At 32.5% G+C, this 139,037-nt stretch overlaps 3 protein-coding genes and 10 non-coding genes across 13 annotated transcripts; 6 read left to right on the top strand and 7 right to left on the bottom strand.

Annotated features, from left to right (window-relative positions):
• Positions 1-23,820: 23,820 nt before the first annotated feature.
• On the top strand, positions 23,821-35,445 carry LOC115875639. The gene is made up of 3 exons (XM_030891150.1): positions 23,821-24,017; positions 31,327-31,631; positions 35,114-35,445. Exons 1-3 carry the CDS (start codon positions 24,015-24,017, stop codon positions 35,232-35,234), a joined length of 429 nt encoding a protein of 142 aa, XP_030747010.1. The 5' UTR covers positions 23,821-24,014; the 3' UTR covers positions 35,235-35,445.
• Positions 35,446-46,027: 10,582 nt separating this feature from the next.
• Trnap-ugg lies at positions 46,028-46,099 on the top strand. The gene has a single exon. It is a non-coding gene; the product is annotated as a tRNA-Pro (tRNA).
• Positions 46,100-46,778: 679 nt separating this feature from the next.
• On the bottom strand, positions 46,779-46,850 carry Trnap-ugg. Its single transcript has one exon. It is a non-coding gene; the product is annotated as a tRNA-Pro (tRNA).
• Positions 46,851-50,824: 3,974 nt separating this feature from the next.
• LOC115875668 lies at positions 50,825-60,666 on the top strand. Its single transcript, XM_030891199.1, has 2 exons — positions 50,825-51,303; positions 60,591-60,666. Exons 1-2 carry the CDS (start codon positions 50,825-50,827, stop codon positions 60,664-60,666), a joined length of 555 nt encoding a protein of 184 aa, XP_030747059.1.
• Trnap-agg lies at positions 53,229-53,300 on the bottom strand. The gene has a single exon. It is a non-coding gene; the product is annotated as a tRNA-Pro (tRNA).
• Positions 53,439-53,510, top strand: Trnap-ugg. The gene has a single exon. It is a non-coding gene; the product is annotated as a tRNA-Pro (tRNA).
• Positions 60,667-67,811: 7,145 nt separating the features above from the next.
• Trnap-ugg lies at positions 67,812-67,883 on the bottom strand. Its single transcript has one exon. It is a non-coding gene; the product is annotated as a tRNA-Pro (tRNA).
• A 2,357-nt stretch (positions 67,884-70,240) lies between these two features.
• Positions 70,241-70,312, bottom strand: Trnap-ugg. The gene has a single exon. It is a non-coding gene; the product is annotated as a tRNA-Pro (tRNA).
• A 4,429-nt stretch (positions 70,313-74,741) lies between these two features.
• Trnap-ugg lies at positions 74,742-74,813 on the bottom strand. The gene has a single exon. It is a non-coding gene; the product is annotated as a tRNA-Pro (tRNA).
• Positions 74,814-78,266: 3,453 nt separating this feature from the next.
• On the bottom strand, positions 78,267-78,338 carry Trnap-agg. Its single transcript has one exon. It is a non-coding gene; the product is annotated as a tRNA-Pro (tRNA).
• Positions 78,339-78,467: 129 nt separating this feature from the next.
• Trnap-ugg lies at positions 78,468-78,539 on the top strand. The gene has a single exon. It is a non-coding gene; the product is annotated as a tRNA-Pro (tRNA).
• Positions 78,540-80,265: 1,726 nt separating this feature from the next.
• On the top strand, positions 80,266-80,337 carry Trnap-ugg. The gene has a single exon. It is a non-coding gene; the product is annotated as a tRNA-Pro (tRNA).
• Positions 80,338-96,387: 16,050 nt separating this feature from the next.
• Positions 96,388-126,461, bottom strand: LOC115875638 (transcriptional repressor scratch 1-like). Its single transcript, XM_030891149.1, has 3 exons — positions 125,956-126,461; positions 100,785-101,682; positions 96,388-98,263 (listed from the first exon to the last, which is right to left on the bottom strand). Exons 1-3 carry the CDS (start codon positions 126,170-126,172, stop codon positions 98,029-98,031), a joined length of 1,350 nt encoding a protein of 449 aa, XP_030747009.1. The 5' UTR covers positions 126,173-126,461; the 3' UTR covers positions 96,388-98,028.
• Between the last annotated feature and the right edge of the window lie 12,576 nt (positions 126,462-139,037).

Here is a 139,037-nt window from a genome sequence, read left to right as displayed (position 1 = left end):
TGCCTAACTTCCACCCTGTGCGATTTTCCCATTGATCTTCGGTCAGATTTTTCTCGCTCATCGACCTTCTGATTCCTTCCATCCATGTTTTCTCGGGACGTCCTCTCTTTCGTTTACCAGGTGGTATCCAATGAATGACTTGTTTTGGAATTCTTTCATTGTGTATTCTCTGAACGTGGCCGTACCATATTAATTGTTTATGTTCTATATCATTTACTATTGTTCCTTCTATTCCCATTTGTTGTCTAATGTCTTCATTTCTGATCTTATCCCTCCGTGAAATTCTCATTGCTCTTCTAATCGCGTCCATTTCTGTTGTCTCTAATTTCCTTTTATTCCTTTCAGTGAGTCGCCATGTTTCACATCCATAGAGTAATATGCTTTTAACTAGTGTCTCGTATATATTATATTGCCTGTTTTTTTGTAATTTCAGTGCTCCATAGAATGCCATTTATGCATCTGATAACTCTTCGTGCCTGTATTACTCTGTTGTTTATTTCTCTATCGTCCGTTCCATCTTCTGTATCTAAATATCGATCCCAGGTACCTGTAATCTTCACATGCCCTAATTTCCATATTATTGTCTAAAATAAGATTTTCTGTATTAGTTTTTTCTGAGTTCCGCATATACTCCCTCTGGGCCACATGCTCTTCCATTCTTTAAAGACATTATAGCGGTCTTTATTTTGTTGGTATCCACGTAGATTTCCTCTCCTTCAATGTTTATTTCTGGCTGTGGCGGTTCTCGATACTCAGGTCTGTTCTCTGACAACAATTTGGAATAATATTTCACCCATTCTTTGTTGGTTATTATTTCTATAGGGGCTGACTCCTGTTTTTCAGTTGTTGTTGTTTTTATAAATCTCCATACTTCCGTATTCCTTCTTCCGCCTATATACGTATTAATTTCTTTGCATTTGTCATCCCACACTTTATTCTTTTCTTCTTTTACCATTCTCCTCGCCTCATTTTTCTTGTCATTATAAGTGCACTTGTCTAGTTCAGATTTCGAATTTAGCCATTTCAAATACAGTATCTTAGCGGAATCGACGTATATTTATGTATACAGAGTGTCTTAAAAATGAATGTTTTGAATTTAAATAAATATGTCTATTTTTAAATAGGCGGTTCATCTCAACATCTTTATTTCAAAATTGTATAGCAAAGTGAAATAGCGTTAACTAGCAAGAAAAAACTAATACTAACTTAACTAATTCATTAACTTGCATAATATATATTTCAAATTTCCAATTCCATATTCAAATATATCATCCTAAGTGTATGGTTCCAATCTAATCAGCAGTTTTTTTTTAATTTCTTCCTGAACAAGTTCTTGATTTCAACTTGTCACATAATTTATTGTATAATTGTATGTGCATATAACGAATACCAATTGCTCCAGAATATTATGGAAGGAAAAATCCAAGGAGGACGTAGTCGGGGCAGAAGACGATCATCCTAGCTAAAGAACCTCAGAGAATGGTATGGAATGACGTCAAATGGATTATTTAGAGTAGCCGCAAATAAAATCAAAGTAGCTTTTAATAACTCGAATAATTCGTTTTTGTACTTGAAAATATTTTGAATCATACTATCACGACTCAAAATTTGCAAAGTACATGATTTTTAAATATTTTTAGTCTATGTACTGTGAAGTAACCCTTATTCCAGAACATAATATACCAATATAACTATTTAATTTTCTTGATAGATAATTTAGATGTGGCGACTATTTTAAAAATTCATTTATGTAAACACCTAAAAACTTCGCCTCGTGGCTCCATTTTGGTTTAATTTCCACGAAGAACTTTTTAGTTTTGAAAAAAAAATGACCAGGCTGGGTGATATACCACAAAGAGTGGTATTATTGAAATACATTTGTAACTTTTTGTGTAAAATTAGTAGGCGAGTCAATCATATTTTGGTCTGCGAAAATCTTCGAAAATTGTTTGATCTCTTCCTTTTTTCGTCCGATTGATATGTTGAAAACTGCATTTTGTGGCAAAATGTCACCATTCTTTCTCTAATAGTGAGTATTGCCTGATTCTATAATCACAGAGAAACTACCAATGCTCAGCAAGAATAAAGTGCAGATTAGAAGAGATCTTTTGACAAGACACATGGCTGTCAAGTGCTACCTAAACAAGCTGAATCTGCATCAAGGAAGTCTTTGCCTCAGACTCGCGATAAAGATCCTGAAACAGTAGGATACGTAATATGTCACCGCTAGGCCTGAATCTCATTAGACTTTCTATTTGGAAATGCAAGACTAGAACCGGAGGAACTATCCCATCCTAGCAAGGATGAGATAGTTCTCGATTTTTAATCTCTCGATTCCATGACAGCTACTGCCAAAATTATATGACATTCAAACAATTTAATTCTTGAAATACATAGCCATATATCTTCTCTTTATATCATAGTGGCTGTGATAATCACTAATTTTGACGTTTAGGCTATACACATTGTATATGGTCTACCCATCTTTTTTTTAAACGATGTTCTTAAACAGCCACTAAACGGTAGCCTACTAAAATGCCGTTAATAGATATTGTGACCTCGTTCATGTCGGCGGAAAGTAATGCCTAGCCATAAGCATTTTGCAAGAGCACCTGTGGCTCCGTGGCTGAGGCTATCGCTTCGTGAGCGAATGGTTCGGGGTTCAAATCTCACGCCGACCAAGACTTTTTTATATTTTTTTTTTGCTTATAGCGTGATCTTAGTGCATAGGTTTCACTCTTTTTGGTTGGATTGGTTTAGTTATTTGGCGGGTTGGTTAGCGTGGTTATTTGGAGGGTGTTAATTCATTGGTTAGTTGGTTATTTGGTGGGGTTGGTTGGTTTTTACTAATTTATATTTGTTTTTTACATTTTTTTATCAGTGTCGAGGTTAGTTGCGTTGGTTAAGTTGGTTATTTGGTGGGGTGGATAGCGTTGGTTAGTCATTATAAAATTCCTATATTTCATAAAGCCGTCAAGTGCGTCACATCAACGACGTCATACCTATTAACGGCATTTTAGTAAGCTACCGTTTAACGGCAGTTTAAGTACAGCCTTTTTTAAATCATAATCTTAAGAGCATTTCGCAATATTTATCATAAATCGAGTAATTGTGTCATAAGTAGAATATTCATTCTACACTTAAAAAATAACAAAACGTCCTACAATTATTATTACCCACTATGGAATAATTTTATATTAGTATCTCCTTATGATAATTCGCATGATGTCCTTGTCATTTCTAATCATCTGAATTATATTTTCAATGTTGGATGTGCAACACAGCATTTTTTTTATTTTAGTTTATTTACTGTGTCATTTTTTCACCCATAATAATAATTGTTGTGCTTGTTAAAATATAATACGATATAGAAGGTCAAGCTGATAGATTTCATACGGTATTTATATGAAGGTCAAGGTGCTCAATGTTAAGACGATTGTGTAAAGAAAGCTGATTTTTAAACTGGGTATCATGGCGAACGATTAAAATATATTGTACATAATGGGATAAAATTCAATTAATTGGACATTAAAATATATCAACATAATGGGATAGGTACTGAATACGTTAATTTTTCATATTAATTTGTGTTCCTCGGTTTGCATATTTTAATTAATAAAACGTACTAGATCATAAAAGCTGTGGCGCACAAAACACATATTACAGGTGTACTGCACAGGGAACCAAATTACGTTGGTTCAGGGCATTAACTCATCTAAGGTATAAATTTTAAGTTGCAGCATTTGTTGTAGTCGGGATCTAGCCAACATATATAAGTGAACTTTCTGTGTTGCTCAACTAAGACGAGCCAAGGAAAATTTTCAAAAAGGTGTTGGTCTCTTTCTTTCATCTGAAGCCGTAATTTCAACGACTTTGATAAATTGAATAATTGATTTTGCCCAACAAAGTGACCACGATTTTTCAAATATACTTTAATCAGCAGTTTTTAATTTTTGAAATAGATTTCCATGACATGTGGAGCAAGGATATCCAAGGACATCCTAGCAAGGATGAGATAGTTCTCGATTTTTAATCTCTCGATTCCATGACAGCTACTGCCAAAATTATATGACATTCAAACAATTTAATTCTTGAAATACATAGCCATATATCTTCTCTTTATGTCACAGTGGCTGTGGTAATCACTAAATTTGACGTTTAGGCTATACACATTTTTTTGACAGGCAGTTTATTTCCTCTAAAAGTTTTACATTTTTTGCTCAAAAACGGTTAATGTTAGATATAGAGTGTTTGATATCAAAATTCATCAAATTTTACAGAGAATTTAAGTATGTGTCAAATAATGGGGATACCCATTTAAAATAAGAAAGTTGCTGTCAATTTCCGGAAGTGCCGCCATATTAAAAATACATTTAATCGATAGATCTCATTCTGAAAAAATGATGTACAAAAAAATCTCTAATCTAGATATAGCCTAACTTATGATTATATCATTGTCAAATGTAATTTGTTATACTATCTACATTGCTATGTTATAGTACCTACAATAATTATTGTCCTCGAAATGCATTTTTGTAATTTAAAACTTGTTCAAATATGACAAAAACCTAGCATAGAGAAAATACAATTTTCTCTACGTTAGGATATTCAAAAAATCATAGGTTGGCAACTTAAAGTATGTTGCCTGGTTTTACATTGTTACCTATTTGGTTTTAACTTAAAAATAGATACAGTTTTTCTTAAATTAGATGAAAATCGGATTTTTCAAAATTATTCAAAATTGGTATATGCAGACCTTTAAAAACCTATACTAAGGGTCGGAATTTCTGGTCGTGGGTGCCGTTTTTCACGCATACGAAGAGTACGGACAACACGCTTAGTAAAATAAGATGTACGGAATAAAGACAGAAAGCGAGTATTTTCCCAAGCGCATGGAATCTAGTGTCAGATTAAGTAGTTATGTAATAAATACTCCGTATTTTTGCTCACTCCGACTTACTAGATTGCCATAACGACTCACTCCTATACATGTAAACGCCGACTTAAAGGTTTGCTTGCCAGCGGGGTATACAACTTCGCTGTAAAATCAACAGGGGAAACAATATTTGGAAAGTTTTGCATATTTCCATGCGATTTCCTGATTCCACCACAATGTATATTATTCCGGTTCCTCCAGTAAACCAAAAGTGCGATGATTTTAACAAATAAACAGAAAGATATTTTAAAATATACTTAATGTCGTTTGTCAATGCACAATAAATTGTCAATTTTATGTCAACGGTTGTCTGTTTGTCGAACTAGGGGACTCATGAAAGTGAAACTGTCTCTCATTTTAATTCACGCAGGAAAATTGTATTTTCTGTAATTTTCTTGTAAAATTTGTAAAAACTTGTTCTTTGTAAAAACCACCCTGATCCTTTGAACGGATTTTACCTAACATTTTTTGCCACCAAACCAAATTAACCAGTGTAGAATGCCTCCATTCATATACTTTCTATCCCAGAAGAAAATTTGAGTTTAGCATTCCTTTGATTTACAATTTATTTTAATATTAAACTATATTGACAAAGTAAGTCAAATATGAAATAAAAACTCATTAAAACAAAAAATTCATAGATTTTCCAACATGCGCAACCATCATAGGCGTATTGAAAATACCAGACACAAAAGTCGACGGCGGTCGGCAATCACCTGTTTTTTTACATTTTATATTAACTTGTGACGTCATTTGGAAGAGCTCAATAGAAATATAAACGAACTAAACCTTGTTTGGAAAGCAATTTGACATTCGTGACTTAGGCACTCCGGCAGTCTAACGTATCGCTAATTGTCATTCGCAAATATATTCCAGATATGTATAGTGAACAAGTGAACCGTTCGCAACGTTAAATAATTTTGATATTTGATTTTTATCGTGATGGCTTTTTATAAAAGTGAAGAATTTAGTAAGGAAAATATTAATGATGGAGATGAACGTGTGCGGATTCATGAATGGTCACGATCACGGTGACGACACTATAGAAATGTTAGGTATGTGTATGTTACGCACAATACTCGAATTCGGGTAATGCCCGAAAAAAATATTTCCCAAACCCGAAATTGTAAATTTAAACGGGTATTGCGCATTACAAAATAGCAAAAACTAGTATTGTGCATTTTAAATCGTGCAAAACTAGTTTGGTGCATTTCAAAATGACCAGTACTAGTTTTGCTAGTTTTCTTTAAATAAGACGGCAAAAAGTAGGGTTAGCAGTTTGTTTAGGTTTTACAGCAGTAGTTCCCAAACTTATTTTTCTCGTGGACCACTTTCAAAATTTTACTGGTTTCGGTGGACCCCCTGCTGCTACATTTCTACCACATTCTTAAAGTCGCCAAAAAATAAAAATTGTGTCACTTCTGAGTTCTGTCCCTATATTCCGATATGTAAAATAAAAACGAAAAATGGTACATTTTATATCACTTTATTTATTAAAAGAATAGAATTACAAGAAAAAATATTAAGGTAATATAGGTTCAGGTCATAATTTTAATTAATGGGAAGGATGTATCTGATGGAGTGTCAGCAAACGATCAATGTTTGGCTTTATTTTTGTGAGCAATAACCGCAAATCCCCCGCTCTGTGATGTTTAATTTGCTCCTTTTTTTGTTAAGAGGTTTGTAACGGCACTAAAACTCCTTTCGACAAGGTATGACGAGGGAAAAGCTATTAAAAATTTCCTTGCGATTTCCCACAGTCCAGGATATTTTTCGGGTATTTCTGCTTGCAGCCAAAATGTTGGGTAGCCTTTTCTAAATTTCACCTTCAGCTCCTCATTAGTGCTTAGCTCGAGCAGCTCCTCTTGTAATACAACATTGGCCACTTCCGTTTCATCAAATGGATTTATGATCCATGGTGGTATATCCATCGTCAGTATATCTTCAAACCTGGTTTTGAAGTCATCATGCAGAGCACTTAAATGTTGACTGTAGGTATGGATATCCTCATCAATACATTCTACCTGCGACAAGTTTGGAAATTGAGAGAATTCGCGCCGACTAATGTTTTGCTTCATAAATTTCAATTTCCCAAGAAAAGCCGAAATTATCCCCTTTGTTTTTATTAAATTCAGGCTGTCCCCTTGTAACTGCAAGTTAATATCATTAAATTTTTTAAACAAATCTGTCAAATACGCAATGTCTGCTTTGAATTTGATCAAGTTTTCTTTTAAATCTGGATCTCTACTTTCTAAGAACTCTAATATGGAATCGAAAACAGAGTAAAATCTCGTTAAGCATGCACCTTTCGACAACCAGCGTACTTCAGTATGTAAGAGCAGTCGTTGGAAGTCTTCATCATTTTCGTCGCACAATTGAGCAAATAAACGCGTATTCAATGCATTGCTTCTGATTTTGTTGACAGCTTTTATTACAAAATGAAGAGATTGGTTCAACCTGTCACTTAAATGTTTTGCCACAAGATGTTGTCGGTGGATTACGCAATGAATAGCTGTAAGTCCTGGTATAATTCTTTTGAGATGACTTATAAACCCACGATATCGCCCGACCATTGCAGGAGCTCCGTCTGTTGCCACTGAAATAATGTTTGTAAATGGGATCGATTTTTCCGTAAAAAAATTACTCAGGACATTAAATATTGATTCGCCTTTAGTGTCAGTCTCCAAAGTTCTGGCAAATAGCAATTCTTCGTGAATTTCTTCCTCAACAATAAATCGGACATATGCCAATAGTAATGCTTCATTACTGGGTAACGTTGACTCGTCCAGTTGTATAGAAAAATGAGTTTTTTGCAGATGATTGCACAAAAAGCTTTCGATATCAGAGCTCATTTCATCAATGCGTCTTTGTACAGTATTGTTACTTAATGGAATTCTTTTTAGTACGTCAAATGGAGATTTGTGCAAAACAGTTTTTAAAACCTCTTCAACAGCGGGTAAAATTAATTGTTCTCCGATAGTGTGCGGTTTTCCAGATTTTGCTATAAGTAATGAGATATTGTAAGATGCCCGCAAGCCATCATCGTTACTTTGAGATGTTGAAGCGAACATACTGTGCATGGTGGGTCTCTTTCCATATTTTTCTTTCAATGTTTGAAAATATTTTAAATCTTTACCTATTTTATCAGTATGACACCTTTTTAGATGATCTTCGAGCTTTGATGGTTTCATAGAGTCATTGCTCAAAACTTTGTTGCATAATAGGCACATGGGCAATTGTTTGTCTGCCTCTGATGGAACAAAACCATATTTCAAATAATCGATACTATATTGTCGACATTTTTTCTTTGCTGTAGCCATGTTTCGTGTCAGTTACCTTACCTGTAAAAAAAATGTTTTAGTAACCAAGTTTTTTCTGAATATAGGTATCACACCGCAGCCTTTGTCAGCACGCGGAAATAGAATTACGGCTTGTAAAGGGACCAACTAATAAACCGCTGAGACAAATACAGACGTTTTCACAAAACGGTATCAATTTTAAAGTACATAATTTACCACTAATTTTTAATAGTATAAATAAAAATTGGTGTACTCAGTATCGAATACTGATCATATTTGTGTAGGAAAAAATAAAAGTCGAAATCCCAAAATTGTCCATAAAAACGATAACTAACATTTTATTAAATCAATGAGTTCACGCGCTCCGTGTATTTGCGTATTTTTTGTCTGCGGCTTCATTGTTAAAACGTGACAAACTGGCATCGAAGTCCAAGCCCCGCCCTTTTCCCGTCGCCCGCGCACCGCTCGCTCTTTCCGAAAAGGAATAGTTTTGATAAAATAGTTACTTCAAAACCAATTTAAAATGATTATGAAATTACTGTTTTATAAAATTAGTAGTTATTTGCAAGAAAAATTACAAAATTAATTGCTCTGCAATATTGCTTATTCGGCCTTTTTAGAGAGGCAGTGTTTCTCTCGTGAAAAAACAATTGAATAAAACGTGCTGTGTTTGTCTTCAAATCGAAAGAGGACAATTAAAATATCTGTAAGTTACTAAGTTACCTATCTATACAGGCCGTTGTGATCAACCGACTAGTACACGTAAACAAAATACTTAAGTACTATAACAAAAAAAGGTAGGTTACTTACTTTTCTCCGGCACTAGCAAACACAGATATAAATTTTCTCACAACTTTTTTTCCAAATTCCGCCTTTTTTTCGAAATTCCGGAAACAAATGAATGCGTTTGCCTTTGGCATCAAGTATTTATAGTGGTGATCAAGTTCATGTCTGAACAAGCATTAAGCATTGTCGGGCGGATAGCGCTTTGCAAGTCTGTACACGAAATTGTACGTAATATCGAATACGCAAGTTTGGACAAGTAAGAGTCGCTTGCCTTATTAAAATATTATCTGCTTAGATAGGTACTTAAAACAATGTAGGTAGGCCCTTATAAAAACTATGCTTACATTTTTGCTCTTTACTATCAAAAGCAGATAAATTTTCGTGGACCCCCATTAACATCTTATGGACCCCCATTTTTTGTTCACGCCTACGTAGACCCCCAGCAAGTCTCCCGTGGACCCCTGGGGGTCCACCTGGACCACTTTGGGAATCACTGTTTTACAGGATTCTTATTTTGATTTTGTTGTGGGTGGAAATACGCCACACTTGGCAAATTAAAATATAAAAATGCAAGAAAAAATGGAAGCCGAGTTCGAAATTCAAGTAAGTCGATTGATGATGGCTATAGAAGGATAAAGCGTTTTGATATAATAACTGTGGGTGGTGGGTGGTGTGGAAAAATTGATCAAGAAGCGCCAAGGAGATTCCGATGTCATACTGTATTTTGTGGCGACTGAGGAAATGTTTTCTATAATTCACCAGGCACATATAGCTACCGGCCATAAACGACATAAAGGTTTGTTTTTTTCTAAAAATTTTATTTTTTCCTTTCATCTGATTTAAAAAAAAACTCATATTTTTGAACTTTTTTTGCAACCAAATATTTATGAATAAAGTTTTATTTTTTTAAGTATTTTATTGTCAGTTTAATCATATTTGAATCAAACACATTCATAAACAATCCATCCTTTGTGTTCGGGCGTTATTGATCAAATATGACAAGCAAAACTAGTATTGGACATTTTGAAATTCACCAAACTAGTTTTGCGCAATTCAAGATGCACAATATTAGTTTTGACTATTTTGTAATGCGCAATACCCGTTTAAATGTACAATTTCGGGTTTAATTGAAAAATTTTTGCTCAAAACTAGTTCTGTGCATTTTTTCCAGGCATTACCCGAATTCGAGTATTGTGCGTAACATATATACATAGAATTAATGGCATTAATTTACAATAGCACCTCGTACCCACAGTTTCATTATGGAGCCAGATTAAACCAATCAGAATGAGTATTATGTTACCATAACAGGCGTCGGCGTCTTGTCTCTATTATTTTATTAGCCGTTTAGCTATAGTTTGATTTCAGATAATGCAGATTTTAATGTGCCATTTGTCTTTTTTTATTGGAAATATTATTTTTAGCATCTTTGGTATACTCTATGAAGTGATTTTAAGTGCTCCTGTCCATTTTTCAATTATTAAAGTGCCTATTTAGATACAATTAAAATTAATTAATTGGTGTATAGTATTTGTATTATGGGTTTGTTTATTTTTTATGAAACGTATTTTTTCCTATTAAAATAAGCATAGCTTACTAAATCACTAGCTAGCCATTTTTAAATACAGGGTGTTAATTATGTGTATCTGGCCAAACTTCAGGAGGTGATTCTTTGAGTGTTTTTAAGGGAAAATGTCCATATAAACATGTGTCCGGAAATGTATAATTTTAAAGATACAGGGGTGTCAAGGTGTTTTCTAATAGACCTTTTTTTTAATATCTCAAAGATCCGTTGGCCGATTTTGTTGAAATTTCGCCGTGTTGTGAAATTTGATAAGTTAGCACTAATTAAATGATAATTATTATTTACAACAATATTTAAACGATAAAAACTTATCCCAATAAATATTTAGCACCGTCTTGGATTCATTATTTGTTTTTACGCCTGTTGGCGGTGGAAACCATGCAAGCTTTTTTTTGGTCCTAAGTTGTTAATTAAAAAAATAATAATCATATAAACAAAATATTGGTCCTAATAGCCTAAATTTTATCAAAATGTATCAGCAGATCCGATGAGACCCGAGTTATTATATGTTTTGGAACTTAATGATTTAATTAATTATTGCCTTTAATGCATCGATTGTGCGCATCATCCTACGTGCCAACAAAAAATATTGCATTAGTCTAAATTTATTATTTATGTTATTCCGCTCTTTCACGTATAATTTGCCCCTTGCTTAAAAAATGGCGTAACAATGTTTTAATGTGTGCATTTTTTTAAGTTTCAAACACAGAAAATGAACACCGTAAACTTACTAAAAATAAATATAACAATCCGGTTTTTGCCTGTTTTGATTTCTTGTCTTAAAACAAAATACACATTATTCATAATTTCGCTACGTGCGCCACTGATAAATCTCGATAATAAAGCCAGTGCCCTATCCTCTATATCGAAAAGATCGCGCGGGTGCACCTGAATTTCGCATGATAAGCCGATGCTCGGGCTTCGGCTAATGATTTTATAATGATTTCCAGCGGGGGGCTCTACTCCCCACCCCACAGATTAAATAGGTGTTAATTTAGATAAATCAAAACATCCGTTTGGCAACATCTTGCAAGTATCGATTGAGGAAACAAGCTAGAATCAATCAGGGCTGCAAACTGGAACTTGAGAGTTTATTTCTATCCGTGTCACTTATTATCACAATATATTTTGTAGTAAGTAGTTTTGTAGTAGTGTCTTTTTTCTAAGGCGTTCGACTGTGTAAATCATAAGATCCTAATTGATAAACTGCAGCACTATGGGTTCAGGGGAACATCTCTCGAATGGTTTAAGTCATATCTGAGCAACAGAAGTCAACTTGTGAGGGTAGATACCACGTTGTCTTCTAGCAAGCCAATAGAATGTGGAGTACCAGAAGGCTCAGTACCCCTATTTTGTTTCTTTCTTTTTATTTACATTGCTAACATAAACATCAGTGGTAAAATATGTCTTTTTGCGGACGACACTAGCTTCACTTGGAGCAACAAGGACGTCACGGCACTTCATTGGATGAAGTGCGGTTGGATTATGTCAAATGACTTATCACCATTAAATCTTGGTGCGATTCGAACCTCCTGAGTCTCAACATTTCTAAAACTAAAGCTTTACCGTATAAAAACTCGCTGCAGCCTTTTGTACTTAACAACACCACCATTGACGTCGTAAAATCTGTAAAATTCTTAGGGCTTGTTGTAGACAGTTCTCTGAAATGGGACATGCATATCGACACTTTGTCGAAAAAATTAAGCTCTGCCTGTTTTGCATTAAGGTCTGTTTCTAAGGAGCTTAACTTTTCAGTGGCTAGAACTGTTAATTATGCACTTTTTGAGTCGCACCTCAGCTATGACCTTCCATTCTGGGGTACGTGTTGTGCGACTCAATTTGACCGCATTTTTAAGCTCTAGAAGAGAGCTGTTCGATATTCACTTTTAAAAAATTAAAAATATAACTCTTCCTTCCTTATTTATATTTGAATCCGTTTGTCTAATACGTAAGCATGTATCACCTTCTCAAGAAAGACAATCTCACACTTATCCACTCAGGAACGCGGAGCAAGATCTTTATCTACCTACCCCACGCTCAGAGTTAGTTAAAAGTTCAACTAAAAAATTCAAGTTTATACAATTCGAAAAAAATGCACAATCACCTGCCATTTGGAAAGTGTCCATAACATTATTTTCTTCATTTCGCAAATCATTGAAATCTTATTTACTAGATAAGACTTTCTACGTCGTAAATGACTTATTTTTTGATAATCGAATTTGATCTTGTAAACACTGGTCTAATGTTTGCTATTACTATATTTACCAATGACATCGAAATAAATTTATCTAGAGGTCATTGATATTTACTATAAACTAACTAAATATTTTTGTTTTTTTTTATTCTTTGACACTGTAAACATTTATAAATGTTTATTTTAAACAATAAGCCTGACAATGTTATTTGTATAATGTTTTGTATTTTCTTTTGTTTGTTTGTTTACTTTTTTTGTTTACTTTACCTTTGTCTACAAATTGTAAAAATTTTTGACAATAAAGGCATTTATTTATTTATTTATATTTGTAATAATTATATATTCATATTACTATATTTGTGGTAAGAATTATTATTGTCTTTCTTACAGTATCATCACGTATCATAAGCTAGGGAAACCTGGTAGAGTTGGAACCAGTTATGAAAAAGCCACGAGCGTCATACCACTCACGATCGCCTGTACTCTTGAGTCTATCATAAATGCACCAATGCAAGAGAAACGGACGATGCCTATATGACGACGCTCGAAGTTCTTAGTACTCTATATAGTTAGTACTGTATACCGACGGCTCAAGAACATTGGAAAGCGTATAGTATCTGGAACAATAGGGTTGAAACAAAAAGAATAAGATTCCCCGTAATCCTATTCCAAAGTATGTCAGAATTTTCCAAGCGGAAATAACTGCAATTCTTATTTTGTAAAAAATAATAAGGTAGGAAAGAAGACACTGTTCAGTTGCCATCTTCACAAACAGCTAGGAGGTGCTATAAGCACTCGGTTCCACAGAGATCAAGCAATGTTACATTAAGCTAGGTACCGGGTCACGAGTAGGTAGAACGAACGAGTAGGGGTAACGAAATGGCAGAAGAAACGGCCAAACAAAGTTCATAAATACCTTTCATAGGCCCAGAATCCTTCTGCGGTGCTGTAAAGTCAGTCAGAAGAAGGTTTACAAAAAAGGTAAAAATGTTATAGAACATTTTTTGCTTAGAATTTATCCTTTTATTGATTTTTGTAATTAAAATGGATGATTTATTTTTCCCCCACGAGAAGGGGTGGTACTCACCCCCAGGGTGAAAACACACATCACTACTCTGTAACTTTAGTTTCTTACATATATCTCTATTCATTGTTAAAATTTCACGTCAATCGGTGCAGGTGTTCAAAATTCGGACCATAAAACCCTCGCTTACTGGCCTAATTGAAGGCCTCGCGTTTTTTGAAGTTTAAATATTGTAGGTAAATAGTTAAGAATGTTTTTTTTTGGTTTACATAATTCACGTTTTTAATTTGTACCTATGTAGACCTACAGGATGGTGCACAACATATAAGTACGGCGGTGAACATAAACGCGTTGGTGTGTGCTAGAATGATCGCTCATGTTATCGCTGCCTTGATCGTGATCGTGATCAAGTTTTCGATCTTCGTCGAGTTTGATCGCGTGATCGCAACCCAACTGATAGGAATTTTCCGTTATTTTTGTGTTTTTTCTTGTTGCAATTTAGAAATGGAGTTGACAGAGCAGCTAATTAAGGTTGTAAAAATACACAAAATTCTATATGATTTATCCGATCCAAGTTACAAAAATAATAGAATTAAAAATAAGAAGTTTGAGACAAAACCGGAGTTGCAATTGGAATATAATTATAATACATATGTATACATTTTTATTGTTTATGTTTAAATATTGTAGGTAAATATTTAAGAATGTTTTTTTTTCGGTATACATAATTCACATTTTTAATTTGTACCTATGTATACCTACAGGATAACTCACTACATATAGGTACGGCGGTGAACGTGAACGCGTTGGTGTGTACTGGAATGATCGCTCATGTTATCGCTGCCGTGATTGTGATCGTGATCGCGGCCGTGATCGCACCAGTGTGCGTGTAGCTTTAATTCTTCTTTCAGTGCCTTGCTCTATAAAGAGCGTTGACGACCTCTCGCATGTGATGTCCGTTATCAGTGTTCATGTGTACACGGGACCTACAATTTATTATTTAGAATCTGAACAGGACTATTTGAAAGGCTATACTAGGCAAATATACTCAAAATTGTTTGCCATTGCCTTCCTCGAGGTGATGGCTCACTGGACGCTCTATTTAGATAAATCATATTTTTATTTAAATAAATAAAGCGAAGTTACCAACTATTTCGTATTACAACTATTTTCAATAAAACAACTGACAATGCTGTGTTAGATTTGTCTGAGCCTATCGAAGTTTACAAATTCGATAGAAAGGAAATCGAAAATATCGATCTAAATTTGTTTACTCGAAATCCACCCATCACTAACAATAATACTGAAAAATCGCCTTTAAATTGATACAGCAAAAATTTGCCTAACGTAAATGATCCACCTAATAACGACATCACCCATACAGCACGTCCAAATGAAATTACGTTTCTACAAGGGAGACACATGAGAAACAAAATATGTTAAAGTGAACCTAAGTGTTCATCTAGTTCTAACATATACATATGAGATACACGCAGGTTTATATTGATAGAATTGTGTGATACAGTGTTTACTAGTTGTATACCGTATGCACTCAAGATTCTAAAGAGTTTTTTGTAACGTAACAAATAATTATTAAAATGATGAAATCTGACGTCGGTATATGAGACATACAATGTATAAGTCATATGTATGAGTGATACTTCGTATCATAGTTGTGCCTATAGTACACACCTTGTAAAAATGTGACGTATACACATAGTATAAATATCTATTAGACACTTTGTAACAGTGTACTGTTGTGTTTACATTCTAGCATGAAATGAAGGTGTGCGCACGCGCAGACAGCCTCAGCGTAGATACACCGACCAAGTGTATCTTATGTGTCCTCTCTCCTTTCTCCTTTCTAGGAGTGGTATGTGTTAGCGGCCATTATTGTTTTATCATTCGGAAGCTCTATATAAATGTTCTGTTTGTGTGTAGTTTAAAAGAGATTTTAAGGTAAGCACAAGTTTTTAATTACCTTGTTACACCTTCCTAAGAGTATTATTAATATTATAGCAGCGACTCTTCCCTTACTCGATACCCAATTTACCAAATTTTGACTCCAATGAATGAAAACTCCAAATATTTTAGTATAATGATAAAGAGGTTAGCTCTGCAATATATTTTTTTTTAATTTGGAAATATTAAAAATCTAAATGGACCAGAGAAAGAAAGATTTAATCACTTCAAAGAACTTCTTACACTGATATTCGGTAAGTTGTTGATGGATCAATATACATATATGTTTAATATTCAATAATCAGTTTCATATAAAATTTAAGGGTGAGATTGTTAATCTGGAAATAAAATACAACAAAATCCAACAGAGTGCTCTATGAATGAGTATGGTAACAAACCAACTGCTTGGAGACAAACGAGGTCCACCAAATCGTGGCGATATACCAGTGTTTACCATTTTAGTATGTTGTTATACTAGGTACTTATATTTTTAATACATTTTGATACAAATTCTGTTCTTTTACAGTGTTTTCTTACTTCTGGTTCCTGCAGTGTAAATAATTATTATTATTGTGTTATTTGCGCTATTGCGTTCCATGATATAAAGAAATATAAGAATTTTATTTTTTAACCACTTAGTCCATTTTATGGAAGAAAATGGTACATTTAATGCAAAACAAAAATGGAACAATTTTAAGGCTACTTCTCTTGAACTTACGATCGAGATACTTTTGGAAAATACAAAGTTTTGCCTTCCTAATTTTCGTTCTAAAAAGATATAATTGGTATCATTGAATAAATATTTCTTAAAAAGAAGGAAAAGTTAGGCATCAAAACTTGTATTATTTCCTAAATTCGTTCATAAGAAGTAGTTTTATCTAGCACAAGATGTATATACGAAGCAAAATACATAAGTATACACGCGGTAGTCACAACTGGCAATGTGTAAACAGAGTTTAAACGTAATACACAAGCACTGTGTATCCTACGGCACACTGTGTATCCCTTGCTTTGTGTATACGTAAATGCTATACTGTGGCTACATTGTGAGGCGGACGTTTAACCTTTGTGCATAAGTTTTGAACTACAATGTGTAAACGTAGCAGATTTACATCGGGGGAATTGTGTCACCCTGTGTCTACATCTAATAATGTAAACACATCGTAAATGTGATTTGATGTGCTGTATGGGCAACTTCATGCACGTTAAACCCAACCTTGACCATTACCGTGAGATAGCTGACGATCAGGCAATCCATTCTTAGGCTAAGAACATAGTGGAGCGACGAGGATAGTAGCGAGCAACCAGCGCGACATCGCGTCTTAAAACAAACCTGTGAAGACAAGTACGTGCGAAGATAGTAAAGCGATCTGCTCGAGCGGTTAGATCGAGCGGCGAGATCGATTTAAATAATTCTTGTTTTCGTCGCTCTGTCGCGCTATAGAAAATGATAGATTCTCAAAAATTAATAGATTTAGTATTTGTAAGAGATATTTTATGGGATCAGAAAGATAGTAATCAGCATAACCGGTACATTTTAGATAAGTTATGAGATGAAGTGGCAACAAATTTTCGTAAAGGTTATGAAACTTGCCATATATTCTCGGGTTTTTGAAAACTTCATCTAACCAAATGTTTGCGACACTACTGCCCAGAATTTTAGTCACTGTTAACATTTGAAATTATCAATAAGCAAATGAAAATAATAAAATTGCACAAGTAGCTGGCTATTCTTCTCCGCTCTACTATGTTTCAGCACCTCGAGGCTTGCTCGACGCCGTATCGCGCTGCTTGCTCCCCAAGAAGCATTTTTTGTTTTATAAGGGTGTTAGAAAACTTCCCAACTCCATATTATACAACCTAAACGCATCTAAAATTGTTGTCGTGAGTTATTGGTAATCATTATATAACACTTATATGCCCTAAACGGTCCATTTTATAACTGTTCCTATGGTAACCCTTAACACTCAAGGTGTGCAACCAAAGTACTGAAAACTTTCTCAACACCTTTATATATCCTATCGAGTTACCGCTATAAAACTGAAAAAGGGTATATAATAGTTTAATAGTGGTGTTGAGAAGGCTCTCAGACCTCTATAGAAATATCGCGCATGCGCGTTTTTTGAAAATAAACTTGTTTCTTTCTGACTAACTACTTTAATATTTGCCTCTTTTTTTAACATAAAAATTGACCTACGCAGATAATCCAGACCAGACACAAAAAAGACAAAATGATGCCATCCCTGTCATAGCCTAAAAAAGCATTTGCGTTATGCAAATAACTATAGAAATTACTGGCTTAATAAAATCTATTGTGCCTAGCCAGAGTACTAAATACATATGCGATATTAAATTTACAGTGTGAAAATCAATTTTACCTCCAAAAAACACATGCTCCCCCAAAAGCAGAATTATTTAATAGATTTTTTTATAAACAAAAAAAATATGGTAAAATTTTTGTAATGAAAGTCAAATTTATTAATATAAATAATAGAACATACGACTTTTTTTAAACATAGAAATAACTGGCAACTGGCCAAAATATAGTTTTGTACCAGTTTTCAACGTTATCTTAGAAATACTCATTGTAGCCAAAAATGAAGACATCAATAATAATGGCGTCCATTATATTTAAAGGGCTATATATTACTTTAGGGTCTATAACATACTCATCAACCATTATATAAATTTGGTTACTTAAGGTTGCGTAAATGAGTTTGGGTTATTTAAAACACCAATTTTAGTGTTTTATACAACTAAAGGTGATACAAATCACCATTATAAATGCTGGGGCGTTTATGGCTACTTTTAGTCACCCAGAAAACCTTTATATAACCCTTGGTGTCGACTGTAGCGACTCCCTACGAACGAAGTTTGACATTACAGCAATTTGACAGATAATGTGCAGAAAACAAAACATAACCTCATAAAATTGAAATAAAACTGTTTTGGTTTTGATTCAATTTGATCTATATCTAAAGTGGTAGGAGTTTGCAAAAGAGTTCTAGGGTCCTTTGGTACTTTGGTAGAAAAGTTATGAATGAATTTACTATAGAAAAAAGTTCTTTAAGTGCAGAATGTGTAATGTTAAAGCGCAGAACTCATTCTCTTATGTTAGAACGAAGTCTCTTTCCTCCTTACCACATTCATTAATAGAGGCTTCTTCTCCCTCCCTTAACCAGACATCTTCCTGTTCCTGATCGTTTTGGAAACTTTCTGTTGGAAATATCTCTGCTTGTGAATGGTAAATTTGCATGTTGGCTTTCAATATTGGTAGATGTAGTTTGAATGAGGTTTGGATTATTCCTATTTTTTTTAAATTCTGAAGAACCTTTCTTTTGAACGTAGATGTATTTTTGTGTTTTATCCAGTTTATTTTTTTATTATAATACCGAATTGCTCGCTTGCTAATATATTATTTGTTTTGATTATATTAAAAATTTGAGGTTATGTCATTAGGTTTGATATTCGGTAACTACAGGTTATATAAAGCATGCAAACATTTGAAAGGTGCAAAAAACGATTTGAGGGAACAATTATATAACTTGTAGTATTATTGGTTACATAATGGTTCTCAATAACAACCTTTAATTATATAGTATATATCTTGCGTACTTTTATAACACCTAATACCAGAAAATATATAAAATAGATGTGAACATCTTTATAAAATCTTACTATGAAACCTTTAGTAACAAGAACCTGTAGTGTTATAAGGAAAGTGATAAACAATATTTCAAGGTTACTATTAGTGATAAGTAACCAACGCTACACTTATATAAATCAAAACACTGTAAAATACCAATGAGACATTTATTAAACCTTTATATAACTAACCTTGAGAATATATAACCTAAGTGCGGCGTTATACTTACAATATCGCATGAGATGGCATGGCAGATGTAACACCATCCGTTTTTGCGGGATGTGCGGCGACATGCTACCGCAATGCAGGATTGCGGGATGCGGGAACCTTGGTGACGACACATTCAGTTGAATGTAAACTGTAGCACGGTACGTTTCTGCGGTATGCCGCTTTGATCGCGAAAAGCAAAATATGTTTGATACGGACCAATTTATCGAGCTAATTCGTGGGCTACCTGCCCATTGGGACAAATCAAACCCTGAATATTCCAACAAAGATGCACGACAAAGGGCATGGGTGAATCCTCATTGTCGTGTTTTGTTTCGTGATGCTGGGTCTCAATATTTCAAGCAATACATCAAAAGATTTTTGAGACATCCGATAGTAGCCAAAGAATTTATCATTGTACTCTCGAATTTTAGAATAAAATTTTCAAATCTTCGTCTTCTTTCGCGTTCGGAATTAAAAGGATGAACCCAGGTTTTACGGCATTTCGGCTCCCGTAATAAATTTTTAGCTTCAAGTAATAAAACAATGTTTAATTTTAAAAGGGACATAGTTCCTACGCCTCTGCCACACAATATCAAAATGTGCGTAGTAGCTGCACGAAGGTCCCGCAATCCGTTTTTGCAGGATCGTATAATTGGAGGCCACGATCCTTTTCTGCGGCATCGTGTAACGCCGCACTAAAGGAACTTAAAATGTTACTTGGGTCGCCGCTATCCTCGTCGCTCCACTATGTTCTTAGCCTAACACCGAAAATCATCCTATCTTCGGTATACCAATAATAGAAACTGCTGCTAATTGCGGGTCAAATCAAATATTTATTAGCTCAGTATTACACTCACCAACAAATCATAAAACAATCGTCGACAAAACTGTTAAGTTAATTGGTCTTCATCATGCTAGATCATTTGGTCAATCAGTCATCCGTACTACAAGTTTGAAAAAAATCGTACTTTACTGTTAGGAGGTACGAAGTTATAACCGGGTCAGCTAGTTTGTAATAAAGCACTACTCCTGATATCATTAATTAAAAAATACAAATTCCTTTTCTAATAATGCTAATATAATTTTAGTAAATAAAATTTACTAAAATATATTAGCACGATTTCCCTGTAGCTCTTTGCTCTTTCTATATTTTGTATACTTAGGCGAAATTATGTTTTTTATAAACAATATGGTTCGATAAATAAATACATTAATCAACATTGACCTTGGCCATGTTTCATGTTATCGCGACAACGAAACTCTTTATTCAAATATTGGTCAATGTTGGCTGGGCATTATAACGTTATAACAGTAGATTCCTATCGTAATTTCGAACATAGAAAAAACGGGTCATGTTAATCTGTGGACTTTATCTAGGAAATTAGAAATATAAATAGAAATTCAATTGAATTAAAGGGTTAGAAGCTAATGATAGAATATAACGAGCATTTTATTTTGTAGATTATCTTGTAATTGTTCTTTAATCATTATTTCTTTAATTCATCCATTTTAATAACTATTAATGTCATGCATTAATTTAACTGGGATACTATAAACAGAAATCTACTTGAGGACGATGCCGATGGGATGTGTTTTTCCTACAAAAATTCAAAACAAAATTATTCTGTTAAAATGGCATAGAATAAATTTCTTTTTAAAAAAAAGTCAACGGTTTATATCTGCCATAAACTAGTGTTTTTGAATAGTTATTTTACTGGTAAAAATACAAGCTGGTTTATGTTTGGATTCAACACAGTCGTATTTGAAAAAAAAACAATCTAAAGTTAAGATGACTTATTGAGAGTAAAAAGATGTAGCAATGATGCAAAGGAAGCAGGCAGTTGTATACGAGAGGATACGAGAGGAAGAAGAAACCTTAGAGCACCTGCTGTACCACTGTCTGGCACTGGAATACCGACGCTTTAAAACTTTAGGGCAAAGTTTTTTGGAGGGACTAGAGCACGCAGCGCAAGCTAACATCAGCGACATCGGTAACTTTACAAAGAGCTGGAACCACAATAATACAGGGGTATCGCATGGGGGGGGGGCTCAAGGCTTCCAAGTGAGGGATCAAACATGATCCCAAACTTCAACCAAACTTAATGGCACCCTATTAAAAGTAACCTACCTAGAAATGATGTCACCTCGACAAATGAAATAGGAGAGTTATTCGTACTTTGCATCACTTAAGTAAATTTTTTACTTTTCGTTAAAAATTACTGTTTTTCTCCAAAAAATAACTCAATATTTGACAAATAGATAAATATTTTACATCCAGATGGACTACCATCACTACCATCAGTAATTAATTCTTACGTCTTTCGTGAAATTAGGTAGTTGTTTGATTTCAGATTCACCTATATTGATGAAAACTCGAATTTTTATGTAATGTTGTAAAAGAAACAACTGTTTTCAAATAAACTTCCTCAAAAATTCACCAACAAACTCGTTTTTTATCCATTTATTTCTATCAAATTTAACAGCCAGAAATCGCAGCTATTTTATGCAATTTTTAATCCATTTCACATGCACGGTGTTAAGTTTATCTGAAAATGATGATCGATGACATTTCCCATGCAATTTTACAAATATAAAATTAGAACAATCGTCATTTCCATACCTCTCTTATTTCACACACCAACAGGGTTTTTTCAATCGTATGGTACATTTATTTAAAAGCATATAAGGTTCTATATAACAAATCACAAATTAATATAATTATAATATATATATATATATATATATATATATATATATATATATATATATATTAATATATAATTAACTTAAATCAAGATTTATCCATTCGTATGATTCCTTAGCATACCATATATCGATTAAAAGCTTTGCTTTTACATAATACATCAACAAATCATTCTATCTAATTTATCGGCTCGTCGTTATCATGCCTTCACTGAAATATTTAAACCTGGAAAACTCATACATCACGGCTTATTGCAGTTTAAATTTCAAATTACATTCAATTTTAATAACTACATATCTATATTTCATAGGCAAATGTAGTGATTATCGGAAAATTCGATCCATATATTTTTCAAGAAGGATGCATTGTACGTATTTCAAATCAGATTTGCATTGCGCTTGTTGTATCTTTAACTGTTGTTTGTAAATAATAATCTTATTAAATAATATAGTGTCATAATAGATAACGTATGTATGCATGCAGAATCAGTGGGAGGAAGTAGCGCACAATAGAACGCAATCGAGAAGAATTGTAAAATCAGACAACGACAACCAAAGAGTAAAGAGGAAACTAAGTAATGAGATTTTTGAATGTCCGGAGTGCGGAAAAGAGATAACATCATGTATCGGGCTTTTCAGTCACAGAAAAGCTCATAAAAGAAGACGCCCTGCGTAACCATCTTCTGATGCATGTCGAACACTCGTCAGCGAGTAATGACGGTAGTAAGTATATTCTTTTATCTCAAATTAATAATTTAATTCATTAACAAATTCGCACAACATTTATTATGAAAATCAAGGGATGTGCTGTAAAATCTTAGAATTTTTGTATACAGATTTAATTTCTAAAATTATTCATTTTCGGAAAAAAAGTAGTGTATTTATTGTACATGATGATAAAAAAACGCCGTCAGTGATTGCTATGGAATGAAGACCGCTGTCATTTTATATGTAAAATTATATGAGGAATGTCATCGATCGCGTCATTTCCAAGTCAACCGGACGGCGTTTTTTTATCATACGGTATTTAACCTCACTTCAACACAGTACACGTACATTTTTAAACCTTAACATCGATCAACGAGTCATATACATATACTAGGAAACAACATTCGATTCGATAATAATTAAAGATTTTTTTTACTAAAAAGGAAACAGAACTTGTCATTATGTAAAATAGTAATTTATTATTACGCTTTCTTCCTTATATCTTTGTCGATTTGAAAAAGTAGAACAGCATAAGGAACGCTTTTACGACTAAATAATTCAAAAAGTCTCTATTTGTTTTTTCCTTTAATTTTTCATAACGACCTCAAAGAGAAAGAGAAAAAATACGTTATGTACTTTTCCCTCTCTCTCCCTCTTTCCCGGCCGCTTGCATGTGCAAGATTTATCAAACTGCATATTTAAAAAGCAATATTACGATTAAAATTATGTATGTGTGCTGAATAAACACAAGCATACATTCATTTTTGGATATTGAGATATCACTAATTATTTTGGAAAACAAAATATATGATAATAACGGCACGTATCTTGTTTTGGCGGCAATTATTTTGAAAAAGACGCAGTATTGATCTTGTATTTGTAGCTTTTGGGTGTTAGATATCTGGATCTACAATATAAATTAAGTATTAAAAATAAAAAACAAGCAAAACTTGAATTTAAAATGGTAAGTACAATATTTTTTTTTAGTTGTCATAAATTTTCTTCTAAAAATATTAATGGATAAGATATTTTAAAGTGTGTGTATATGAAATATTCTGTTATTTGGTAAGACCAGAATAAACATTTTACTAAACTATTTCCTTCTACAGATATGTTACTAAATACAAAATTCTTGCCTTGAGCTGCTATATTTTTCAATTTTCAAAAATCGAATAAAGAAAAATATAGCATCTCAAGGCAAGAATATTTTATTTAGTAATTTATACTAAAAGCTGCTACAAAACTTTGTTTACCTTTATATCTACAGATATGTATACAGGCCGTACATTTTTCTTACTTACATAGTGGGAGATATATCCCATTAATTATCAAATGTTTATAGTTTTATAAATTTCTGTAGAGGGTGTTCCCTTTTTGTTGGTTTTACAGGGTTCCTCGAATAGATATACAAAGATACGCTTTTCACTTCACTTTGCTGTTTTTTTTTATGAAACTAAAGATTCTAGATACAGTTTTGTGAAAATATTTTTGGGACTCTTTGGAGTTTTTACCCCTTCGATAATTTATAAGATAACATATACGATGTAGATACGAGTAGATACGAAAAGAGTACGATACGAAAAGAGTCGATGTAGCAGTTTCAAATTACATCTGTATTTTAGGAACCACGAGGGCTAGGAAAAATCTCTGTATAGCATCTTTAGTTTTATAAGAAACCAGGTAAAAACAGGTAAAGCCACATCTTTGTACGTCTATACCAAAGAATATTATAGTTTTAAGAACTCTCGTGTGGAAGCTTTAGTGATTTGTCATACGGTGGCGCTTTTGAACATAATCGAAGCCTGAAAATGCTGATATTTTAAATTTTGAGGACTACGCGCGGCGATATTTCGTACGGTGTTGCCAAACATATTTTATTTCTCGATATTTAAAGAAATATGTATTGATTATATATTTCGTATATTCGATAGTACATGAGGCATCCTAAGGCTATGAAAAAAAACGTAGCTATGAAAATAAAATTTTAGATTTTTAATTTTTTTGTACCTTCTAATAAAAATTACTTCTATTCCAATAAAAAATTAACTAGTATGATTATGTGTTATCTGTGCAAGTATTAGGAAACTGAAGTAAATACGGAGAATATTAATTCGTTCTCTAAGATGAGCACTACTAAGTAATTTTTTAAAATTCGACCCATAAGGGGGTGTAATTAGATAAAGGGATGTAATTATACAAAAAAAAAATCTGTACCTACTAGGAGTACGAACTTTTGCACAGATGTGGCGCATTTGAACATTGATAAGCGATTTTTGGGAATGTATAGCCTAAACTGGGGGGTGAAATTTTGTACAAAAAGTGTTAGTTCTAGGAGTATGAAATTTTGTACAGAGTTTCCTTAAGTGACGAAAGTGAGTACCTAGAAGCTAATTTTTGACATTCATCCCTTAGAAATAAGGGATGAAAATTTGTACAAAACGTTAAAATCGGTTTTAGAAGTATGAATTTTGCAGACGTTCCTTATGTAACGTAATTTAGCATTAAGAAGCAATTTTTGGAAATTCGCCCTCTAAGGGTGTGAAATGAGGGGTTGAACGTTCTGGAACAATAAATTCTGTTCAAGGAATATGAGAATTTGCAGAGAGGTTCCTTATGTAGCGTAATTGAATATTAGAGTGATTTTTGGAATTCATTCCTTAAGGGGGTAAAACTAGGGGTGAAAATTTGTATAATTTTTTATGTAAAATCCGTTCTAGGACTAGGAGTATGAAATTCTGTTCAGAGGTCCCTTAAATGATGAAAGTGAGTACCCAGAAGCCAATTTTAGGCATGCATCCCCTGAAAAATAAGGGATGAAAATTTGTACAAAAATTTGTTAAAATCGGTTGTAGAAGTATGAATTTTGCAGACGTTCCTTATGTAACGGAATTTAGCACTAAGAAGCAATTTTTGGAAATTCGCCCTCTAAGGGTGTGAAATGAGGGGTTGAACGTTCTGGAACAATAAATTCTGTTCAAGGAATATGAGAATTTGCACAGAGGTTCCTTATGTAGCGTAATTGAATAATTAGAGTGATTTTTGGAATTCATTCCTTAAGGGGGCAAAACTAGGGGTGAAAATTTGTATAATTTTTTATGTAAAATCCGTTCTAGGACTAGGAGTATGAAATTCTGTTCAGAGGTTCCTTAAATGATGAATGTGAGTACCTAGAAGCGAATTTTAGGCATGCATCCCCTAAAAAATAAGGGATGAAAATTTGTACAAAAATTTGTTCAAATCGGTTGTAGAAGTATGAATTTTGCAGACGTTCCTTATAATATAACTTAATTTAGCACTAAGAAGCAATTTTTGGAAATTCGCCCTCTAAGGGTGTGAAATGAAGGGTTGAACGTTCTGGAACAATAAATTCTGTTCAAGGAATATGATGATGATTATATATGATGATTTGCACAGAGGTTTATTATGTAGCGTAATTGAATAATTAGAGCGATTTTTGGAATTCATTCCTTAAGGGGGTAAAACTAAGGGTAAAAATTTGTATAATTTTTATGTAAAATCCGTTCTAGGACTAGGAGTATGCAATTTTGTACAGAGGTCCCTTAAGTGATGAAAGTGTGTACCCAGAAGAAAATTTTGGACATGCACCCCCAAAAAATAAGCACTCCCTATAAAACAATTAAAATAAAAAATTTGTCTAAAAAATAAAAAAAAAGTTGGGGTGGGCCACTCTTATCACTTAGGGGTATAAAAAATAGATAACAACCTAGGAATAGGTTGTGACCAAACCAAACCAAACCAGACCTACTGAATATAGATATAAAATTTTATCAAAATCGGTTTAGCCGTTTCGGAGATGGTAAGAAAAAATTAAAAAAAAAACAACCCCTATTAAAATATAGGGGATGATGGTGGAACGGTGAAAATTTAGGGTTATTTGTATTTATTAATGCCAACTAAAAAAATAAAAACATTTTTTCTTTTCAAAAAATAAAAAATGAGGGTGGGCTACCCTTACCACATAAGGGTATAAAAAATAGATAACAACCTATTCTTAGACGTACTGAATATACATATAAAATTTTATCAAAATCGGTCAAAGCCGTTTCACGGATGGTAACAAAAAATTAAAAAAACAACCCCTATTAAAAAATAGGGGGATGATGGTAGAACGGTGAAAATTTTGGGTTTGTATTTTTTAATGCAAAATAAAAAAATAAAAATATATATTTTTTCAAAATATAAAAAAATGGGAATGGGCTACCCTTATCACTTAAGGGTATAAAAATAGATAACAAACTATTTTCAGACCTACTCAATATACATAATAAAATTTCATCAAAATCGGCAAAACCGTTTCGGAAATGGTAACAAGAAACTTAAAAAAAACAACCCCTATTAAAAAATAGGGGATGATGGTAGAACGGTGAAAAACGGAAATTTAGAGTTGTTTGTATTTTTTAAGGCCAAATAAAAGAAATATTTTTTTTTCAAAAATAAAAAAATGAGGGTGGGCTACCCTCTCGGCTACCCTTATCACTTAAGGGTATAAGAATAGATAACAACCTATTCTTAGACATACTGAATATACATACATATAAAATTTTATCAAAATCGGTCAATCGGAGATGATAACAAAAAACTTAAAAAAAACAACCCCTATTAAAAAATAGGGGATGATGGTAGAACGGTGAAAATTTAGGGTTGTTTGTATTTTTTAATGACAAATAAAAAAAATTAAAATATTTTTTTTTTTCAAAAAATAAAAAAAAATGGGGGTGGGCTACCCTTATCACTTAAGGGTATAAAAACAGATAACAACGTATTCTCAGACCTACTGAATATACATATAAAATTTCATCAAAATCGATCAAGCCGTTTCGGAGATGGTAACAAAAAATTAAAAAAAAAACATCCCCTATTAAAAAATAGGGGATGATGGTAGAACGGTGACAACTTAGGGTTGTTTGTATTTTTCAATGCCAAATAAAAAAAATAAAAATATTTTTTTTTTTTAAATAAAAAAAATGGGGGTGGGCTACCCTTATCACTTAAGGGTATAAAAAATATATAACAACCTGTTTTCAGACCTACTCAATATACTTATAAAATTTCATCAAAATCGGCTAAGCCGTTTCGGAGATGGCAACAAAAAAAATAAAAAACAACCCCTATTAAAAATAGGGGATGATAGCAGAACGGTGAAAATTTAGGGTTGTTTGTATTTCTTAACGCCAAATAAAAAATAAAAACATTTTTTTCTTTTTCAAAACTAAAAATGAGAGTGGGTTACCCTCTCGGCTACCCTTATCAGTTAAGGGTATAAAAATAGATAACAACTTATTCTTAGACGTACTGAATATACATATAAAATTTTATCAAAATCGGTTAAGCCGTTTCGGAGATGGTAACAAAAAATTAAAAAAACAACCCCTATTAAAAAATAGGGGATGATAGCAGAACGGTGAAAATTTAGGGTTGTTTGTATTTCTTAATGCCAATTAAAAAAATAAAAAACATTTTTTTCTTTTCAAAAACTAAAAAAAAATGAGGGTGGGTTACCCTCTCGGCTACCCTTATCAGTTAAGGGTATAAAAATAGATAACAACTTATTCTTAGACGTACTGAATATACATATAAAATTTTATCAAAATCGGTTAAGCCGTTTCGGAGATGGTAACAAAAATTAAAAAACAACCCCTATTAAAAAATAGGGGATGAAAGTAGAACGGTGAAAATTTAGTGTTGTTTGTATTTTTAATGCCAAATAAAAAAAAATTAAAATATTGTTTTTTCACAAAATAAAAAAATGGGGGTGGACTACCCTTATCATTTAAGGGTATAAAAAGTATATAACTACCTATTCTCAGACCTACTGAATATACATATAAAATTTCATAAAAATCGGTTAAGCCGTTTCGGAGGAGTACGGTAACCAAAACTGTAACACGGGAATTATAAGATAATATTATATGTAAACTGCGGAGTGCGGAGAACGGAAAGACTGATTATAGCAATAGATAAAATTTAAAACTATAATTTAAAACTATTCAAGAAAGTTCACACAAAACAAGGCAACGCCGCGCGTCTATTCGTTCAATTCCGAGCAAAATAGCGAGGCTCCACGAAGTTGGGGCCTCGCTCGCCAAAGCGAGGCCCCATCGACAGGTCAGATTTTGATGCCAGACGAGACTTCTAGGGTATTAAGATATTCTTTGTCTATACCCATAATCGAGAATCCGTGGAACTGACGAAAATGGGATACTCTGGGTAGAGTATCCCATTTTTGGTTGTAGAATGTAGAATGAGTGAGAGGGGAGTTAATCACTGCGAACCTTAAAGATCTATTGTGTCCCCCTTCCTTGAGTTATAACTCATCATACAGTCCATAACTCATCATACTTGAGGATTTTTCTGTTTTAGGAGGAACAGAATATTTTTTTCCTCCCTCTGGGGACAACAGATGTTCTTCCTCCGAGGGTATACACCCTCCCACGGTTGGGGTTTGGCCTCCCCGTTCATTTCACAGTCAAGGAGCTTGTCTGCAGCTGAGGTGTCCGTGATGTGAAAGATGGAGGATCTGTTTTCCTTTTCTCCACCTCTTCAACTTGGTTTCTCCTTAGACCTGATACCGGTGTTGTTCCGAATCTATAATAGAGGATATATCCTTCTTTCTCTATTGTCTTCTTGGACTTGAGGTCAATTCCCATTGTAAGGACCTGACCATGACCCACCTCCCTCGAGTTGATGACTTGCCAACTCGATGTCCTTTACATTAGAGTTGTTCTGAGTCTGGATAAGGCTCAAGACGTAGGCGTCTACGCCCTTTGCTCCTCGGCAAAAAGGCCGTGATGGTCCGTTTTTGGTTACAAGAGAAGGATCTTGCTTATTAGTAAAGACAAAAACTTTAAAGACATTACCTTTTGCTGAAACCAAAAACACAAATGTTAAATTTCATGATACACAGTGAAGTCATTCATGATACACAGTGATTTTGAAAATGTTGCAATTTCAGATTCCTTTCGTATCTAAAAGTTATTTGGCAGCGTATCAGAAAGGTTAAAACGACTTTCAATAGGACTTTTAATATCTTCATTGTTGTGACATTCACTGATGTTTAGATTCTTTTTAAATGGGACACGATATTTATTTGTTAAGAAATTACTTTGACATTTTACTCTGTATAGCATCTTTAGTTTTATAAGAAACCAGGTAAAAACAGGTAAAGCCACATCTTTGTACGTCTATACCCATAATCGAGAATCCGTGGAACTGACGAAAATGGGATACTCTGGGTAGAGTATCCCATTTTTGGTTGTAGAATGTAGAATGAGTGAGAGGGGAGTTAATCACTGCGAACCTTAAAGATCTATTGTGTCCCCCTTCCTTGAGTTATAACTCATCATACAGTCCATAACTCATCATACTTGAGGATTTTTCTGTTTTAGGAGGAACAGAATATTTTTTCCTCCCTCTGGGGACAACAGATGTTCTTCCTCCGAGGGTATACACCCTCCCACGGTTGGGGTTTGGCCTCCCGTTCATTTCACAGTCAAGGAGCTTGTCTGCAGCTGAGGTGTCCGTGATGTGAAAGATGGAGGATCTGTTTCCATTTTCTCCACCTCTTCAACTTGGTTTCTCCTTAGACCTGATACCGGTGTTGTTCCGAATCTATAATAGAGGATATATCCTTCTTTCTCTATTGTCTTCTTGGACTTGAGGTCAATTCCTATTGTAAGGACCTGACCATGACCCACCTCCCTCGAGTTGATGACTTGCCAACTCGATGTCCTTACATTGGAGTTGTTCTGAGTCTGGATAAGGCTCAAGACGTAGGCGTCTACGCCCTTTGCTCCTCGGCAAAAAGGCCGTGATGGTCCGTTTTTGGTTACAAGAGAAGGATCTTGCTTATTAGTAAAGACAAAAACTTTAAAGACATTACCTTTTGCTGAAACCAAAAACACAAATGTTAAATTTCATGATACACAGTGAAGTCATTCATGATACACAGTGATTTTGAAAATGTTGCAATTTCAGATTCCTTTTGTATCTAAAAGTTATTTGGCAGCGTATCAGAAAGGTTAAAACGACTTTCAATAGGACTTTTAATATCTTCATTGTTGTGACATTCACTGATGTTTAGATTCTTTTTAAATGGGACACGATATTTATTTGTTAAGAAATTACTTTGACATTTTACAAGCTTTTCAATAATACTCCGTTATACAATACACCTATAAACTTAACGATTTTCTTTTTATGATACACTTAAATGGAATAATTCAATAAGTCTTAATTATATTCCTATATTTCAGGAACCGCTTTCAAAAAGCTGTCTTACTTTATTGTCGTTGATCTTGACACTTATGGTATTATCAGCTCAGTCAGCTTTGGTGTTACCAGACTACCGTCATGACGTCTACGGAAACACCATAGACGACGAAAACGCCCAATATTCGCCTTCTAACTGTTGCGTGATACCAACCTGTCGGAACAAGGACCACTGTTACCACACACTCAGTTGCGGCCACTTGTGTTCCTCTGGGAGATATCCACCAGCTGAATATAGTAGAACACCAGGATATAAGCTGGCAAAATCATACACACAATTTGAGTGCAGGTAAGATCCTTTTAAATAATGCATACATATAATGTACGTTATCTGGACCTATATCTAAGAAAAGAATTTCAAGCATGCAGATACAATAATGGAGTATAATCACGTTACTACAAAACATATAACTTTTTTAATTATGATTGATTGACGTATTCAATTGTTTTCGGTCAATTTCTGCTTCACCGGAAATGACTACAATTTTAGGTTTTTAAATGGCACCCTCCGTATTTTTTACTTTATTCGATTGAAAATGACACTCTGAATATACTGACATAGCATATGTCAACTTTTGACATTCTCGCTAAAAATCGTATTTTAAATTTCAATCTAGTGTGCCATGGCTTTGCTGAAAACACTAATTTTTGATCAAGGAGAATTGGAAAAATAGATTTGATTATCTAATGTTTTTCATGTCTTGTCCTGGCCAGTTAAAATCTGCCCAAATTGTATTTCTTAAGTGGCACACTGGGTTGGTTTACTAGCCGCTGGTTGCAGCCTGCTGCTAATAGCTGCTACTAATCTGTGTCAATAGCCGCTGTTTTGGGTTCATAAACATTTTGAGTATTAGCGCTGTAAATCGCAATCAAAATCAATATTTGCCAGTTTGTCATGTCTGTTCAAAGGGAATTAAGGGTGCAAGTGTTAAAAATGATGGTTCGGGAACTTTGTCATGAAGTTTTGACAAAGAAAAAAAAAAGAAAATCGGTGAGAAGCTGGATTTGTCGAAGTAATTAATTGGGAGCATCTTCAACACTAATGATTGATCTTACAAACGAAGATCCTTCATTCATGAATGTATTAAGATTACCACTTTTTAAGTTTGAAGAATTGCGGTTCACTTCATTTCGATATGTATTTCGTATACTTTTTTTTTAAGTTCCAATTATTTTCATTCCGGCATCATTTAAATCTTTTATTACGTTACGCCCCTTTTTACGTATTCAGGAGAGGACACATAAGCACACGTATTTTTCGTAGAGGTTTAAAAAATATAATTTGATTTGCAGTCAATTTGACCTCCGACATCTTCGAAATCTATCAAGAAAATAAAATAAAATCGCGTAGTTTTATTATTTACCAGCAACTACTTGTCATCAATTCGGGTCACACAAGACTACTGAAGCACTACTAACAGCGAACCGAGGGTCACGTGATGCGCTGGCGGCTGGTAAAGTTGAACATGGGCTACTCAGCCAGCTCGGGCTGGTTGCTGGTAATTTTATTCGTCGGCTAGTAAAAACAGCGGGGTTGGGGATTCACACTACGCTATTACCAGCCTAACAGCAACTAGCGGCTAGTAAACCAGCCCAGTGTTACCGCCGTTTTATCATATCTAATTTTTTTCCATTGGAACGAGAGTGGTTCATTAGCATATTTGGAAAAAGCATTTTGGTATCACACACTTAATATTTCGAATCAAATTGTCTTTATGAACCGCATGTTTCAATTTCAAATAAACCATATGGGAAAATGTCAAAATTTGGCATATATGTCATTCTATTCAGAGTGTCATTTTCTATCGAATACAGTAAAAAAATACCGAGGGTGCCGTTTAAAATTCAAAAGTTGTAGAACAAAAAACGAAAACAATTAAATATGTCACCCGGTATACATGTCGCAGCGAATCCACATGGACTGGACGAGTATGTCACCGCGAAACACCACTCATTTTCAGCCCACTCGTTTTATTTTCACCTCCATTTTTTTTGCTTTTTATTGAAGAGATATATCGCCTCATTTTTTTACGAAAAGCTTAATAGACCGACCTTGGAGAACAATGCAGTCGTTATCGATAAAATAGTTGCGTGATTTTATTAACTCTTCATCGTTTTTCTTCTTAATTCTTTAATTTTTATTCAGATTATGTCTCATTAACGTCGAAAAACTTTAAAAATACTAAAACTGACTTGGTATTTTTGAAATTTTTGTGTAAGTAAGTAATGCTATTTAAATATTTATAGCAGGCCCATGAATTGCTCGTCAACAGAGAATTTCGTTTCACTCCTTACTGCTTACACAAATCTCCAATTAATTTTTAAAATATTTGAATCACTCTGTTCTATTCATATTAGTATCACTAGATGTTGCTTTATGCTTCATGATTCGGATAGTTCATTTCCAAGATATACCATACATAAGTCCGAACCATAGATGAGCACATGTAATATTAGTATGCTTTTCCTTCATTTTCTGTGAGACTTTGTGCAGTAGTGTCCATGTTTTACACCTCAATGTTTTTTATTGTGATTTAAAGTAACCAATTTACCGTTTTTAAATAAAATATCTCGTTAGAATGAGGTCAATGACGCTTGATGCTTTCTCTGCGAAGTCTCCATTATATAGAATAGCTAAACAAGCACCTAAATATTTCATACCTAAAAGGAATATAAAAAAAGATCAGAATTAAATCAATTTTTAATAATTATTGAACTCTATACTTTAAGAAACGTCTTAACAACAACAAGACCGGAAACATCAAAACAAGAAAGTGCATCTACAAGGTACCTTGTGAATGCGGCGATTAGTATATTTTAGAGGCAATACGTCCTCTAAATGTACGATTGTACGACTTAGTAAACAAAAAAATACAGGTAAAACCGAGGGTAAAACAATGAAGTCGGGTATTACATCGGGTATTACAGAGCATGTGTATGTGCAGTCTAGGCAGCATAATAGGCAGTGGTCGAAAGCTCGGATTTAGAAAGAACCTTTTTGATTTGGAAAAAAACATAAATTTAACGAACTTAGTGTTTTTATATCAAGCCAGATAATTTTAGCAATACAAGTATGAAAATTCCTTCAACATACAAAAAAAGAAAGCACGTATCAAGCGTACCATACGATAAAAAAACGGCGTCATCAATGGCTATGAAATGAAGATTGCTGTCATTTTATATGGACCATAATAGGGGAAATGTCATCGACCGTCATTTTCAAGCCAACGGGACGCCGTTTTTTTTTAGTCCCAAGTGACAACTCCAGGCTTGATAACTTTATTTAAATTCTTAACTTGTAAATGGTTGACTCTAGTAGTAGGTGGTTTTAAGATTAAGGTTACGTCTTACTATACTTGATAAAGGTCACCAAAAATTAACTAAGGTCAATGATTCATCTGACCAACACGTTGTTTAAGTTTTCAAAACTATAAACAATGTCACTCCAAGAAATAATCTTTCATAATTCATTATTGTCTACCAGTTTGAAGCCACTGTTGTTTGTTTTATTTAATTGGAGTTAAAAGTCCAGTGTTAATACTAAGCAGCGTTAGAAACGTGTTCAAGCTAGGTCAAATCATGAAAAAATATCAATATAGATCAAAAGATTTACTATTCTTTTCAACTTTTCAACTAAACCAAAAAAAAACACTTCTGCAGAAATTTACGAATAAATTGTATTCTTTTCTTTTGATTTTATTAATTACTAATCACATATATTGCCTTAAACTATTTGCATTAAAATTTGTTAAATTATATATATTTTTATAGATTTGGTGACTGCAAAAATTACGAAATCACCTGCAGGCATTGTCCAGATCCGACAGAACCCAATTTCAGTTTATACCTAGTAAGAAAAGACTGCAAAAATTGTTACTCCAGACAATATTAAAAAATTATTGTCATTTGCCCTGAGCTATTTTTATTGTATATAACACTCTTACTCAACTTGATAATAATTAGTTATTTTTATAAATTACATTATTTATATAAATATCTAAAATTAATGTTTTGTTTCTCTTCGATATGTAAATAATAATAATTATAATTAATTGCAGCATTTACACAATAAAAACTGCTGTTGTTTTTATTTAAACATCAACAACGGTTGTTTTTTTGTTTAATAACAAAAATTGATAATGACAATATTTCAATAACCTCGTCAATAACTTTAATCACAAAATATAAACAAGTTTGTTAAACAAATTATTATTAATGAAATATGTTTATCTGCTTCATATTCCTATATGCCAGTATGTTTATACCTTTAATTTGAAAAAAATAAATAATAAATAATAAATAATTTAATTGGAGCGAATTCGTTATTAAAAGAAGAAAAATATTTCTCTAATATTATTTTAATTCAAATATTGTACATAAATATCTTTTTAATTATTTTTTATTTTAATTTAACCATTTCTAATTAATAGAAAAAATGTGTTCATATTAAATGTATGATTAGTGGGATAATATTTCTAGCTTTATTTGTTTATGTTTCTATCTGTTTTTAATATTGTATATAAATAGAATTAAATAAAACATTAATATTAATTTATAGAGTCGTTACCCCCATTATTACACTTATGTATATATAATTTTTCCATTGATAGATAGATCAGTAATTACTGAAGACCATAAGTAAGAAATAGGCCAAGTACCAAAATAACAAAACCGAGTTATGAGCATATTTCTAGCCTAAGGCAGTGAGGGAACATAGCAGATGGGCTAATTTCATTATATAAACTTACGTGCATAGAAATCGGCCCACTGTGAACTTTTGGTTTGAACTGTGTCTTTTAGAATATATTTATCATGGCAAGTAAAAAATATGAGCTGTTTCAAAATTTAACATGCTTTAATATGAGCGTAAATTTATTCAGGGTACTTATCGTTTATATGCGTACCAACGGGTAAACAAATAAAAGGTGTGTGTGTTGTGGCGACAATAAGAATAACAAACTTGTCAAATATTGCAATTACTACCTTTGTAATCGAAATTTTCACACTGTTCTTTTATTCTTTGATTAGTTGTGTTTCATTGTTTGATTAGTGTTTCAATTTAATGCATACATCACCCGAAAAAGCCGCCCAAGTAATCGCTTTAATCGAAAATGGACTTAAACAGAATAGTGTGTGAACGATATGAGGAGACTCGATCCTTTCGTAGTCGACCTGGAACTGGTAGAAAGAGCTATACAACGGATCGTGATGACCGCTTTATTGTGTCAACAATGTTAAGAAATCAGCGTCTTAATGCTATTCAGGTGCAACAACAGCTCCGTGAAACACGAGGAGTGACTATTTGTCAGTGGACAGTAAAACGAAGATTGAAGGAAAGTAACATGACCCCCAAAATACCAAACTGGTCCAAAACTTACCCCAGCTCATCGTCAAGCACGCCTGCGTTTTGTACTGCAACATCTGAATTGGACACTAGAACAATGGGAATCTGTTTTATTCTCAGATGAGACCAGAATATGCTTCTATGGTAGCGACCAAAGAAGAAAAGTGTACCGGAGGCCAGGTGAGCGATTCGCAGAATGCTGCATTGAGGAGCGGATTGCTTATGGAGGTGGTTCCTGCATGATCTGGGATGCAATTTCTATGACTGCGCGAACCGACCCAGTTTTCATCCGTTGGGGCGACCGTCGCGTCGGCACGGAAGAGGAGGTTTAACTGATGCTATGTATATTGAGGAGATTTTTAGCAGTTCATGTGGTACCTTACGTCGACTACATTGGAAACGAATTCACTTTTATGCATGACAATGCGAAGGCACACACATCAAGAATTATACACGATTACATTTCAGAAGTCGAATTTGGGGTTATGGAATGGCCAGCATGCAGTCCAGACTTAAACCCGATAGAACCTTTATGGGATGAGCTAAAACGAAGAATTCGTACTAGACGAAGAGCCCTAACTTCTATCCCAGAGCTCATTGTTGCAGTAGAGGAAGAGTGGCTTAACATCCCGCTAGAAACAATATCAAATTTGATCGAATCTATGCCAAATCGTATGAAAGATGTTGTTAGAGCAAGAGGGGGTCATACCCATTATTGAAAATTTAGTTTAACTAATTGTCCATAAATAAATAAATAAATAATAACATACCTCTTAGTAATAAAAAACGATAATTTGTTTCATGCATTAATTTAATAATTTTAATTCAAAGAAACCAAAATACAAATTAATATCTCTAAACTCTTTTCAAAGAATATGAAATTGTCCTTCAAACAGCATGTATTTTTTCTTAATCTGACAAATAGATTCTAAAAAATATATAGTTAACTTTAAAAGTTTGCCTTGGGCCGATTTCTATGCACGCAAGTGTAGTTGTAAGTTTAGCACTTAGCCTAATTGATATATTATCCTTAAGGGCAGTATAGCATAGTTTTAAGATAAAAAGACAATTATGTTTTTTGGCACTTTCTTACTTATAATCTTCAATTTTTATATGATGAACTAATTGATCCTGTGTTTCATATTAGGCACTATACATAGATAAAATATATAATGAGTATGTGTAGTAGGTATATACTGTTGATCACCGTGACCTAAAATATATATTTTGTGGCCCTTTCTTGAGTTTACATAACTCATCATACCGTTTATAACTCATGATAAATAGGGATTTTCATATTGTAGGGGGACATGGTATTCCCATCCTCCTTTGACAACAAATGTTCTTCCTCCGAGGAGTGGACATTTACCTCCTATGAGGGTATACACATTTCCATGGTTGGGGTTGGCTCTTTGTGCCCTTCAGAGTCGTGGAGCTTGTCTCCGGCTCAGGTACCAGTGAAATAGAGAGAGACTCTCCTTAGACCTGATACCGGTGCTGTTCCGAAATTATAATAGAGGATATATCTCTTTTTCTGTATTGTCTCGTTGGATTTGAGATCCATTCCTATTGTGAGAACCAGACCATGGCCCCCTATACATAAGCATAATCAATATTGATTTGATGCTTTATATATAAAAATTTTAATGTCAAATATAGTAGTATACTTACTTCAATCACATACGGAAAATTTGCCCTCTACAGCTATATAATTAAACATGCACTTTCAATATGAATGAAATTATTGTTTAGAGAGTTACGAGTTATTAAATAAAAATATTAATAAGTTAATCAATAATTTTAGTTTAAATAGTTTTAGTAATTTACAATAATGATTCAATTTTATATTTAACACCCTAAAAAGTGTAGCAATAAAATTGCCATTTTTGAATGTCAAAGTTCAATTATAAAATATGAAATTTTATTTCTATTTACGTCAGTATGTTTTTATAGATCCTCTAAACTTGGTAGAGAAAACTAGAGCATAAGATATTAATTTTTAGCTGACCATACCAACAAGTATGGTAGGCTATTAAGATCGGCAAAAAAAAGTTTTTTTAATTTCACTCAAAATGAGTTATTTGGGTCATAAATGACCTAAATACAAAATATTTTCATGGTGTCTGTCGGTCTGTCTGTCTGTCTCTCTGTCCGTCTGTCTGTAACACGATAACTCAAAAACCGCTAAACAGATTTTAACCAAATTTGGCACAAAATACTGTGGCACCCGAGAATCTGGCTATTCGTTTTTGGTGGGGGTGGGGGATTGGTAAGGGGGTATGGGTGGGAGTTAAAAATTTTAAAAAATTGTTACTCCAAAATTACAGTAGCTAGTGAAACGCGGTTTTGAATTTAAGATTAGGAATAATATTTGCAACAAAATTTGTAATAACATCAAAATCAGTCAAAGTCGCAGTTTTTGAGATATTCCGTGTTTCCGTAGTCCGTTTTTGAGAAAATCCGTGTGAAGAACTCCAAACTCCCATCGGACGCGACCCCAGGTGGCGGATAGGAGAAATAACCGCGGACCAAAATTGGAAAAATTCCTTTACTTTGACACTAAAAGAACTGTCTACCAACTTTTTATTAACATATTTTAGTATGGGCGGCTATACGTGCCTCCCGGCGCCAATTTTTTTTTCTTGAATAGGTCATGCATTTTTCTATTTATTTCTTTTTAGAACAGGGTTAACATATAAACCTATCCTTCCCTTTGTTTTAGCTACTTGAGCCTGCACAAAACGATATTGGAATGCAAACTTATAGCAAATTTTCGCTGTGTTAATAACATTGATAAAACTATTATGTGCGTATAAACTTTGTATCCATATGTGTAACTTTGGACAATGTTCTTTGTATATTACTTCCCATGTAAATTTTAAAAATGATGAATAAGTTTTCTCCATTTTATTTGGCAGAAAAATGTATTTGAAACTTTTTAAAGTACTCCTTAAGATGGAGCAAATTGTTCACTAAAAAAATAAACATGAGTATAAAAATATGATGATTTGGTATATTATAGTAAGGTATTTTTAATTAATTAATTAATAACGTCAAACTATGAGTAGGAAATACACATTTATTATACCTTTATTCTTTTTAATACCTTTTATTTACCATAAAAAATACTGATTTTTTGCTTACTCCAACTCTACCAACCTCATCGTTCATCGAAATATGACAAACATGACGTCGTCAATTCAAATCACATGCCATTCAGCTAAATCCCCGGCTCTTCGATTTTCGGCTTTGTAGCTAAATTGGATGTATTTATCAATCTTTTGGGGCACAATCGTATCGCTTTATTGGTTTATTTCGTGGTATATACGCCAAGATTACTTTGCAATAATGTTGTGAATTAAAATCAAAGACAAAAGGGCATAGTGTAAAATGCTACAAATATCATGTTTTTTTAAATATTCATCCATTTACAAAATAGTTTTCTAAACGCGGCAAAAGTATTAATATTTGCGACGTAATTGGCAATATAAACACGCTATTTTAACGCCTAGGCATAAAAGTGCTTTACTTTTATGCACAAAAGTATTTAAAATATATTATAAAGCAGTGACATATTATGTGCTCCGTTGTTGCAGGATCTTTATCGCAGAGTCTGCAGCAAACACTTCCTTGATACAGGTTGGGCTTGTTCAGGTAACACTTGACAGCCATGTGTCCTGTCAAGAGGCTTGTTGTAATCCGCACTTTATTCCTGCTCAGCATTAGCAGTTCTTTTGCGGTTTTAGAGCTAGGTCGTTGGGTAAAGGCCTTGTTGTACCTGTGCTTCTGTCTGTTTTTCCAGTGGACATTCTGCTGTTCCTCGATCCAAAGTTTTAATGCACTACGGGCCATACATTTGGGTATTCCCAGTACTGGCTCTGGACCAAGATAGGTTGGCGATGAAATTTTTGCATAAAAATATAATATAAAAAATACAAAAAGTATCATATACACAATATATTATTTTGTGCCTCGCCTGTAATGTCCAACATTGAAAATTCAGTTAATAATCAAAATATAGCCTCGCCGCGAAAAGTATAATTTTTCCTTCTAATAAAACAATATACTATTATTTCAAACAGAGAAAGGTCAATAATTTTTGTACTAAAATATTCCCTTATTTCCTATGGAGTACAAAAGAATTTTAAATTTAACCCTGTCAGCTACCTGAATAAAAGCCGACCAATTATTCAAGCTAATTAAATAATTTAATGTTTATTCAACAAGATGCCATCCGACCCCGGGATGATTTTCAGGCATATGACCCAAAAACAACAGCTGTCCGACACACGTCCGTCCAGTTACCGATGGCATCACCATGGAGCTATCAAGCAAATAGGACGATTCATAATATAAATTTAAATAAAAAAATAAGGAAATTATCGACTTTGTATTGGAACAACTGTAAAAATTAATTTACCGGAGTTATAATGTAAATATATATCCCATCAAAAACATAGAAAGTAAAAAAAGCTAAGTCACGCAACACAATTCATCCACTATAAAAGTTGTGAGATCTCATGTAAAACCAAGTCAGTTTATTTGATTTAGTCTCTCTTTAAGCACCTGTTAAACAATTTTGTTATAAATTGTTAGTGTCAATACTAGTCATTTTTATTTCTGTAATAATTATAATGACTTGGCAATTGCAATGCACTCATGATTATAAAAGAATAATCTACCATGTCGATTACTAAGTAAATTTAAACAGTGCCCTTAAAAATAATTTTTTTTAATTAGAATAAAATATCATATATCGTGCTTTATAATTATTACAGAAGTAAAGATGACTAATATTGACACTTCTTCGGGTGCCATGTACTATGGCGCACGTTGGCGATCATCTGTCTGTTTTATGGCTATAATATGACCTCTTCGGCTCGTCGAAATATGGTTGCGGCGTCAGGTATGCCACTCCAATTTCTAATTTTGCGAAGCCAAGAATGCTGTTTTCGACCCGGTCCCCGTCGCGCGTCTGCCTTCGATTTTGCCCTGCAGTATCAACCTGGGTATAGAGTATTGACGTCCCCTTCATATATGTCCTAGATGTCCTTACTTCGCGTTGTTTTACGGTATCCACTCTGTCTGTCTACTCTGGTTCTTCTTAGAACTTCATCATTTGTTGCATGCTCCGTTCAGGGTATGCGTAGCAATCGGCGAGTGTCCACATTTCGAAAGCCTCAATTCTGTTTATTGATTTTACCTTAAGTGACCAAGTCTTAGCGCCATACAACATTAAAGGCCACACATAAGATCGAATTACCCGTATCCTGGTATGTAGCGGCATATTTCTATGCAGGAGTAAATTCTTAAGTTTAAAGAAGGTTGTTGTTTGTAATATTGACCCTAGCAATTTATGACAAATTTGTTGAATAGGTGCTTAAAGAGAGACTGACTTGGTTTTACATGAGATTTCACAACATTTTATAGTGGAAGAATTGTGTTGCGAGACTTGGCATTTTTTTACATTCTATGTTTTTGATGGAATCTCATTTCTTTTTGTAGATTATCCTCCTATTTTTTTCTCTGGTAATAAGTATATCATTTAAAATAATACAAAAGAAGTTTGACTAGCGATAATTCATAAACTTTGAATTATCGTATAAAGTCAGATAATATCAAATGGATTAATTCTAGTTTTCTAAGGACTTGTGTTTCCGATTGTCGTTATAACCTAAATATTAACTTTAAAAATTTTTAATTCATGATTTTACAATGGCTTATTGAAGATCATGTATTTGTCAATTTTGCACATATTTTATTTTTTATCTCGAAAACTTATAAGAGATAGGTATGTGTTAGTATAATAAAAAAAATATGAGACATTGACGATGAGAGCAGTTTCCAAAAATGTAATAATATACTGGGTGTCCCATTAAAATAACAAAGATACTACCACTTTTCAAATGATCCGGCAATACTGCAACGCTGATAATAATTTAGATATATGGAGCAGGTGCCTTTATATAAAAATCCAAATTTTCAAAACAATCCTATCACCGGTCCTCCTATTACCATCACCGGAAAGTCGGTTACCGGTAGCGGCTAGGCAGCTAACTTTTGATTTATAAGGATACTTCGATATTTTTCGTTTTTTTCTTGCATTATAAGCTTAAATATACCTAATAATCGAAATTTGAAGTTTGTGACACATCACACATCTATAAGTACCTTAGAATTCTGATGAGGGCGAGTGAGTCACTGGCGAAGTTAAAGAAGTTTGACTAGAAGAAAATCATAATCCTTGCATTATTGTTTACCTATACATTAATAATAATATAATAGCTCCCGTATATAGCGTTTAACGCCTTGGGAGTAGCAAGGTACAGCTTGCCATACTAGAGCCGTTCGGTAGGCAAGGAAGGTAATGTGGCTAGCACTACACCTCAACCGCCTATTATTACCTCAGGATTGTGAATCCCAAGTACTCATTTAAGGCTGAGTCGACCTAGGTACCCAAACTATTTTTATTTTAATAAAAAGTCGGCTGATGAAATGCCGGGTGTGGGATGCGAACCCACTACCTTGAGATTGGTAAACGAGAGCCTGTACCTCTACGCCACCGGGCACCCACCTCCCCAGGCACCCCCCGATTTATACATTAATATACAAATAAAATCAGAAGAGACCGCTTCGATTAATTCTAGTTTTCTACCTTTCTCCTGACTGGAAATTTAATTACCGGAGCGGCTAGACAGCTTTAGCAAACTTTTAATCCATAAGGATATTGCAACATTTTTAGTTTTTTGCTTCCATTATAAGCTTAAAGCTACCTAAAATTCGAGATTTGAAGTTTGTGACATATCTAGAAGTACCTTAGAATTTTGATTATCTGTCGGTGAGACAATGTCGAAATTAAAGAAATTTGACAAGCGGTAATTCATAAACTATAAGGTATAAATAATTTCTAGATATTTTGGTAAACTAGCCAGCTATAGTATGTCTTCATTTGCAGTAAAAATTAATATTCTTTATACAGAAGGAAGTTACAGGGTAGCCAAAAATGCCGCTAATACCTTCGAGAAAAGGATGGTACGGCTGTGCTCAACTTGGATAATGTTGTAAATAAAGGTACATTATCATACACATCTGCAGATAGAAAAATAAGTTTTTAAGGCACACAAGCAACAGATTAATACAATTACCCGATCTCCTTTCATAGCTCGATGGTATTTTCCCCCGGCATCGTTTTAATAATTTTGCTTTTTAATCATCGGCCGACGTGCACGCCGCGCCGCGCCGCCGACTTTCATATTTTCCATCTATTTGTTCGGGTCGAAATTACCACTGAATTATGCACACCTAATTATGTTGCTAACACAAAACCCCTCTATATATAAATGGTTGTTAACTTTAAAGAAAATCGACTCGGGTTTTGTATCAGTTCAAAAAAATATAACCTACACTGTCTGGACAGGAATTAAAGTGCTTTTGCCATGGTATGCCAGTGTCTCAAAGCCAACGAGTCAGGGAAGATTTAGACGGACGAAATACATAATATGACAGGTAATACCTGTGAATTAAATTGACATCAACAACTGGTTGGACGGTTGGACAGACTTTTTTCTACTTTTCCGTTAAAACCCCTTAATAGAGGAGTATACTGAATATAGTCATAGTTATTATGTCCAATGGAAGAATCTCTGGCAGCGACAGTTGTCTGTCATTATAACTCAAAGGCAAATAGTATTTTTTATTATTTTTTGGATGTCGTCTTTCGAAATCTTCCCTGGCTCAGTTGGACAGACTTTATATATATTTTACAATAAGAACAAAAAATTTAGGATTAATCTTGGTGATCACAAACCATGTAACATGAAAAAAATCGATCGCTTATTGGAAATTATATTATTTTTTTAACTGTAGAAGCCAAAGCCCCTTGATCACACAGTAATCTTCAATCTAGTAGTCAATATTTGTTGAGTTGATTAGTAACATTATGTTGATCAATTATTAATGGTGCCCGGTGGCGTAGAGGTACAGGCGCCGTCTTCCGTATAAAAGTTATCTTAATGACGAAGCAGAGGAAACCTGGTCAAAGTGTAACTGGATCATCAAGTACACTTGGATGCTACCAAAGTATACTAATTTGGATGCTGTGTGCGTCTCACTTGTACGTTGCTTCCATTGGATTAACTTAGTTACCCATACACACACAAGTCGTGTTGGAAAGCCTCCAACTCTGCCAAGTAAGTTGGCAGCCAGCCTATTGCTTGGATGTTATGAAGCTTTATAATTCGACTGGATAAAACAGTTGATAACGAAAGAAGCAAGTGAGACAAGGACAGCATTCATATAAGTAGATATATTTTTATGGTACCATCCAATCCAAGTGTACTTGGTCTATCGAAATACCGGACAAGCGTTTTATTAACCAGCGTTTTTAATCATCTGCTGTCATCAAATGACATCATTGCTAACATGCAAGCGCGTGCCAGGTGAAAAAGTAAAGTATTTTGGTGTGTTATGACGCATTATTATTTTATTTTGCTTCATCTTTAGTTAAAAATGTTTTTTTTATATATGTTTATTATTTTTTGTTTTAAAATATAATATAATGTTTATCTTCTTTTAAATTTCGCAACCGATTTCAAGGTTGTGGGTTCGAATCCTACACCCGGCATTTCATCAGCCGACTATTTTTATTAAAATAGAAATAGTTAGGGTACCTAGGTCTACTCAGCCTTAATTGAGTAGTTGGGAACAATCACAATCCTGAGGTAATAATAGGCGGTTGAAGCGTAGTGCTAGCCACATTACCTTCCTTTTATACCGAACGGCTCTAGCATGGCAGCTGTACCTTGCTACTCCCAACGCAACGCGTTAAACGCTATATACGGGCGCTATTATGACTTCTTTTCGAATTAGCCTATAACATAAAAATATCTTTTGAAAAGTGAATAATTTTATGCAGTGAACAGGAGACAACTTGTTTTTGGGCATTTGATTACATCTGGCTAATTTTTGGCACATAATTATAGATTTATATCTAGTTGTAATTCTGTTATAATTAAAATATGTTTTAAACGTGTATCTTTGTATTACCGTTGAGTACCTATTTTACTATGCATTCTTTAATTTTTGTTAAATTAATAAAAGGTATATCATTAATAAAAGGTATATCATAGTTCAATTAACCTATATATGCTCCCAAAATTTCCTTTTCGAAATAAAACACCGTTTTCTTTGGAGCCTCTGCGTCGTATGAGAGGCGCCACCCTGTATTTTTGTGACGCATGCAACGCTTACGTATATAATAAGCGTTGCGCTTTTAGAATGTAGGTAGGAAGTGAACGTAGCTAATCAATAGCAAACGTGATTTTAGTTTAAACAAATATTACGGCTCAATGGTCTAGGGGTATGATTCTCGCTTTGGGTGCGAGAGGTCCCGGGTTCAAATCCCGGTTGAGCCCTACTTTTTACAAAAAACAGTTAATAAATTCTGATAATGCAGTCAAATACCTAATTAACTAAATATAATTCAGTTAGATACAAAACAAACACCATAATATATATTTTCTTTTTTAATAAGTCAATGTTATCACAACTAGTATGAAGTTAACTTTTTTACAAAAATAACAATATAATTATTTACAATACAGTGCGATCTCCAATCATTATCGAGTGAATAAAAAAAAACGTCGTTAAGTTTTCTTAGAAAAAACGATGACATGATGATATTCACCTCGATATTCACTATATAAATAATGTCATTAATCGTCAGTTTTTATTCAATCATCTGCTTAGTATATGTATATTAAATACATACAGTAAAAGGGTCATACTTATTTAATGATACGAGTGATATTTTTTAAATAAAAACAACAAGGAAGTCTCAAAAAATTGTTGTATTATAAATTCTAAAGTATCAATTTTTCTAATACATAGATACTCTATTTTTTGGTATCTATAATAAAACAGATAAAGCACCCCCTATATTGTCTCTATAAGACACAGGGAAAAAAGAAAAATAATTTTATTAATAACTGCAATAATGATCAATCAATTTTAGAAAAAAAATGTTTTTAGTGCTTCTCATGTAGTATTTGATTGTATTTTTTTATCTAATCATGAAGTTTCAGCAAAAAAGTTGGGCTCAACCGGGATTTGAACCCGGGACCTCTCGCACCCAAAGCGAGAATCATACCCCTAGACCATTGAGCCGCCATATTTATCTAACAATAAAATCGAATTAATTTTACCTGCTAATTAGTAAACAATTATGATAACCTTATTGGAATTCAAAATATTATCGTACATAAACTTTTATTTACTTTCCACTCGAAAATGTTTTGATTATTATTAAATCAATTTAGACTATTTTAAGAACATACCTATTTGATATTGTTTAATTTAAGTATGTTTTAAAATAACTTTAGACAAAGTAGAAATATGTATTTGTATTGTGTTTGTTTGTTTTTTACGACGCCGACGCGCGCTGGGAAGGTGCTGTATAGGTATAGGGTGGTGACAATTTCGATGCTCAACATTGGTATTTTGGAAACTACAAGAAATACGAATTCGGTTAGATGGGGCAAAAGCTGTGGTTATTAGAAGTTTGACAAACGCCTGTGAAAAAATCCCCGGTATCTTGATTAGTTTCCGATCTAGGTATATCAAAAAAATTAAAATGATGGGTTTATTTTAAATTAAAATGTCTTCACATCTATTCTATCACTTGCAAAGTAAGTTGGTGGTTTTAATTTTTCGGCCTCGGTCAATTAAATGCCGTTTTCTGAAATTTTCTAAGCCTATTAGACTTCGCACAACGATAGTCAAGTTTCTTTCTTCTTATGGCCGCATTTTGAATTTATATACAGCCTACTAACCAACAGAGCAAAGCAATGGGTTTTAACATGAACATCAAGAAAATCAAATTTATGATACCCAGAAATCCAGATGTGTTTAAAAACTGCATTATAACATTTAATATAAGGCCCATATAAAGGGTAGATAAATTGAAGTACTTAGGCATTTGACTCTCCGAAGATTGGACATCAGACAAGGAAATTAAATTTCGCATCGATCAAGCTAGGCAGGCATTCTTGAGGTTTCGAAAAGTACTTGTCGGTTCTGATTTTGACCTTAACCTCAGATTAAGATTCGTAAAGTGTTACGTGTGGTCGGTCTAGGTAATGATTCTCTTTATCTTTTTCTCTCTCTGATCTCTTTATGATGTGGAAGGTTGGATATTAAAAGCAGCTGCCATTAATAAACTAGTGGCTTTTGAGATGTGGCTATATCGCAGAATTCTGAAGATACCTTGGACGGCTAGGTAAACAAATGAAGTAGTTCTGAGACGTGTTAACAAACAGCGCGAAGTGTTGAATTGATTAAGAAGAAAAAAATACCGCATACCTGGGGCACATAATGCAAAACCCCAAATATCAATTCTTGCATCTATGAATCGAAGGCAAGATCGAAGGCCGAAGGGGTATCGGAAGGAAAAAAATGTTATGGCTGAGGAAGGTTAGACAGTGGGCAGGCCTACACGATGTACAGTCGTTAATAAATACCGCTAGGAACAGAGAAGCGATGGAAAATGTTATCGCAAACATCCATTAATGGATATGCACTAGAAGAGGAAGATACCATTAGATAGAGCGAAAATATATAAGACCATATCCAATTTTGATTCAAAATTTCTAGTAAAATAAGTTTTTTTTAATATGAGCCCAATATCGGGTAAGCTTTGAAAATCCAATTGGCACTTTATAGGACAGCAGTTACTTTTTATGTACAGTATTACGTGTCAAAACGGGAGGTGCAAATATTGTCTAGTATCTCGAATTCGTAACTCTAACTTTAGCATCGAAATTGTCACCACCCTGTATGCCTTCTGAGGCATTCTAAAATGAATCGTAAAAGTCGATTCATTATCAGAAATTGAACCGTACGATACGATTCACTAAAAAGAATCGTAATGCCCGTCACTCAAGCACAATAAATGATAAAATTGCTTTGATATAATAGTACGAGAGCTAGCAACGTAGGAATAACAAGTATTTTAAGACGTCTGGCTCTTTGATATATCTTTTACTATGCTCTCTAGAACAGCATGCGGCTCGTCTGGCTGCCGGTAAACGTTGCGTTCCCTACTGCGCATTGAAAGAAGATCCTATATTTTTATTAGTTCTTTATATTCTAGTATTGAATACAAATCGAACATGTCTCCATGGCGCAGTGCGCAAAGTTTCTGACCACGAACCGATGATCAGAGTTCGAATCCGGGTCAGGACAAAGACTTTTTTATTTTATTTTCGTTTATATTCTGATAGTAAAGTATTAAATATTTGTTTTTTTTTAATCACCAAATTTATTTAATACTTTACTATCAGAATATAAGCGAAAATAAAATAAAAAAGTCTTTGTCCTGACCCGGATTCGAACTCTGAATCATCGGTTCGTGGTCGGAAACTCTACGCACTGCGCTATGGAGACATGTTCGATTTATATTCAATACTAGAATTTATACGAATAAATTAATAAAAAATATAGAATCTTCTACCGATGCGCGGTAGCGAACGCAACGGGTATCGGCAGCCGGACGGGCCGCATGCTATTCCAAAGAGCATAGTAAAAGATTTATCAAAGAGCCAGACGTCTTAAAATACTTTCTCAAAAATGTTGCTAGCGCTTGGACTGGAAAAATTCGCGTCAATCAATACTTAATTACTTTATATTGAAATCTTTATTAGTTTCGGCAACTTATACAAATAGAGTTAAATTAAAGTTGACTCAAATTTTCCTTTTAATTCGGAACGGGCATTGTCTTTAATCGAACATTAAATTGTTTTAACGTTTTTAAGCCATCCATTCTTTCAAATAATCCACCTGCAAATTATACAATTTTCGAGCGATCCCGTATAATAATCCGATTGTCGCCCGGCAGCCTGCGCTAGATATTCATAGAATTGCAGTTGGTGCAAGTTGGCGAATTGCTGACTAAACAGGACATCTTGTTTCAATTCTCCTTTTCATGCTCCTGTAGTTGAACGTGCTTTGTAAATTAATTGAGAAATTAAAAGTTTTATGGGCGCCGGAGATAAGTAGAAGTTACTATCGCAAATAACTTCGCTAGAATAATGACTGGAGCGTTTTGTTCCTGTTCAAAATAATGGCATAAGTAAATGAAATGATTTGTCGAAAGGAAGATTTGAATTTTATTTTGAAATAAAAATATTGGATATAAGAGTTTGTTTAGTTTTTAAAATTTTGATTGAATCTAAAAAACATAGGACAATCAACATAGAGTTTAAATATAAAAAAATTGAAACTTTCTGAAAAATATGAATATACGGTTTATACTTATATAAGTAAAGATTAAAAAAAATCAAACATTTTTTCGCAAAATACCATTTTGTTTCACCATAAACATGTTTCTGAGGTCGAAATATACAGTCTGTCCAACGACAAAATCCTTGACAGTCATAGATGTGCCTGTCATTTTAATTTCAATGTAGTTTAATTTTTTTACAAAGAAATAAGTTGGTACAATTGGAATGCATAGCAGAAAATTAATCAATTTAAAATTTGAGTGACAAGTGATTACTTCAAAATATTGTGAAAAGAAACTGTATAAAACTGAAAAAATCCGATCCAGTTATTTAATTAAAAAAAATTACAGTATGTGTTAATACAAAACAAACAAGTCTATTTTAAACAAAACACAACATACCAAAAAAAAATATAACAAAGAACTATTTCTTACTTTCAAAGTCGAGCAACTTCCTCCATTTATTATTACATTTATTAATACCGTATGATCGAGAAAAAACGGCGTCAGCGATGGCTATGGAATGAAGATCTCTGTCATTTTATATGTAAATTTATATGGGAAATGTCATTGATGTTCATTTCCCAGCCAACTGGACGCCGTTTTTTTTTCGATCATACGGTATAACTTATGTACGAATAAAAAAAAATTAATATTGAAAAGGAATAAATAAAACACAACACAAATAAAAAATAGTATTTTATTAATAATAACACTTACTACGTTTTAAACCTTAAAAGTTGGTTCTGTAACTTTATAACAGTACCTTTTAACATTATCTCTCCGGAGTACTAAAATTTATTATTTACCTATCGTGTGATGTTATTTTGCAGATACTCCAGTTTTTGGTACCATTTACGAGATGGTATACAAACTCGATAACTGGCAAGGTGGAGTATCTGTGGGGGGAAGGAAAATCAATAATCTAATATATGCCGACGATACACTAATCATAACAGCAAGTGTGGAAGAAATGGAATTTATTATGCAACGTCTCCAAGAAACTAGTACAGAATTTGGGCTAAAACTTAATCCTAACAAAACTACTGTCATGATTGTGGACCGACAAAACAACAACCAACCTCACGTGGGAAACATAGCTGGATTTAAGGTGGTTAATAAATACTTATATCTGGGATCGCTAATCGACAACAGCGGCTCATGCGAAGGCGAAATAAGACGTAGAATTGCGCTGGCTAGAACAGCCGTAACTAAATTAACTAAGATATGGAAAGATACAGCCATCACTAAGAACACCAAACTAAGACTGCTGAACTCGCTTGTTTTCCCGATTGCTACGAATGGGGCGGAAACATGGACGCTGAAGAAAAGCGATACCAGGCGAATATATGCTTTTGAAATGTGGGCATATAGACGTCTGCTACGTATACCTTGGACAGCCCATCGTACGAATGTGTCAGTTCTCCAAGAACTAAACTCACAACTCAGCCTCTCAAAAAAAAATAAACCGATGTTTTCTGACATATATTGGTCACATTGCTAGAAGAATGGACTCACTGCAGCTGCTAATAGTCGAGGGAAAGGTAGAGGGAAAGCGACCACGAGGAAGATCACCCAAGAGATGGGTTGATCAAACTAAAGACCTAATCGGCCAAGGCCTTCATGAAACCGTCAGCATGGCTCAAAACAGAGCGGACTGGCACAATACGATAAAAACCGCTACAGGAACATCATAGTCACTAATCCCTCTTCAGAGAAACAGACCAAAGAGAGATACAAACTTTATTTGTGGCTCATACAACTCTCTGGAAAACTGTGTCTCTGGGTAGCGAACATTAACTGTAAACCATAGTCTGGGTCAACACTTAATTTTTCCTCTAGTTTTCCTACACTTAATTTAAAAAAAAAAACACGAAATACACTTAATAACACAGTCCAAAATGCAAAATATTTATCATTTATATTTGACATAATTTGACATAAAATTATACCCTATAAGTAATTTGGCAAGAGTTTGACAACTCTCAAAAATCTCATCATATTTTATATGTAAAATAAAAAGTCGAGTTCATACTCATCGGCATCCGTTTTTCGTTCATCGTTCCCTCAAACCAATAATATTGAAATATGACCTCTAATTTTTGACACAAAAAATAATAAAACTGGTTAAAAACAACAAGAAACGACGCGTAACGGATTTATGTATTATAAATCCATCCATAGTTAATTTAAAAAAATATTAGAAACTTTTTTAGTGAAATAAATGGATTGGTATGGACGCCATCTGCTTTTTTCTGTCGTCGTCTGTCGAAATATTACCTGAAAAAAAAACAGAGTATACTTCAACTAAAAATAATTGCACCTGGTTAGGGCTCACCCTGTATAGGAATATTGAATAAAAAAGACCAAAGAAGTAACATCTCTAAATAGACCTACAAAGAAACATTTAAAGTTCCTTGGCACTCGTGCTAATATTGTTGAGATGTTACATTTTGGTCTTTTTATTTTGACTTAAATTTCTTTTGGCTTACTTAAATTCCGGGTTATCTATGGCGTTCTGATTTGATTTAAAAGTGTTGAAATGTGAAGTAGCATAAACTCAATAATTTCCTAGTTTTGTTTTAGGTACAGTCAATAAATGTTATTGCCTTATTAAAATTACTAAAAAATATACACCACGATCAAAAAAAAAATGGCGTCAAGGGCGGCTGGGGAACGACAATCGATGATAATTTTGGCGAGGACAAGCCCTAGACGTCATTACTTGGCCCGTACCCTTTCCTTAGCTTTTAATTGCGCTTACTGCCAGTAATTTATTTCTATATTGAGGAAGAATGATTTTTAAATGGCGTAGTTTAAAATTCGAGAAAGATATATTTTTTTAGAAATAGATTTGTATCTGCAAAATTTTTGACAAGTTTTATGCCAATTTTTAGTAAATGACTAGCTATTTCTGTTAAAAATACATTAAAAAGTGTTTGGAAGGGTATGAAATAATGTTATTTTATATGTAAAATTATATGGAGAATGTCGATTTTCATTTCCAAGCCAACCGGACACCGCTTTTTTTTCTGTAATACCGTACATATGTGCTTCTGAAATAACTGAGTTAAATTGAGGTATCCGTATTATGTTTGACCAATAGATAGATAATACATATAAGCGAAAATGCCAAGAAAATATAATAATTGATAAATTAAAAAAACATAAGTACAACGCAAATATAATTAAACTAAAGAGCATATTATATAAACATTTTTCCAACATTTTTCGTGTTTATATACAAAAAAAAATAAAACAGTTTTGGGCTCGTCCGGGATTTGAACCCGGGACCTCCCGCACCCTAAGCGGAAATCATACCCCTAGACCAACGAGCCATATTGTTTAAATAATTTAAATTGATTTTTGTAACGCGGGCACACTTTCACCTGTATCGCAGCGTGATTTTAAAATCTAGGTGAGGAGTGAAAGCAGCCAACGCAAAACGTACGTGATTTTCATTTAAACAAATATGCGGCTCAATGGTCTAGGGGTATGATTCTCGCTTTGGGTGCGAGAGGTCCCGGGTTCAAATCCCGGTTGAGCCCATTTTTTTTTGTTTATTTAAACGCATCATTTTAAAACTATTGAGGAGTAGAAACTTATAATTAACGAGAAAGTGATGAAGAAATAAACTTTTGTTTTTGATTTCACATTATAATTTAAATTTTATATTTGGTTAATTGGTAACATTTGGCTTTCACAAAAATTACAAAAAAATACGAGAAGAGTAAAAACTACCTCCACTCCTACATACATTTTAGTATAAATATTTTCCAACTACATCGACGGCCGATTTTCGTAAAATGGCCCCTCTAGTATTTACTACATTTTTTGACTATTGTAAACAAAACCCCACCGTGCATACTTTTTGAAGAAAAAATTATTTTTCCAAAGCTGACTTCCAAAAATGTTATTTGTCACATCAAGCTATGAATATTATTATGCTCTAATAATCTAGTTAGCGAAAATATAGAATTTTATATTAGTATCACGAAATGTATTTGACAATAAGCTTCATAAAAAGCTTAAAAAAATTAATACTTTTTTCCATGCCACCTATTAAAATTGCCTTATCTATCAAATATAGTAGATAAAATAGTACTTTAACCGCAAGGGTAGATTAAATGATACTTTAACAGCGAGAATAGGTTAAAAAATGTATTTCTTCTCGCACGTTTTTTAATTGCTTCCATTTTTGAAAATTTTTGTATTCCTTTTCATAAGTTATTCGGGATTTAAATGGAAGTAGTTTGGATATGGCGTTTCTCGTCTCAGTCTGAATATCTATTGGTAGTTTACTTATTTCGTTTTGAGCCATTTCTGGCTCCAATTCAATCAGCAATCGACACGAAAGAGAATTAAAATATATTGTCTCCAAACTATCAACTAAAGAGACAGCTTTATTTATTTGTCAAATTACATAGAAACCAACGCCAACCAAGCACAATATTTTTTCTACTCGTAATAAATTCCTTGAAATAATAATTTCTGAATATTGTTTAAAACGTAACTCGCTTTGGAAAAAAATATTGTTTTATACACGAAGATAAAATTGCATTATCGTCTCCCGAAATTAATTTGTGAATTAATCTTTTCGGTCGACGATAAAATACCATTTTATCGTCTTGTGGGTATCATGACGGTTTGATTTCGGAAAAGGCCAATATAGACTCTGAAATTCAGCACAGGATTAGCAGCGCCTCAAGGGCATTCTGGAAATTAAAAGACAGGGTTTTCTACAATCATGACTTGAGCACAAAAACGAAACTTGCGGTGTACCGAGCGATAATAATTCCCACCATGTTATATGGAAGCGAAATCTGGGTGCCGTACCGTCGACGCATGAACGCATTAAACAAGTTGGAACAGAGACATCTTAGACAACTCTTAAGAATAAAATGGTTCCATCATGTCTCAAACGTATCGGTCCTTGAAAAAGCTAACTGCGAGAGTATTGAAGTCATGATTACAAAGTCTCGCTTAAGATGGGTTGGCCACGTATGCAGAATGCAAGAAAACCGCATACCAAAATCTCTGCTTTACGGTGAGCTTGTAGACGGTAAGAGGAGGCCGGGTGGGCAACTCAAAAGGTTCAAGGATATTTTCCACGAAAACTTAAAGGGAATTAACAAGCAGAATGAGTGGGAAGAGGCAGCTCACAATAGAACGGAATGGAGAAGAATTGTAAAGTCAGTTAAGAGCGACAACTAAAAAGTAAAGAGGCAACAAAGCAATGAGATTTTTGAATGTCTGGAGTGCGGTAGACAGATAACATCACGTATCGGGCTTTTCAGTCACAGGAAAGCTCATGAAAGAAAACGCCTTGCGTGACCATCTTCTGATGCGTGTCAAAGACTCGTCAGCGAGTAATGGCGGTATGTATGTATGTATTTTATCGTCTTGTATAAAAAATAACTATTAAGTTAGTTAACATACGGGTTTATTTTTTATTGATGCTCTGTAACGGATAAACGAAGCACTTTTTTATAAAGGTAAATTATGTGCAATTAACTTATCTTGATCCAAAAATTACGTAGTTGTTTGGTTTGGTTTGGTTAGGAAAAATAAATTTTTCAAAATTTTTGTTCATAAGAATTATGCAATGTAGCGTGTTTTTTACACGAGACAAAAAATGTAGTAAGGGGCCATTTTACTAATATAAAATCTGTCGTCGGTGGTGTTGGAGAAAATATTTATATTAAAATTTATGTATGGATGGGGGTAGTTTTCACTCTTCCCGTACATTTTCCTAATTTCTGTGAGAGCCAAATGTTAAAGCACTTAGCAAAATATAGACATGCAAAATCTCATTCAAATCGGACTAACGGTTCTTAAAATATCTGAAAAAATGTGTTTATGTTTTTAAAGTTTGATACCCTCTAGGGAACCAACGAAGCACTCTTGTATAGAGGTAAATTGTGTTCAATGAACTTATTTTGATCCAAAAATACGTAGTACTATCCACGGAATATTGGGACACCCTGTATATCAAATTTATTCTTATCCTTAAGCAACTGAAACTATGATTTAACTAAACATTTGTTGAAATTGATTATTAAAAATTAAATCAGTGATCGGTAACACCGGTAATTCAAAAAGCTAAAGAAAAGAATAATAATTGAAAAAATATCAAATGAATGCTTCAATACAAAAACTAATTTGATATGATGTAGATTTTTTAGATGGTATATTATTTATGATACATATTAACAGCTTTTCCACCCTTTTTTTCGTCCTGTAACATATACTGTAGTCGTTTTTATTCCTACTTGAGTAATTCTCCTCGATTCAACATGTGGTCCATATTGGAAAATGTCGCCCTGACGTGCTTTTTGTTATATTACCCGAAAAATTCCAATAATGGCGGGAGAAATTGGATGTATTTATTTTCCGCTGGAAAGATATTGCCCTTTTTTCTTCGCTTCCGGGCAAATACTCATTACTTCTTCAAGGTGGATTAATGGTATAATCCGTCTTTAGCGCGAATGTGAAGAAAATGAAAAATTTTCAAAAACACTCAAGCCAGAAATATCTACTGAGAAATTGTAAAAAAGTGTCTGGAAAAAAATAATAGTAAGACAGAAAGGCAACATAGATTAATATAAAGATTCTGAAATAAATATATAAATTTTCCTATACAGGGTGTTTAAAAAATATGTGCCGTCTCTCGTGAATTCATTCCTCACGTCAAAATAAGTTTTAATTTTTTTATAGCAACATAGGTCCGATTCCGCTTTGTTTCGTAGCTCCATGGATTCAAGTAGTCACTTTTTCGATTTATTATAACTCTCTACAATGAATGAAATTTGGGGGTAAAAAATACTACAACTTCTACATGTTTTCGATATGCTTGGATAGATTCACTAGGGTTATCACTGGAATAACTTTCTAAAAGAAGTGTGTATGTCATTTAATGTCGATTAAACGTTGTATCTTGATGTTTTGTCGCTTTCAATCATCTTGATGAGATCATTTTATTAATCACAATTATAAAACTAAAATTAAAATAAAATTAATACATTATTTATTCAGGGTTGTTCACCACATACGACACGGAGTATTGTAGCTAAACGAATAGATTTTTACAAATTGTAAGTTTTAGGTTCGTTGAAGGACTATTAGAGCTACAATTTAAAAATATTTTTACATGATACAGAGTGTCCCAAATAAATAAAAATGTATTTTTTTAAATGGAACACCCTGTATATTATTACATTTTTAGTTTCTATGATTAAAATAAAGGTAAATTTGATTAAGGTTTATCACTCTTAAACCTTACCGTTTTTTAAATATTTTCAATTTTGTGAAATTGCAGTAAAAATTTTAAGGCTTCATTTCTCCAAGGGTATCAAAGTTTTTAATACTAGATATTTACTGAAGTTTAATTATTGATCAGTTATTGTGTTGCAATAATAAAAATAATACTACCTCATACAGAGTGTCTAAAAATTTATTTTAAATAATTTCCAGCTTTAAATGGCAATAACTTGTTTAATTTAAATAGAACACCCTGTATGTTTTAGGAGAATCAGATGCACAATTTAATTGTTCATCAAATTGTATTATGCCATTTTTACCTATCCCTTCAGGTTTTCGTAGAAAATGCATTTTCTTATAATTTAGACCTCATTTATCAAAATACCCATGGAATATTGTTATTTTAGATTGTTTTTAAAGCAACAAATGTACAGGTGCTAAAAACGATAATATTATACCAGTATTGGTATACAAAAATAAAACTATTTATATCTTTATAAAAGAGAAACATTAATTAAATATACCGCCATTATTTCCGCCAAAATATTAATTAATTACATATTTAATTGTATTAGTTAATAAATTATTCTAAATAAATGTGGATTTGGAATCAGAAATCAATATAATAATAAGTTATGAAAATGAACGTCTCTGTTGTTATAAATAAGCATCCGTCAAAAAATGAAATAACATTTTTAAGGTGTTACTTTTTACCAGGCTGTCTAATGCACATACAAAATTAAGGTTTTTAGTATTTGGAGCAATTATTATTAATCAACGCAAACAGTCAATTAATGTAGTTTGAATACTGGAATCATATTATTTTGTTCTCTTTTACAAATATTTAAACATTTTTTTATTTTTTAATAACATAAACGAACTATATCGACAATATTAGTATCTGTACCATTTAAAAATTTGTTACATGTATAAAAATAATCAAAAATGTCAATATTCCATGGGTATATTAATGATTTTTGAGGTCTAAATTATAAGAAAATGCGTTTTCTACGAAAACCTGAAGACATAGGTAAAATATGATACAATATAATTTGATAGACAATTAAATTGTGCATCTGATTCTTGTAAAATATACAGGGTGTTCCATTTAAATTAAACAAGTTATTGCCGTTTATAGCTAATTATTATTTAAAGTAAAATTTTAGACACTCTGTATAAGGTAGTATAATTTTTATTAATAAAACACAAAATTTAGTAAATAGACAATATCACTACAATATTTGGTTTTAAAAACTTAAATACGACTGGAGAAATAAAGCATTAAAATTATTATTGTATTTTGACAAAAACCTAAATATTTCAAAAAGGGTGGGATTAAAATGCGGTAAACCTTAATCAAATTTACCTTTATTTTAATCGTAGAAACTAAAAATGTAATAATATACAGGGTGTTCCATTTAAAAAAATACAACTTTGATATTTTTTATTTATTTGGGCCACTCTGTATCTTGTAAAAATATTTTTAAATTGTAGCTCTAATAGTCCCTCAATGAACCCAAAACGTACAATTTGCAAAAATATAAGAGTTAAGCTACAATACTCCGCGTCGTATGTGGTGAACAACCCTGTTTAATCTAATGTACCTATTATTAAATTTTATTAGTATCTATACAACTGATGTTTAGGTTTAGGCTCTCTTCTCTATAGCAAATTAAAAAAAATAATAGTATTAAAAAAGAGCAATTATATAAAAGATTTAACATCGTGTAACTTTAAAACTATGCATGGAGGAATCAATGAGTACTTATTTAACCGTTTGGTCAGTTATTGACATTAAAACATTTTAAATGTTACTATTAGACTTGGATTCAGGCTAATTTATAAAATTGCTTTTATCTCATCAATGCAATGAGACCGATATCGACAAATAACAAGTGACAACTTTTAATCCGCATTAAGGTTGAACCTCACTATACCTTCCTTTTCCGTTCCATATTCGTTTAGTATACATTTCGTATAATTTGATCATATTCACACTATCAAACGCAACCATGAAAACGGTACGGAAATTGAACGGATAGTGTGCATTGTCCTATTTGTTTACCAAACTTTTAACGGAAAGTAGCGGATACGCAAGGTATAGTGAGAATCAATTTTTAAACGGTTTACACAATATGTTTTTTATTTTAGAAAATTATTCTCAAGTGATAACCCATATGGTTCCACATTATAACACGTCCTTGGTCAAATATGCAATAGGACGCAAAATACAAATGAGCAAAGCAATTTGAGGCTTCTTTAGCATTAAAATATATGACAGTAGTAATATCTTTTACTCTCAAAATTTTATTCAAATCACTAAAAGCAATTGGAAGGAAATTAAAATAACTAAAAAATCAATGATATAAAATAAATCTTATTTGTACGTCAATAATCTCCCTACAAGATATGGCACATGTTTTTTGAAACAAACAAACATTTTCATACAACATAAATAGTGCAATAAAATATTAGGGAGCAATCCACAATGACTGAATTAGTTGGCAACACTGTGTTACCGGATTTTAGGATAAGCAATGAGGTTATAAGGGGGGAGGCGACATAAGCTATCGAGAAATGTACCCAGTTACGCCATATTGGTACTGGCAATTCTGACAGTTCAGTTTTTGAGGTTAAGTGCGAGTGTTTTTGAGGTTAACTGCGAGTGTTTTTTTAATTTTTCAAGACTATTTTTGTGTTTTTATTTGAATATTTGGACTTTCCGAACATGTCTTCGTGTGCTGTAAGTAGTTTTTGCAGTCGACACCGTGTAGAGAGGAAGAAATCCACTGAAATTGCATGTCACAGGTAAGTGTAAACATAATACAGGACCTGATTAAATTATTTTCGTATTTTCCATTTAACTAGTTATGCGTTTATTAATTAAATATTAAGTGTTTCTATATTGACAAAGTGTTTAGTTATTTAATACTTTGTTAGAGGCAATTAAGTAATTAAAACATGCCTCGACTTCTATTCTTGTAAATAAAATTCTTAACAATATCTGTTATTTTTACTACATATACTTTTTTTGACAGGACTAACATTAACTACGGTTTATTTTTCTATTTTTACACTAAGATTTTGTACTTAAACATTTATTTACATTCCTTTTTAGCATCTGCTAGCATATACTATGTACAAACTTTATATAGTATAGCTTTAATTTTTAGATAAATATTATAAAATCAACAAAGTAAATTTATTTTTTGCAGATAAAGTCTTAACGACTTATATTTATTGATAAACATTTATTATTTTAATAAAATTTTATATCAGAACATTTTAAATTTAGTACGTAGTATATAAATTTTGCTCTCTTTAGAAAATTTTTATCAAATAAATATTATATTAAATCTGATTTTTAGGTTTCATAAATCCCATCCGTCGAGAAGCTTAGGTGAAGTTTCTGAACAGGAGAAACTGGCAAGCTACATCAGGTAGTGTTCTATGCTCGAAACATTTTTCTGATAGCTGTTTTGACAGAACATCTCAATAAAATATCTCAAATAAATAATTATTTCCTAAGATTTCTAAATTTTAATGATTATCAAAATGTTAATTATGGTAAATCAGTAATCATGTTTAATTATTTTCCGCTTTTTTTCTATTTTTTTTTTAAATGTTAAGGTTATTATTGTTAGATACATCAATAAAAACAAGGCAATTAGTTTAAGACATACTAGCAACAAAACAGTGTTATTTATGAGCAATAAAATTTAATTTATTTAATGTGTATTATTTTTTTGTGTTTCCTCCTTAAATATACATAGTATATAGTCATTAAAATTAATCTTGTAATTTATATTTTTGAAAAAATTGTAGGTTTTGTAGTTATTTTGATTAATTATTTTTTTATTTAAAAAAGTTGAGGTCGTTATATTGTGTAAAATAAAATTTTTCAAAGAAGTTTCTGTAAACCGGCCCTGCTAATGCCGCCATATTGGTGCTGGCTTAAGCCACGCCTAGTGTTACCATTTTTCGCAAGCACTTTAAATGCTCATAGCGTCTCCCTGTATATAACCTCATTGAGGATAAGTTATTGGTACTGATGCTAAAATAAAGTATCGAAAGATAGAAAAATTCTAGCAAATAATGTCAATTCATTCACGTCAATTTTCTTGGCAAGTTTTCACTTTGTTATTGTGAATTCGATATATTTTCCAATGTAAAAAGATACTATTTTTTATACAACAGCTATAGTGTTCAGGATGGAAAAGAAATGCATAATAATGACTTTTCTCTGTTAAAAATTGAACGTAATCGGCGCATTAACATTAAGAATGATTTCTGTATTGAATAAAGATTCAATACAGAATTTTGAGCACCGTTTAATTATTTATTAAATATCAGAAACGTAAATGTAGTTGCACGATTTCAAAATACTGTTAACCAGAAAGTAACACAAGAAGATGGAACAATATGATAAGTCCATAAAAAGGTACATTTTGGCTTTTAAATTTATAAAAATATGTAGAACTCCTTAAACATTTTTTTTTGAGTAAAACTAGTTTATGATACCTTAAAAATATGCGTTTTATTGTCGCAATTTATAACCAGCACGTACCCTAACATATATATTTTAACAAAATTATTCAATTAATTATAAATTCTAATTTCTCATGTCGTTTTGATTAGTCTCAGATTATTATGAAATACAAATTTAAATATTGTCAAAAAATAATAATATATTATTTAATTTTTAGTTCGTATCAATGTTAGTGATAAAAGGCCGATAAATATTCGAATTGCTTAAATGTATTGCCAACCAAGCCAGCAAAATCAGAATAGTCAACTATTTCAGTTATTGTTGGTCGCTCCCGTATAATCCTCTAAATTTTATTAATTATTCTTCACAAGAGACAAAATACTTTGAATTCCGATCTTAAATTGACAATGAGCATTTATATAGTTAAATTACGTTTTATTTGAGATATGACACCTGAAATATGTTATCAGGATATGTAGTTTTTAAAAAAAATAATGATATTAAATTACATAATACTTGGGAATGCTATTTAAAGTACCTCTGAGTGGTTCTGTGGTACTTGACACAATTTGTTGTTAGATTTAATCGTCTTATTTCATTTTTAGTACTTAGTATTGTTTTGTATTTTAAAGTAATGATCTCTATTTATGTTACTTGTTTATTATTTATTATTCAATATTGCAAAATATTCAATACATTGATTTGAAATAAATAATATTGTAACTGTATTAGCATATGCAGAAAAAAAAACTGGCATAAATTATAAAGACATCAAAATAACATGTCATCATCTATCTAGGTCGTACTCAACAATTTAGGCTAATGCGCTGACAGTCAATTTGTTTCTAATATGGAGCCGGACTCACATGCAATCAAGTAGTCGGCCGATCGTCTCCATACGAATATATTGTTTTCACTTTTGTAGCTAACTATTTGGCTGACTAAACATTGCATGTCAGAGCCTAGGCTGCATGCAATTTTTAGTCTAGGCGCTCACATGCAATTTCAAGTCGGCCGATTATTTAGTTTATTGCTTATTATGTATGCAGCTTCTTCGAAATCTTTCTTTTTGCTCTAACTAATTAATCGGCCGACTCAAAATTGCGTATGGGCGCCTATTGTTTTTATCGAGAGAGGGTTCCAGGTGGAACCCTCCACCTGGAACCACGACAATTATTGGCCTAGTGGTTGGTCGCAAAGGGTTATTTGGCTCAGTTCTGCACGATAAAGTATTAAAATTCACCCTCAAGACTCAAGCTTTTAACATAGACTTATACAGGGTGGCGCATCTCATTCGCCTCGGTTGATTATACGGAAAACGGAAAGATGTAGAAACAAAATATTTTATGAGTATTGTGGAGAGGTAATGTGGACAAATTAAAATTATTTTGAAATGTACAGGGTGTTTCAGAACTAAGATCCATACCAAAGTTATATTTTTTCTTATGGAACACCCAGTATTTTATTTCATTTTTGGATTCTTTGGCCCAAAAAAGTTATTTATTATAAGGGTTAAATATGTTTAAAATCTTTGGTTTTTGAGATATTTAAATTTGCATGCCACAATAGAATAGATTATTAAAACCCTGTACATTAGTTTTCAGAATTAATTCTTGTGCTGAGTTTAAAAGTAGAAAAATAGACTTTACAGAAAAATGTTATTCCTCCCTTATATGTATACAAAGGTATAAGAAATTGCTGGTCTATTTTAATATTTATTTTACATAAAAACTTTGTTATTTCAAATGCAACACTATGTATTTTTTTAAATATTTCGAAGCAGATTTAAATGCTCTTTCAAACTATATTAGGGTTTCCTCTACCTATCTGGCTCAGATTTTGAATAAAAAGCGATTTTTCAATAAAATTGTAATCAAGATAGCCATCTTGATTGTTGTCATGGCAAGTTTCTAGTGACAATTAGTAGCTATTTTCAAAATTGAAATTAGTTTATGGACTTATTTAAATTTATACCAGTTTACTTTTATTTAATTTACATACAAAAGTTTAATAAATAATATTTATTAATAATATTTATTAAATATGCATTTATTATTCTATCAAGAAAAACGAGGAAGTGGTTCTTTGAATTATTTTACGATTACTTGTAGATATATGGATTTTCTATAAAAGAGCCAATTACGGCAAATTCATTTTCTTCACTTCTAACGACAGGTTTCTAATAGATTTTTTATAAACCCACTACCAGCTCCGCGAAATAGGACAAGAAGTTTTCCAAAGAAACGTTTATCTGGAAGATTCCTATTTGGATATCTTTGAGCATAAGCCCTTGAGGCCAAGAAGCAATTTTCCTCACAAAATAATATCACTAGTAACATATCTATTCGTTCCGCCAGCAGATACTGCTTTGTTTTTCATGATAAAGTAATGAACACTTACTTATTAAACTATATTGTAGGTAAATTTAAGTAAACTGTTATAAATTATAAATAATAATGTCCATAAACTAATGTCGACTTTGAAAATAGTTACTAACTGTCACTAGAAAATTGCCATGGCGATACCAGCCATCTTGATTGCAATTTTATTTAAAAATCGCTTTTTATTCAAAATCTGAGCTAGATAGGTATAGAAAACCGTAATATAGTTTGAAAGAGCATTTGAATCTGCTTCGATTTATTTAAAAAAATATAGGTGTTGCACTTGAAATAACGAAGTTTTTATATAAAATATATCCTTAAAATAGACCAGCAACTTTTGATAGCCCTGTATAAATTTAAGGAACCAATACCATTTTTGAGTAAAGTTGATTTCTCTACCTTTAAACTCAGCATAAGAATTAATTCTGAAAAGTAATCTACAGGGTGTTAATAGTATATTCTATTGTAGAATGCAAATTTATATATCTTTAAATATCTCAAAAACTAAAGATTTTAAACACATTTAATGCTTATAATAAAAGCCTTTTTTGGGCCCAAGAATCCAAAAATAAAATAAAATACCGGGTGTTCCATAAGAAAAAATATAACTTTGGTATGGATCTTAGTTCTAAAACACCCTGTATATTTCAAAATAATTTTAAATTGTGCACATTTTCTCCCCGCATATACCCATAAAATATTTTGTTTCTACATCTTTCCGTTTTCGTATAATCAACCGAGGCGAATGAGGTGCGCCACCCTGTATAGTTATGTTCGATGGTGATATGTTTCCAAGGTCTGATAAGTTTAGCATGGTTTTTCCAAACACCTCAAACCTAGTCCTGCTCCCAGCGGGGCAGGTAAACATGACAATTTTCATGGCTTTATCATCTTCCATACAGAGTCGGCATTCGGCGTCTTCGAAGTGTTCGGCGTTGGAATGATCTTGTCAAGATTTTCTTGACATATTCCATTCTGAGATTATTTAGATGAGACATATTCAATTCACAAAGCCGGTCTCTTGCGAGATTTGTTGGAACTCTAAATGTCGGTTCAGAACCCACGAATGGCAAACCTGCACCACACCATGTAAGCGCCTAGCCTAAGTTAAAAAAAAACATTTTAATATATTGATACAAACTACCATTAATAGGGAAAAAGGAAATCAATATTTAGGAAATATGTTTCGTTGGCATAAATATACCGTATAAGCGTAAAAACAACGGCATTAAGTTGGCTTGGAAATGACGATCGATGACATTCAGCAGTTTACATATAAAATGACAGCTATCGAATTGTAGATCGCCAGGTTAAAGTATAATTGCTTCTAATATGACCTCGCGATCTATAATTAGATCGATGTCATTTCATATGTGAAAAATGAGTTGGCAATCTGTTTTTATAATCTTATAGTAGTATCATAAGAATCTACAGAATAAAGTCAAAAACTTAAACCATGAAAGACAAAATTAATGCAAATACTTTACAGCTTGATGGCAACATTTTATACAAAATAACAATATCTAAAGATGTTCTTCAACGACCATACAATATAGACGAGAATTTTATTTTCTCTTCTTAGAGAAACTTTCCATGCAGTACTAAGAATCAACTACTCGCAGCCATAAATTCCTTCCAATTACAAAAATTTTCACGGACCTTATGCGGAACGGTACACCTATAAAACCGAACTATTACAATAAAAGTCTCCTTTTTATAAAGAAACTACGGTAAAACTTTTTATATCTGTTCTAAACGTCGAAAATAATTACCAGTTTGCCTGCAAGTTTTCCCTACAGTTCAGTTTCTTTTTCGTATGCGTATATAGTTAAAAGTTTATTTTCCCGGCCGTTCGCCCTAATGGATTGTTGTGAGATAATTATGAACTCACTACTGTTGCTTAAGTGTTTTCCTTCAATAATGTAGAACCCTATTGATTTTTTCTAATGATTACTTAATTTTAAATTCTTCTTACAGAGTACAGCGAACAGTATCAGCAAAACTAAATGTTCGATAAATAATAAGTAGGGTCAAGTGGGGTAAAAATAAGACACGTCATGTTTAGGTAAAAAATGAGACATTCAAATAAAACTACTGAATAATCTTTTATGTGTTATTCTTTTTTTTAGGTCCCCTGCCCCTCGTCAGAAGTTTTACATTGATATGTACTCACACTAGGTTGGAGAACGTTTAGTAAAACTACTGAAAACTATTCAGTCAGTTTTCTTGTTAGGAACATGTAACAATAATTGTTAGCATATCATTCTCATAATTTGTTTATTCTTTGGGCGATGAATCACGCTAAAACTGAAATTACAAATACAATTGTCTCATTTTGAGGTTTAAAACTTTTGAAACTGACTACAAACTTTTATCAGGGTATCAGGTATATGATCTAGAAAGACATATTCATTTAAATTATAAGTCCTGTTGGTATGAGAAGCTATTTTAAATTTTAGTCACAACTCATAAACTAAGAAAAAAAATGCAAAGAAACCAAACAAGTATACACAAAATGATCTTAAAAAGGCTGCAAAGTTAGTCAGTAGCAGAGATGTAATACAGCTAAGGCTTTTCATATCGATCAAAACTGTAAGCGACTGTAGTTACCTAGATAATAATGTATTAAAGAAAGACATTGTTTTAAAATTACCGCCATTAAATTTGCAAGGTTGGAAATCTTCCATCTCACGATCTTCCATCTCATCATTACCCCCGTGGGGCAGTTTCCAGTGATGACACCTACAATTATGCGTACTAGGTTCTTTTTGTGCTCTAGTAGTTGTTTTGTCTTTTTTCTGTCTACCACTGGCTACCACTTTTTTCTATCTACCACTCTTCGAAGCGCAGTCCTCACGGCGTTGCCACGTCTCTTGCTGCTTGGCCTTGATGGTAGTTCCTATAGCTTCCTTCAGTGTGTTGATCATCACAAGTCACGGGTCATCTGCCACAACCTCTCCCCTGACCCCCTCTTTGGCGAGTCTGCTTCTTGATTGCCTACCACATTGCTGTGGCCTGGCACCCAGCACAAAGCAGCTCCGCATTGACGCAGCCAGGGCAGTGCTTCTAGGCATTCCATCACAGTCCTCGATATCACTGATTGTATGCTGATGCTTCTTAAAGCGCCCAAACTGTCAAAGTATATCATGATATACCATATTGGTGTATAAGCAATTTTTTCTCGTATACAACTAGCCGCTTCCTTTATGGCGTAAAACTCTGCTTGTAGAACACTACAGCCATCCAGTAGCCTTAAAGATCGTCGGATGTCTAGTTCCTCGAGAAGATGCCTATACCTGTGCCTCCTGAAGTTGCGGAAGCATCTGTGTAGACTGCTATCTTTTGAGTGTTCATTACTCGGCTGCTTTCCGATTCTTCTCTTTTCGGGATGAAAATACTTATTTTTTTTCTCCAAAATCATGTTTTGTGAACATATAGTCCGTTTTCTAGTCTAGCAGATGTGGACTCGTGTCAGTGGACTCGTGGACCACAGATTGGATTCCCTTAATCTTAGGGCACCCTTAGCAGCCAGATCCTTCACGAGCCAGTCGATTGATTGCAAGTCCAAAATTGCTTCTAGCGCTAAAAATTTAAAGTAAGCATAGGTATATTATAACACGGAATAAGAAAAATGTTGATTACATTTTATCTCAAACTTCTGGCTCTTAATTGCTCTAAATTGAACGCATTTTATTTATGACAGAATTAACAAAAAAATTGGGCTCAACCGGGATTTGAACCCGGGACCTCTCGCACCCAAAGCGAGAATCATACCCCTAGACCATTGAGCCGCTATGTTTTAATGATTATTGATAATAATCACTAATTTATTGTATCAATTCATACCCACTTGAACTTGAATATGATACCGAAGCCAGATTTTCAACCTTCTGTAATCTAAACAATAATAAGTATGTGACTATTTTGTTTGTTATGCATACAACAACCTTTTGTTTCTTCTTTTATTTAATTTCAATAGAAGCACAATTTATGACATTTGCGTAATATTCAAAAAGCTTCTAGATGAACAGTCCAAAAAATATCGAGAATAGAGTATAATGGTTTGGGAAAAGCAATAAATTGATGATTGTTCGTTGTATACAATAAATGTTTTATGAAATGGATTATTAAATATTCTAATTTCAGAACATATAATAAATTGTAGTCCTAAACTTTTCAATACTACCTACTTTGTCATCGCCTGACATATTTTAACAATGTTTTTCCATAATGTGATTAAGTGTCATATTTATTTTATTACCTTTATTAATTTTTGTCTATATTTAGATTATGTTATTTATTTATTCTTCTTTTACCTATAGTTATACCGGATGCGTCTCGAAAGTGGCTCACCCCTATAACTTTTTTATTTCTTCAGATAAAAAAACGAGATTCGGTATGTTAGTATATGACATAAATTAGGATTGATTGACGTATACAATAATTCTTTTTGGTCACTTCCTGTTTTACCGGAAATGACTACAACTTTTGATTTTTAAATGGCACCCTCGGTATTTTTTTATTTTATTCGATATAAAATGACATTCTGAATAGAATGACATATCATATGTCACATTTTGACATTCTAGCTTAAAACAAAATTAAATTCTAAAATTCAATCTAGAGTGTCATGGTTATGTTAAAAATACTAATTCTTAATCAAGGAGCCTTGGAAAAATAGATTTGATTGTCTAATGTTTTTAATGTTTTGTCCTGGCTAGTTAGAAAATACTCAAATCGTATTTTTAATTATATTTCAATTTTTTCAAATGGAACGAGGGTGGCTCATCAGCATATTTGGAAATAGCCTTTCTTTACGAATAATTTGGTACCACACACGGTATTTCGAGTCAAATTTTCGTTACGAACCGCAAGTTATAATTTCAAATAAACCATATGCGAAAATGTCAAAAGTTGACATTTGATATGGTCATTCTATTCAGAGTGTTATTTTCTATCGAATAAAGTAAAAAAGTACCGAGGATGCCATATAAAAATCAAAAGTTGTAGTCATTTCCGGTAAAACAGAAAGAGACCGAAAACAATTGAATACGTCAATCAATCCTAATTTATGTCATATACTATCATACCAAATCTCGTTTTTTAACTGTAAAAATAAAAAAAAGTTATAGGTGTCAGCCACTTTTGAGACACTCATATAATTAACAGTTTAGGATCAGAATTTTGTCTACTTATTTAGTACTGTCGTTTAAATCTAGAAAGAAAATGATAACTTATTACTAATAGAAAAATAAACCAATAATATCCATGTATAGAGCAAATATCCAATAAAATGTATCAGTACCTTCTAAACTAGCAATCGATCTATCCTAACAGTTTAATATGGTAGCCATCTTGTCGCTATAAATTCTATTTACACCTGTCATTTGTATAAATATAGGTGGGTAATAAATCATCATTTCACGTTTCAATAGAATGTCGGGCCAATTTTGTTATATATAGGGAACAAATATGTAACTACCACAAATAACTGTGGGAATATCTGTTTACTGTCGCTTTGTTTGCTAACAGAAAAAAATGGGGAACTTACACAAGGAGATACTTGCTGCTAATGTGTAAGCGGCTTAAAAACATAATATGTGGTATTTTCTAATCAGAATAATTTCTTTAAAACTCTATTATGAGTTTTATTTATTTATACAGAGTCTTAAATAAGTGCAAATATTTTTAGGGACAGTATAAATATTTTGATCCCAGAAACACGACGTATATGAGGTTCTTTTCGAGAAAAAAAATTGAAAATTTGGAATTTTTTGAAAATTTTTTAGTAAATGTAATTTTTAGTTAAAAAACACAACATAGACAGTAGATAGTACAAGAAAGAAAACCGAAAACTATCAAGTGGTTCTTAAATTTTAAGGGAAAAATCTTTTTTTTTTAATTTTCGAAGTAAAATATCGTTATTTTGGACTTGGAAAACGGTAAAGAGAAAATATGTTTCTTTTATTGTCTTCAAAAAAGTCTTCTGGATATCCAGAAGAAGATATCCCACTAGAAGAATATCTTTTCTATTATAGTATTTATACAGAAATTATTATTATTATATCTATTGTACAGAAATTACATAAATTAAATATATAACCTGTAGTTAAATATCTATCTTTATTCCTATTCTATCCAAAAAAATGGGCCCAACCGGGATTTGAACCCGGGACCTCTCGCACCCAAAGCGAGAATCATACCCCTAGACCATTGAGCCGTCATGTTTAATTAATTATTGATAATTATCGCATATTTTTTGTTTCAATATCGACCTACTTGGAAAAAAATAATGACGACACTAAGTTGTTAACCTTTTAAAAAGTAAACAATGTTATTGATTTATAAAATTATATCAGGTGCTTCAACTTGTTAACTGTTGACCGGCAAAATAATGTGTTCAAGCTAATTATTGACTAAAATTGACAAACAAATATACAGGGTGGTCCGAAAGATATTCGAAAAACTTCGGTAAAATATTCTGCAGATAAAAATACCTAAGTAAAAAAGTTCGTATCAATTTATGTTCTAAAATGCTTCATTTCGGAGATGCAGGGTGTAGAAATTTCATTTATATTTCGATTTTTTCCAAATAATTTCTGAACAGCTGTCGATGTTTAGATAAAAATTGGCGTCTGAGTAGTTTTTGACACGAGAAATTTGATGTCGATGTTAATATAACTCCTAGTTGTAGGGGGCGCCACCTACATGTTTTTTTAACGGTTTTGAAGTGTATTAAATTTCCTTCCATACCTGTATAAAACTACTGAGTGAAAAAATATACATTTCCGTCATTTTTTACGTAAAAAGATCTTTTTGTAAAAATTGCTTATTGATATATAAATAGTCAACACAAGTCATTATTGACAAAAGATAAACATGTTGAGAGTAGATGCATATTTGCCTGAAATGCTAAGTTTGCATTGAACATTCGTATTTTTTAAATTAATCATAAATTATTCTTTGAAAAAATTATGTTAAAACAGTTTCTGTTGAACCTTTGACATAAAAACATTTCAAATATATTATTTCAGTCTAATAATTAGCTAATCAATATGTTTAATTTATGTCAATGATGACATGTAGTGATTATTTCGATTCCAAATATCTCGGGAACCACTACTCGTAGCGCTCTTTATCTCGAGAGCTTTTTTTACGTACAAAACAGCGGAAATGTGTATTTTTTTACTCATCACTTTTATACAGGTACGGACGAAAAGTTATTACTCTTTAAACCAGTTAAAAATATGTCTCCAAGTAGGAGTCACATTTGACTTGAAAAATTAAATGTTTCACGTCAAAAACTCCGTTATTATTTGGATAAAAACACTTTTTATGCAAATGAAAGTTCTACACTCTACATCACCGAAACTTAGCACTTTAAGACATACATTTAGGTATACTTATTTATATCAGCTGAAGTTTCCGGTATAAAACCGCTATTTCAGAAGTAAATTTTTAAAAGTTTTTCATATTTTTCCTTAATTACACAAGGTTACAAATTCCGGTCAACTTTTGGACCCGAGCAGATCAGAACGATTCTTAACGTTATTTGATGCCCTGAACTCAGATCTTCAATCCGTTTGTCAAGATTGGCTCTAGTTTTCGAGTTCGCGCATGGCAGTAGCACTGCGCTCTTATAACGTCCCGGGTAGTTGACGCACAGTCTGTTCACGACGTTAATATCACTTGTAAACCCACAGGACTTTTTACTGCCACTTCTTCACATTAAACTTGGCCTTAGTAAGAACTTTGTCAAAGCGCTCAATCGCGAAGGACTGGCTTTCCAGTACTTAACCAAGTTGTTTCCAAAACTGTCATACCCAAAAATCAAAGAAGGAATATTTGTCGGACCTGATATTCGAAAACTAATGGCTGATGCAAGGTTTACAAAATGTTTAACGCTTGATGAGGCAGCAGCATGGGCGTCGTTTCAAAGTGTTGTTCACAACTTTCTCGGTAATCATAAATCACCGGATTACAAGCAAGTAATCAACAATTTGTTGCAAAATTACCACAAGATTGGAGCTCGAATGTCTTTCAAGAGACATTTTCTGCATTCGCATCTTGATATTTTTCCACAAAACTTGGGCGACACGAGCCACGAGCAAGAAGAGCGGCTACACCAAGATATAGCGAAAATCGAAAGGCGGTACCAAGGATTTTGGGACGAAGCCATGATGAGCGATTACTGTTGGGCCCTGATCCGTGAAACAGATCCCAAGCAGTATAAAAGACTCAGTTCAACCTCTGTTCATTTCTGATTTATATTGTTTAATTCAATAAATGACTGTTAACGGTCAAAAATAGTAAAATAATGAATTTATTGAATATTTCGAAAACTAGAACCAATCTTAAAAAATGGACTGCTGATTTGGATTCAGCTCCAAAAATTATCTTAGCAATTGCTTTTAGTTGTTCAAGTCCATAACCGTGTATACTAAGGGCTGGCAAAGGTTAGTCTTGGGTCGAGATTTCCGTATGTAAGAAGAGTACAATACGTTTATAATGTACTGAACAAAGAGATGACAATAAACAAGTTGCCAAACATATGAAATAAAACGAGAAACTGTGCACATCGCTAAGAGACGTGGAAGGGGATATAGCAGATTTGTCGCAGTTGGCCGGTCGACCCAATCAATACCTCTGTCAGTACTTAAAGTTCTAGGGAAAGGTGTACGTCATGCGTTTAGCTTCACGATTTAATTACGTCTCGTGATACTTAATTTATTCATTTATTAACGAATCGTTGTAATTTTCCCTATAGCTTGATTTTTTTAAGTGCAAGAAACACTTGCTTTTTTGATAAAAATAAGTGGAATTGAGTGGGTGTTCGATAGTGGTCGCGCTATTAGAACTCTGAATTCAAAAATCGATATCTCGAAATCTATTAGAAATAATAGATTGTAGTTTTTTCAAGAACTTTGTTAATATTTCTGCTGTATTTTCTTTGTAGACAGTATGTGAAAATCGTTATCAATAAAAAAATTACACGATTGCTGAAAATTGCTATGCTCTAAAAGTAAATGGATGGATTGTTTACAATTTTTGAATAGAAAAAACAATCTTATCGAATTTTTCTTATGTAAACATATTGTAAAATATCCGATCTTGAAAATAAAAAAAAGTTTCAATTTCTATAGTGGTTCTTGAGTTATGGCCTGTTATGTGTTAAAAAGTTGAGTTTTTAAATTATCGCGATTACTGACGTTTTCTCGTTATAAATATAATAACACCCTAACGATATCCTTATAATTCCATTTCAGATGCTCAGAAATATGACTTATCATTTTATCTAGTTATCTCTTGAAAAAAAAGTCTTTTAAAAATAAGTGGTTTGCGATCGTGATTTTACTTTACTTGATAGGGAAAGGCGTATCGGCAACGCCGCAACAGCACACCGTCGCGCGTCGCGTCGGTCGGTCGCATTTCTCTCACTCCGACTTAATAAGATCCCTATGCGATTTACTTCCACACATGTAAATGCCGACCCAAAAGTAACCGTTGCCAGCATGGTATACTTGTGTTATTATATCTACTAAAAGAACTCTCAAATAATAAGTAAGGCAAAATAATCACTACTGGCATACATGCACATAGTTTAAATACATATGTAATATACATAACATATGTATGTATGAATTTCAAAACTTATTATTTTATTTTTACCCCTACGAAATAATTACACAAAGAAACAACCAACGTATTAATTAGACAACCACATGTTTCACGTGGCTCAAAATTACTCCGGTTTGTAACAATGCTTTTCGTGCTGTTTCTACATGTGTACAGTTCTAAAATAATTATATATTTGATATATTCATAGGTAAAATTAAAATGAAAACCGATATTTTTATTTACAAAAAAAATGTGTTTACAAAAAAAAAACTGAAGAAAATAAAGCTATCGACATGATTGGTTTACATGTTCATTTTAATGTTATATTTATGCAAAACAAGTTGTAAAGTAATTTAATTATTTTTGACTAGTTTAGATGTCTGTTTTAATGATGCAATCGACAAATATATGTAATGTATTTTTTATATTTTTCCTAAAAGTGAATTAATGTTCTAATGCTATCATCTTTAAATCTGCAATTCAACCAGTCATGACATACACCTGTGAATCTTAACATTTAAAACAAGAATTCATTAGTAAACTCCAAGTAGCACAAAAGTTTATAGTCTGATATATGCTTGGACTAAGCAAGAGGCTACAGGAGGCTAAATTCTTTTTTTTTCGATTTGTATTTTATTACAAACAAAGAAAATCAATGAATATCTAAAAAACATATAAATTAGTAAAAACCAACCAACCCCATCAAATAACCAGCTAACCAATGAACACCCTCCAAATAACCACACTAACCAAAGCTTAATAGTTGCCTTGCTGGGTGTAGACACAACTAGAAGACACCTTAATCCAAAATGTCATTACCACAAGTGAAAAAAAGCAGTAACAAAACGGCATTAATCTGCATCTGAACCCCATGATGCAGATGCCCACAGATACATATTGTGTTGCCGAAAACAACATAGACTGTTTATACTTTAATTCTCGATATAATAATAGGTATATTTGTAAATTAGGAACTATTTTAACTGTATTTTAGTGAATTATAATTTTTAGTGAAAAAATTAAAAAAATTTGGGCTCAACCGGGATTTGAACCCGGGACCTCTCGCACCCAAAGCGAGAATCATACCCCTAGACCATTGAGCCGCCATATTTAATTAATTATTGATAATAATCGCAATCTTTTTTTAATATTGACCTACTTGAACAATTAATTAAAATATTAACTTGTCGACCTCGAAAATACTAAACAATGATTCTGATATACGAAAATATATCAGGTACTTTTTAACTTGCTTAAATTACTGTTTTTTAAGTCATTTAGCGATATTATAATTTGAACTTAAGGAAATCCTATTAATATAAGAAAAATAAAAAATAATTTTCTACATAAGATTCTAAAACATATAAAACTTGAAAATATAACTGAGTTGTTTTTGGTTTTTAGAAAAGAAATTTATTACTTAATAAAAGAGGCTATCTACCTTAATAAAAAAATTGAAGGTACCATACGATCGAAAATAAATACGGCGTCTAGTCGGCTTGGAAATTAATAATAGGCATGTTCTAAAAAATATAAATTCGCAAATAAATCATTGTATTGTATAGATTAAGTCTTCATTACTTACAATACATAGAAAATTAGGAAAATTTGCATGATATCTTTTTAGAAATTAAATTAAAATTTCAAACTTGAACATTCCCGGTTGAGTTGTGACGTACATAGCCTTCACCAATCACGTTTCAGATCGTAGAAAGGGAAGTTTCATATCATATGTTGGTACGATTGATTGCCCGGCTCATGCGTATCGGACGCAGCCATTTTGGATTTTGCTATTATTTTTCTTCGTGCTTTTCAGTTCAGCGGTAAATTTTCTTGGATAGGTTAACCAGCGTTATTAATTTGCGGGTAAATGCTCACATTTGTGAGGGTTTAAAGAAAAATAATATTTTATGCATAATATATAATAAACATTATTGATCACATATTAATACATTTAATAACAAAACTTTAAAATAAAATATTTTCTTGATTTTATTTATTATTTATCATGATTCTTGGTGCCAATAGAATTTTTCTAATTGCATTGTTCATCTTCTCTAACTTTTCTTGGTCAGATAGTAGACGTATTTTTTATGGTAAGATTGTAGCGTACCTGTTTTATACCATAACTGTGATTTTCCGGAAATACTATTAATCTTAGTTATCAGGAATTACACTTTTTTTCAAATTAATTTTCTCCCACCTTATTCCACATGTAAAAAGCAGGCCGTTAATGATTTAACAATTGAAGCATAATATAAACTCACTTTGAAATGCTTTGAAATCATTCAGGGCTTAAGAGAAGTTTTCTGGAAGAAAACAGCATTTACTATTTTCCATCTTTTTCGGCGCGTACAAAAACATTTTATTACAGTTACTGGAAAATGTTATCCAACAATGGAACAATTAATTTATTAACATTATTAAAAATAGTTTAAATGTAAATTTAATTTAAAATAAAAATTAAAAAATTGTAAACAATGTCATTTTAACGTTGAATAAACAGCAATGCAACCAACATCATAAAATTCACCAAGTTTATTTCGAGACGAAAACCAGCCAATCATATTGGCGAGGGCTACATACGTCATCGCAGCGCGCGTAATTGTGAAATTCAAACTTTTACCCCTTTTTTGGCCTAATATTAAGTTTTATATAAAAAAAGGCTAAGTAGCAAGACTAATTAGGTTGAAATCTGCATAATTACGTGGAAATTGAAAAACATGAAACATGCCTATTGCTGATATTTTAGATATAACATTATTGGGGAATGTCATAGATTGTCATTTCCAACCAACTTGACGCCGTTTTGTATTATAAAATATTTACATAGTAAATTAACAATATATAAAATTAGTTTTATATTATCAAGTGATGCTTAAATCTATCATAAAGCTTTGATATATTTCATTTACTTTTTGTAAAAAGTATTGGTAAATAAATTGAGATTTGTTAGTTTTGTATATAGGAAAATTGGAACAATTTCCGTTGCACGTCATGAATGACACCATGCTTCGTCTTATAAAGTTTGTTGGTGGTCGTATTATGATGTGCAACATAAGTTATTTTAATTTCCCTTATAGATACTAAATTAATAACTCTAACCCTTTTTATCTAACTTATTTAGTTAAACGACCTATGACTAAATTGTACTCCTCGATTTTGACAGGTTTTTATTTATTCAACGCAAAACAACCTAATGGATAACAGTACCTACCTATACCATCACCCCATATCCCGCTACACATTCTTCACGCACACATTATTCTAATCGCATCAGCCGTGACGTACGCGCTATACGTGCGTACTTCCAGATGTTCCAATTTTTTCTGTCAGCTGTTGTCTGGGATTGGCCAGGTGGATGAAACAGCTGAAGGTTGGCATGCCTGTCACCCGTATTACGATAAAGCAACAAGTATGGACGAACTGTATGGGTTCGGAGGTCGCACTATTGAGGGGTCTGTTTTAAAATCGGGTTGATTTATGATGGGCCGTCTGGTTTGATTATATCAGCGCTTACTTTCTATTATAAATGTTAGAGTTATTATTACAATATTGATGCTTGCTCTAAATGTGTTATAGTTATTCCAGGATGTCCCCCAATATTGCGTGGACATAAAACTGCCACGTATTTTTGGAATCAAAATAAGTTCATTGAACACAATTTGTCTCTCTACAAAAGTGCTTCGGTGGATGTTTTTTTTGTCCGTTAGAGGAGCTTGAAACTTTAAAAATATAAACACATGTTTTAATATATTTTAAGAACCGTTATTCGGATTTGAATGAAATTTGGATTGCCTATGTTTTGGTAAGTGCTTTATCACAACCAAACCCCCACCCCTACAAAAATTTTAGTATAAACGACCCATTTTTTTGTAAAATGGTACTTTTATTATTTACTACTATTTTTTGTTTCTTGTAAAAAACGCCATTGTGTACACTTTTTGAGAAAAAAAATATTTCTCCGAAGCTGACCTCCAAAAAAGATTTCTTGTATATATTTCTTCAAGCTATGTAAGCGCATAAAATTTCTAATGCGCTAATAATCTAGTTGACGAAAATACCAAATTTTATGTTAGTATCACAAACGATATTTGACAATGAGCTTCATAAAAAGCTTAAAAAAAATAAATAAATTTTAAATTAATTAACATTGTTTTTTTATTGATTGCCTCTAAGGGACAAACGAAGCACTTTTGTATAGAGGTAAATTGATGTGTCCATGATGTGTCATTTTCTATCGAATAAAGCAAAAAAATACCGAGGGTGTCATTTAAAAATCAAAAGTTGTAGTCATTTCCGGTGAAACAGGAAGTGGCCAAAAACAATTGAGTACGTCAATCAATCCTAATTTATATCATATACTAACATACCAAATCTCGTTTTTTTATCTGAAAAAATAAAAATGTTACCTATACTCGTAGGTTGCCACTTTTGAGACGCACCCGGTATAAAGAATAAAAAAATATATAAAAAATGTATGATATTGCAGTTTTAAATTCTCTAATTTTTATTATAATATTATATATTACAAAAAAAAACATAAAAAAATTTTTGGGCTCGTCCGGGATTTGAACCCGGGACCTCCCGCACCCTAAGCGGAAATCATACCCCTAGACCAACGAGCCGCGAAAATTTTAGTCGAAATATATCTTCAAACAGCGATGCGCGAACGCTATCACTAAACGCAACAAAATTAATTTAACACGTAACAGGTGAAAGTAAGCGGATAAAAAGTTTATAAAATTGAACGTGGCGGCTCAATGGTCTAGGGGTATGATTCTCGCTTTGGGTGCGAGAGGTCCCGGGTTCAAATCCCGGTTGAGCCCAACTTTTTTGCTTTTTTTATTTTCGTAAATAATCTTTCTATTCAAAATTAAACTAAATATAGTTTACTATAATTCTTGTTAAATAAGTTTTTTTCTCTCTGTTCGGACACAACAGCTAGTTGAAAATTAGCGTTTTTTGGTTGTCTCTTCAAATGTCTATATTTTTATACTCCAAAACTTTTAATTTATTATCTATTAAAACCTAGTATTTGTTTTTTTTTTAGTTTTAAGTTAAGTTATCATATAGACAGTAATGTCAACAATTATACCACCCCCGATATTTAAAAAAATAAATTTATATTATATTTAAATTATGATTAATATAAGTACAGGTATAGTTGCAGATGAAATAATCCGATCTCATTTGTTAAAAGAGAAAAGTATAGACTGTATTATGGGTAGGAATTCTTAAACTATCAAATTTAAATGAAGGGAAAAAATAAAACCTCTGGCAATAATGAACAACTCAATATGTACAGATAGAAAAGAGAACTATTAATTAATTATTACTAATTATTATAATCCAACCACATTTTTCTATCCAATTGCCATCGTAAAACGTAAAGATCCCCTAAAACAAAAACACCCCCACCGAAAAACTAATGGCCAGATTCTCGGGTGCCAAAGTATTTTTGTGTCAAATTTGGTTAAAATCGGTTTAGCGGTTATTGAGTTATCGTGTTACAGACGGACAGACAGACGGACAGACAGACGGACGGACGGACGGACAGACGGACAGACAGACGACAGACGCCATGAAAATATTTTGTATTTAGGTCATTTATGACCCAAATAATTCATTTTATTATTATTTGTATGGTCGGCTAAAAATGCTTTTTCCTAATATGCTAATGAGCCACCCTTGTTCCATTTGAAAAAATTGAGATATGATTAAAAATACGATTTGAGCATTTTCTAACTGGCCAGGACAAGACACTAAACACATTAGATGATTAAATATATTTTTCCAAGGCTCCTTGATTAAGGATTAGTGTTTTTAACATAGCCATGGCACTCTAGATTGAATTTTAAAATACGATTTTTTATTAAGCCAGAATGTCAAAAGTTGACATATGATATGTCATTCTATTGAGAATGTAATTTTCTATCGAATAAAGTAAAAAAATACCGTGGGTGCCATATAAAAATCAAAAGTTGTAGACATTTCCGGTAAAACAGGAAGCGACCAAAAACAATTGAATACCGCTAATCAATCCTAATTTAGGTCATATACTAACATACCAAATCTCGTTTTTTATCTGAAAAAATAAAAAAAATTATAGGGGTGAGCCACTTTTGAGACGCACCCGGTATAATACAATTAAACGATTATCAGATTTGATAGTATATGAATAGTTATTATATGTTAATAAATAAGACGGCAAAAATTAATTATTAGCACATTAAATTCACTTTCACACATTAGCATATTCAGCATTTAGCATTAGCTTTAAATTGATGTCAAAATCAAAGAAAAACGTAGTTTAGTAATATTTTTCTGTATAATTTTTTATTGTTATAATATGCAACTTTGAATCTGTTTTAATTATTATAACGCTAACTGTAACGTTATTAATGTTGTAAACATCTGCACCAGCGAATTTGATTACTTTCTTTACGAGGTCGACGCCGCGCCCCGTCTTCTTCGTCATCATATTATTTAAGTGGGTCAAAACGAGTAAAAAAGAAATTGTGTGCTAGGTAATGTTTAATAATTAACTATAGCGGCTCAATGGTCTAGGGGTATGATTCTCGCTTTGGGTGCGAGAGGTCCCGGGTTCAAATCCCGGTTGAGCCCAATTTTTTACACTTATTTTAATATATTTTTTTAATATCTTATTACTTCAGTATTATTATTTTAACAATTTTAAACTTAAATTTACATATTTTGATTTAGTATGTAACATTTCTATAAAAGAACTATCTTCCTTTTGATGAAAACTTTGTCATAACTTTCGATGTTCTCTATAAAATTGTTACTCTAAATTTTCCAGAATTTTCTACTATAATATTCTTCTAGTTTTACGAGCAGTAACAAAGATTTTCTTGTTCAGTATGAAAGAAAGTATAAAATACGTTTTTCTATGTTTCATATTTCCTTTTTATGTTTTTTTTTTGTTCATATTAATCTCTAGACATAAATATGATTCTTTTTGAGTTTACTTGAATCCAAAATTGTATTAAATAGTTATTTAAATTTGTAGCACACATATTAGTAGCACAAGGTGAATGAAGCTTCCGAAAAAGCTCTATATTAGGATTTTGGATTGTGATTTTTACTTTAGTTTTTTACATAATGTGGGGCAATGGCTGCGGACATTTTGAAAAGATTTGTGTCAACATACAGGATGATTCAAACATATTTAGAACTAAAGTTGTATATTCTTAAATGAAATACTATATATTTTTAGGTCATTAGATTTGCCATTCAATTTGCATTCCAAAAATATTATAGTGTCATATTCTATACCGAGTGGTTTTTGAAATATAACCGCTTTTAAACTAAATTTGCTGCTTACTTAAAGCCCTCTTAAAATTCTAAATTCGTAGAGTTTTAAAATTATTGAGCCGGAGGTGCTGTATAATAGCGGCTACTTTAAAATTGAGCCTACCAATATTTGCAATCTTGTTTGATATATACAGGGTGGGACAAAACTAAATGTTGTATTTTTCTCCATTATTTGAAATGAATCAACCTATATTTTGTATCATAATCGAACAAAGTTTTCTTTAATCTTTTAGTGAGCGCTTTCTATACCAAAAATCTATACTTAATGAGAAAATATAAGACTTCCGTTCTTAATCGAAGGTGTTTATTATTAATATCATACATCTACAGCAAAGTAGAACAACCTTTTAATTGACTCAATAATCAGTTTTTTATGTGACGAATTAATAAATATACAGGGCAGTCCAAACTGTATTCCGGAAACTTTGGCAGCATATTCCGCAGATAAAAATAAGTAAAAAAGTTCGTATAAATATATGTCCTAATATACTTAGTTTCTGAGATCCAGGGTGTCAAAGTTTCATTTTTATTTCAAATTTTTCTAAATAATTTCTAAAGTAACGTCAATATTTGGATGAAAGTTGCTGTCTGGTAGTTTTTTGATATGAGAAATTTGATTTTGATGTCAATATGACTCCTATTTGTAGGGGGAGCCACCTACCTGTGTTTTAAATGTTATGAAGAGTAATAACTTTTCTCTCGCCCGTACCTGTATAAAACTACAGAGTGAAAAAATATACATTTCCGTTACTCTTTACGTAAAAAACACCTCTTGGTAAAAATCGCTACGAGCAATCGTTCTCAAGATATTTCGAATGAAAATAGTCAATACATGCAATTATTGACAAAAAATAAACACGTTGAGTAGATAGTTATTTGACTGAAATAATAAATTTGGGAAATTCTTATTTTTTTAAACTAATCATAAATTTTTCTGCAAAAAATTATGATAAAACAGTTTCTGTTGAACTTTTGGCACAAAAACATTTCAAATTTATGATTTCAGTCTAATAACTATTTTGTCAACATGTTGAATTTATGTCAATGATGACAGGTATTGATAATTTCAATTCCAAATATCACGATAACCATGACTCGTAGCGATTTTTACTTAGAGACCTTTTTTACGTAAATGTATTTTTTTACTCAGTAGTTTTATACAGGTACGGACAAAAAGTTATTACTCTACAAGTAGGGGTTATATTGACATCAAAATCAAATTTCTCATGCCAAAAAACTCCCAGGCACCAATTTTCATCCAAATATTGATGTTATTTCATAAATTATTTGAAAAAAATCGAAATAAAAATAAAACTTCTACACCCTGTATCACAGAAACTAAGCATTTTAGTATCACAGAAACTAAGTATTTAGACATACATTTATACGAACTTTTTTAATTATTTTTATCTGCAGAATATGCTGCCGAAGTTTCCGTAATACAGTTCGGACCACCCTGTATATATGATTTATTGTATTGGCGCCGCTGATTTTTTTTATTAGCAAGAATGTATTTTTTATTTATTTTATCACTCTAAATTCTGTGCATATTAAAAAAAATTAGTAGGAAGTTTCATGAAGTTTGAATGAAGTTTTATGAAAGAAAGAGATAAGCTTCATTCAGAACTTCGCAATTAGTGGAATAAATTAGTGGTTTCAATTACACTTTAACATTTTTTAGTTTTCGATCATTCACGATGTTTAAAAACACAATTAAAATTAATAGAATATCTTAGCAACTAACGCAAGCTTTAGGCAGTTGTATCCATAGAAAAAGCCTAATATTTAGCTTATAAAACAATCAACTTTTGATTTCTAACCACAATTTCTCGACGGAAGATAATCAAAGGTCAAAATGACATTTCTCGCAAATTTTGAAGTATAATTAGTGGAAAAGTTAAAAGTTTGATAACTTTTTCTACTAATTGAAAATGTCTACAACTAATTTTAACGTTCTGAATGCTTCCATTGAAATTAAAGGAAAAATAAACTTCTACGCTAATTGAAACCACTATTTAAAAAAAATAGACAACAAAAAACAAACAATAAGAAAAATAGGTAATTATTTACATCACAATATCGCAGTTGGATTTGAGTATCACAGACGAGTGTCACAGTTGGTGGTATATATTAATATCTTTCATAAATTTCAAAATATTTTTAATTCTTTCTTCTTACGAATTTTACCACCTAGGTGAAATTCGTGATAATTTAACTGAATAAGAATCGAATCTATTTCTTTCTACCGTATATTGAGGACATTCACATATAATGTGAGTTACTGCCAACTCAACATCATAGACTGTACACATTGGAGGTATTTCTCTATTAAGCAGATATGCATGAGTTACCGCAGTATGCCCAATACGAAGATGATGCACTCTGGATTCATCCGCTCGTCCTAGTGCAAGACGTAAGGATGGGGTCCTGTTTTATTGCGCAAAGCTTTGAAGGTGTACCTTCCCACTCATCCTGCCATTCCCTTTCTGTTCTTTTATGCAGTAGAACTTTAAGATCATATTTACTAATATAATGGAAATCAATGGTATCCCTTCTAGCAGCTTGCTGAGCAGCTTCATCTGCCATTGTGTTGCCAAGTATATTAGTGTGGCTTGGGACCCATACTAACGTGAGTTTGTTTCCCTTTTCGCTGCACTCTCGAATAAGCGTCCGATTTTTTTGTTTCAGGGGATCATGGACAAATATGTCATTAATTTTAGACACGATCTCTAAAGAGTCAGAGACAATTAAAACTCTAGATTGATTATATTCCTCGATGACATAAGATAAGGCTTTCCAGATCGCGAAATATTCTGTGAAGAAAGCTGATGCTTCATGTCTCAAAGTCCATTGGAAAGTTGACCCGTTGGTAATAATTGCACATCCAGCACCATTTTGTTTTTGGAGCCATCAGTATAAATAACAATTCTTTCATTGTATTGGTCTAGTATTTTCTGGAACTTTTGTTGATATATTTCAGGCGATGTTTCTTGACGTTTTAGTTTGTTCAGGTCTAATATTACTTCAGTTTTTTGGTATTAGCCATGGAGGATTTTCGTAAGAGATTTTATTGATTATCATAGGCAGATGTTCTTCCATATGACGGGATAGCATTGTTTCTCTCACTATATGGCTAGGATTTGCCAATGCCAAAGTGAGGTAGGATTGCGCTAGCTTCCTTCTTCTGTATTTAAGGGGCTCTATTCCCGCATCAGCACATAGGCTAGTTGCGGGGCTTGTGTAAAAAGCTCCAAGAGCTCGTCTTAAACATGCATTTTGTACGCGGTCCAGGAGCTGTAAGGTTGATTTGCGAGCAGTAGAGTATACCATCGAGCCATAATCTATCTTTGAACGAACCAAGGTTTTATAAAGCTGGGTAAGTATTTTCGTACTTGCCCCCCATGTGGTATGGGAGAGACACTTAATATAAGATTTAGAACCTTCTTACACCGTAACACTAATCCATTTATATGTGATTTCCAAGTAAGTTTTTCAAATATAATCAATCAATAAGCCTATCAAATATAAATTACCTAATATCAAATATTAAGCCTAGAAATTTAGTTTCAGTTTTAAGTTCAAGAGGACAATTGTCCATGAAAAGTAGTGGACGATAGTGGGGCCGACGCAATTTGCAGAAATGCATCACATGGGCTTTTTGCTTGGATAGTTTAAAGCCATTAACACTAGCATATTTTACAACTTGGTTTATGGCATCTTGTAGATATCTACTGCTTTCTCCAACAGTTTTTGTGACACATATCATAATAAGATCATCAACATATTATATACATTTTTTAACATTTTTATTCATTCCTTCGACTAGATTATTGATTACAATTAGAAACAGATTATTGCTGTTGATCCCTGGGGGACACCATTTTCCAATGTCTTTGTTGTAGAGAGACTACCCAAACCAAACCACTATTTTATTCCACTAATTGCGAGGTTCTGAGTGAAGCTATATAATTAATTTTTGTAATATTTTTTGATAGTGAACTTTATTAACACCATAATATATGAATTTTTCAGATTATACCTACCTATAATATTTTATTAACATTATTGATCACTGAACTTTTAAATCTATTAATTTCCTGCTCTGTATTATAATTGCAGCAATTTATTTCTTTATAAATCAAAATAAACCACTTACATAACTAAAATGACAGGCACATGTGTCAAGGATTTTCTCACACTGTCAAGGATTTTCTCGTTAGACAGACTATATAAGGGTAAAAATAAAAATCAATTTATATAATATTTTCTAGTCTATTTATTATGAAAATATAATACAAAACTCCTATGTAGTGTAATATAGAATTAATAATTGGTAATATAATATTGTGGTCAATTACTGGACTGCATCTTGTATACAGAGTTAGCAAGCTAGAATGCACTAGCCAATATATTTTAAATAACTTTTTTTTAAATAACAGCAGTTAACTTCTATAGTACATTTCTTTAATTCTTTGGTTTCATCAAATTGCAGACAGCTCAAAATTTGCTTCCTTTATACTATTCTTCTTAAAGCTATCTACAATTGATGAAAAAAGTACTGAAAGAATATTTTGATTTTACTTGAAAAAAAATAGATTGATGTTAATGGTTTTATTTATCCATTTCTTCAAATTGAATCAAATAAAATCAAAATTTTACAATGATCAGTACCTATAATATATAATTTTACTTAAATATTTTTTTTTAAAATACACTTTTTAATATATTTCGTTGTGTAAATTTTTTCAAAAATCTTTGGCATGCTGCTAGTTACATTTTTTTAATGGACGTAGTCTCTACGTACGCTACAGCACTGAATTTTTACATTACATGTCTGTTCTTATTTATTATAATATACACAGGGGCAGAAAACAAAGCATTTTTTCTTAATTTGAAAATATATTTTTAATGTAAAGCCTTCAAAGATTTATAATATTCATAATTGTCTCTAACTTTTTTAAAAACCACTCTACAAAACTCATGCCCATATTTATAAAATTTCCTATTGGAATAAGTATATAGAAATGTTAAATAAAAGTAAGATATTGTTCTTACAGCAATAGTAAATGATGTAATGTTAATTTATACAATAAAGAGACTGAGAAAATTATAAAAATATGTTAATACTAACGGTAACACTACAGAACTGTTTTTGCATAAATAAGAACTAGACTATTTTACTTGTTATATTTCAGCAGTAAATATTTCTATATTTAAAATATTTCTATTATAATATTACAGCTCAATGTCTAAAAGTATTACAAGAAAACCGTATTCATAATTACATTTTCTTGTAATAGATCAATAATAGTTATGAAAGGTTAAATGTACTTTTAAAGGCTATTCTGCTATGTACTTCTAAATTCTAACAGTAGTAGTAATACAATAATGTATTGCTTTGATTATAATAGCTTTTGTCTAAATATAAGTTACTCTCTTAATGTTTAAAATGTAAATCTATGGCAATTCTATATTGCTGTAAGATTAGGCAGACTATTGTTATAAGTATTATTTTACGTTAATTCTTAAATATGCTCTGTTGCAAAAGGAGTGCTAGATATAAATTTATTGACAATTATTTTTGTTGTTGGTTATAATAGTTTTATATAATGCTTTTTATTAGATAATTCAATTCCTTTTTTGCATAGGTCGAATGATAAATAACTGTAAAATATTTGGAGTTATACAGTGATTAACATAAAGTACTCAAACCTATGACAAAAAAATAGAAAATCATTCAGTTTGATTTATCTAATAACAAAAAATAATAATGTTGATTATTAGGTATAAGAATATTGACTCACAATTTAAATTTACGTCTATATATCAACGTTGAAAAATATACAAAGACTTTCAAAATTATCGACTGATCAACAAACTTTTAATTATTTAAAAATTTATTTAAAAATTACATACTTCCTTTCAAAAGTATTTAATAAAAAAAAAATAATAAAATTTAAAAGTAAAAATGTTTCATATTAATTTTCAAAAATAAATGTTAACTTTTATTGTTATTTCGCGACTAAAACAGAATTTAAAGCATTAAAGAATATTTTTTTGCGAAATGCCACTGAAATAGAATCCAAATGGAAATCAGCGTGTCAATGCAAAAGGTGCTTAACGTATATGGGCATATCTTCCCCGTCGTCAGAAGCAAAAAAAATAATGAAGAAAACTCTGTTTGAAATGTCTAAATGATATCATGTGACTAATATGACTACACTTTGATTTCTTTAATAAACATGTCTATTTAAACCATTGAGGTAAAACCAATTACCAATTATTACCTGATGACCGTTGCCTGATGTAAAATCAACAGCTTAAAATTCTTATGGAGGTATATAAAATATTTTGTTTTATTATACTAAAATGTATGTTATGTGGTGTTGTTGGTCTCACAAAATCTAAGAAGCAATAACCAAACACCATACATTATCAACCTCTACAGATGTCTGAGTAATACATTTGTATATAATATTACGTTATGTTGTTAAAATATCACTTCTTTCAGTATAAGTATTACGATGTTAAAGTTGCTATTATTGTTGGTTTTCGCCTGTGTTCCATGAATGTTGACAAATTTTAGAATTTGCCTTGTATATATAATATTTATCTTCTTTTAATTTTTTTGTGGTTAGGGCAAAGTTGTGTACGAAATAAAACCCACTGACAAGCTGGTGTCTAACGTAGTGGCATTTATCAAAAAAATATTTTTTATTTTCCAATTTTCGGTTTCAGTAGTGAAATAATCAGGCTTTTATTCAACAAATGAACCCGTTAACATGGCTAAAAACACAAATTACTGTCAATACAATCAAACTTATAATTATATTTTTAAAAATATTCCTCAATTATCTACTTTTTTTACCGAAAAAAATTACTACATCAGTTGAAATTTGTGTTCTATAATTTATTGCAACATTGTTTCTATTTTTAAACACTTTGGTTAACACTCTGTGTTATCACTGTATAATAAAAAATATGATTTTAAAATTACGCGTATTTTTATTCAAAAGGGTATTATTCGTTCTTGATAACAGAATTCAACATAAAAAAATAACATGTATTTTTTTATAAAACTTTATAATCGTGTTTCTATTAGCTCTACCAACACTATATTTATATTTACAACTACTCGGTTACACAGTGCCTTAAAGACTAAATGTTCGTTTTCAGATTTCGAAGAAGTTATATTGTTAATTGACCAAAACACACCTTTTGCAACATTTTTAAGCCTCTATGAGCGCTTGCATGTGTTTTAAATCTATTTAGTTCTGTATTTACTCCACGCCTTATTCGCTACGTCTTAAAATTTGTCGGTAATATATTCATCCTTAACTTTATTTCGTTATTTCTATATATTATATTGCTATGGTTTCCGGGGTATATTCACCCCGATCATTACTAATATTTATTGCTTTTGAATACCCGGCACCCGGAAGTCAAAATTTCGAGTCTGAAGAAAACCGCGAATTCTCAATTTTCAAGAACTTTTTTCGCCATCTCTATATCTATTCACTCGTTTAGGTTCCGACGAGTTCGTACATATAGAAATAGCGAGGCGTATTTAGATTTAATTTTTAAATTGACATTATACTACATTGCTTTTGTTATATTGCTTTATTTTCACTTGTCATCTTTACCGGTTATTTCACATCAAGAATACGTTCGTTGCACTTAAAACTATTGACATTAAACATCGAATTTGACAAAAAAGATTGCTTTTAGTATTATTGCTAAATTGTTATTTTTATTGCTTCATATTTAAAGATGTATATTTTTTATATTTTTCTTTTCGTTGTTAAGTAATTCTTTCGTTATTTTTTTAGCCGTGATACTCAATTGAGCATATTTTTGATCAACAAAAAAATTCAAAGATATACTGACTTGGAAGACAATTTGATACATATTCCAAATAATCAGAGTTGGGCGACGCGGACGACATGTCGACAACTCGGTTGTTGACGTGTCAATAATGGTGTCGACATCGACTTCCTAAGTGACATCATTAAAACCATATAATAAATTTATTATTATATTATCTACTAGATACATTTATTAAAAACATAGAATACGTCATTCTCAGCTAAACATAAGATTAATAAAATTATCTTCTATATCGCTGAATGATATGAATGCTGAATCAGCTCAAGATTCCTTGCAGTATTCGCACTTTGGAGAGTAAAATATAAATGGCCTAACATTTTTTAAGGTTCAAATGACAGTCGAAGATGTGTGTGTCAAGTTAAGTAATACAGGCTTGTTTACCTTTTTTTAATTTTGCAAAATTACCTGAAAAAATGTTAAAGCTCATTTTAACAACAAGGAACAACCTAAGAGATCAAGTAGTTCGTCTGATACATTTCAACGTTAATTCATTATTGATCTAAAGCCTAATGTATTCAAAAAAGGAAAACAATAACCACCGCTTGTGAAGTTCACAGAAAGTCAAACTAAACAACCAAACATATCCGGAGAAATGAGTAATCATTAATCAATCAAAGGAATTAATCAATCCTCTTTTAATGACAAACTTAATCTCAAACCTGCGCCTGTGACATTCTCAACATTGTCGGCGCCCAACTCTGCAAATAATTTAATATCCTTATTATATTTCGCCGCTCAGATATCGCTTAACCTTTTCTGTAAGTATTTTTAATACGTTTTTAACAATATTTTTTCGAATTATTTTGCGCTTCTTGGTTGTTTTGAAAATCACCATTTCCATTAGATTCGATTTTTGTGTTCTCCCGAAGTAACGCCAGAACATTTGAGTACAAACTATATAAACTTTTGAAAAAAATCTCTAATATCTAGTACCTATATATTCACTGCTTAGTTTCGTTCTCTACTATACACACTACTTTCTTCTTGTTAATCTAGACTCTAACTACGTACTTGGACCTTATTCAGAATGGTGAAAATCTTTGCCAACTCGTTAACTCTGCAATTAAAACGTCTCTAATTTAACCTTTTGAAAATGAAAATTTTCATAATTGTCTTTGAAAATTAGATGATTATTTATGAGACAATTAGTGCTAGATCTGCAATTATATTCTTTATCATTTATGAATATAAAATTTTGAATTTAACCTCCGTTGTGTTAGTTCTCGAGTATCATTTATTTACTATACAAAATGACCAAGATATCCAAACCAGATATAAACAGAGAAACATACTATATTGTCACTTATTTATTAAAAAAATATTGACGAAGATAGATAGATTATAATATAATGGTAATCCTAATTTGAAAACAATTTTTTAATCGAAACACTTTTTTTAATCAAAAATTTTCCTCTCTATGGTCACGTGTCTCTTACGACATCCAACCAGCTATCTATTTTTTGAACTAGGAAAAATACAGATTACACACATATATTAAACACACATGCCCAGAGCTAGATTCGAACCAGAAACCTTGTGCTTACTAGATAGCAGCTCTATCATTTCATGAAAAAAAATCGACAGAAACAAAGTATATAACTTAAGAGAAACAATTCGATTTCAAACAGGGTGTGTCAACAACAGACGGATTGCATTACTTGTTAAGCTTAATTCGCCGGTCGGTAATTATTATTAGTAGAAAGCGTATTGCCAGATTTTTAGATTTAGCCAAAGTATTTGACACTTTGCCTTATGACAGGCTTTTGTAAAAGCTCGATTGTTACGGCACTAGAGGAGTGGCCTGGGATCTATTTCAAAATTATCTAACATCACGAAAACAGAGAGTACTTTGTAATTCAGTACTTAGTATAAAAGTATTACAATTGAAGCAATATTGGGCCGTATTCTATTTCAGACTTTTACAAGTCCTCCTACTCTGGGTGCCTGCTCACCAAGGGATAAAAGGCAATGAAAAAGCAAATGATCTAGTTAGGAATGAGCGAACACTCCACTAACTGGACCAGAACCGTTCTGTTTTCCAAACGGGAACCAATTGAAAGCGGAACTGAAGAATCTGGAAGACTCCATCCGTAACTTGGAATGGGTATCCTCCAACGGTCAAGACACTCGAAAAAGTTCCTCAGAACTTACGACCGAGAAAAATCAAAGGTTTTCCTTGATTTAAGTAAAAACAATCTTCGGATTGTCACGGGGTTTCTAACAGAACACTGTCTCCTCAACGAACACCTCAGTAGGCTGAAGCTGAGAAACAACGGCGAATGCAGATTCTGTGGGGAAGATGGCGAAACAACAGAACACCTTATCACTGAGTGCATCGAGACGACGACCATTCGTACCATGAACTTTGGTACGGCTGATGTCGAGGATGGAGAAGTGGCCTCTGTGGAGCCGTCTCAGGTACTGGCTACATTTGCTAAAGCCTTGAGACTGTATGATGAGTTATAACTCGTTATAACTCAAGAAAGGGGAACACACAATAGATCTGTAAGGTCGCGGTGATTAACTCCCCTTCTAAACACTCTACATTCTACAACCATGGCAGTAGTAGCAAAAAACAAAATGGGACAAACTTTACATTGGCGAAATAGAAATAAATTGTTTCTGAATTCAGCAAAAACTAATTATATCGAATTTTCTTTAAATATACTTGGACAGCTAAAATTTAACCCTATTTCTTCATACTTAAGGAACAGCAAAATAAAAACACTAAATCACCACAATACACCAAAACACTTTTACTTTTACACTGGACGCGCGTTTCGCTAACCATGTTAGCATCATCAGCAGATGATTATAAACTGATGATAAATGCTAGCATGGTTAGCGAAACGCGCGTCCAGTGTAAAAGTAAAAGTGTTTTGGTGTATTGTGGTGATTTAGTGTTTTTATTTTGCTGTGTAACACCAAAGGTTACAACCCTCAACTGTAATCTTAAGGAACACACAATAGATCTGTAAGGTCGCGGTGATTAACTCCCCTCCTAAACATTCTACATTCTACAACCATGGAAGTAGCAAAGAACTGAGAGAATGGGACAAACTTTACATTGGCGAAATAGAAATAAATTGTTTCTGAATTCAGCAAAAACAAATTATATCGAATTTTCTTTAAATATACTTGGACAGCCAAAATTTAACTCTTCATACTTTATTTCTTCATACTTAAGTAGCAACTTCTGCAGTTACACTCAAAAATGAATATAATATATATCAGATACCTGGGCTTACAAATACATCAGAATCTTAGATGGGATTGACATGTAAAGATATTAACAAGTAAATTGATGGGAGGCAGTATTTGGAGTTAAAAAAATCTAAGGTTTTCTCACTTGTATCCCCGTATCTCGTTAATCAACGTAAGTCTTTCTTTTATGAATATCTGTGTTTGAGACCATAAAATATAACCGCTAAAATGAAATAACCTATATAACAATAACAAAAATTGTCTGAATAAATCATCTTTAATATCTTAATCTTGATATTATTTCTAAATTTGTTGATTTCGTAGATTCTCTTTCCCTTAATTACCAAGATATTTCCCCAGTGCTTGTTAGGCTTATGAATTTTGGATATAGCGAACGCTTATTACTTTCCATTAGGGAATGTGTGTAAGGTAAACTGAAAACCTGAAAATATCCAAAACTAGGGCAATTTGTGAAAGCTGTATTATTTCAGATCGATAGTAATCTTCTCTAATAACTTTTACATTATTCAGCTGGTTTAGAAATGTGGAAGTGTAATTTGCTTTTAGCCGATTTCATAAACATAAATGAAAGAAAAACTTTTTAAGAGCATAACCCTAATACGATTTAAAACCGTTTTAAATATTCTATGCATAATATAGAGCAAAAATCTGGATACCACACTGCTGTGGAAACAAAACTAAAAAAGGATCTTGATGAGTATCCTAATTTTGTAAACTTATATATTGGAAAGTGACCTATACAGTACCGACTTCTATAATCGTACCTCTTTAATATCTGGTTTATAATTGCATTGGCAATACAACTTGTGGTATATTAAGTAAGCCTAAGATGACGTCCAGTAATACCTAAGTACTTTTTCAAGTAGCACGATATAATACGATCAAAGATTCTTATTTGTATATGTGCCCTAAAATTTTGATGAATTATGGTAAGTGATTTTGTATGGCTTGAGAGAATTTAATAAAATTGAAAATATATGTATTTTTTCTTAAACTAGAATATATTTTCGTACATTCCACACAAATATATGTTAATAAATTTTGTTTTAGATTATAATAGAAAATGCTTCAAAAGATCCGAGTTTCTGAAGTTGATAGTTGATTTTCACCATTCCTAAGATCCGGCACTAAAATTCTACTGACTAGAGTTTACACTCACCAGTTGTTTGGGCACAGTGCGCAAGTGTGTTTAAGATCTAAATATATTTATTTTATTAATTTTAAAATAGTTTTATATCCCCATTGAAGAGGAGATTAAAAAATATATACTGTCATGCTAAGATACACTATTTCTGAATCAGTATTATCAACTGAATTTAACTTTCAATTTTGAATAAAAATCTGTTCTTTATATTTAAAGTTAATATTATTACAACCACATTATTTGTAATGTTTGGCATTGCTGAAAATTATGAAAATTCCTCAATTATCTATCTTCATTTCGCTTCGCAAATTTCCTCAACAATTTCTTTAAAATATGCTTGCCTTTTTTTGGCAAAATAAAATACAGCACAATATACTAAAACGCTTTACTTTCAATAACAGATGTGAAAAAAGTAAAGATTTTTTATGTATTGTGGTGAATAGTATTTTATTTTGGTGTTGTAGCACTAAAGCTGGATTTATAAACACGGCAGTTGAAGTTCAGTTGAGGTTCAGTTGACATTCAAAATGTTCAACATTATGAAATGAATGCGTGCATTTATAAAGTGAGTTGGTCGGAAAGGTGGCAGTTCGTTTTATGATCAGGGGAGTTCAGAGATGGTCAACGTTTAAGTCGGCAGTTCGCGACATGCGTCAGTTGGAATGGCAAATGGCAGCCAATCAGCGCCTCTCGATCACGTGTAGCATAGAAAAGAGATGCATTGGAAAATAACTCTTATTGTTGTTTCATTATTTCTGTTTTTGTAATGTTTATATTTTGAGCAATGTTGGATTATTATGTTTGAACTTTTTTGAAATATCAAAACTATTTTTAAATCGAAAGAAAAACGTTTAAAATGTTAACATTTCTAAACCTAACCTACAACCGAAACTGACAGTTTATAAATGCAAATATGTTGGACCTCAACTGCCGCGAACATCCAACTGCAACTGAACCTCAACTGAACGTCAACTCCCGAGCTTATAAATCCAGCTTAAACGTTCAAACCCCCAACTGTGTTTTTTTATTTTGGTTTTAGTTATATTTTAGCATTACAGATTATTTATTATATGCTTAAAATAGAAATCTGTAAAAAGATGATGACTATATTTTATTAGACAATTAATGTATCTCTTAGATGTGATATATGAAATAAGCGATAGATACTAAATATCTTCGTTTATAAAATTTTTTGATAAATTATACAAATATACAATAAATACAATGATTATACAAAAAAGCTAAACTATTTTGAAAATTACGTCAAGTCAAAATTGCACTGGCCCGTTATTTAGCAAAAATATTCACTCTAAAATTCACCCATCATCCATAATGTTCACCGTATTATTAATCCTACATAATAAATATGTATATTATTATTAGTCTCTATTATTACTATACATTTTGCAAAAATACCGCCAAAAACTATGTTCTTTTTATTTCATTAACATTAGATTTATTTCGTTGAATATTTTCTTTTAATAATTTTTCATTTAGTTTTTCGGTTTTTTTTTGTTCACTTACCACATACTATACAAAAAAATTTGCGTTTTTCTCAAATATCCTTAGGTTCACGAGATTATCTACATTAATATGTATAGGTATCTACATTTACGAGTCCAAAATACTTAGTGTTTGACACTGGATTTGGACTGTAACTTACTGAAACTAGTAAATAATAAATAATTGACTATTACTCGAGATGACTAGAATAAACTTTATAGAGTTTAAGTTAATACTTCGGGACTAACTGCGACTAGATCATAATTTATAGTATTTCGAATAAATGATATGGAGTTAAAAAGAAGTCTACATATTACTGATCTTCCAAATCTTAATATATTTTTTAAAAAGTGAAGTGTTTTGGTCTATTGTGGCGAATTAGTGTTTTATCTTGCTGATTTATATATAATTTTAGAGAAAAATATACAATACATTCAAAGAGTTGTAGAGCTAGACATTTTTTTTTCTCTTAATGTAATTATAAAAATATAGATACATTTAAAAAACCTTTACTGACTAGCAAAATTAAAAAGAATAATATTAATCGTAATGAATAATGCCGTTTTTATTCGACATAAGATTAATTGTTCAAAGATTATTAAATATAGAAAAAAAATAATATAATAGATATGTAGACCAATTTTACAACTCCATAAATTTCTTTCGGAAACATTAAAATATATATAGTACTATAGATAAATTATGGAATAACGTGCGATTTATAATTATTTATACTTATAATTAATATTATATTTTCCTTAGTTATATTTCGTTGTTTATGAAACGTTGCTTTTCGTTCAAATTTTCGTTGTACATATTTGAACGACCAAGACAAAAAGAGGTCAAAATGAAGATCTAAAGAAAGCAGATTAGTGTAGTGTAGTGTAATATAGTGTAACTAGGGCTTTTTTTTAACCCCAAATTTGGTGTAGATTGCAGCCTATTATATGTACATCCCTTAAAGTTTTCCACGGGCAGAGGATTAAAAAATATTGTTTTTATTTTATGTATAATTTTCCTTTAATTCATGAGTATTTTTAATGCTGCGCCCGTTATTATTATAACTAGTGTTTTGTGTTCTTATAATCTATACCTAATGTAGTGGACGTTTTGGCGATGTGTGACATATTACTCTTTTGGGAGGGACTATGTACAAAATTTGACCGAAAAAAGTATTTTTTTTGAAAATATTTTAAAAAAATATTTTTCTTGGTCAATGGTAATGTAAAAATTATTTGCTTATGGGCTGCTCTTATTTACACTGGTAGCTTCATATTTTTCAGATACTTTCTATTAGAAAAAATTTGAAAATAGAGTGTATAGAGAAAGTAGGCGAAAAAAGTTAAAGATCTAAGATTTTACATACTTTTTCTCGATACACGTTTTGCATATAGGTTTAAAAAAATAACTACATCGTTTAATAAAATAAGATTCATAGTAAATACCGTATTTTATCATATTTTTTAACATAGAGACAAAATGCAGAAAGAATAAAACTTCTTTCGCACAAAATTTCATTTCTATCATAATTTTTTTATCATTCATTTTATTTTATACAAACTTGTATTTATTTTTGGTCTTTTCTATTTTTATTTGTGATTTTTATTAAACTTTGTTGAAAATTGTAAAATTATTCTTTTTATGTCTAACAAAAGAAAGTATTCTTATATACATTATGAATTGTAATTTACTAAGAAATAATATAACAAAAAAATATGCCAACAAAAAGTTAATTAGAATTATTTCTTATATTTTATACAGTGTATCAGATAAAGTCAACATAACATGGAATATTTTTTAATTATTGTTTTAGGTAAAATTTGACTTTAACGATAGATTTTGTCTTGAATTATATTAAAAATTGCATAAAAAATAACCTGTTACTATCCGGTATCTGTTAATTTTGACATTCAATCTAATAAGTGGCTGAAATATTATGAGTTTAATTTAATAATAAAAAAAAATGTTTAAGTAGGTTTTTTTTAATTTTACAAAAATGCACCAATTTTGAGCAATCTAAGTGATTTATTTCCAGATTTTTAACCAATAGTGGCCGTTTCTTGTTGTATAAGGGCAGTGTATAAATACCAGTTTTATCAGTAGGCTATGAAAAACAACTTTTGACATTAGGTATTGTGCAAATAACTGTCCAGGATGTACAAATGCGAACTTCATGATATCATCTCGATAAATGAGGAATCTTATTACGATCTTAATTTTAATACGTTATTCATCTTCATTTATTCTTGGTTATACCTTGAGAAAGGGCTGCTATTGGTTACGAATGACTACAAAAAATATTTCATCCAGATGGAAGTATGATATTCTTATGTAACAATTAAAAAAATCATTTAAAGTTCTTCAAAATTCGACAATTAAACCCAATTTCTAGCCATTTGTTACTTTAAACGTGAAGTTTGACAGATACCTGAAAGCAACAGGTTAAATTTTATAATGCCATTTTTAATCTGTTTCAGAGTGGAAACTAACGCCAAAATCAAATTTCAATAAGTCAGGTAATAATCAATAATAATCAAATTCTCAAGTCAATCAATAAAAAAGTCCCATATGATGCCGATTTTATCTCTGTGAAACCGTATCGCTGTGAAACAATATTAAGTTTCATTTTTATTTTAAAATTATTTCATTAAACGACGGCACTTATTTTTTTCTAAATCGCCTTTTTTATTGAAATTTAAGTTAAGAGTAATAGTTAAAAATAAATAATATACAGAGTAAATTTTCTTTTTTTAATTCAGTACTCACCCTGTATAAGGTAGGACTAGAAGAAACTTGACTAGAATTGTATAGACTAGAATACAGTATAATTAATTTAAAAACCCGATCCTCCAATTTGTTTTAATTTGAACCAAAAACGACAAAGAGTTATTTTTTTCGAATCAAAATCTATGATCTAGTGTAAAATGGGAAATTATAGGACACCTAAATCGCTACGCACTAATAAAAATATATTTCTTTCTTACAGGTCAGCTTTATAGAGTATTTAGTACTATACATTAGTTTTCTAAGTCGTTTTTGGTTGAAATATTTAACTAGAGAATTTAGAACATTTGCTTTTGAATGTTCTACATAGAATTATTGCATTATTGCTTATCGTGTTACTACACGACGTTTTTTTGATTCTTCTTGGCATCAAAACTTCAATCTCATGTACAATCAATGTAACAAATACCTTCAAACATAACACAAAATCAACATTTTTACCCAGAGTATACTCTAACTGGTACAGGGCTAGGCAAAATTTCTTGTACTATGTTTGAAACGGGATTTTTCTCTTCCAAGCATATTACCGGTGATGGCACGGATTCTTCCTTCAAGCACGCCGATTCAAGATGCTTGTTCAAGTAGGATTTGAGTGCGAAGGTTTTGTGACACCTAGGGCATTCGAAGTTTTTATCAGCTGAATGAGTCTGCATGTGAGCTCTCAAGTTGGATCTGAAACAAGAGTAGTGATTTTAGAGAAAGATATCGCAAAACTTTTTAATCAATTTTTAAAAGATAATTATTTAAATTAAAACTAATATATGGGAGTCCCTCGTTTGTGCATTTTAGTCACAGGTGACTTATTTACGAAGCATAATTATATACGCGGTTTTGTATAACCATTCCAGATTTCTATTATTATGTAACTCAATACGAGAACAAACCAACGAGTTGTCGAGGAAAAAACGAGCAAAATACATAGCTAGAAATTGTTCCACTCGCAGGTGCTTAGTATCAGAGATCAAATTAAAAAAAAATGATTTAATGATGCGGCAAACTCTGCTACTCAGAACCTAAGAATCTGTGCAGTCGTCACCCTTGATTTGGTTTGGTTTTGGAGGCACTGGATAGAAGAGACGTCGGGAAAAACTTGATCAAGACCAAATCAGATGGAAGCTGAAAATACTACAAAAACGCTAACCATAAATAGTAGTGTGTCGCAAGGCTCAGTTTTGGGTCTTGGTTTTGGTAATATGTGGAACATTTTATATGATGGTTTGGTTAAAGTAAAAATGCCTGAAGGCGTTATATTAATATGGTTTGCAGATTACGTGGCTATGGTAGCAGTTGCCAAAAACGAAAGTATATTAATGGATGTTGTTAATACCTCGCTGCTAAGAACGTGCAAATGGCTGCTTAGAAGAAACTTGAGATTGGCCCCGCAGAAGACCAAAAATGTTCTCTTAACTAATAATAGAAAGCATATCGTTTCATCAGGCACTATAGTTATGCCAAAAAAACCTAAACGTTTGCCAAGCATATAAATAAAACCATACAAAATGTCGAGGGCACCACACGTTTATTAAGTAGACTTTTACCAAATATCGGAGGATCACAGTCTTCTAGAAGGCGAGTTCTTATGGGAGTGACTCACATATTGCAAAAGTTGAAACTCAAAAGAACATAGTGAAACGCTGGCAGCAAAAATGGGACACTGGGCACACAAGCTTGTTTCAGACATCGAGACATGGCTAAACTCGAAAGGCGAAGTGGGCTATTATTTAACCAAAGAACTTTCAGGACACGGATGTTTTGGACAGTATCTCTACAAACGAAAAAGGTCCAGTACTTATCTTGCAAATACTGTGGCACAGTGGATGATATTGAACATATCCTGTACTACTGTTTCTGATGGAGTCAACACAGACATCGATACCAAATACTTACAGGACTAACATTTAATAGCTCTAATATGATGGCAAGTTTAGTGAAAAGCATAGAATCTTGGGAAGGCGCATATAGGACTGCTAGAGAAATAATGGAGACCAAAGAAAAAGAACATTTTCTTTAGATAGCCTAATGCACTGAAGAAATGCGAGAGCGGTTACCGGTGCATAGAAGGCAATCCGACACTAGCAAATATCACACATCACTGGTATTGAGGGTGGCTATGCAAGATTTTTTTCCCATTTCATAAAAGAATAATGATTTTCATCAGGAAGATATAAATGAACTACTTGAACCACATATTGTTGAACTCACTGAAGAGGAACTCACAGAATTGCAGTAATCCTGGTATCACGGTGTTGAGCTAATCTAAAAAACTCTAAACAAATGTCTTACTGTAGCACATGGTCTGTGAAAATTGACATTAGCATTGTCATCATATATTTATTTATGTTCATACGTACATATTTTTATAAATGTTGCTTGTTGTTAGGTAGACTTAGTGTTTTTCAAAAGTGTCTCGCCTCTATAACTTTTTTATTTATTCAGATAAATAAACAAAATTTGGTAAGTTAGTAAATGACATAAATCGGGATTGATTGACGTATTCAATTACTTTCGGTCACTTCCTGTTTTACTGGACATGCCTAGAACTTTTGATTTTTAAATGGTATCGCATCGGTACTTTTTACTTCATATGATAGAAAATGCGATTGTGAATAGAATGTCGTTTATATTACTATAGACATGTCAACTTTTGAATTAAACAATAAATAAAATTTTAAATTTGAATTTATAGTGCCATGGCTGTGTTAAAACCTTTAATTTTTAATCAAGAAGCTTTCGAAAAATAGATTTGATTCTCTAATATTTTTCATGTATTTTCCTCGCCGGTTAAAAGATGCATAAGAAATCATATTTTTAATCATAATTCAATTTTCTCAAACGGAACTAGGTTGGCTCATTAGCATATTTGGAAAAAGCATTTTTTACAAATAATTTGGTACCATATACCCACTTGTTACCCACGGCACTTCTGATTGAGATTTACAATGCTAAAGTTTTAAACTGAAAATGTCAAAAGTTGACACATGATATGTCATTCGATTCAGAATATCGTTTTCTATCAAATGAAATAAAAAAATTAGTACTTATTTAAGACTCACTCTGTATATATTGCGTAATCAAAAACTTGGTTCAATATATGCGGTTTCGACTTACGCGGTGTTTTCCAAGGAATGTAACCCCCGCGTAAACCGAGGGACCCCTGTGACTTAAAACAACCTACATAATATGGTATATTTACCTGTCAGCAAAGGCCTTCCCACAATGCGCGCACCCATAAGGCTTCTCCCCCGTATGCGATCGAAGATGACCTTGCAACAACCAAGGCCTCGAAAACTGTTTCCCGCACACCCCACACCTATGTGCCAGCTTATGTGTCAGCACATGCATCGCCAGCGCTGGCATAGAAACATAAGCCTTCCCACAAGTGATGCATTTCTTAGCTGCCTGACTATCCAGACTTCTATGCGTCTGTTTATGCCTCGATAAGTTGCTGGAAGTGGCGTACTGTTTTCCACATTCGCTACAAGTGTATTTGGGTTTCTCGTTTGAGACTTTTGCAGTAAGAGTTCCTGCTGTATCTTCTGAACTAACTCGTTTCTTTGATCTACCGTCACTCACGAAGAACGCTTCGTAAGTATATGCCACGGTTTTTCCAGATTTTACATCTATAGTAGGAGGTTGGATATTCTCCTGCTCTTGTATATCATTCTGAGAAACATGCTCAATTATCTGAGGCGTAGGAGGTGGTAAAAAGACAGTAGTCGAAGCACTGAGATCCAAAATGGCATGTGCAGCATGTAAATCTTCTTCTGCAGGTACTCTAATCGTAGGTTGGTTAGTCAAAAAAGGTAACGGTGGTTCATGTAGTTCGTTTGGTTTGTCGTCGAGGCAGTAAGGCCTGTATATGTCCTTCTTCTTCGGCGGTAGACTCAGCTGGGCTCCAGTGCTGGTGTAGGTCATAGATAGGGACTTTTTCCTGACCGGATGCGGGTAGTCCGGGTGGTTTTGATTCGTATGCTCGATAACGGTGCTTAGGGTTACGTACGATGGAGGAGGAATGGCTTGCTGCTGCGTTGTGTGGTCTTGCTTGGGAATGTAGGTGGTGAAGGTGGAGGGTTGGAGGTCGTTGAGATAGCCTGAAACAAAGAGATAAATCATTGTAATAAAATGTACGATTCTATATCATTTTTTACTAATATATTTTTTTTTAAATTTTGAACCTTTTAATTTGTTTGTTATTGTATACATTCTGACCTCTATATGAGTTTATTATAATTTGTTTACTATTCTGATTGTAATTATTTTAGCTTTCTGGGCCGGAAGATGAGAATTATTAAGCCCCGAAACTTGTCGCCCCCTTCTTTTTTTGAAACAAATTCAATTTGTGAGTTGTTGGAGTCCTACCCCTCGTCAGAGATTTTATATTAATAATTTTTACTAAATAGTTTCTTAAATAAAAATATTTATTAATAGGAGAGATGCGTAGTTTATTAATTTGATTTAAACTAAATAACTGAACTTAATTTACTCAATTTCACTTTTAAAAATAACTGAAGGAAGCTTCAGCCAAAGTTATTTCAGTTTAATTTCTGATACTTTTTTCGTCTAAACACAAAGAAAAATTCAGTATTTTCAGCGTTTTATTAATTTATTGATATACCAAATACGTCTCAAAAGTGGCCCTCCCCTATAACTTTTATGTTATATTGACATAAATTAGGATTGATTGACGTATTCAATTCTTTTCGGTCTCTTTCTGTTTTACCGGAAATGACTACAACTTTTGATTTTTAAATTAGTCCTAACTTTTGTCATATACTAATATATCAAATCTCGTTTTTTTAACTGAAAAAATAAAAAAGTTATAGGGGGTGAGCAACTTTTGTGATGCATCCTGTATTTAACCCATTTAATATAAAAAGCGATATAAAATTTGTTGTTTGTTGGTTAGTTTTGTGTGGGTTAAAATGGATCTACTAGTATTTTGTGTTTTAAACAATGTTGGTGTTATATTGTTTTCGTATCCTTCTTTCAAACGCCTGTATGAAATTGTTATTTGTATATATTGTATTACAGTGAATGTCGGAAATTCAATGATTGTTAACTTTCATTAGGAAATGCTAGCAATTACGTATTGGACCAGTGAATGTGGTATTTTAGAAGAAATTTGTCGACTGTTCCTATTCATTTCTAACATTCACTATAGTGAAAGTAACATTTACTAAAGATTCCCAGTAAAAGTTATTCTATTTTACAGGGCGATTTTGGCGAGGAAAAATGTTGGTGGAAAGAACAATAAAACTGTTAAGAATATTGGATCACCGATTCAAGCTGATCCACGTATCTTAAAATTACAATTTACTTCTTCAGTATATTTATTAAAAATTATGGAAAATAACGACACAACATTCATAAACATAAGATTGCTTATTGGTAAAAGTTTTTTTTTAATAAAGTTCTTCATCGTGGACAAAATAAAGTATGCAATGAATATGAATTTACAATGGGAGTTATTTGTTTTTTCAAACCCGCTACTTCAAGCATATAAAAACATTTAATAAGTTCATAGTCACTAAGTCCCTTAATATATTTTTATCTTGCATGCTTAACTTTGGTATGACTTCATTATATTGCAAAAATGAAAAAAAAAGTTTCTTTTATTTGCTTTACTTTGCTTTACTTATGCTATACTTTTATTATTGCTTGAACCTAGTGGACCCTACCGGTTCTAAATCGTACCTCTTCAATATCTGGATTATAATAAACTGCATTGCTATCTATAAAAATTATATCGAATGATACGTTGAAATTTGCTGTCCATATTTTAATATAATGATTAAAGCAATATTTTCTCTACGTGTACAAGGGTCCAATAACTTGTGTTTCCTCTCCCTTTCCCGTTGTAATTTTGCGCCCTCTGTGCCGTAATTCCGCTGCGAAACGAGCCAGGGGCGCAACAGTTTCTTTATAACGATCCTCGAGAACGTAATTTTTGCGGAACGGGCGCCTTTTTATTATTGACGATATCGCTAGAGCCGGCTTCTCGTGTCCGACGACGCGACGGCGAATTCGAAACTTTGCCTAAATTATGCGCGAGTTACGTCGAACGCTTTTAAACATTCATAAAAAGACTTCTTTCCTTCCTGGGAAGAAAACATGCGACGAGACGAGGTGTTAAAATTATTCGAAATGTATACTTAGGAGTACAAAATTAGGTTCGTTACACCATTACTCAAGAACGGTTAGCCTGATTATAATGATCTGATTTGTTGAATTTGTCTCCGCCCCGAAGAGCAGAATAAATATTACAATATAAGAAAGTTTCACTAAGAAAAATAGTGTGTGCACTATGTTTGCGCATATTTGAAGTGACACTTCTTAGAGACAGCTATTAAATTGAAGGATTTGAAGTATATATATATATTTTTTTTTATGAATGCTTTTTATAAACTTCAAAAAAATTATAGTTAATATAAACCGTATACTATTCTAGCTTTATAATTTTAAAAAAGAAGAATGAAATTATTGTCTTTTGTTTGTTTATAATTTTATACCACTCAAAATATACACTTTTATGCAAATGCCTGGTAATGTTAACGTCCCTTTAAATTAATTTAAAAGGAGAAATTTTGAACATGGTCGAGACATTTGTATGTTATCTGTGGTCGAGACATAGAATTTAAATCTTAGTTTGCTGAATTTACTCCAATCATTAAGAAAACTTACTGATAAAATCACACATAGAACATTTTTTTCTAATATCTTGTACAGGAATATTGGTATTATTTAAACCGTCATATAAAACAGTTCTATTATTATCCATCAATCAAGGATATTAAGATCAAGTTTTCCATACTTAAAGAGGACAAAGAAAGACACAGTCAAAGTTTATGCACCATCATTACTAATATCGTGAATGACAATGCTTATACTTTACTCTGCCTTACTTCTTTGATAATTTGGCCAATTATCTTGCGCCACTTGTGCATGTGATTTTAAATGCCATACTAAACTTTTCTTTGCAGTAAAATGTTTATTACAATATTCGGAGGTAAATGTATATACTTTAGCTTTTAAAGATGCTAGTTTCTCAATCTGATTCGGATGAAAATTTTTTACGTGTTTTCGAAGCACACTAAAACACACAAAACTGCGATTACATTCGCAGCAAACACACCTATTAGAAATACTGGTATTCATTTCACTTATTTATTAACCAAATAAATTATATGGGGAATGTCATCGATGTTCATTCCCAAGATCATCTGGTATATGTACACCGTTCATAAAATAAGGCGATAGCAAAGGGCAACATTGTTGAATATGCGAGCTTGGGGGACTAGTGGGACGTAGAAGCAAGTAACAACGTCTAATTTCGTCCCATTTACATCGTATATGTGTAAATGCAGATTCCTCTTGTGATTGTGGAGAAATTGGAACGTTAAACCATTTTTTTTAATTCAATAAATTTCCTCCTTTAGTAGATAGATTATATCAATCACTTACTACCTTTTATAATATCGTTATTAAATTTGATATTTTTTACAGGATTTTTCTTTGGTAACAATTTGTTCAACAGCCGGGGTATGGGATTTCCCATTTCCCAGACTTCCTTATATGGCGATCCTCATCTGTCATCACATAAGCTCTGAACCGTAGATCAGCCGGCCGGATAGCCCTGACAGCTGTGACTGCTAATCTATATCTCTGACTACTACTAACCAACAATTTGTGTGCCATGGTGTGATCTGTGGTCTGTTTTTGTTTATTTATTTATCATTATTAATAGTGATTTACAGTAACTTTATTAAATTATACGAATATTTTCGTTGATTAGAGGATTGAAATAAATATGGCAGTGTCCTCCAATAAAAATGCGAGTTACTAACACTTTAATAATTCTAATTCTGAGGTGGCAAAGGAGCTAGATGCTTTACCTAGACCGTTATTCAAAAGCTACAAACCTATCGATGAAAATATGCATGAAAATTTACTCTCTTGCACAGAACCAGGGGATACTGGTACACAGTACGGTACACAGGTACAGGATCAAGTTTATTATAGTGATTTTCTTAGCCGCGTTTGGGCACAGATTGATATCCAGTGTTGCCATAAGCTTATTTTTCATCGGGGTAGATTATCACGAGATAGCGGGGTTAAATTATTTTACAAAGGGGTAGATCTACCCCGAATGCATGGGGTAGTTGTAGCAACACCACTTTTCAAGCCGCTACCACTTTTCCTCTAGTTAGCTCGTTTATCATGGCCGTCTCTCGGCCTTCATTCAAGGCCGTGTGGAACTCCGCCATCTTCCCCAATTGACAGCTCACGTCACGCAGGCTTATATCTTATTTGTAATAACCAGACCCTAGACATTCTATAGTTATTTATAGAATCACAAATTTAGTTTCTTTCGCATCGCGAAAATCAAACTTTCCCTCCATTCAACCGAGCTTGTATCTTTCTAGTTTCCCAGTTTTCAATGATAAAACTCGGAATTCAGGACACCTTGTATATTTAGAGGACTTCTTATTTTTCTAGTTCAAATAGCTATTCCTCTAAATATTTAAAAGAGCCTGTTTTATACCAAACAATAAACGTAGTTCTCCGAACGACGCTCACTTTGGACAGGTCGCTTCATACTTGAAGAAAAAACCACCACTAGATGCATAGCTGTATAGCCACAGGTTCAAATCTCATTAAAACTATTAATTAAAATCGGTAAAAAGCGACAAAACACTTGCGAAACTTCCGTAACACGTGCCCGAACCTAATTATGTTCAATCAGGCAATAAATTCGGCGAAATTAATTCGCGAAACAGAGATCGGGGTCGGTTTACCGCGACGCCGCTTTTTGTCTCCAACTTTCTACATAAATAATAGGAGCGGTAGCGATGCTCCAATGGGAGCAGGATGAGCGGGAGAGAGGAGACAAAACAAATCTCCATAAAACGGAACCGTAAGCCCCTCGGACCGTTTCCGTTGCAGCGGAAATGCAGTTTTAACTGTTGTTGCTCGGCCAAACTTTCCACTGGAATTAACTTTTAGTGATACTTGGAATTCTATCTTGAAGCCTGGAACGGGCCGAGGTCGTCGGAGATTTACATTAATTTCGCGTTATACTCTTTCCTTTTCGGTTGTATGGTAACAAGGGTACTAATAACAACATAAATATCTAAATAAATATAACAAAGTCAGGTTGTAGATTAGGATGAGTCAAAAAATCGGCTATTTTTTTTGCTTTATACTCCGAAAAAAAAGGTTGGTAGACACCTCAAAAAAAATCTTTCCAAGTATGAGCCTTCAATTTTAATACAAAGGTCCTCCGCCTTTCAGTTTTCTATTTTTTCCTTAATATTAGAAACAAAAATTAATATCTCGGATCTACTATTTAGAAAAAATGTCTCAGATGTTTATAGAAAATTGAATTTTCTACAAAAAGGTCTCTTACAATTTTTTTGTAAACCTCACCTTTCGAAAGTTATTAAAGATTGAAGTTTGATTATTTTAAGGCAATTTTCTTTTTTCTTATGAATTCTATAATTTGTTAACAAAAAATGATTATCATATGAGCAATTCACAGTTTTATAGGAAATTCACTGCTCTACAAAAATGGTTTCTTACGATTAGTCGATTAAATTAACCATTTAAAAGATATTCATCGTCAAACTTCAATGCACAATAATTTTAACAGTTTTTGATTAATAATTCGAGCAATTTCAAATTAATTTATGAATTTCGGAGAAATTTTTACAAATTTAAGTTTCTGTCGTGAATGTAACTACTATGAAAGTTCTCTGTTTGTTATTTACTCGAAATTTAATGAATATTGACTCTAAGTTAGAAAAAATGCAATAATTTTTTGTTTCAATGTATCCAAACTTTAGGGTGGATCGAAAAATCGAAGTTTTGAAAATCGTTTTGGAATACTGCGCAAAAGTTGCCAATTGGTATTAGAAAACTAATATCTATTTAAAATTTTTCATTTTTTTTTTTCATCTTTTGCCCTCTACCGGGCTTCAAAAAAAGTAAAAAATACAAAAATATAAAATTTTGATTTTTAGCCAAAATTTCGGGTAATAAGTTACTTTTGTAGTTAGAAATAATATATCTTATTGAAATATGACATTTTAACGCCCCTACTCAGTGTACCCTATGTACCAAGGTCAAACAATTTTTTTGTAAATACCCAAATATTTACACACTTTAACAAAGAGTTAAAAATGTGTCGAGCAGAGCACTTAGAGCAGTTTTTCGCTTGTTTAACAATATTTTATGTATTCAGTATTGTTAAACAACCCAAAACTCATCACGGGGAGGTAATTGCTCGGCGAGTTCCATCCCACCCTCCCTCATCCATTTATTTTTGCTCACTTATTGATTGCAGTCTTTTTTGACTCAAATTGTGGCATAAGTTTGCGCAAATCTATTTTTCTCTTTATATATAAAACTGTCTCTCTTTTGTATGCCTGCAACTGATAGAGATGCGTCGGTTACAAGTTTTATGCATCTCTCTGATTGACTGTGACAGGGAAATGCAGCGATGGCGATGATTGTTTCAGAAGAACTAAAAATCATATTTTTCAAATCATCTACTTCCAAAGGAACAATGGGGGACAAGTTATTTCATTTTTTTGCCAATCAATTAGATCAACACAGTCATCTGCGTCAAAATTAATTTGTGGGATTTGTGGCAGACCAATCTTTGTAAAGGGCGTCCTAATTTTAATTCTAATTGAGAAATTGCACCATTTTTTTTCCTGTATTCTCCACGGTTCCATCACATCCTACTGCTACTAGTTCTTCTAAGTTTACAATACTTTGACAAATGCTTAGAGCCGATACAGAACTAGGAACTGTGTAACCCAAAAATATAAAACCCGGCTCCTGAAATAAAGAAATATGTTATTCAAGTACAGTTCTTCTGTGGGACTTGCCTTCAATATTTTCAATAACATAGGTTTTATCTTTCCTTCCGTCAAAATAAATAGCCTTCAAAGTTTCCGAGGAGTTTTGCTTAAAACTGTTTCTTGTTTGCTCTCTTGCTCTTCTCAGCTTACAACGAGATCTGTAATGTTTTTTTTATCATCTTTGGTGACAATTCCAAGGTCGTGTAGCACTGCCGTTGCCACTGCTTCTGCAGATCTATCTGATAGTCCAATAGCGGTCACAAACTTTAGCCAGGGTATGGGAAGTTTGACAAAAATTTTTGTATGCTGGATTTTTCTCTTGATACTGTCATAGGAAGTGGAAGGCAATTCATGATCAATTTCTATATCTGTCGATGACTTTCGCTTTCTTGATAAATTTATGTTGCTTTCATGTTGGATGGATTATTGTAGTTCTTTCCGTTGCATATCTTTTTCTCTTCTGCTGGCCTTGTTTATCAGCTTTGAGGTTTCCATTATCATATCAATTTTCCTAATAACCATTTTTCTAAGCCCCCTCTGATCTATCAAAAAAAACTGTTCATTTTTAGGTACTTTTCTTTTCCTTTTCGCAAGAACATTGGTCAAAAAATTCGCATTTGCATGCGCTGTTATCAAACAGGCAAGTATTCTCGATTTGAAATTCTTTTTTTCAATTTTTAACAGCCGGTAGAGGGCAGAAGACGTGATTTAATCAAAAATATTTAAATAAACTTTTTTATCACCATTACTAAAGGTAACTTTTGGTAGATATTCTAAATCGATCTTTCAAAAAATTTTTTTTTCATTTTTTAAGGGCTGGTAGAGGGCAGATGTGATTTTATTAAAAAGTTGTAGTAACACTTTTTTATCAACATTACCAAAGGCAACTTTTCGTAGGTATTCCAAGTCGATATTTTAAAAATTTTAAAATTTTGAGATTTACGATCCATCCTACCAAAAACAAAACTAAAAAAAAGTTTAAAACATTTCCTTGTTCATAGAAACTCAAATTTGTACAAATTTTCCACAAACTCATAAAATAAATTGGAATCGTTCGAATTATTAATCAAAAACTGTTAAAATTATTGTACAATGAAGTTTGACGATGAATATCTTTTAAACGGTTAATTTAATCGATTAATCATAAGAAACCATTTTTGTAGAGCAGTGAATTTTCTACAAAACCATGAATTGCGCGTATCATAATAATATTTTTTGCTAACGAGTTATAAAATTCATAAGAAAAAAGAAATCTACCTAAAAATATCCAAACTTCAACCTTTAATACCTTTCGAACGGTAAGGTTTACAAAAAAATTGTAAGAGACATTTTTTGTAGATAATTCAATTTCCTTCCAAATAGTAGATATGAATTTTTCTTTCTAATAATAAGGAAAAAATATAAAACTGAAAAACGGAAGACCTTCCTATTAAAATTAAGAGCTGTTCCAGGAGAGAATAAAGGAGAAAATTTCTTTGAGGAGTACCTATACCCTTTTTATATATACCATTTTTCTTGGAGTACCTATAAACTGAAAAAAAATTGTCGATTTTTTTGTCCCACCCTATGAAGATGTAGATTGTAGATTGTTTGAGAGAAGGAAAGTTAATGACCGTGATATATCTATTCTGTCCCTCTTTCTTGAGTTATCACCCATCATACAGTTTCAGAGCTTTGGCGAAAGCCAGAATCTGAGAAGGATTCATAGAGGTTAGTTCTCCATCTCCGATATCTGTTGTACCAAAGTTTATGACACCAGTGATTGTCATCTCGGCACACTCCGTTATGAAGTTTTTTATAGTCTGTCCAACGACAAAATCCTTGACAGTGATAGATGTGTCTGTTATTTTAATTTCAAAGTAGTTTATTTTATTTAACAAAGAAATAAGTTGGTAAAATTGGAACGCATAATTACTATATTTAAATTTTGAGTGACAAGTGATTACTTCAAAATATTGTGAAAAAAACTGTATAAAACTGAAAAAATCTAATCTTGGTTAATTAACTTTAATCTTATTTTTTTCTGCAGTACTAAAATATATTATTTACCTATCGTGTGATATGATTTTACAGATACTTCAGTTTTTGGTACCATATACGAGATGGTATACAACTTTATTTGTAGCTAATACAACTCTCTGGCCATAGTCTCTGGCAAAGTGTGTCTCTAGCAGTCTCTGTGCAGTGAATATTAACTGTAAACTATGGTCTGGGTCAACACTTAATATTCCCTCGAGTTTTCCTCCACTTAATTTTAAAAAACACGAAACACAAGTAACAACACAGTCCAAAATGCAAAATGCAAAATATTTACCATTTCTATTTGACATAATTTGACACAAAATTATAACCTATAATTTGGCAAGAGTTTGACAACTCTCAAAAATCTTAAGTCGAGTTCATACGTACAGGCGTCCGTTTGTCGTTCATCGTTGCGTCAAACCAATAATATTGAAATATGATCTGTCGTTTTTGAAATAAACCAATAAAACTGGTTAAAAACAACAAGAGACGACGCATGACGTATTTATTTATAAACCCATCCATAGTTAGCTTAAAAAATATTAGAAACTTTTTTTAGTGAAATAAATGGATTGGTATGGAAGTCATCTGCTTTTTTTCTGTCATCGTCTGTCGAAATCTTACCTGAGAAAAAAAACAGAGTTATACTATTTTGCCATTTTATCCATTGAATCTGCATTCGCCGTTGTTTCTTAGTATCAAAATACTAAGGTTTTCATTGAGACAGTGTCCTGTTAAAAACCCCGTAACATTCCGAAGATTGTTCTTTCTTAAATCAAGGAAAATCTTTGGTTTTTTCGGTCGTAAGTCCTAAGAAATTTCTTCGAGTGACTTAAACCGTTGGATTCCAAGTTACAGATGGAGTCTTCCAAGTTCTCGAGTTCTGCTTTAAGTTGGTTTCCACTTAGGAAGCAGAACGATCCTGGTCCAGTTAGTGGAATGTTCGCTTCTTTTCTAGCGTTTATTTTTCGTTACCTTCTGGCATCCAGAGTAGGAGGACGTTATTTTCTTTGCCTAAATTTTTCCGCTTCTCTGGTAATTCTTCCACCAACATCGAGTTGATGGACTGAGTTGATCGCTCGCGAGGCTGCTTGTTTATCCGATAAGATGGCTAAGTTTTATTTCCGATAGCTCCTAAAGTCAAGTTATTTTCAGCATTTACAACTCAAGAACGGCTGGACCGATTTTAATGATTATTGGAGTCGTCTTCACCTCGGAGTGAAGTCTATTCGGATAGCAGAATATTTATTAAAATATCAGAAAAATTCGTAGAAAAAATTGTAATAAAGAAAATTTTAAATAAATGAGGTTTAAAACTTCATCATCTTCAGCAATTGACAGCTCACGTTATAATTGCCAGGCACTTATAGCTTATTTGTAATAATTGATGTCAACTGCAAATCATTGATATATTTGACATTATAGAATAGACCTTCAACGAAAAATAGTGGGAAATAGAATATTAAAATTTAGATAAACATATTGTCTTTTTTTCTTGAAATAGTATGCCAAAAATGTATAGGAATATAAAATAGAGTAGATTGAGTACGGTTGTAACAAAACAAATATCTCGCAAATGGCAATTAAAATTATCTTGAGGGATATTAAAATATTGAAGACTGATTAATTTCCAATATTTTTTCTTACTATGATAATTAACGTTGAATAAAATATGTTGCAATATTTTAATGCGTATTACTTGTATGCCAATCACTGTTTCAACCGGTTTCAACCTGTCATGCCAGGGGCGGTCGATTTATATTAAAAAAACTATGTTTCTAATCAACAACATCTCTAATCAGTTAATGCATATTGAATGTGCTTTATAAATATTTACAATAGATTATAAAAAGGAACATATCTTCGAAAAACACCCTTATTTAGATCCCACTGCAGGATGTGACGTAAATCCAATACGGAACTTGTGGCCATATTCAAGGAAAGGTCATATTTATCGCATGCATTTTCCTATATACAGCATGAAAGGCCAAAGTATAGACGTATATTATGTACATTATTCAGTAAATGATCATTTTTAAAAAATGTTTACACCGGAGTCTAGCATGACAAGGCAAAGTTTATTTTTTTTTGAGAGACATAAAATTATACTACACACGAACTAAAATTTCAAATCAAGGTATTTCAGTTTTGTAAGTTCAATACATTTGTAATATGCTGATTTTATTTATTTTTATTTGTCCAAAGAAGTTCTTAAAATGCACTAAAAAGCATCAAAAAGGAATTTTTAATGATAGATCGCCTTTGCTGGAGGCTAAAGAGCACTGAAAAAGTACATATCGCGGCCTTCCACGCAAAGTTTTGTAACTAACATCACAGATGAGATTAGGTATACTATATGTATACAGATAAAAATCTTACCCCTAATTCGTGGTACGAAAATTGTTTTTTATAACGATGTGCAAAGGAGTAAAATTTCCTGTGCGCAAAAATAAACTTGCCTAAAATAACAATAAACAGCGTAATAGAGAGATATCGCTAAACCGAATAGCGTGCATGGACGTTAATAAGGCCAGGGGTTATTTCCTTAACGCGAGGTGGTATTAACTCTCTTCATTTATAGTTATCGGATCGGAAAGAATTCTGTTCGTGTCGCGTCCGCTATTTAAACTTAACCTAACTTTGAATTTAAAACTTTGAAATTGTTTTGTTTACTAGGTATTTTAAAACTAAAGGGCTAGAGTGCTTATTTCCAGCTTTCCTGCTTTATTGTTCAACGTCTGCCAGTGGGTTTAGGTCAACAAGCAACAAATTCTCTTAGAAGGGCTAAGTCGTCATCTGCTGTAAACCTAAGCCTCTTTATTATAGGTTCTTTAATATTGGACGAGGTGGAATCCATATTTTGGGTCATATTTATTTAATTAAAACTAATGCCAGCTACTTCTAAATATCAAATTACCTAATAAAACTAAAGTAATAATTCAAAACAATTCAAACATAACCTAAAATAAAAGATCTCGCCGGCGCGGCCGGCCCCGGTTGTCAAATACCCGCACGTGCCCATTTAAGCAATTTTTAAACGTTATTTAGAAATAGCGCTTGGTGTAATTGATCCGCAAATTACGTCAGGCGGTAACGTTATTAGCGGGTGTTGCGTTAAAAATTGACTCGCGCATATCGTAACCATGATAAGGTACGCGTAAATACTGCATGACGCTATTCGGTTTTCCGATATCTCTCTAATAACTGTGCCGGTCAGGCGCTGTGCACCATTTTAGAGGCAATAAGTGGGCGTGTTATGTGCGCAAACTAGTAACATAACTAATGCCCGACTCCGAAAATTGGAACCACGAAAAACAATAAAGAAAAAACAAAGTTTATAATCTGTGCTAACATATTGAAAACTTTCCTGTAGAGCAAAAATAACGTCTTGTAGTGTGATCTCATAGTCCTCATAGTATCGTAACTGCAATAGTAAAGGCTCTTATGCTGTAGCAGACGAAATAAATGGTTGTGGCAGACAAAAAAAAATAGATATACAAAAAGGTTTTTACTGTAAAATTTTAAAAATGTTGGTAACGACACTTTGTGTGGAAGACGACGATATTGACTGTGGCAGCACTAATGTCACTGCAAATTAGTGAGATAGTAGATTGCATTACTGCAATGTAGTAACAGAAATTTAACGGAAAAGAGTGGGAAGATATATAGTAGAAAACTAGATTATATAGTAAAAATCCAGAGAGATATTAAAATATTTAGAAAATATTTGAATCAAAATTTAGAGAACAAATGACAACTGTTAAATCGATATTCATTTCAGCGTTCTAGATCATTCGGTCATTCAGTCATCCTTGCTACAAAACTTCATTTCACTTCGCTGTTAGGGGGTAAGAAATTAGTCATGAGAATTATCTTAGATAGGAACTATCGGAAACAGGGAATAGTTATCTTATCCGAGAGCCAAGCAGCACTAAAAGCGATCAACTCAATAACCATCAATTCGAAGCTGGTCAAAGAATGCCCAGAGAAGCTGACAAATTAGGCAAAGGAAGTAAAGTCCTCCTATTCTGGGTGTCCGCTCACTAAGGGAGAGAAGGGAATGAAAAAGCAAATGATCTGGCTAGAAAAAGAGCAAACACTTCACTAACTGGACTAGAACCGTTCTGCTTTTCACGCGAAAACCAGCTCAAAGTGAAACTGAAGTACCTGGAGGACTCCGTCCAAATATTTTCAGTTCCAAATATCCCGAGAACCATTACTCGTAGCGATTTTTACCAAGAGACCTTTTTTACGTAAAAACTCCGTAATTACTCACTGCCGTTTTTACTCTGTTGTTTTATACAGGTACGGACGTTGGAAAAAATCGAAATAAAAATGTCACTTTTACACTCTGTATCTCGAAAACGAAGCATTTTAGGACATACATTTATACGAACTTTTTTTACTTATATTTATGTGCAGAATATGCTGCCGAAGTTTCCGGAATACAATTCGGACCACCCTGTATAAAGTAGGTAAAACTAAAACCAGTGTTTGACTATATGAAACGAAAAGGAGCATATTACACAGCCCAAACGAAGCAATTCATTCATTTTAGCCTGCAAATTAGCCCTAAAATATCGAGCTAACGTATATAAATGTATATATGTATTCACGACGACGGCAATGGAGCCGAAGAGCAACAGCTGTTACCTAGGTGTGGGTAAATTCTCTTTCTCGCCCTTTTTAATTAAATCGAGAAGATTAGACGACAGCTGGCACGAGGCGAAGAGCTCTCTAAAGAGGGGCCGAGGCTTCGTAGGGGCGCCAACCGTGGTGGTGGTGGTGGTAAAATATCATCCACCTATTGAATCGTCACCCCGGGTGATAATGAAAAGCATAAATTTGTTTTCGTATCATCGCCGTATCGTTTGTGAGGGCCCTAGTGGTAAAAACATAATAATTTTGTCTCGTTAGAGATAGAGGATCTGTAATGAGCTGAAATTTAGTTTGGAAAATCTTGTAAATGGGTAACAATTAAGTGCAGTGAAGCCGTTCTATCTTACACATTCAAAGAAACATTCAATTTTTATTATTACAGTAACTACTAATCAATGTTTGGTACAGAATGGTGACCATTTATAAAAGAACCGTTTTATTTTCTTAAAACTTTGTTGCGTTAGATAATATAGCTGGCAAAACAATTCAGTTTACTAGGCAACGGCCTAGCTACGTTGAAACACCGGTTCCCATTAGGACACCGAAGTTAAGCGACGTAAGGCGATACTGGTGGATGGACGGGTGACCGGTTCGAAACTCTGTATCGTGCTGTTGTCCAAGGGAAAAGTGTAAAATCTATTGATACACACTGCTCATTCACGCCGGTTCGGGGCCGGATGAGATCGGATATCTTCTGAGTAAGAGTTAATTTATATACTTCCTCAGTCCTTCCTATGGCCGAGGACCGCGGTTCGGATTCCGCGTAAACAAAGTAGGCCCCGTCCAGATTAACCCTGGTAGCAAAAAGGAGACGTTAACTGATCTCTTTACTTTACTTTTAAAGTAGGTGAAAATTACTATCAATAGATAGTTACGTTACAGATGAAGCTAATAAAAGCATGTTAAATAAGGAAACAAATTTATTTCTAATGTCATATACAGGGAGCTACAAATTCGAGGTACGAGCATTAGTATCTCGGAAACCGTAATAGATACGAAGATGGTTAAATTGGGGCAAAGTTGCGCCTTGAGATGTTCACCAAGATGCCAACAAAAAAGTTTCAAAAATTTCAAGGATTGCTGAGTTATTTGCAAAGAAACGTTTTTTTTTGAAAATAAATTTTATTTTTTTCTCTCGTTACTTTTTAGAAAATCCAAAAACTAATTACACATTCTCATAGCCACTTTATCAGGGCTATCTGATAGTATTTTTAGATTTTCAAATTAGCTAATAGTTTCAGAGATATATAGGTCAACTTAATTTTTTTTAAATATGGACCTGCATTTTTTATTTCAGATTTTGAAAGAATTCGGTCTTCTGAGTACAACGATATGCCAAACTTAATTTTTTATTGTTTCGGGTTCTTTCAAACACAATTTATTTACTCTAATTTCAAGTCCGGCTCTTTTTCTTAAACGTCCCCCCCGTCCCTGTCACCAAGGGGGGACATTACTTAACGTTATTTGTAAAAGTGAAATCTATACACCTCAATATTTATAACAAAGTACAAAATGCATTCGGAAGTACAAGAAGAAGAATCTGTTAGGGATATACATAAAATTGAACAAAAAATAAATTTCTGCATTAGGGAGGGTGATAATCCTATCGAACATCTAGAACATCTAGAAACTAGTATTTAGAAATTAATTTATTTATAATAGTTACAATTAATATTATGCATATTATTAGATCGTAGGTACTTTAAGATTTAAAATTCATCATAAAAAGTTATAATATTATCTTTGAATTGCTGACCTAGATATTATTTATTTGAATCTTTCAAATGGCTCGATTTTTCTTATTCAGTGTTAATTAGCGCTGATCAATATTGTTGCGGTGAATATAATCTGATTACAGTTGAGGGTTGGAACCTTTGGTGTTAAACAGCAAAATAAACACACTAAATCACCACAATACACCAAAACACTTTTACTTTTACACTGGATGCGCGTTTCGCTAACCATGTTAGCATCATCAGCAGATGATTATAAGCTCAAAAACTGAAAGTTGAGACTGAAAACTGAGTTTATAATCATCTGCTGATGATGCTAACATGGTTAGAGAAACGCGCGTCCAGTGTAAAAGTAAAAGTGTTTTGGTGTATTGTGGTGATTTAGTGTTTTTATTTTTTTTTGAATATAATCTGGTTAAATAATTAAAAAAAAACAGTGTCGAACTTTATTCTAAATAATAATTAAATAGTTTTATTGTTGTATTGTTGTTAAAGTATCGAGTACTCAGGAGACTGAATTCTTTCAGAATCTGAAATAAAAGTGCAGGTCCGTATTTAAAAAAAAATATGTTGGTCTATGTATCTCTAGCTAATTTGAAAATTAAAAAAAAAACGATCTAATAGCTTTGACAAAGTGGCTATGAGAATGTGCAATAAGATTTTCAAGTTTCTCAAAAGTAACGACAGAAAAAAATAAAATTGATTTTCCAAAAAATCACCATCAAATTTGTAGCACCCTGTATATATAGAAATGAGATTATTAATTATTTTTTCTTTCAAGAACATGCAAGGTAGGCACATGCAATATTTTAAAAAAATACTATACACTAAATATCAAATATAAACGAATATAATAACAAGAAAGGCGAGGAAAATAAAATAACTTCTAGAGAAATTACTTTATCTAATAGAAACAAAACTATTCTGTTGTTTTCATTTTATCAGATCCAGCTCTAATGAAACACGTAAACTCTGCATTTTACATCTTCTATTACTATTCCTATCCTAGGTTTTCTTCTATATATGTTTATTTGCTCCAGATATCAGGCCCAGCATCGCCGGAATTAGGTAAATCGCGAAATTCGTTGCATCCGGTGCAGGTTTAATAATTAGATTTCGGAACGTGAGACTAAACAGCGGAAAATCGCCGGGTTCCGGATATTGGTGGTGGCTTTTCCAGAATCGAAATACAATTTTCCCTCCAGTGGAACTGGAAAAGGCGGAACGAAACAATGCGAGCAATTACGAGAACTGTTACCCAATCCAAACTTAAGTAAAGCAAAGATTAGAAATTGGAAAATCCACAACATCTGTTCCAGGTTTTGTTTGTTCAGCTAAACAAAACTAGGAATTTATTAATTTCATCTAAGTTTTTTAATCACATATTTCTAATTTCCATAATATTAAGTTAGAAAAATCAAGAAAGCATAGGAGCTGGAAGCACTTTCTTCTAATGCATATCCACTGGATGTTTGCGATTTCATTTTCCATTGCTTCTCTATTCCCGACGTTGTATATTAACGATTGTGCATCATCTAGTCCTGGCCACTGTCTGATATTTCTCATGCAGCTAAGACATTTTCTTCCTGCCTATCTCCGGCTTTATATCTGGTTTTAGATGCAAAAATTTATATTTTGTGTCGTGCATTTTATGCACATTTTTTTCTACTTAATTAGTTCAAACAGCTCAGCTTTTTGGTGATACGTCTTAAAGTTTCTCCATTTGTTAGCCTAGCCGTCCAAGGAATCTTAAGAAGTCTGCGATACAGTCATATCTCTAATTTCTTAATGGCAGTTGCATTCTAGGTTCAAGCTTCCATACCCACAAAAGAGCACCGATCACACGTTGCACTTAGAATCCGTAGGTCAAAATCGGAAGAGATAAGTACAAACTCGAAATCTCGATGCGACATTGAATGCCCAAGTATTTTTCTTTGTCTATTTTTCCTATGGGCATACATAATTATTCAGTTGCCATTTGGATACGTATCCAAGCAGAAAAAAGAAGAAAATAAAATATCCGATGAGTTTTGGTATTTAGGTTCTATATAATTAAGTAAATATTTTAGTTGCTATTATATTTACCGTAAAATATCATTCCGAATAAAGCGCGTTTTAATTTCGTTAATCCGTTAGGCAAACAAACAAAATGCATTCGCAAACTGACTGGAGGAAGGGCGCTAAAAGTAAATAGATTTAACGAACGACAAATTAAATTATCACCTCTGGCAACTGGTGGAAGTAAAACATGAACGGGTATCCATTTAAATGGACAATAATCCGTAATTCCATTAGAATTAATGGAATTACTATGGCATTCGTTTGTAGTTCATGGTTTTCTGAAACGGCTACGTAAGGTTTGAGTAATTTAATTGCCTTGCCGAACACTAAATTTAACTTGATGTTAATTGTCGTTTGTAGACGGACTAATTACCGTAACGAATTGCCACTAAGGCGAAATTTATTAATTAACTGATATTGCAACTTAATCCAGAAAAAAAAATTGAAGTTAAAATAATAAAGTTTACACATAGCTGGTTTAAAGTTTTTCAAGCGAAACTTCTTCACCAGCGTTGGGAGTAAAAATCCACGGAAATTCAATAAATTGTTTGTGATTGAGCTGTAATTTCTGTATTATTAATCCGGTAAATGATGGAGAAAAGCAATTGTGATGGATTAAAATTTTATTTTGCGATTAAACTTTTGTTAACAACATTCTGAGAATTAGAATAATAAATTCAATAATGACAAGACAAGTGATATCTGTCTAAAAAAGACAGCGATTTAGAGTGACAACTTGGTTATATAAAATTTCGAATGACAATTTTGATTATGCAACAGAAATACATATTCTTTGAGTTTATTGGTTGCCTAACGATTAACGTTAACTTAAAAATAAATCTCCAACGTGACTAATGAACAAAATATTTAAACAAAAACAGACCACAGACTACAGAAAACAAAGTTGTTGGTTAGCAGCAGTTAGTATCAGTTAGAGATATAGATGTACAGGGTGGTCAAAATAGGTCTGTTTTAACAGAGAAAATTCATTTCCTGACTAGATAGAGCAAAACCGACATAGATGTCATGGGCTCGATTTCTGAGACACGTTTAATGTCGTAAACCTCCTGTTGATATTTTTACTGCCGACTGAGATACGGGGTCTTATTGAATTTTTTACCATTTGTAAAATTGCCCATAACTTTTGTATTTCGCGGAATAATACAATTCTGTAAAAACGTTCTTAAGAAAAAACATTCTCTGTAAAAACGTTCTTAATTTCTTAATTTTCCAAATGCTAAAAAATTCAAAAAGACCCCGTATCTCAGTTGGCAGTGAAAATATCAACAGGCGGTTTACGCCATTAAACGTGTCTCAGAAATCGAGCCCATGACATCTATGTCGGTTTTGCTCTATCTAGTCAGGAAAGAGGTTTTCTCTGTTAAAACAGACTAATTTCGATCACCCTGTAGTAGTATTTTGGTTTAATGGCCACAGCTATCCGGCCGGGTAATAGAATTACCGTTTTTTAATATAAAATTAAAAAAACATTACCTTTAGTAAAGTAACCACACAAACTTAATAAAGCAGTTCAATGTAAATAATAAAACCAGTGAACAGAATGTGGCTTAACAAGAGAACTCAAAGTCTTATCTGGTATCAGACACGGAGATAGCCTTAGCCCATATCTCTTTAGCATAATAATGGACCCAATAATTGAAAGTGTAAACAAGGTTGCTATCCAGATTGCTGAAAATTGAAACGACCTCCTCTATAAACTTAACTTAGCAGAACGGAGCCTTAACATGCAAATTTCATGCGAAAAAACACAATCTATCCACAGATGCAATACGGTGCAAACTAGTAGTAAATGAGCGCATTATAAATCAGGTAATGAGTTTCAATTTTTAGGGATAGGAACATCGAGCAGCAGAAGTATAATGACTGAAGTGGGCAATCAGATTAAAGAAGCCTCAAGAACATAAGGGTATTCACTGATGATGTCTTCTTCTTCTTCTTTTACTTATTTAAGATCTAGTCGATCTGTTAATTTCAAGATTGCCTCTGTAGGAGGTTGCCTCTGTTGGACTGCCAACTGTTTTTCCATCTTTTTTGGAGGTCTTCCTGGCTGTCTTTTACCTAAGGGTTTCCCTTCAAGAGCTATGCGTGGTAGTCTGTTTTCTTCCATGCGTTTTACGTGTGCGAACCATTGTCTTTTTCTTCGCCTACCCCCTCTCACTACGTCCTGTATTCCACATTGTTGTCTGATATTTGTGTTTCTAATTCTGTCTCTTCTAGTTTTCCCCATTATGGTTCTTAACTTCTTCATTTCAGCGACTCTTAACATGCTTTTGGTTTCCTCTCGGATTTCTATGCCATATGTCATTATTGGTCTGATGCAGGTCTTGTTTTCTAAGCATTTAGTTTTTTCTGTAGAGATAATCATATTTAATTCTCGGTTTACTTGATAGAATTTATGATGCTGTCTCTGCATATCGTCCTCTGTCTCCGCGATAATGGCTGCATCAACTGATGATGATATAATGTGGAAAAATAAATACACGTGTACAAAGAGTAAGACCCGAATTTATAAGACCTGTAAAAGACCTATACTGACTTACGCTGCTGAAACAAGAGCAGAAACATCACAAACAAAAAGGAAAATGAGAACAACAGGGTTGAAAATATTACGAACAATAAATAGAATACGACATAACAACGACAGAATACGCAACACAGATACGCTAAGAGAGTTGGGAGTTCAGGACGTTGTCAGATGGGTAAGAGCAAGGCACCACTGTTGGAGAGACTACGTAGACATGATAGGTTCAGATCTAATTGCCAAGTGGGCTAAAACAGAAAAGCCAGAGACAAGATGCCCAGTTGGTAGGCCCCCAAAGCGTTGTATTACAGCTGGACCTCAACATCACAAGAGGACAATAATTGACAGAATTGACAGGACCCCTATTATAAAAAGAAGAATAAGAAGAAAGGAAATTTATAGCAGAGTTAATCGTATCTTAATTAAAAATTATCTAATAATTCATGTAAGTTCAAATTCAGTGTTCCATAGGGCTATAAAATTGGCATTATTGCAAATTTTCTCCAGATTCAAGAATACGTGTTGATATTTATATTATTCATTTCCGGGTTATAGAGCAAAATATCTAACACTATTTTCCATTTATCCTTCAAAATTACATCACTGTTTATTAGTGCTATTTCCAATAAATTTCGAGTATTATGAGCAAGAGCAAGATCAACAGCTAGTTTTAGATTTGCTTGCAGCAACAAGTAATCTATTCATAAGGCAATTCTAGGATGACTTGTAAAGATAATTTAATAATAGCTGTGTTAGCTTCGACGCCTCTTGAAATTATTGTATACAAGTTTGTTCTAAGTCAATAAGTCACTTTGTATTATGGGTCACGTGTATTTCAGGTTTTATCAATGTTGTCATGGGGACATGTTAGATTTATATTTCGTTTCATTTTAGTTATAAAACGTAATTAATATCAATATTAAACTTACAAGTCCATAACATATTTTATTTACTGTATGAACTCTTTTTTGTTATAGGTGATTGAAAAATATATACAGTTAAATCAGAGATCAATTAACATTATTATGAGTGTGAATTAATTTGATGTAAAAACTTTTTCCAATAAAATTTCGCAACTGTACTAAAACTATATATATTTTTGTTTTCATATAAAAATCAGGCGTATTATGATATAAAAAGATAAGAGAAAAAAGAGCGAAATACGCACAAAGTTATAAAATCTAAAAGCACCCGAAAGTAATATAAAACCGACATAAAACGCAAAAGCGGAAGAGAAGCAGCGTAGTCTTTCCGTATCAAGAGACACGATATAATAGTTTCTGTAAATGTTTGCCATAACTTAAGATTGAAACTCATCGGTACAGGATCTATAAAAATATATAAAAGTTTTCACTTTAGTAATATTTCTCCGTATTGATTTTGTATAGTTATAAAGAGAGGCGGCACGGATTCGGCAAATGTCACAGAAACTTTTTATGCATAAATCAAAGCAATAAAATAAATTTCTAAATAAGTATATCAGAAGGTCACTATTTTTTAAAATGACTTCTTTTGATATTGATATCTAATATTACAGTTGAGGGTTGGAGGTTGGAACCGTTAGTGTTAAAAATTTGATTAATTAGCTTCATAGAATTTAAGAAATTGGAGCCATATTTATCTATTAATACAAAAAAATTGTAGATTATTAATTTATATTTTATTATCAAACCATAGTTTCCCCATCGACTTATCCCATTCTTAAAGATATTCCTTAGCGTCACAGAGTCACCCTGGCTCCTCTGCCCTATATTACCCTGAAAGAGTTTAATTTTCATCTTGCAAGGAGACGAAAATATCAACATATTTCACCTGTAGCTTGCAGCACACTACAGGTGTCAATATTTTATAGCGCAGTAGATCAAATTAAATTTAGAACTTTTAAACTTAACAACGAGTTATATCGGACGAAATGTTTTGAATATAGTTGACTTCTTTTAAGCCAAAGAATTAGAAATTAATTAGCATAATTTTATCAAACTTTCAACAACTACGTTTACACGCCTAGTAATAAAGTCAAAGTTTTATTTGTCTTGTGGTACGGACGACTAATTGGCCGAATCAGAGGCCAATCCATTTTACAGTTATTTGTTCTCTATATTTTTTTACAATTCAAACAGGTATTTTCTATATATTTCAATACCTTTCTAGGTATTTTCCTGTAAATTTATTTTCTATAATGTCTAGATGTCAATAATTTGTTCCAAACCCAATTTATTTAAACATTATTCTTTATTATGTTGTTATTCTGCTATTGGGGGGCGGAAAACAATCTAAAAAATCAGATACCATTAAAATAGTTCCAGCTTTGTGAGCTATATATATATATTATGGTGTAACTAAATCAACTTTGATTTATTTATTTAGATAGTATTATTTTATAAAATTTAATATTTATAAATGTATGGCTTTTCATTTAATTCTAAAAATTTATTGTTCATATTTCAGTTTTTACAGTTCTTCTTTTCCCTATCAAATAGCGTGACATTTGGATGTAAAAGACCAATAAAAGAGTGACGATGATAGAACCATCTTATTAGCAGACTATTAAAACATTTTGATCGTAAATTTTTGTTTTATCGATATAATGGGTTTTAACTAATCATATTTCATTGTTACCACTATATCCTTCCAACGGATATAGTGGTAACGGTGTTTGTGACTATAAGAAAAGGCTGTGATATATACTTATTATCAGTTAATGTTATTCTTTTGTTATCTTCAGGAATATTCTTATTAATGTACAGTACTTATTTTTCACCAGTAAAAATATTAAGTCATATAGTCCATTATTTTTTCTTCGAGAGTATTTAGAATTATTTTTAAATATCTAGAATTAACAGAATTAACATTTTCTGATATATTTTGATCACCAATTGCAAAAAAATCGGACGTTTACGATTCGGAAAACTTACCATCTTTTATAAATTCCCAATGCCAGGTGGTGGCATTATTAATGTCAAATAAATATACTTTGTACAAAAGTGTATCTTGTGATGAAATTTAGTGTTTAATGGTCTAATTTTCAATAAGTAATACTTAAATGAATTTTGCTCGAATAGCAGAAATAAAAATTTTAACATCCCATTAAGAAATACACATTTTGCGCATTTAATACAATAATGACTAGTACTAGGTACTAAAAATTACGTTTTATAAGAAAATAAAAATATTAGTTAATCAAGTTTGTCCAACTTTACAATACATGACAGTGATAATTCTGGCTTGTCTTTTTAATTCGCAGGTAAATTATATTTTCTGTATTTTTTGTTTCTGGTCTTTTCAAATTTTTTTAATTGGATGAACATTCTTTTTGTTAATCTAAGACTTTTACCACTGAAGGAAATGTAACATATTTTAACAATAATCATTAAAAATACAGCCTTAAAATTAAAAGAAAATTTTTGACCACTTTTGATCCACAATAGGTTAGTATCTTATTATTATTATAATTTTATAATAAATCATATTATAATTTTGCCTCATAATCTGATAATAAGCTCCAAAAATAAAAGTTTTTCTTTCAAAATTTAGGTATATTGCCATTTGAGTTATTATTTCAGATATTATATTTGAAAAATCAAAATGAAAATAAAAAATTAAATAGATATATCAAAGAACCAATAGTATTCTAGTATTCTGTATACCCGTAAATTTACATGATTTTAATAGTTCTATTTCTTCTATTACTTTCGATAAGGAAGGAAATATACCCCTTGAAATATTAAAACTATTTTTGTTGATTGGGTATATTTTTCTACGGATAAAGACCTAAAAGAAATTTATGGACATGGATTCGGAACCCAGAGGCATTTCATTACTTTTGAAATTTTTTAATTTTAGTGACAGTATACACAGATTGTATAATAATGACCTACAAAGATGCGGACATTATTTAGTATTTATTTATTTCATACTGTATCCTAAACACTCCTATACATGCTTGATTTCAGTCCGGAAAAAATATTTTACAGTAATACCTAAGTCGGGTAATTTTTTTACCGGATTATTGTCCTGCAGATTTTTTTTTTGTTTGAACTGCCCTGTAGCCTCGTTAGATTTCTTCATAACTTTTTTGGGAATCAGATATTCAGTATCAACTCCATTTTATCAAATTTGTTAAAATAATTAAATTCCTTTAAAAGCACTGAGTTTTAAGTAACTGTTGCTGGATAACTTGCATTCGTTGGATATTCCAAAGCATTTTGCACAATATTTGAATTTTATGTCAGTAATGACAATGTTTCCACCAGTAAATACAATATCACTCAAAACGTAATAAATACTTCAGTTATTTAAAAACATAGGTTTTATCCAAATAGTTTGAAATAAAACGTTGTACGTCATTCGTCCGCAATTAACTATTACAGTATTTGTCTTATAATCCTGAAAAAATAAACATCCCATTCATACAGTAAAAGTTGATTTATCGGACTTATAACGTAAATCTTTATAATTATTTATTAGAAAAGCAATACTCACCATTATAAAGTATGGTAGTCCCGCTGGGACTCCCCGGCGGCGGACTAGGCGCCGTGGCCCCCTCCGTTGGACTAGAGGGCCCCCAACAGGCCCCCTGCGAGTCCCCCACCACGTCTATGATCTCTTCTTCCTCTTCCTGCTGATCCTTGACCATATCCTGCGTCCGCTCCGTCCACGGGTACGACTTCCATTTCTTCGCCATCAGACACCGGGGCATGTTCGGACATAACAGAGTAATTTAGGCACTGACCCGCTCTGACGTCACGCACTAACTGGAACTGACCCGCAACCGGACATTTATTTTTTTTTTCGCGCGTGAATTTTTTTTCTTGAAAAGAGGAAACGGAAAGGAAACTTTTAAATTTTACGTGATGTTTTTTTTTCTTTTTTGTGAATGTGCGAGTCGAGTTTGTTAGTTGTTTCAAGTTTTAAGAGAGGAGTAGACAGCAGTAAGGATAGCGTGTAGAGAACAGTGGAAACCGAAGACAGAACTAAACTAAAGCTGCATCAACCCCTCGTGTTTGGTTGTGCGCCCTAGCCGACCGCGCGTTTTATATATAAGGTCCGGCGGGGCAGTGGGGTGCCGGGGGGAGGGTTGTAGAGCGCGAGGGGGGTAAAAGTTGGCGAGCGCTCTGTTGCGCCGCGTCGTCGTTGGGACCCGAAGGGGGGAGAACGTTGTGTGGCACTGGTTGCTTCTTGATAAGTACGAACGAAAGGGGTTGGTTTTAGTGGGGGGAGGGCAAAAAACAGGGACTATTGGATCTTGACGGAATTAGCATGTGAGATAGTGCACGGGTTCGTTAAGGGTGGGTTATTACTGGCTCTATGTTTGTTTGTATCAAAACTATTTGATGTGGTAATCAGAATCGCTAATTTGATAGTGGACACATCTATACCATTACTGTAATTAGCAGATGTCAATTTTCTTTACCATTTAAAGTATTAAAAGAGACGATATTAGTTTGATCATTTGTGAGTAAGCCACAGCTACGCAATCAACAAGAGATCCATCAACAAGTGTAAATAAAACTGTTGAGTCTGTCTTATTTAGGCTATTCTGTAAAATGTATAGTTTTTGAACACTAAAAAAATTACAGAACTTCTAATACTATCTTTGCCTACGAATTGCCTTTTAAGATTACTTTTTTGAGATTTTACTGATTTGTCAGAGACCAATATATTTTATCAGTATTCCAGAAAATGCAATTATGAAGAAAATTATCTTGTGTATAGATTTAGTCTGCGATATCTAATTTTTAGTAGGTAATATTTAAATGATCCTTAGGCAAACAATAGATCTTGATGGAATTAGCATATAAGGTAGCGAATTTGTTGAGGATAGATGATTACTGACTCAGTGTTTATTTGTATTAAAAATGATGGCACGGTAAACAGCGTTTTGCACTTTAATAAGGAACAATTCGTTTTTTAACCGATCTTATAATAACTTTTTTTCATTATTGTAATATTTAAAAATAGTTGATTTTGAATTGATAATTTCTAAATATGCCACCGCTATACAATCAACAAGAGATCCATCAACAAGTGTAAATAAAACTGTTGATCTTCATTCAGGGTATCCCCAAACGTTAAAGAAAATTCCAAAAGATCTAGGTCACCTTTATGGCCCGTTGATTTCATAAGCCTGAGTATTTCGCTACTGAAAGAGGAATTAAAAAATTAAAGTTAGTTTTTCTAAAACCACTGCGTAGAGTTCAAACGGAAACTAATTTGTCAGTTGCATTTTATGCGTGATTCACACTACAACGTACCGCCATTTTCACGCCATACCATCAAATAAAAACGTCCGTCGCGGTAAAATATTCTTAAATTGCCAACATTGAACATATTCACACTACCTGTGCACTGCCCGTAACGCTCATCTCCAATTTACTTCATGTTTTTCGTAGAGACGGTGGCTCGACGTGACGTTGACGGTACGTTATAGCACAGTTTAAGGAATTATTATAACGTTATAATGTGAATCGCACCTTAGTCGCAAAGCAAATTTGCCTAGCCGATAAAAGCGTTAATCGTCTCAGGAGGTATGACGCCTGATTTTTTCAGATTTTTATGAAGATTCCAAAAAACTAAATAATATACAGCATATATCATTTAAAATAAAAGAGTTGGTATTTGTAGTGACGAATTATTTAAAAACAATAAATTATTTAAGAACAGTAGTTATAAAAAAAATATTGGAAAAATACGCAACTAAACATACAAATCGACATGTCCAAGCTTTTACAGAGCATCCCCTACTAGAGGTAGGTAAAGATTGAACGAGTCGTTCATTTGAACGAGTATTATAAATGAATCATTATATTCGATTCACCGTTTGGAATACGGTTCGTTCAATTGAATCGTGGCCGGCATGGATCCATAATATTTGAACGACAACGAACGTCTTAAAAAAGAGTCTTTAGAGTTGAATCAAATCAAAATGTGACTCGTTCATTGAAGGAATCGTGAGAATTCATTCATTGCTTACAATACGGTTCGTTCAATTTAATCGTGGCCAACACGAATACATAAAATTTGAATGAACGAGTCATAAAAAAGAGTGTTAAGAGTTGAATCAGATCACAATGCTGTGACAATGCGACTCGTTTGTTCAATGAGAATCGTGAGAATTAATTCATTGCTTACAATACGGTTCGTTTAAATATTAAATATTAGAATTATATACTGAGCTTGGGTTCCCAAATATTTGTAATACAGGTAATAGCAATGATATAAATAAAAAAGTAATTATTGTCTTTGTAATAAAACCTTGTTCTATAAAACCAATTTTATATGTTAGTAATAAAATAAAATATAATTTATTGCCGTCTTCATAATTATGAAGAATGCGTATTTAATCCTTAAAGAACATAATGGATATAAAATGCAAGCGATGTGAACACTATTTACAAAAAAATCTATTTATACAAAATTTGTTGTAGTTTATTCAAATGAACGAATCGTAAGAGTTTATTCTTTAACAGAAATTGAATTTCGTGATTCGATTCACTAAAAAGAATCATAATGCCCAACACTCCCCCCACTATAGTGCAAAATATTTTTAAATTATATATGTCAATCTCTTTATGATATTGCTTAAATACATACATTAAGTTTCAAATTATTAGCATAAATATAAAATTTTGAGCCTTATCTTAATCGAAATTAATCATCAATAATACTCGTTTCCTATATAAAACAGATATATCTAAATTATTGAAACTAAAACCATTGCGTCATTTAGAAATCCAATATAGTGGATATTTATTATCGGTGTTGACTTATCCTGTAGCATTTTTAAACTGGTGTAACTTAATAACGGATCGGTAAATATAAGGGCGCAAATCATCGAAACAGAAAATACAATCCCATTTCCGTTGCGGTATAGTTTTACAGCAGTTCCGGTACTTCGATACTTTTCTTTCAGTATCGTTCGCACTAAAAGATATCGCTATTACTAAATACCTCCTGTTGAAGTTCGGGTGTATAGTAAAACCAACCATATAGGGGGTAGGCGGCTTTCAAAGGAATGTATGGGTACCCAAAAATAGTGTAGAACTTAGTCAATCAAACAATAGGTAAACAATGCTGAATATAAATAACATAAACGAAGTCGGGTTAGGTAAATCATTTATACATCAAAATCAGCTGCATCGATTTTAATAATCTCTGATTTGTTGGATTCGTCCAGAATAGCAGAAAGCTATTAAAATATAGGAAAATTTAACGAAAAAAATATATAGAATTTTTTTTATTTTTTAATAAATTGGGATTGGAACTCCACCATCTTTTGAACTTGGCAGCTCATGTCAAGCATAAGTTATAGAAGTAACCTATTTGTAATAATCAATGTTCACTGCAAATCTGTGACATTATAGAATAGAAGTTCAAGAGAAATTCGTGGGTAACTAGCATATTCAATTTTACAAAGATATTGAAATACATCGAAAATACTTATCGAAATGTAAACAGAAATATATGGACTATAGTAAACAGAAATATATATAAAGACTGGTTTCAAAAATTATCACTTGGTCAGTCAGTCATCAGATTGAAAAAAAAAACTCTCACTTCACTTAACTATTAAGCGGTACAAAGTTAGCTGGATCAGCAAGTTATTAAATATAATATCTTCTTGTATAGACATTATTTTTATTTTTGTAAATGCACACAATGTTTTCACTTAACTCGTCACACAGCTGAGTTTAGTCTTGCGTAAGTCGTCACGTCAGTTGAGGACGATGTCATTGGTATGTTTGATAAACGGTTGTCATATTGTAGATGTTGATAAAGACAACAATCTAAGTTTAAAAATATCTACAATATGACAACCGCTATTATTGCGGTATGTGATAAAAACGGCTTCTTTAAATATAGGTTGGCAGACAACGTTGCTATATTGTCTTAAACTAAACAAAATGTCTCAGATGGAATTCGAAAATAATATGTTTAAGACCAAAAAAAAATTAAATGTGGTGTCGAAGTCATTATTTTGGAAATATTCTACGAAATATATTGGGCAACACTCTCAATCTTTACTAATAAAGGAAATATCCTGTGTCCGCAACCAAACTTGGCCACATTTGTTCCTCATACCCACGAATTTTTCTACATGATATTAATAATGTGCGAGGATGTACAAGGAAATATTGAAGCTATATAAGAAAATATGGAGGATATATGAGGAATTATTAAAGATGTAAGTATTAAGAGGGTAGAGGGAAGTAAAAATAATGTAAAGGAAGTATTAGGGACATATGTGGAATTGTTAGCAAAAATAGAATGTAAAGCTTCATTCAGAACCTCCAAATTAGTGGACTAAATAATAAAAAAAAAAGTTGCAATTATACTTTAGCTCACGTTCAGTCACAATGTCTAAAAAATACAATTAAAATTAATAGAATATCCTAGCACTAGTTTGCAGTACACTTGTAACCATATACAGGGTGTCACAATATTCCGTAGATATAGAACTACTACGTATTTTTGGAATCAAAATAAGTTCATTGGACACAATTTAATTTTATACAAAAGTGCTTTGTTTGTCCGCTAGAGGGTATCAAACTTAAAAAAATAATCACATTTTTTTCAGATTTTTTCACAATATTGGGATACCCTGTATATAGCTATATGCTATACGCTAGTAGTAGGATGGTATAGACGGATGATAATCAAAGGTCAAAATGACATTACTCGCAAATGTTGAAGTATAATTAGTGGTAAAAATTAAAAGTTTGTTAACTTTTTCCTCTAATTGAAAGTTACTACCACTAATTTTAACGTTCTGAATGCTTGCATTCAAATTACAGGAACAAACTTCTACACTAATTTAAACGACTTATGTATTCCACTAATTTCGATGTTCTGAAAGAAACATGAGTCTACAAAATCTTGACCAGCGGTTGCCCCTAATAATAAATGAAACATTTCTCAAATAAATTGTCTGGTGTTGAAACCAAAATTACTCTATCCCATATACCTTTGGGTCGACTATACAAATTACGCATATCGCTTTCACGCCCTTTCTCCCCCCTTTTCGCCACGCTACGCAACCTTCCCCTATTATCTTATCCGCGGAAGCCAAAGCGAACCCACCTCTACGTCTGCCTACGCTCCGTGTCCGTGTGTAACCGGACTCCCCGGTGTAAATATGGGGCTCCGGTACGGTCCTCGGGCTTCCCCTATATGTGCGAGGGGCAGCTGCCAGGAGCGCTATCAGGTGGTCGCGGTCGCAACAACCAGAGGGTTGGTTGCCAGGTAGGCACGTGTATCAGAGGGGGAAATCGCGTGCCAAATGGCCACGTGTGTATGTGTGCGGACCTTTGGGAATTGGAGGGTGCCGAAACGGTGTGGAACCACTCGAAACTGTATAAATTATTATTGAAATGTAATAGTAGCATTCAGTTAGAAAGAGCATGTGTTTTTATTTATGTTTCTTCAAAAAGATACTTGGCTGGATTTAAACCTAAATAGAAATTTTGCAAACTAACTAAATACACTGTTATTTTTAAAAATTATGTACCTAATCAGCTGCTAGTTAAAACAAACTAGCTGGTTAGTTATATATTGAGTTTATATACTGTTTTAATTTCAAACAGTTTGACAGTGTTATACGGAGCGATCAACAATGATTGAAATATCCGACTATTATGATTCTGCTTCTTAAGCTGCTTCTTGCCATCGCTCGCGTCAAATCAAACCAAAATTAAATAATATACACTCACCGGCACGAGTGTATATTATTTAATTTTGGTTTGACTTGGCAAAGTTTTATGTATTGTGTTCTAATGGACCGATTTTGATGATTTCTAAGAAGCAATTTGTAGCTAAATTATTTGACTTTTTAGTATCTCTTTCTAAATTAAAAATGAATGTTGCCATCTGTCAATTATATGAGAAAAAACAAAATGTTAATATTTTGGTTAATGTTTGAAACACCGTGTAGAGTACGTTAACAAAGCAAGGAATTTAAAAGCCACTTTATCGTCTAAGTGTATCCCTTCTCGATAGATTGTATTTTGATTCATCTCAAATAGCTTTATTTTTATTTTTTGGAGATATTCGCTTTCGAAGAAGACACTAACTTTTTTTCGAATTTTTTACTTTAAAGCCATGACTTTGCTTTCGGTGTTAGTCGAATGTCTTTAAAAAATCATATTATTATTATCTGTTGGACAGTTATTCTAGCAGATATGGTTTTAAATCCAAACGTTGATCTCTACCATGATCAATTAAAGTAGCAATAGCAGATACTTCAGAACTTAAAATCACCTTAACAAGAGTAAACGTCAATATAAAAAAAACGTACCTAGATGATAAAGCGATTTTTAAATTCCTTGCATTGTTAACATATTCCACAGTGTGTTTGAAACTTTCACCAAAATATCAACATTTTGTTTTTCCGCGCATAATTGACAGATAGAAAGTTTCATTATTAATTTAGAAGGAGATACTAAAAAGTCAAATAATATAGCTACAAATTGCTTAAAAAATCATCAAAATCGGCCTACCAGAACAAAATATATTAAATTTTAAAATACATCAATATTTTAAGGTGCCCGTTTTTTGTGCCGGGGAGTGTATTAATTTTTGAAAATATTTAAATGTGTTTTTATAATAAACTGAGACTTGTCAAAACTAGATGAAAAATAAATAGATCTAAAAATCAGTTTGCAATATTGCTGGTTAGTTTTTCAATTTCACCCCACAACAATTTCATCTCAGAATAAAGGAGGGAGATGAAAATGTTGTAGGTGATATCATAATAACAACATATATTGACAAATAATTTTATATAACAACAAATAATTTTATAAAAAAAGTGGCTCAGACCCCAACGACTGCAACCCTCTATTTTTAAATATAAACGTTAACGTTACTATGAATAAGCGTCCTGGTACACCCTGTATATCGAAATAAGGAGCATCTATGTCTACCTAATTCTAACATTGTTAGAGAGTATACAGGTTCTCACAATATTCCGTGGACATAGAACTACTACGTGTGTGATACAATAGTGTTTGGGCATCAAACTTTAAACAAATAAACACATTTTTTTCAGATATTTTAGGAACCGTTATTCCAATAATGAGATTTTGAGTGTCGATGTTTTGCTAAGTGCTTTAAGATTTGACCTTCACAAAAATTAAGAAAAAGTACGGGAAGGGTAAAACTACCCCCACCACATACTACTATAAAATTTTAAAATAAATATTTTCCAACTCAACCGACGACCGGTTTTTTTTTCATAAACTTCTTCGTCTACTACAAGTTACGAAAGCGTAGAGTTGCCATCGCGACATTGAAAAATATTTTTAGCAAAGTTTACACTTTTTCTGCCAATTTCTGCGTTAGTGACAACAGTGGTGCGTTATTCTACGAGTAGTTCCCATCGAACTCCGTTCTACGCCAGTTTATTCACAAAAGTCTTCACTAGTAAAGACAGAATTAGGTAATCCACTGCGGTAATCAATTGAAGGATTGAAGACATGCGGACTATATGAAAAGATTAAGCAATATCCCAGTATATTCAAAGATATATTTTGTTCTGAAACCACAACCAAACCACACTCTCTTCAAAAATACTTAATACTAACTAACACCCGTAGTACAGAAAATTGGATGATCTGTTATTTTTGGGATTATGTATTGGATTTCGAATGTGTGTGATATAATAGTATGCATTTTTTTGTTTAATATGTTTTCTAATATGCTTTCAATCGACCCGGAAAGTATATCCCTCTTCCGATGCAGTAGTGTTTGCAACAGGATCTGATTGTCCTCCACCTCTGGGATGACTTAAACTGTCGTCTGCAAATGATGTAAACTTAGGACATAACCATCCTCTGCGCAGACATGTCAAAATTTCTTTGTGACTTAATCCGATTTGAAAGTAGGTTTTAATGTATTCCTCAATAATATCTGATGAATATCTGTACTACGTATAGGTACAATAGCAACTTAACCAGCGGAGAACAATGCTCACTTGTAACTACTGAGTAACGAATAGGTCGATGCCGAGACGTCATCCTCCTGGGTAGTAAATTTTGCATGCAATTTACAGAAAAAGTGTAAATTTACAGAAAATCTGTAAATTTACAGAAAATGTGTAAATTTACACAAATAGTGTAAATTTTGCTAAAATTATATTTCAATGTTGCGATGACAGCTCTACGCTTTCCTAACAAGTTGACTTTCAAACAGTGGCGGATACTGAGGGGGGGCCCATGGGGCCAGGGTCTATAAATTGGCTTAAATATTAGCCTTTTGGGTGAAAAGTTGCGCCCTAAACAGCATATTCTACATTACTTTTTATTTGGGCCCCCCCCCGTAAAATAAATTCCTGTATCCGCCCCTGCTTTCAAAAAATGTTTTTTGTTACATCAAGCTATGGAGGCGCATAAAATCGGTTTTGCTCTAATAATGTAGTTGACGAAAATATGGAATTTTATGTTAGTTTTACAAACTACGAGTATATTTGACAATAAGCTTCATGAAAAGCTTAAAAAAATTAATAATTTTTCAATTAATTAACGTTCGGGTTTATTTTTAATTGATACCCTCTAACAAACGAAGAACTTTTATATAAAGGTAAATTATGTACAATTGTACAATTAACATATTTTGATATTCTGTGTCCACGAAATATTGGAACTCATTCTATATTTTGTAAGTTTTCTTTGGAAAAATAAATTATCTCATTTTTTTTCTCAAAAACTATGCGATGTGGTTGTTCTTTTAGGAGAGACAAAAAATATAGTAAATACTAGAGGCCCTCTAGTATTTACTATATTTTTTGTCTCTCTAGGTCTCTCTAGTAGAGGGACCATTTTACGAAAAGAAAATGTTTCGTCGCGTAGCGTTGGTGGAAAATATTTATACTAAAATTTTTGTAGGGGTGGAGGCAGTTTTCACCCTTCCCGTACTTTTTCTTTATTTTTGTGAAAGTCACAACATAGAGACCCAAAATCTCATTCAAATCGGAAAAACAGTTCTTAAAATATCTGCAAAATTGTGTTCATTTTTTTAAAGTGGGATGCCCTCTGGCGGTCATACGAAGTTCTTTTGTATAGAGGTAAATTGTGCCCAATAAACTTATTTTGACTGCAAAAATACGTAGTAGTTCTATGTTCACGGAATATTGGGACACCCTGTATAGATTGAAAATAAAGCATTTTTTAACATACAATATAATAAGCAATAATTATTATTATTTACTCTGTATGCCTGACTTTTATTAATATTTATAAAATTAAAACGGAAAATCGCCCTTCCATTGAATTCGGTAAACCAATTTCGAAAATATATTTATCGAATCGAACGGCCATCGAAATAAATTTCGAACTTTTCCGCCTCTTTTGCTCGGCCGCTCGCCACTCTTTTATTTATAATGTTTAAATCATATTTTTGTTTTAATAAACCGTGCATAAAACGCAGACCCTTCAAATATCGAATTTTTCCAATTACCATAGAAATTACGGCGGGTAAACATAAAATGTCAAGCCCAATATGCTTTATTGGACTAATTCAACAACTTTTCGAAAAAAAAATATGGAGCTTAATATGACTTTTGTATATAGCCGGAATTAAAATAGTAATGCTATTATGGAATGGCCCGATTGAATTATTAAATCGGGGATTCCTTGACACTCTGTTTTGTTTATGTCGTCAATACACATATACAAGGTGACCCAGGATTCCGGAAAAGCTCTGTATTAGGTTTTTAGCTTGTGATTTTTATTTCAAGTTTTTTACGTATTGTGAGGGCAATGGTAACTTGAGATGAGCAAAACTGCGATTGCGATTTTTAACAGTTAAAAAAAGGTAATAAAAATCAGTTGTTTAGTTTTTAAGTTTTTTAACACCTGCAACACATAGTATAGGTACTAAAAAATTATAATATGCTGCAATTGCTGCAACTACACATATCAGTTCCTACTTTTTCTATACCTCCTAATCTACATAGTTATCTAATTCTTTATCCAATTCTTAAAAGATCTTAAGGAACTATTTTTTTAAGCTAGCTCACCTCTATTTTTAACTTCTTTATTTTTTCAGATAAAGAAACGTTATGTTAGTATACAATATGACATAAATTAGGATTGATAGACGTCTTCAATTATTGATTTGTATTGAATCTTGTTTCACCGTAAATAACTTTTGATTTTTTAATGACACCCTCGATATTTTTATTACTTTATTCGATAGAAAATGATACTGGCTGAGGAGTGTCATTTTCTATCGAAAAAGACACTTCCCATGAGGGTTCTATTCAAAAATCACAAGTTGTAGTCATTTCCGGTGAAACAGGAAGTGATCGAAACGAATTCAATACGTCAATCAATACTAATTTATCTCGTTTTTTATCAGAAAAAAATAAAAAAGTTATAGGGGCGAACCACTTTTGAGAAACACCCGGTATATTATGAACTTGGCCCTAGAAAAATAAAACCTTCTATATCCCTCAACCGGCCTGGTGAATTTTTGTAACGCTTATGGCGTGCTTTTGTGGCGTTATGGCGTTATTTTTTTTTCAGTTTAAAATACATGATGAAGAGATTTTATAAAAAGCTTGTTATTTTGACACTGTTTAGAAAATATTCAAACTAGTGAACAAACAATTTCATTAATTTTCAACAAATTAATAAGAACGGACACAAAAGTAAAGTAAAACGCAGTTTTAGGAATTTTTGACAACAGAAATATAAGTTGGCTAAGAAACCCATAGAAATTAAAAACATATATTTTATGGTTTTGCCGTATTATTAAAAGTACAAACAACTGAAATGTGAAGCTAAAGTAATAAACATAAATTATTTTCAACAAAACTGCAAACCTTGAATGTACATAACTTTTTCAAATACAGTTCATGATAATATACGATCTGCATTTGCCGCACATGCATCGTGCTCATTTGATTCATGAGATTTTTGTTTTATGTCATTTCTTCATTGACATATGGTTGCCATATACCAATACTATTTTTTTTCTGGTATTGATTATTCAATTTTCTCTATTCTATAAGTAAGAGATTCAGAATCGGAGTTACGGTTACTCTTCGGAGAAAAATCAATGTCTCGACGGTCTTCATCTCACTTAAGCCTCTTTAAATTCATCAAACCACTCAATTAATGCTTCCTCAAAATTAGCGTCCCAGTGAGGCACACTTTTTAGACCACGCATCCTAATAATGAAACATTCTTGGCGTGGTGGTGCCACACAGACCGCAATGAAACTTTTAGCCCCCGCTAGTAGGAACAATACTTGATAAAATCAAGTGTGCCTTTAACAGTTGCATATTGGTACCCTAACTTAAAGGCGCGGCGAGGCTTAATTTTTAAACGTAAACATTTTACAGAGGTTTAAATAGTGTTTATTGTAATAACCAAACCACGCCAGTTGAGGGTTATAAATATATAAAAACAGAAAAAAAATCAATCGAAATTTACTATTAAATGCCTCAATGCACCACAAAATTACATTCGCCACGAGGTTGCAAATCGCAACTCCTAAAAATTCAAATTCGCAGATAGAAAGTTATCACGGTCCTAGTTTACAAAATCACAATCGCAGCAAAATCGCAACTCGCAACAAAAGCGCAAATAGCAAATATAGTAATATTGGTTGCCTAAATTGAAACTCGCAAATAGAAGAAATTGCAGTCGCAGTTTCCTATGAAAGCCAATCGCAGGTTGCAATTATTTGTTGCTCATCTCTAATGGTAACGCACATTTTGAAAATATGAGTCCCCTGAATGCAAAACTCGGTATTTGCTAGTCACGAAAATTTCCAGGAAACCAAAAGAAATGTCACTTATTAAAATACATATGGATTTGTTTAAAATCTTGGTTTTAGTTAAATCTAGTCATATTGATTTAAAACTACTATTCTTTTTAATTTGAAATCCTACAAAAAACTAATAAAACTAACTTTTAAAATTAAAATACCGAGTTTTGCACTTGTGTTTTGAAAATACCCAGTTTTGCAACTCAAATTGCACATACCCATAAATGTATACTTGTGGAATTTAAAAATTACTTTCAGATTATAAACCCATTTTCTTTAAATTGAAGGCACAAAGTAGCATAAGCTAAAACATTATTTATTAGACATAATAATATAAAAAATTAAACACAAAAAAAATATTTTCTAAGTAACTAAATAAAACAGGTGCGTACTGTGAAAAGCAAACTTTCAAATTCCAAGTCTTTGGAATAATAATAATAATAATCCTTAAAAACAAGAAACGAAAAAAGAAACTTTTCTAAACTAAAAAACATGCAGGTTCTTAGCCAGGCACTTTAGGAAACAGGTTCCAAACAACAGGCGCTTACATTCTAAGTTCTGGATTTTCTTCTTTCATAATAATTAAGCCGTCTTCATCTTTCTGTTTACTGTTCGTTTTCTACCTTTGCCAATTTCACAAAGTGTAACTGGGGTATTCATTATTATTTTTATTTTAACGAAGAATTGCAAACACGAGCAATGGTAATTATTACTACTGCCCTTTACCAAATCCAGACAAAATAATGAATAACATGCCTACGTGCACTTAATCACGCGACCATATAAGGCGCAAC

This window comes from Sitophilus oryzae, unplaced genomic scaffold (assembly GCF_002938485.1).
Source record: "Sitophilus oryzae breed Bouriz unplaced genomic scaffold, Soryzae_2.0 scaffold_1393_pilon_pilon, whole genome shotgun sequence".
Taxonomy (NCBI): domain Eukaryota; kingdom Metazoa; phylum Arthropoda; class Insecta; order Coleoptera; family Curculionidae; genus Sitophilus; species Sitophilus oryzae.
Note: the sequence above shows the minus strand (reverse complement) of the source record. Positions and strands in the feature narration are given on the sequence as shown.

Excerpts from the sequence above, each read along its gene's own strand:
- LOC115875639 (XM_030891150.1), top strand. Across the intron at positions 31,632-35,113 it reads TACACACAATTTGAGTGCAG|ATTTGGTGACTGCAAAAATT; the intron begins GTAAGATCCTTT and ends ATATTTTTATAG.
- LOC115875668 (XM_030891199.1), top strand. The coding sequence starts at position 50,825 with ATGGTATACAAACTCGATAACTGGCAAGGTGGAGTATCTGTGGGGGGA. Across the intron at positions 51,304-60,590 it reads CTGAAGAAAAGCGATACCAG|GTTTCATAAATCCCATCCGT; the intron begins GCGAATATATGC and ends TCTGATTTTTAG.
- LOC115875638 (XM_030891149.1), bottom strand. The coding sequence starts at position 126,172 with ATGCCCCGGTGTCTGATGGCGAAGAAATGGAAGTCGTACCCGTGGACG. Across the intron at positions 101,683-125,955 it reads GACTACCATACTTTATAATG|GCTATCTCAACGACCTCCAA; the intron begins GTGAGTATTGCT and ends TCTTTGTTTCAG. Across the intron at positions 98,264-100,784 it reads GGGAAGGCCTTTGCTGACAG|ATCCAACTTGAGAGCTCACA; the intron begins GTAAATATACCA and ends CTCTTGTTTCAG.